The sequence below is a fragment of the Pyrgilauda ruficollis genome, unplaced genomic scaffold, assembly GCF_017590135.1.
Source record: "Pyrgilauda ruficollis isolate IOZ18807 unplaced genomic scaffold, ASM1759013v1 scaffold364, whole genome shotgun sequence".
NCBI lineage: Eukaryota > Metazoa > Chordata > Aves > Passeriformes > Passeridae > Pyrgilauda > Pyrgilauda ruficollis.
Window position 1 is genome coordinate 1 of NW_024525090.1, and position 115,261 is coordinate 115,261.

Here is a 115,261-nt window from a genome sequence, read left to right on the forward strand (position 1 = left end):
CCAGGACCCTGCTCTAGCACGGGCCTCCCACAACATAACAGCCTCCTCTCAGGCATCCACCTGCTCCAATGTGGGGCTCTTCCATGGGCTGCAGGGCCACAGCTGCTTCACCATGGTCTTCACCACAGGCTGCAGAGGAATCTCAGCTCTGGCACCTGGAGCACCTCCCCCTCTTTCTTCACTTTCCTTGGTGCCTGCAGAGTTGCTTCTCTCACATGTTCTCTCTCCACTCTTAACTGAACTGCAATTACTTCTATGCAATACCTTTTTTTTTCCTTCTTAAATATATTATAACAAATGTGCTATTACCATCACTGATTGTCTCAGCCTTGGCCAGTAGTGGGTCTGTCTTGGAGCTGTCTGGCTTTGGTTCTGTCAGACATGGAGGAAGCTTCTAGCATCTTCCCTCAGAAGCTACCCCTGAACCCCCCCCCAACTCGCAAAACCTGGCCACACAAACCAAACAGAGTAAGTAATCTTCAGTCTTCTTTATGATAGTCTAAATAGGTTTTCTTTGTAAGGCATTTTCCTTAACTGTTGGACCATTTCTGTGCTGTATCCAAATTTTGAATAGTCCTCTTAAAAATGTCACTGCCACAACTTCATGTAGGGGTAAAATACCTGTTTATAACGCTAGGGATTACATTGACACTATCTGCTAAACAAGCTTTCTTGAGTCACTTTTTCACCTTTAAAATGCTTTCCGGGTTCTTCTTCTCAGGTTGAAGCCCCTCATTCTATCACCTACCATAGCTTTAACTCAGCATTTGAATATGAAAAATTTATAGTGCAACTCAGTAACCCAGAGGAAGGATAGCTTTGAAGAATGTGTAGTCATTTACAAGCTGATGGCAGGACTTTGAGTTATTTCTGATTTTAATGAGTTGTTCCTGAAGTCACATAAATAAGTGAGAAAAGTTTCTGTTGATTTGCATTATTAAATATCTTGAGGGCAAGTAAGGTAAGAGAAAAATTTTAATATTTTAGTACATAAGGATTTGAACTGTTTCAGGGAAGAAAATGAAAAGAGTTTTTTTTTTCTGCTATTGCATATTTTACCTATTGTATTCTTGCAGTATACTTTATTCAGTGTATGTTAGTTCTTTCTGAAAGCTGATGATATTGAAGGTACTATAATTTACTTGTACTGGGATTACTACATAAATTACTCTTTTTGTTGTTTAGAATTGTGATGACTTAGTTTGAAATCTTTCCATCATTCAGTTTTTTTGCATTGATGATTGCAAGTCTTTTTGTGAAGGCATGCTTAATTAAGAAGTAAACATTTATATGTGCAGCTTCTAGAATTAATTATTTTTGTGCATATAGGTAGCTTAAAGTGTGTTGTCATAATATGGTAAAAGGTTTTGAGTCTCATCGCAAAATTTAATAGTTGCAGCTTATGTATACAAGTGTAGTTAGAGAAGAATCAGGCCTGTGAACAGATGTTTTTCTGAAAGTTCTTTACTTTAAAGCAGTAAATAGGTTTGCGTGCACCTTGCTTCTGACTTGATAAATCTATTTGCTATTACAAAGCAGACTGTAAACTGTTAGAAAAAAATAATGAAGTGCAAAGCTTTTTCTCTTCTTGATGTGCTGCAAGCTCTAAGCAGACCTTAGATTAGACAAAGTAATAATATAGCATATCAAATATAGAATATAGAATATGAATTTTCTAATATTTTAGGCCAAAGCAGCATTTTAAAAAATGAAAAATAAATATGTCTGTGTACAGATTAGATTTTGGGTGAATATAGTTCTTTTAAGATCTGAATAAGTGACAAAAAGCAAAGAAGTTTGTGCTGAACTTTTAATTTTACATTTTAATTTTATTCAGAGACCACGATGCAGACACCAGAGTCTGGGTCAGACACAGGTTCAACTGTGACTTTACAAGCATCTGTGGCTGGCCAGGCAGCAGTGCCCACACAGGTTGTACAGCAGGTACCGGTTCAGCAACAGGTAGGTGTCTGTTAATTTTGGGAAAACAAAAAACCCTGGCAAGACAGAATGATGCATTTCAATAGGTGTAGTGAAGAACAGATTTTGTACAAGGCTGCAAAATCAATTCCTTTTCACTGTTTCATTCAATTTTATTTTGATGGAACTAAAATATCTACATAAGCAGACATGCAGTTTTCAGAGTTTATTTCTTGAACTAGAATATTTGTCAAACACCAGAAATATATATTCATGATTCTATAAGTAGATTACTATGAAATGTGTGCAATATCTCATAAAAAATGGCATTCATTTGAGTTACTGAATATTCACATTTATTCCTTTGAAAGGAAAATGGATTTTTAAAATAAATTCAATATAGATATAAAATTCAAAAGCAATGTAATTTTGTACTTCTAAGCTGATCTCCCTGCAGGTTCTTGAGCAAATGCAGAAAGACATGTGAAGTAAAACTGTAAGTAATGCATAATTTGGATTTGTCAGGGAATTAAAGGGGCTTCTGAAGCAACTGGCTCAGCACACACTTCTGTGACATGATTAATTACCTATGCAGCCCCACCAACATTGGAGGGTGTGTTGCATGGGGAGATCGAGGAGGGAAACAGGAGTTGGAAAACAGAAACTGAATATGAAAAGCCATGACTTTTGTTCAAGACTCCTTTACTATGTGTAATTTAGCTTTTTCCTTTTTTTAAAAAAAAATCTTTGTTCCAGTTGGAAGGGATCTACAATAACTGTCTACTTCAACTACCTGACCACTTCAGGGCTGACCAAAAGCATAATATTAAGGGCATTGTCCAGATACCTCTCAAACACTGACAGGCTTGGGGCACCAACCACGTTTCTAGTAAGCCTGTTCCAGTGTTTGACCACCTGCTCAGTAAATAAATGTTTTCTAATATCTAGTCTGAACCTTTTCTGATGCAGCTTTAAACTATTCCTACTCATCCTGTCATAGGATACCAAGGAGAAAAGATCATCATCTCCCTCTCCACTTTCCCTCCATTCAGCTGTCACTGTTTCAGGTTATTTGGGTGAAATCTGATGTTCTTTTATCATATAACTTGGCTTTACAGTTTCAAAATCAACAATATTAAAACTGAGAATATCTTGTTAAATTATGTAAGTCTGTTTCTGTGCTAGTGAATCACTGTTGTCTAAACTAAAATTTCTAGCATTGTGTTTAGTCTTAAAATTTAAGGTGATTTTTTTCTGCATGTGTTGTGGGTTAATGCTGGCTGAATGCCAGGCACCCACAAAAGCTGCTCACTCACTCCTATCTGCAGCTGGACAGAGGAGATAAAATTTAACAAAGGGTTCATGAGCTGAGATAAGGACTGGAAGAGATCACTCATCAAATACCATAATGGTCAAAACAGGATCAACTTAGAGACACAAAGTGAATTTATTGCTAACAAAATCAGCGCAGGATAATGAGAAGTAAAATTAACCTTTAAAAACATATTCCCCTCACCCCTCCCTCCTTCCCAGCTCTACTGCCTACCCCAGCAGCATAAGGAGACAGGGAATGGTGGTTATGGTCAGTTCATCACCCGGGGCTTCTGCTGCTCAGGGAGAGGAGTCATTCCCCTGCTGCACCGTGGGGTCCCTCTTACAGGAGACAGTTCTCTGTGAACTTCTCTGACGTGAGTTCATCTCACAAGCAACAGCTCCATGTGAACTGCTGCAACATGAGTCCAACCCACAGGCAGCAGTACCCCTCAAACTGCTGCAGAGTGGGTCACTCTTCCATGGGGTGCAGTCCTTCAAGGACAGTCAGCTCCATCCTGGGAGCAGGGCCCCTCCCTCCACAGGTCTCCCACAGGATCACAGTTTCTTCCCAGGTGGCATGGGGCTCTTCCATGGGTTGCAAGTGGATCTCTGCATCCCCATGGTCCTCCATGGGCTGCAGGGGGACAGCCTGCTTCACCATGGTCTTCACTATAGGCTGCAGAGGAATCTCGGCTCTGGTGCCTGGATGACCTCCTCCCCCTCCTTCTTCACTGACCTTGGTGTCTGCATAATTGTTCTTCTCTCATGTTCTCACTCCGCTCTTCTCTGGCTGAAAATTACAACTGCGCCACAACCTTTGTTTTGATTTCTTCTTAAATATGTTATCACAGAGGTGTTACTACGATTTCTAATTAGCCCAGCCTTGACCAGTGGCATGTCCATCTTTGGAGCCCCCAGGGACTGGCTCTGCCAGACATTGTGGAAGCTTCTGGCAGCTTCTCATAGAAGCCACCTCTGTGCCCCCCCAACCAAAAAACAGTCAGTGCAAACCCAATACAGCATGTTCTTTGCAATACTGTTTAACTGTCTCATACATTTAACTAATAATATTTCCTGGTATACAGACTCAATTTATAATGCATAATAATTCCATTAATATCACTTCTACTTATAATGACTTATAATGTACCTTGGAATACATTTGCTTTTTTTTTTTTTTTAAACACGCCGTCTTCCCCCAAACCCCCAAAATGCAGTGTTTCAGCAAAACATTCAAATATTGGGCACTTAACGTGAATTTAAAAGCTTATCTTTGTGTACTTTCTCCTCTTTTAGTTTAAAATTATTCCCTCTTGTCCTATTAGTATCTGCCTGTGTGAAAATGAGAAGGTCTTTCTATTATTGTGCTAACTTTTTAAATTAAGCTACTATGGTGCTTTGGCTTCATAAAGATTTCTATGAAGCTTACTGTGGTTAACTCTTTTTAAGCTTTGCTTCAAACTTTTGAAAACTAGATATCATATCAGAATATATTTTCAATTAGGTATTACTTATGTTCTAGTGTTATTATTTCAAATATTTCTGTTTCACTATTTCAACTGTACTTTGGAGCATTTTCTGATTCTGTTGGACTGTATTTTTCAGTTGAGTCTTATTTTGAAAGTATAAGTTACGTAAGGTTTCAGAAAAGAATGTTGGGGGATCAGCCTGGCCAAGGAAGAGGAATTTGTTGCAATAATTTGTATAGAATGAAAAGGTGATGCATATGTAGTGAAAGATGATTCTGCAGTGATTAGGAGGGAATATGAAGGAGATACTGGTTTAGAGAGAAAAGGATAGATTATAAAAGTGTTGAGAAAAGGTCAGGAATTCTAAAGGAATTGAAGGTGTCAAGCAGCAACTGACAGAACAAAATGACAGTCTGTCCTGGATTAAGGCAAATCTGGGAGAAAACCTCCAAAGGGGCCCCTCCCCAGAAAGCAAACCCACATGGCCCCTTCCCCCCACCGGTTCGGGAAGGATTCTTCAGAGAGAAGTGGAAAGAACCTGTTTATTTAACAGGCAAAACACCTCCAGCACACAAAATGAACAATACCAGATGACAACACTTTCACCGATCTGAAAAGGATGACAAATTCAGAAAGTCTTTCCTGGGAGTGGTCGCTCTGTTGTCGCTCCCTCTGGCGCTGGGGATAGCTGCTGCAGCCACAAGATGCAAACTCTCGGTGTTTCCCAGGTCCCAGTCCAGAGCAGGTTTGAATGGTTGCAAAAAGGGAAAGGAAAAACAGTCCAGGGAAAAATCTGGACTGCTTAGCTAAACTAACTAACAGAAGCAAAAAGCAAAAGCAGAGCAGGAGCGAAGCAGGAGCAAAGCAGGAGCAAGAGCAAAGCAAGCAGCAAAAAGCCAAGCAAAAAGCAAAAGCCCCACTATGTACTGCCCCGTCTCTGTGTCCCGCCAGCCGTGGGGGAGCAGGCTGATAACAAACCAAAACAAATCTTGCTCTTCAGAGCCAGTCTTGAAGGCACAGTACATAATATTCAGCATTAACAGAACACACGATTGGGGATACAAGCATCATAACCTCACTCTAGGACACAGTCTTAAGCTGAACCAAGAGAAATTTAGGTTGGATGTTAGGGAAAAGTTTTTTACTGAAAGAGTGGTAAAGTACTGGAATCATCTGCCCGGGGAGGTGGTGGAGTCACCATTCCTGGATGTGTTTAAAAAAAGATTGGATGTGGCACTCAGTGCCATGGTTTAGTTGAGGTGTTAGGGCATGGGTTGGACTCGATGACCTTTAAGGTCTCTTCCAACCTAGTGGTTCTGTGATTCTGTAAGGTAAGGAAAAGGAAGAATCAGCAGTCCAGCCTGATCAGCAGCCCAGAGCCATATCAGAGCTTGGAAGCTCTTGTGAGCCAATCAGACAAGGAGGGGTCATAGCCAGGAGCACTGTGGAAGATTTAAACAACTCCAGAAAGCATGAGCAACCCAGAAAGTGTCGAACAGGGCGAGCAAACAGGATGTGGCATGTCAGAAGGATGTGACGCTGCAGTTCACATGGGCAGGGCATATGGGGAGGGTGGTGCAATCTGAAAGTAGGTCCACAGCTCAGGTAAGTGCTAAGTGCTCTAGGTCTCAGCCATAATGGTGGGCACTTGTCTCAGAGCCAAAAACAGTGTGTCTACTGAGATAGCCCCTAAGAGGTCTGATGCTTCCAACCCAGCTGGAACTGGTAAGGAAGATGTCAGTACAGGTGGTAGCTTGCAATGAATGCCTGGATGCTTCTCCTGGAGAAAAGGCTGAGTACCTGCACAAAGCATGCACAGGTTGATGACCTGTTGCGGCAGGTGGCTGAATTACATGACAGTTAATAGGCTGCACAGTATTAGAGGGGCTGAAATGGAGATAGATGTGGCTTTGGAACCATCCACCTACAATGGATACCATTGAGCATGAGGCACCTTGGAACCTGGTGACCCACAAAAGCAGGGTTCCAATTCAACCTCCACCCTCCAACGTCCAGACCAAAAACAGATTTGATGCTTTAAAGGCTTTAGATGTCCATGAGCAAGGCCAGCAAGGAGAATCCACACCAGCAGCACACAGCAGTTACCATAAAAAGAAACTTTGAGTGCTTATAGTGTGTGGCTCTATTAAGGGGCACTGAGGCCCCCACCTGCCAGCCTGATAAACAGTCACGAGAGGTATGCTGCCTACCAGGGGGTAGGATCCATGATGTTACTGAGAGGATACCCCAACTTGTGAAGAGCATGGACTAGTAGTACCCACTACTACTTTTTCATATGGGTACAAATGATGCCGCAAGCCAAAAAAATAGATAGGATCAAGGAAGACTATAAAGCCCTGGCAAGGCAGGTGAAAAACATCAGTGCCTAAGTCATCTTCTCATCTGTCCTACTGGTTAGAGAATTGGGGACAGCCAGAAGCAGACATGTAGTGCACATGAATGTCTGGCATTGTGGCTGGTGCCATCGAGAAGGTTTTGGTTTTTATGACAATGATTGTAGCCTGTTAGGGAGGGATAGGATCCACCTGTCTAAAAAGGGCAAGAGAATTTTTGGCAATAGGCTGGCCAGTTTGGTGATACAGGCTTTAAACTGAAGGACCCAGGGAATGGGGTCCAAAGTGGCAATGCTCATGCCATTGCTTCCTCACAGGGAGTAGGCCATGCCAACCAGTGCAGTGACAGATGTTCCTTGGCTGCCTCTCAGGGTGAAAATCACAGGGCTAACCACATTGAGGCTGTGTATGGCTGTGGTGAATCCTCTTAGACCTATTCTAGGTAACTTGCGTGCTTGATTACCTCTCTGAAGTGCCTGTATACAAACGCATACAGCATGGAGAATAAATAGGAAGAACTGGAAATCTGTGTGGTCCCAGGGCCATGATCTCATTGCAGTTACTGAGACATGGTGGGATAACTCACATGACTACAATGTTGTTATGGATGGCTATGTACCATTTAGAAAACACAGGTCAGTGAGGCAAGGTGGTGGAGTTGCTCTTTATGTGAGACAGCAATTGGAATGTATCAAGTTCTACCCAGGGGCAGATGAATCAGTTGAGAGTTTATGGGCGAGAATTAAGGGACAGACTGATATGGGTGACATTGTTGTGGCTGTTAGCTACAGACCACCTGATCAGGAGGAGGTAGTTAATGAGGCTTTCTATGGACAGCTGGAAATCACCTCATGGTCACAGGCTCCAGTTCTCCTGGGTGTCCTCAACCACCCTGATATTTGTTGGAGAGACAACACAGTTTGGCACACACAGTCCAGGAAGTTCCTGCAGATTATTGATGAAAACTTTTTGAGGCTAATCATGGAAGAGCCAATGAGGAGAGGTGTGTTGCTGGACCTTGTGCTAACAAACCAGGAGGGACTATTTGAAGATGTGAAGGTTGGGGGCAGCCTTGGCTGTAGTGACCATGAGGGTGGAACTCAGGATCCTGCATGGAGGAAGCAAAGCAGTAAGCAGGACTAGAACTCTGAACTTCTGGAAAGCTAACTTTGACTTCTTCAAAGACCTACTTAGAGGTATCCCATGGGTTAGGGCCCTAGAAGAGAAGGGAGTCCAAGAAATCTCGTCAGTATTCAAGCATCACTTCCACCAAGCTCAAGACCAGTATATCCCCATGAACAAGAAATCAAGCAAAGGGGGCAGGAGACCTTCATGGATGAGCAGGAAGCTTCTAGCAAATCTCAAATGGAAGAAGAAAAATTATGGGATGTGGAAAAAGGGACTGGCAACATGGGAGGACTATAGGGATATCATCAGAATATGCAGGGATGTGATGAGAAAGGCCAAGGCCCACTTGGTTCCACAAGAGCAAGTGTATGGTCCTGCACCTGGGGAGGAATAACCCCAAGTACCAGTACCGGTTGGGGGCTGACCTACTAGAGAGCAGCTCTGCAGAGAAGGACCTGGGAGTCTTGGTGGATGACAAGTTGACTATGAGCTGTCTGTGCCCTTGTGGCTAGGGAGGGCAATGGGATCTTGGGATGCATCAGGAAGAGTGCGGCCAGCAGGTCAAAGCAGGTGATCCTCCCCCTCTACTCGGCCCTAGTGAGGCCATATCTGGAGTATTGTGTTCAGTTCTGGGCTCTTCAGAGTAAGAAAGACAAGGAACTACTGGAGACAGTCCAGTGGAGACCACAAATATGATTAGGGGTCTGGAGCATCTCTCTTATGAGGAGAGACTGCAGGAGCTGGGCCTGGTTAGTCTAGAGAAGAGAAGACAAGGGATCTTATTAATGCATATAAATGTCTCAAAGGCAGGTGCCAAGAGGATGGTCCCAGACTCTTTTCATTGGTGCCCAGCGACAGGACAAGGAGCAATGGCCACAAACTAAGATACAAGAAGTTCCACCTCAACATGAGGAAGAACTTCTTTCTATTGAGGGTGGCAGAGCACTGTAATAGCTGCCCAGGGAAGTGATGTAGTCTCCCTATCTGGAGACATTCAAAACCCACCTGGATGCGTTTCTGTGTCACCTGCTCTAGGTGACCCTGCCTTGATAGGGGGGTTGGACTGGATAATCTCCAGAGGTCCCTTCTAACTATAACTATTCTGTGATTCTGGGAAGAAGATGTGAATCTAGTATAACACTAGGAAATGTGATGAAGAACGTGGGTAAGATAGGTGCTTTTCCACTGTAGGAAAAGAAAAGGCTCTTGGGCATTGAAACAAGGTCTTTGATGAAGAAGAGTGGCTTTGCTCTGAAAAAAATTAATGTATATATTATATATTTGCTTAAATTTAAAATTTGAATTTATGTACACATACTTTAGGAGCAGACTAGGTAAAAATGAAAAATTCAGAAGAAATAATTTATATTAATTTTTTTTTCTTTTAGCTATGAGTGGAATAATTTTTCAACATCTAAATTATTTTCTGCTGAAATAATTTTTTTATTTGCACACTGACAATATAACTATGGCTTTCATGAAAGTTTGATATGGTGCTTCAAATGAAGAAAAAAGAAATGTCCTTAAGGAAAAACTAAGATTCCCTTCTGAGTATAGTAGCAGTGGTTTCACAGATGTTTTCAAATGACACAGCAATTGTCATTTTTGGAACCTTGAATTGGTGAAGGGAGAAACCTATACATGTGCAATTAAAATGTAGCAAAAGTAAGGTGAAAAAGTGAGAAGCATAATTAAATGCCATTTAACATCTTGTGCAAGTTTTCTTAGTCTTATTTTTCCTTAAATATGATTTTCCACTCAGGTATCATTCCTGTTTTAACATGCATTCTTAGGCATGAGGTAGCAAGCTTAAAAGGATTTTAAATTAATTTCACTGACCCTATGGTTTATGTCATGCAGTAGAGAAGGATTCAAAGAGTAAAATTATAAACAAGTGTCTAACCTATTTTAGAAGGTGTATCCATGCATCAAAGATTACACAAAACAAATCTTCCTATTCATCATAGACTATAACCATAGCATTCAGAAATAAATGTATCATTCAACTGGACATACAAACTTCTGCTAATGAAAATTGGAGGTAATGAAAAATCATTTTAAACATAAAAACTAGTAATGAACTAATATTGGTCATTTATCTAAATATCAACATTACAGCATGAATTGCTTTCCAAATGTATTACAGACTAAATAATTTATTAAGATGATATTTTTCTCTGAGAACAGAAATCTTTGTGTATACAGCTCTGATTTATTTTTTTTTTTAAATTTAAATGGGGTTTATAAATCCTCCCATATTTTACCCTGGTATTATTCTCTTAACCTTATTAGTACTTTTAATGCAAACACTTGTATCTAAAATCAAAATTCTGTACAATTTTATCTTGCTTAATAATAAGAGATGTATTTTTTTAATTTGGGAAATAATAGTTCAGGAACACTGTTAAGGGATGGCAGGCCAATGTCAATTTATGTAACATGAAATCAGCAACCTGCTGAATTTTCCATTTAATCATCAAAAAGAGTACATATCATTATTACTGACTGACAGAAACTCTGTTTTTCTGTCATACTTGAATAGTCTTTTTCAAAGTAATGCATTTTTTTTCAAAATTAAGGGTTTTTATATAAATTTTTCCTTAGGTGTCATGATTTAACCCCAGATGGCAACCAAGCACCACAGCCATTTGCTCACTCCTCCCCTCCCCCCAGTGGGAGAGAATTGGAAAGGTAAAAATGAGAAAGCTCATGGGCTGAGATAAAAACATTTAATAATTTAAAAGTAATTATAATAAATTGTAAGGAAAAGAGGGGGGGGGAAAGACCCAAAGAGAGAGAGAGAAAAATAAAATCCAAGAAAGGTGAGTGCTGCAAATGAAAACAATTGCTCATCACCAACTGACCAATGCCCAGCAGTCCCCCGACTAATCTTCCCCCTGGTTTTATTGCTGAGCATGACATCGTATGGTATGGAATGTCCCTTTTGTCAGTTGGGGTCAGGTGTCCCGGCTGTGTTCCCTCTCAACTTCTTGAGGACCTCCAGACTACTCCCAGTAGTTAACAGTGAAGTTTAGAATCTTGTTTTGAAGTATATAAGTTAATGGTGGGAAAGGAGGGATAGGAATTTTAGAGAATATAGTGAGGACGACGAATGGGTTCTAACTAAAATGTTATTAAAGAGATCTTGTAGATCATAGAATCAGAATCAAAGAATAATTTAGCTTGGAAAGGACCTTTAAGATCATCAAATCCAACACTACCAAGTCCATCACTAAACCATGTCTCTGAGCTCTACCCAAACAACATCTTACAACCCAGGACAGTGTGGTACCCAACCCTGTATATATTACTGAGTGTGCTTCTAGTGATGATCTTTTTCAGAGCAGGGAAAGATCAGCATAGGTTTGTTGCTGTACTGTGGGATATCAGCTGTTATATTTGCATGATAACATCAAGTACAATGAAGGTCATTTGGGATGTGTATTCAGTGTTTCCTTACTCAGACGCTACCTTTGGGAGTGCATTAATGATCATACCTAGCCTTTGGAGCAAATGAGGGAGGATGATTTTCCGCACCTTTTCACTCCCTTTTCATATTTTAGGCCTGTTATAAGAGCTTTTAAGAATTTAGAATTTTCCTTGAACGTTAAGGAAAGCATGTTCTTATTGCTAAGTCTACCAGGTCTCCTCAGTATGGTCCACACCATGTTTAGAGTCAAGAAAGAAATTTTTAGGAAGGTCATTTAGAGATCTCCCCCAAAAGGGAATAGTCATGAGTGGCATGGAATGTGGGAGAAAATAGGCCCATTTTTGGAGAAATTATTTCCTCCAGTGTTTTGGGAGTTTACCCCTGAACAACTACAGGACCCTGATAAAATGACAGAATATTTGCAAGGAGAAAGCTGTGACAACTCCAGAGAAAAACAACTTATTGCAGTGTGTTGGGCCCTGGCTACTATTTATCAAACACTGCTTGTCACTAGACAGCACCCTCAGAGGAAGCAGGAGGAAAGCAGACGAGCAGGCACCATGGCCACTCAAACTGCAGTTGAGCTGGGGCAGCAATCTGTGCTGGTAGAAGTCGCCCCTATACAGAAGAAAAAATCTTAGACCAAATCACTTTGCCTAGTGAGGGCTGAAGAAGAAGCAGGGTCATCTCAAAAGGAAGAGGTAGACCCAGAGATAAACACCCGATCCCTATCTCATGTGAGCTGCAAGATAGGTGCAAAAATATTTGAGCCGCCAATTGGGTGAGCCCCTGGTGACCTGGCTGCTCCAGGGCTGGGATATCGAAGCCCACAATATGAAACTAGATGGTAGTGAAGCCAAGCAACTGGGATCCCTGTCCTGGGATGTGGGCATTGACAAGGGGATTGGGAAGAAGACAGAAACTCTCAGCCTCTGGAAGTAACTCCTGTCAAGCATGAGGGAACGATATTTTCTCAAGGATGATTTAGTAGTGAGCCCAAGCAGGTGGAATGCCATGGAGAAGGGTATGTAGTACTTGAGAAAATTAGCTGTGCTGGAGGTACTCTGTAGAGATTCAAATAACGAGCAGTCCCCTATAGATCCAGATGAGGTCCAGTGTACACAATCCATGTGGCAGAAGTTTGTACAGAGCATGCCACTGTCATACACCAACTCACTGGCCTTGATGTCAATGACAGAAAGAGAACAAACAGTGCTTCAGGTGACTACTCAACTCTGGCAATATGAAGATCATCTTTTTTCCTCCCTACCAACCTGTGCCTCGGCTGTGGAAAAACAGTCCAAGACTGTGGACAGATTTGAAAGACTCAAGCAGGTTAGAGACAAAATGTCCTATGCCCTGCCAGTATGGACCAGAGTCTCTGCTATTGAGAGCAAGCATCCCCCTGCTCGAGAGAGAGGGTACAAACCATGAGGTAACCTGTGGTTTTACCTGAATGACCACAGAGAGGACATGAGGAAGTGGGATGGAAAACCCACCTGCCCTAGCAGCATGGGTATGTGATTTGAGAGGAAGAACAACCACCGCAGGAAATTCTTCAAGGATAAATGCTGCTCCAGTTTCCAGTGGCAAGTCCTCAGACAGAACAGAAGAGCTGATGTTACTTCCCATAATCTTGAAGGGACCTCCAGGTCATATTTACAAGAAGTGAGCAATGAGTACTATGACCAGGACTAGAGGGGTGATGGTCCCAGACAGGTGGAGGAAAAGGAGGAAAAGGACAGTAAGATCTATTGGACTGTGGGGATCCCATGGCCTGCCACATCAGACTCACAAGAGTATAAGGCTTTAGTTAACACTGATGCAATGTACCTTGATGCCATCGAGATATGTAGGGGCAGAATCCATCTTTTTCTGGGGTGACAGGGGGATCCCAACAGCTGACTGTACTGTAAGCTGAAGTTAGCCTGATGTCCTGGTTTAGGGCAAATTTGGGAGAAAACCTCCAAAGGGGTTCCTCTAGAAAGCAGATTTAAGCAGCCCCTCCCCCAACTGGTTCGTGAGAAAGATTTCCTTGGAGGAAAGTGGGAAAAAACCTGTTTATTTAACAGGCAAAGCATTCACCAGCACAAAATATGAACAATATCAAACAATGAAGCCTCTTGCCAATCTGAAGAGATGACAAACTCCAAAATTCCTTTTCATGGATTGCAGCTCGGCTCACCCAGTCTGTCATCAGTCCCTCCGGCACTGGAAATGCCATGGCCCAGGCCTGGCCCAGTGGGCCACAGGTGTGAGCTCCCGGTGCTCTTCTGGGTTTTCAGTCCAGAGCAGGTTTAAACAGTTCCAAGAAAAAGAAAAACCACAGTCCAGGGAACTTCTCTGCCTCAGCTAGCTAAAAACTAGCTAAAAGTAAAGGAAAGGTCTCTCCCACCATCTGTCCATGCTGCAGACAACACAGTCCAGGAGAAGGATGTGGGGGAACAAGTGCAGTTTCTGATAACAAACTGCACGCTTCTTCTCTCCCCCCCTTTCGCTCTCGGAACCAGTCTTAAAGGTGCAGAACTTAATATCCAGCATAAACAGAACAGACAATTGGGGATGCAAGCATCATAAAGTCACCCCAGGACACCTGACTAGAAAAGAATGGTGGAAACACCCTATTGAGACTGGCCCAGAGGCCCTGTGCATCCTTGGCATAGATTACCTCAGGAGAGGGTATTTCAAGGACCCAAATAGGCATTGTTGGGCTTTTGGGATAGCTGCTGTGGAGACAGAGGGAATTAGACAGCTGAGTACCTTGCCTGGTCTCTCAGAGAACCCTTCTACTATGGGACTCATACGGGTCAAAGAACAACGGGTACCAATTGCTACCACAACAGTGCACTGTCAACAACACTGCACCAACCAGGACTCCAGGACTCCCATCCACAGATGATTTATGGAGAGACAGGGAGTGGTCAGCAAGACTTGCTCACCCTTCAATATCCCCATATGGCCAGTGCCTAAGTCCAATGGAGAGTGGAGACTGAGAGTGGACTATCATGACCTGAACGAAGTCACACCACCACTGAGTGCTGCCGTGCTGGACATGCTGGAGCTTCAGTATGAACTGGAGTCCAAGGCAGCAAAATGGTGCTACCATTGATATTGCTAATGCATTTTTCTCCATTCCTTTAGCAGCAGAGTGCAGGCCACAGTTTGCTTTCACCTGGAGGGGCGTCCAGTACACCTGGAGCCAACTGCCCTAGGGGTGGAAATATAGCCCTGCTATTTGCCATGGACTGATCCAGACTGCACTGCAAAAGGGTGAGGCTCCAGAACTCTTACAGTACATTGATGACATCATCCTATAGGGCAACACAGCAGAGGAGGTTTTTGAAAAAGGGGAGAAGATAATCCAAATCCTCCTGAAAGCTGGTTTTGCCATAAAACAACAGGAGCCCTAAATTGGGGAATACCATTCCTAAACCATGACAGTCACACCCTGTTTGCCTGCCCTATTTGCCCCACTCCTGGTTGCTTCTTGAGTACGCCTTTTGTACCTGTAGGAGTTGGTTACCTTCACTCCTGGCGCTGCCCACACTGAGTTAGAGCTGCTGCTTATCTAGCTTTTCACACTTCCTGCTCTGGCTAAGGCTGGTGCTCCCTCTGTCTCTCTGAGCTAGGTTCACAGTTTTGCTGGTTTTTGGAAAGCTCTCTTAGCACTATCCTCCACTCCAGAGCATGTCTGCCGGAGCAGTTCACCTCGGAGACATATGATGATGCATCACATGCATGAGAGACAGGGCATGGAGGTCTTGGTCAGTTCGTCATTCCAGATCTTTTTCTGTTCACTCAGGGAGAGGAGTCTTTTCTATGCTATGCCGTGGAGTCCCACCCATGGGTAGTTTTTCCAAAACTGTTGTGGCGTGGGTCACTCGTCCACAGGCTTCAGTCTTTTAAGGTCAGGCTGCTCTATTTTGTGAGCAAGGGCCCTCTCTCTCTATTCGGGTCTCCCACTAGATTAGAGCTTTCTCTGGCATCCACCCACTCCAGCGTGAACACTTTTCTCATGGTCTGTAAGTGAATGTCTGCATCCCCCATAGACTTCATGCATTACAGGGGGACAGTTTGTTTCACCATAGTCCTCACTATGGCTTGCAGAGGAATCTTGGCTCCAACATTTGGAGCACCTCCTCCTACTCTTTCTTTTCCACTGACCTTGGTGCCATCATGTTCTTTTCCCTCACATGTCCTCACTTCCTCCTCTGACTAGAAGAAAAACTGCTGCTTGTAGGTACCATTGAAAACAAGTTCCACTAATTCAAAGAGTCTTGCAGGATCCTGCAGTGCCAAGATGTTGATTTTATCCAGGTTCTGCATCAGGGAGTTGCCTGCCACATTTTCAGTTGGCCACGCAGCCCCACCACCACCATGCGCGCAGTGGCGGCTGCCACAGTGCTTGCGCTATTTAACGCCTCTCTTCATGCAGGGCGCTGGGAAGGAGAAGCCGCCACCATCGCCTCTGCCCTTCTGCCTGCAGTGCAGTTGGCTAAGGGCAGCCAGGCAGGCAAAGATTGCCGTGGTCTGTGCTGAGATGGCGGCAGCCGCAGCGGCAGCCATGGCACCTCCCCACCCCTGGGGAAAAAAACTGCATGTGCGCTGTTTTGGTTTTCTTCTTAAATATGTCATCACAGAAGCGTTACCAACCTCTCTCATTGGGCAAGCAGCATGTCTGTCTTCAGAGTCATCAGAGATTGTCTCTGTTGGACATGGTGGGAGCTTCTAGCAGCTTCTCACAGAAAAATCAACACAGTACTCCACTTAGCATATTACAGACTTGCAGCACAATATTGCATTCTGTGTCATTTAGTAATTGTGAGAACAGGGATGTCCCAAAATTAAGAGTATTTTTTAGAAACCATTAGATGAACTGAAGCACTAGTCATTCTTTTTATAAGGTAAACTATCCTATATTTTTGGTGTTCTTGTTTGTAGGTACAGCAAGTACAGACTGTGCAACAGGTACAACATGTCTACCCAGCCCAGGTTCAGTATGTGGAGGGAAGTGACACAGTCTACACAAATGGAACAATGTAAGTTGGTTATTCATCTAAATTAGAATGTTTACTACAATAATGCACTTTTCATGACATCATATGGGCTGCTATGTTTTAATTAGCAAAGAAAAATGTTTGAACAAAAACTTTATTTTTTGTCATATTAAATCATTATTTGAGTGAAAACAAGTAAGATTAATATCACTTGAATTAATCTAAAATGAATTCTGGTAATTGTTACAGTTGGACAGTGTGAAGCTGTATATGCAGCATTTTGTTGTTTGGGGAAAAAACTTGAGTTTATGGACAAGTTTTAAGTTATGCTGATAGGGAGTATGATCTAAATTTGTCGTAATATGATCATCTGTGTAATAAAGTAGTCTCCATGTGGGCCTCTATTCTTCTAGTTGAAATTATACTGGGAAGTTCCTAAATTGCTGAGGCAGTTGTAGTCATTGCTTACAGAAAGCAATATATAATTTCTTTATTGTTTTAAGTGCAATGATATACATATTTATTATTTTTTCCAAAGGAAGGAAGGTAGAGGAAGGAGAATATGTCCTTTTGCTTCTCTCTCAGACTCTTCTATTTCTTGTGCTTTTCTTGCTTTGATGAACATGGTTTTCTACCATCAAATTCCTTTCTCCCATGTTCATACTTAAAATCATAGAATAATTTAGGTCAAAAGAGACCTCTAGAGGTTTTATGGTAAAACCCACACACACAGTCAGAGTAGGACTAACTTCAAAGTTGCTCAGGAAGAACCTTCCCTCCCTCTTTTTCCAGTTAAGTCTAAATATATCCACTGAAACTTCTGATATAAGGTTAAGGAAGAAGCAAAAGGCCTGTAGAAGACTTTTTTGGTGCCAGCAAATGTCTATTGATGATAATCTGGCATTGACACAAAAAAGTCAACAACACTATTGGGTTCTGATACTGATGTTAACACTTGCAGCATCCTCTTAATGGACATATTTTGCCAAATTTATTCTTCAGATAAACTTTTTCAACACTCTCTTGTTCCCTTATTTTCTTTGCTCTTATAATATCTAAGCAATCTTCTGTCATAAATGGGTCTGTTAAGACATGCTTATTATTAAGAATTACCAATGTGTCCCTGTTTAAGATACTGTAAAAATGGAAAGTCGCTCATTACATTGTTAAACTGTAATCAAAGACTGAAAATATCTGTGTAGAATGTCTGATCAGGCTAACTTCTATTTGAAAAATGTCAATCAAAGACACTGAACTGTTGAGACAAAAGAAAACATATTTCTTCATCCACATTTGTTGTTCTTTTAAAAGCTCTAGTGCTTCTCCTCTTTAAATTATGGGCAGTGATATTGGGAATGTATAGTTTATTGCAGTTCATGACATTTTACCTGACTTTATAGCTCAACTATATTAAGCAGAGGATTGTTTGTTTTATCCTGTTTATATGTTAATTACTCCAAAGACCAATGGTTATCCTCCAGATGACACTAAATGGGGTATTTCCTTGCACCTGCTGCTTTTGCTATTATTTATATGAACTCTGGTTTCTAGTACCTAATCTATTAACAAAGAGTCTATTCCATTCCATATACAGGGCCTAGGATATGTGGTTGAAGGAAATTATCCTATTAAAACAGAAAGGAGCAAGTACTAAACCTATGGTGTGAATGGAAAATGTTCTATGACAAGTAACATGGATATTCTTTTATTCTCTTTTTTTGGTTATGTGCTAGCTTGATTCTAATGCAACCCTTAAGACCTCCCAAGAGATCATTTGCTCATGAAAACAGCAACTAGGCCCAGTCAGTGAGGAAGAAAGGAAAACATGAGTTGTCTGATTCTGAATAGTGAAACTGTGATTGAGTGAGCAGGAAAGGGTTCTGGTCTTGGATAAAGAGCTGATGGAAGCCAAAAACCAGTGGGTGGAAAGAAGGAAGTTTGGTGGCAGACAGAGAAATCTAACAAAATGTCAAAATGCATGGTTGTCTGGGAAAAAGAAATTTAAAAAACAAAACAAAAATAAAAATACTGACTGGATAAACAGCCCAGAAAAGTTGTCTCCATACAGGATATGATGCCTATATGATTTTCCTGGTGTAACTCCTTATGATTTCATTTGTAGATAGCACCTTAAAAGGCTATGGAAGGAGGAGCTGGCTGATGTGACATAGCTTGTAGACCTATTTCATCCACCAGTAAGCTGTATTTTAGTATGGCTGATAATTTACCATAGAAAAATTTATGCTGTAAGGGACTTCCAGAGGTTATCTACTCCAACCCTCTGTTCAAAGCAAGTCTAATTAGATCAGGTTGCTCAGGGACCTGTCCCATAAAGTCATGTACAGCTCCAGGAACAGAGGTTGTGTACACCTCCAAGGATAGGGGAGGTTCCTGAGTGTAGCAGCCACAGGGCCTGCAAGGCCTCCCTGGCGGTCAGTTGCCTAAGATAAGAAATGCCTAGTCATGATGACTGGACCAAGAAACCCCTCTTCTGCCTCGGACCCTTGTTATCTCTCTGTAAGACCATAGGTCATATTTACCTCGACCCTTTCTATTGGACTGTTTCCCAAAACCCACATACCCTATATAAACCCCTACCTCTGCCCAGTTTGGCAGAAGAGCTGTCACTGTCACCCTTCACAGAGGCTGCTAATAAAGACACATCTGTGGAACCTCATACAGCCTTCTCCTCTCTCATCCCTGCGTCTGCCGAGGCACTTAGCAAGCAAAGAGCTGAAATCGCTAAAGAGCTGAATTCACCAAAGAGCTGATCTCATTTAAGAGCTGAGCTGCTGGCTAAGTTCGCCTGTGGCTGGGAGCCTGCCTGAGGGACCTGGACAGGTTGTGCTTAGCGGGACTCCTCTGTCTGGGACACTGATGGCTGCTGGGGTCAGACAGACCCCGAGAACCCTGCCATTATACCTGAGGACCGGAAGAAAGCAAATGATGCTTCAATCTTCAAAAAGGGCAAGAGGGAGGATCTGAGGAAATACAGGCTGGTCAGCCTCACCTGTGTTCCTGTGAAGATGATAGAAAAAATAATCTTGGAAGCCATTTCCTGGCACACAATGGACACAGGGTGATTTAGAGTGGTCGCCATGGATTTACAAAAGGCAAATTATGCTTGGCCAACATGCAAGCCTTCTACGAGTCAACTAGCTTGGTGGATGAGGGGAGAGCAGCAGAAGGCTTTCAACGCTGTCTCATATAACATCATCATAGACAAGCTGACAAAGTGCAGGTTAGATAAGTGGACAGTGAGGTGGACTGAAAAGTGGCTGAACTGCTGGGGTCAGACAGTTGTGATCAGAAGCCTAAAGTCTAGCTGGAGGTCAGCGTCTAGTGGTGTTTCCCTGGGCTGATCCTTGGGCCAATGCTGTTTAACAACTTCATTAATGACCTAAACAATGTGACAGAGAGCACCCTCAGCACGTTTTCAGATGGTACAAAATTGGGAGGAGCGTTTGATAGACCAGATGGCTGTTGTGCCTTCAGATGGATCTCAATAGACTGGAGAAATGGGCAGACAGGAACCTCATGCAGTCTATCAAAGGGAAATGCCAAGTCCTGCCCCTGGGTAGGAATAACATGATGCACCAGTACAAGGCAGGGGCTGACTGGCTGGAAAGTAGCTTTGCAGAGAAGGACATGGGCGTCCTGGCGGAAAATAAGCTGAATGTGAGCCAGTAATGTGCCCTTGCATCAAAGGAGGTCAATAGTATCCTGAGCTGCATTAGGAACAGTGTTGACAGGAGATTGAGGGAGGTAAACCTTTCTCTCTACTCAGCACTGGAGAGGCCACACCTGTAGTACTGTGTGCAGTTATGATCTCCTCAGTACAAGAAAGACATGGAAATACTGTAACAAGTTCAGCGAAGAGTCACAGCAGTGATGAAAGGACTGGAGCATCTCCTACAGGAACAGATGGTGAAAGAGCTGGGACAGAATCATAAAATCATAGGATCAGTGAGGTTGAAAAAGACCTTTAAGGTCATTCAGTCCAAGTATTAACCTAATACTGTGGTCTAGCACTAAACCATGTCCCTAAGTGCCTTGTCTCTATGTCTTGCCAAAGGCCTTCAGGGATGTTGACTCAGGATCACAGAATCGGTAAGGTTGGAAGGCACCACAGTGGGTCATCTGGTCCAACCTCCCTGCTCAAGCAGGGTTAGTCCAGAGCACATGGCACAGGATTGTGTCCAGACAGTTATTGAATATCTCCAGTGAGGGAGACTCTACAAGCTCTCCAGGTAATATTCTTGTGCTTGGTCACCCACGCAGTAAAGTTCTTCCTCATATTCAGGTGGAACTTCCTTTGCATCAGTTTCTGCCCATTGCCTTTTGTCCTATTGCTTGGCACCACTAAAACCCTGGCTTCATCTTCTTGGCACCCTCCCTTCAGATACTTATAGACATTGATGAGGTGCCCTCTCAGTCATCTCTTCTTGAGGCTTAACAAGCCTGACTCCCTCAGCCTATTCTCATAAGAGAGATGCTCCAGTCCCTTAATCAACTTTTTAGCCCTTTGCTGGACCTGGTCCAGGAGGTCTATGTCTCTCTTGCACTGAGGAGCCCAGAACTGGACACAGCACTCCAGGTGAGGCCTCACCAGGGCTGAGCAGAGGGGCAGGATCACCTCCCTCCACCTGCTGGCAATGCTCTTCCCAATGCACCCCAGGATGCCATTTGCCTTCTTGGCCACAAGGGCACTGATGGCTCATGGGCAGCTTGTTGTCCACCAGGATCCCCAAGGTCTTTCTCTGCAGAGCTGCTTTTGAGCAGGTCACCCCCAGCCTGTACTGGTCTCTGGGGTTATTCCTCACCAGGTGCAGGACCCTGCACTGGCCTTTCTTGAGTTTCAGACAGTTCTTCTCTGCCCATGTCTCCAATCTGTCGAGGTACTTCTGAATTGCTGCACATCTCTCTGGAGTATTGGCCACTCCTCCCAGCTTTGTCATCAGCGAACTTGCTGAGGATGCATCTACCCTGTCATCCAAGTCACTGATGAATAAGTTAAACAATACTGGCCCCAGTATTGAACCTTGGGGGACCCCTAGTGACAGGCCTCCAACTAGACCCTGTGCCACTGATCACCACACTCTGGGATCTGAGTTTCAGACAGTTGTCAATTCACCTCACTGTCCACCCATCCAGTCCACACTTCCTGAATTGTTTAAGATTGTTTAGTCTGCAAAAGAGAAAGCTCAGGAGGGATCTTATCTGTGTCTAAATACACTGTGCATTAAAGATTGTTGTGGTTTAACCCCAGTCAACAACCAAGCCCCATGCAGCCACTTGCTTACTCCCCCATCAGCAGGATCAGGGAGAGAATCAGAAGGGTAAAAGCTGGAGAACTCATGGTCTGAGATAAAGACAGTTTAATAGGGAAAGGAAAAGCCTCACACACAAGCAAAGCAAAACAAGGAATTAAGTCACCGCTTCCCATGGGCAGGCAGGTGTTCAGCCATTTCCAGGAGAGCAGGGCTCTGTCACAAATAAGAGTGATTTGAGAAGACAAACACCATCACTCCAAGCATGCCCCTCCTTCTTCCCCCCACTTTATATACTGAGCATGATGTCATGTGGTCTGGAATATCCCTTTGGTCAGTCTGCCTCACCTGTCCTGGCTGTGTCGCCTCCCAACTTCCCACGCACCCCCAGCCTCCCTGACAGCTTGGCAGTATGAAAAGCAGAAAAGGCCTTAGCTTTGTGTAGCCCTGCTCAGCAATAACAAAAATATCTCTGTATTATCAATCCTGTGTTCAGCACAAAACCAAAATGTAGCCCTGTACCAGCCACTGGGAACAAAATTAACTCTACCCTAGCTGAAACCAGCATAAAGATGGAGCCAAAGTCTTCTCAGGTGTGCTCAGTGAAAGGATGAGAGATAATGGACACAAACTGAAATGCATGAACTTCCACTCAAACATAAGAAACATCTTTTTAATGCTAAGCATGATCAAACACAGGACCAAGCTGCCAAGAGAGGTTGTGGATTCTCCATGGTTGGAGATATCCAAAACCTGACTGGACAATGTTCCAAGCTACTTACTCTGATTGATCCTGCATTGAGCATGGGCTGGGAAGGGGTTTGGACTAGATAAGCTCCAGAGATACCTATCAACCTCAACTACTCTACTATTTTACGTATCTGTGCTTACACTTGAAGTCACCACAGAGAAGGTGTCATTTGTACAGGACTGAAAATCACTGCAAGGGTAGCTGAGGCTCTACATCTTAAAATATTCATCCAACTTCATAAAGATATTCTTTGTTCCACAGAAAGGAATATAAAACTTGGTATTTACAAGAATTATATGGGACTGTAAACAGTAAACAAACTAAACATACAATAAATTATTTAGGAAGGAGTCTAAAATACAGGCACCATTTCCTGGAAGATCAACATGGACTTTGCAACTGATAAGATGTTAAACCAGGGGGGATCCCAGACATCAAACTGGGATGGAGGCAGGACTTGATAGAACTATACAAACTGATTAAGGGAATTACAGGGGAAAGAGGAAGCAGGGAGAGACAAAGAGGGGGGATAGACAGAAAGGGGGATAAAAGTTTCCAGTCACAGGTAAAATGGAACCAGTCAGTATGCTTGTCTGGTTGAGCCCCATGCCTGATCACTGCACAATGTCCTATTTTCTTATATTTTCTTTTAGAATGTTTTCTTAACTATCGCCCTGCTTAATCTCACTCTTTGTCCTCTGTGTATGTGTTGCCCAACTGGCAACTAAATACCACACACAGCTGCTCGCTCACTTCCCTTTGCCCCCATCCCCATTGTGATGGGAAGGAGAATCAGGAAAGAAAATTAAACTCATGGATTGAGATAAGAACAGTATAATAATTGAAACAAAGTAAGATATAATAATGATGATGGTAATATGGTAATACTAATGCTACTGCTAATAGTTTTAATAAAAATGAGAGGGAGAGAGGAAGGTAAAACCCGAGAAAAAGAAATGATGCACAATACAAATGCTCACCACCCACTGACCAAGCAGCAATTGGCCCCTTCTGGCTAACTCCTCCCAGTTTATTCACTGAGCATGATGTTCTATCGTACAGACTATCCCTTTGGGCAGTTCAGGTCAGCTGTCTGGAGTATGTTCCTCCCAGCTTCTTGTGCATCTCCTCCCTGGCAGAGCATGAGACACTGAAAAGCCTTTGACTCAGGGTAAGCACTGCTCAGCAACAACCAAAACATCTGTGTTATCAGCATTATTCTCATACTGGATCCAAAAGACAGCGCTGTACCAGCTACTGAGAAGAAAATGAATTCTATCCCAGCTGAAACTAGGACAGTATGCGTGCTGCAAGGAACAGGTGCCAGCAGCTGGTGAGACCCATGTTTGTGTGAGTGAAATTTGGTGCCCAGCTACTGGAGTCAGACTGGGGGGTGTAGGCACCCTGGGGCCTGTGGTGTCAGCTACAGGAGTGAGTGAGGGTTGTACCATCAGTAGTTGGACAGGCTATAGCTCTCTGAATCATCATCATATGGTTTGGATTGGAAGGGACCTTTAAAGGTCCAACCCCGCTGTCATGAGCAGGGAATCCCTTTACGGTCAGGTTGTTCCTAATGCCCCCCAAGATGAGGTTTGTCTTCTTGGTTGCCAGGGCTCACTGCTGACTCATATTGAGCTTCCTGTCAACCAGCACCCCCAGATCCCTTTCTGCAAGGCTGCTCTCCAGCCACTACTCTCCTGATATGTTTTCTCCTCGAGCCAGGTCTTATGAGCTCTCAGAGAAACGTATCACACCCGAGATAGCCCAGCTACCTCAAATGGCATAAAATTAGCAGGATGGCTTCTGAGGTAGTGTTGGAAACAGAAAAAGTTTTAATAAAAGGCAAAATAACAAAGCTCTTGCAGACGAAAACCGAGCCAGGGGCAAGAGGTTCTTGCTTCTGCTAAAAAACACCCCACAAAAGCAATTGATTCCTTTGTTCTCTTCTTTTTCTAGTGAATTACCTAGGTGGGACTTTTTGGCTTCTGTCCAATGGGGTATCCTTAGGTTTGAGGTGAAGTCCCCAAGGTCCTATAAGGTGTCTTTTTACCAAATTGAGGAGAGAAACTTCTGGGCTTTTTTCCTTTTTAAGGAGACAAAGTATAATTTGGTCACTCTGTTAACAGGGGGCACATTCCTACACTCTCCCAATCTATAATAATTGTGCCTGGCATCACTCTGTCACAGGTGCAGAATCTGGCATTTGGACTTTTTAATTTTCATGCCACTGATGATTGCTCCAGTCTATCCAGATCCCTCTGCATGGCTTCTTGTCCCTCAAGAGATTCAGCAGCTCCCCCCAGTTTGGTATCATCAGCAAATTGCTCTCATGGACAAGAGCACCTTTCACTAGATCATCTAAATAACTTTCCCATCTAAATTAGTTGAAAACCGTTGCCCCTTTTCCTGATACTACTGGCTCTGGTAAAAAGTCTCTCTCCATATTTTTTAGAAGCCCTCTTTAAGTGTTAAAAGGCCACCATAAGATCTCCCTGGAGTCTTCGCTTTTCCAGGCTGAACGACCCCAGCAACAGATATGAAATTGGGAGGAGCTGTTGATAGACCAGATGTCGCTTGTGCCGTTCAGAGAGCTCTTTACACTCTAAAGAACTGGCAGAGAAGGATCTCATGATATTCAACAGGTGGGAATGCAGAGTCCTGCATCTGGGGAGGATTTACCCCAGGCACCAGTACAGGCTGCAGGATGACTAGCTAGAAAGTAGCTTTGGGGAGAAGAAAATGTGTCCTGATGGAGAAGAAGCTGAACATGAGCCAGCAATGCACCCTAATGACAAAAGAGGCCAATAGTATCCTTGGCTGCATTAGGAAGAGCATTGCTAGTATTTGAGGTAGATCCTTCCTCTCAGTGCTAGTGAGGCCACATGTTCAGTTCTGGGCTCCTCAGTACAAGAAAGGGCAATGGCAGCAAATGACTACAATGATGATTAAGGTACTGGAGCATATGCCATATGAGGAGAGGCTGAAACATCTGAGACTATTCAGCTTGGAAAGAGAAGGCTCAGGGAGGAGCTTATCACTGTGCATATATACCTGATGGGTGGGAGTGAAGATGAGGGAGCAAGACTCTTCTCAGTGGTGCTCATTGACAGGACAGGAGGCAATGGGCACGAATGGAAAAAACCTGGAAATTCCATCTGAATACTCAAATACACTTTTTTACTGTGAGGTTAATCAAGAACTATAGCAGGTTTTACAAAGATGTTGTGAAGTGTCTATCCTGGGAGGTATTAAGAACCCAACTGGACATGGCAACTTGTTCTAGGTGACCCTGTTTTGAGCAGGAGGGTTGGAGTAGATGATCTCAAAAGGTTCCTTCCAACCTAAACAATTCTGTAATTCTGTGCAAAATGGAAGATTACTCTAATTTCTGTTATGTATAAGTGTGGTCATTTGACCTTGGCTGGATGCCAGGTACCCACCAAAGCTGCTCTATTGCTCCCTTCTTCATCTAGACAGGGGAGAGAAAATGTAATGAAAGGCTCATGAATTAAGGACCAGGAGAGATTGCTTGTTGATTACTATCACAGGCAAAACAGACTCGACTTGGGGAAATTAATTGAATTTATTACCAATCGAAATCAGAGCAGGTCAATGGGAAGCAAAACAAATCTTAAAAACACCTTCCCCCCACCTCTCCCTCCTTCCTGGGCTCTACCTTCTCCCTCCCCAGCAGCACAGGGAGACAGAGAATGGGGATTACAGTCAGTTCATCATGTGTTGTTCCTGCTGCTGCTCAGGGAGAAGAGTCAGAGTCCTTCCCCTGCTCCAGCATGGGGTCCTTCCCATGGGAGACAGTCCTCCACAAACTTCTCCAACATGAGTCCTTCCCATAGGCTACAGTTCTTCAGGTACTGCCCCAGTGTGGATCCCTTTCCATGGGGTGCAGTTCTTCAGGCACAGCCTGCTCCACTGTGGGTCCCCCACAGGGTCACAAGTACTACCGGCAAACCCGGTTCAGTGTGGGCTCCTCTCTCCATGAGTCCGCAGGTCCCTGCCAGGACCCTGCTCTAGCACGGGCCTCGCACATGATTCAAGAGTTCTGTATTTCCCTGGGTCTTCCCTCACTCCCTTCTTGTAACTTGGAATTGCATTGGCCATCTTCCAGTTAGCAGGGACTTCCTCAGACTCCCAAAACATTTGGCAGATGATCAAGATGGGTCCTGCCATAACATCCTCCAGCTCCTTCGGAACTCTGGGATGAATCCCATCGGGCCCCATCACCTTGTGAATATTCAGCTGATACAACTGGTCCTTTACAATTTCACTGTCTACAAAAGGAAAAACACTGTTGCCTCAGTCATGGTCTTCCAACTTGGAGGACTGGGCAGCCCAAAGTCTATCAGTATAATTAAAGACTGAGGCAAAAAAAGAATGCAATGCCTCTGTTTTTTCTTCATCCCTATTAGTCAGGTGACCATCTTCTACAAGTGTCAGTCCAATGTTTTCTTTAGACATGCTCTTGCTAATTATGTATTTTTAAAAGTCTTTTTTGTTATCTGACACAACCCTGGCCAGTTTCAACTCTAGTTGAGCTTCGCTTTTTGTGTCTTCTCCCTGCAAATATGAGCCACAGCTCTGTAATCTTCATGCAAAGCCTAACCCTGCTTCCAGAGATTCTACAATTTCATTTTCCTCTTGAGCTCCACAAGGAGTTCCCTGTTCACCCGATTTGGTTTTTTGCCCCACTTGCTTGACTTTTGACACAGTGGAATTGCCTGCTCCTGTGCTTTGGAAAGGTGGTTCTTAAAGACTGACTAGCACTCGTGGGTCCTTAAGTCCACAAAAGGACATTCCCTGGGTAATCTTCTAATTAGCTCCATGAATAGCTTAAATATTTCTCTCTTGAAATCCAGGGCAGCAACTCTGCTGACCTTTTTTCTCATTACACTGAAAATTTTAAACTCAACCATTTCATGGTCACTGTGGGCAAGACAGCCACCAACCATCACATCTCCCAAGAGTCCTTCTCTAGTGACAAACAAGTCTAGGAGGGCATCTTTCCTAGTTGGCTCACAGAGTACTTGTGACAAGAAGTTACCTCCCACAAACTTCAAGACTTCCCAAGGCCTGCTCGTCACAGCAGGATGATATTCCCAGTTGATGTCCAGGAAGTTGGAATCTCTCATAAGGATGTGGGCTACTGATCTAGAGATTTCTCCTAATTGCTTACAGAAGGACTCATCACTGCTATGTAGGACCGACCCACTAGTCATATAAACACTCATTATAGTATCTCCTTTGTTTTCCATCCCCTTAAGCCTCACTCAGAGGCTCTCCACCACATCACTGCCAACTGTAAGTGCTGTACAATCAAACTTCTTCCTTACATATAGTGCCACATGTCCATCTCGCCTGCCCTGCCTATCCCTCCTAAACAGCCTGTAGCCCTTCATCCCAGCATTCCAGTTGTGGGACTCATTCCACCTAGCAAATATAGCACTACCTGCTACATCAGTTAGACATACACAAGTCTATGGGACTTGATGGGATCCACCCAAGGTGGAATGTTTTGGAGCAGATCACCCCTACAAAGAGGGGTCTGGACAGGCTAAATTGATGGACTGAGGTGAATTGTATGAGGTTTGTGAAGGCCAAGTGCCAGGTCCTGCACCTGGGTCACAACAACCCCATTCAGCACTACAGGCTTGGGGAAAAGCAAGTGGAAAGCTGCACAGTGGAAAATGACCTGGAGGTGTTGGTCAATAGCCAGCTGAACATGAGACATCAGTGTGCCCAGATGGCCAAGAAGGCCATGTATCAGAAACAGTGTGGCCAGCAGGACCAGGGAAGTAATTGCCCCTCTCTGCTGGACACTGGTGAGGCCATACCTCGAGTACCATGTCCAGCTCTGGACCCCTCACTACAGGAAGGACATTGAGGTTCTGGAGCAACTCCATAGAAGGACAAGGAAGCAGGTGAAAGATCTAGAGAGTAAGTCATATAAGGAGTGGCTGAGGGAGCATTTGTGAAGGCCAAGTGCCAGGTCCTGTTGCTTCGCATTGCAACAGAGTTCATCATGCCCAGGGAGAGTGCAGCTGCCGGTGTCGGGCATGGGAACAAAACAAGACAGGTCTTTGTTTCATAAAGCTCAAGAATCCATTTATTACCCCGGGAGATGAGGGGGGAGACAAAGACGAAAAGACTGGGCAAAGGCAGGGTCGTGGGGTTTTTATAGGACATCGCAGGGGTGGAGTTTAGGGTTTGGGTCAAGGGAGGAGTTATTAGCAACACAATGAAGGTAAAATCAAATTCCCGCCTCTTTGGAATGGGAGTACTCCACAAGGTCCTGCACCTGGGTCACAACAACCCCATGCAACACTACAGGCTCGAGGAAGAGTGACTGGAAAGCTGCCTGGCAGAAAAGGACCTGGAGGTGTTAGTCAACTGCTAGCTGAACATGAGCCATCAGTGTGCCCAGAATGCCAAGAAGGCCAATGGCATCCTGGCCTGTATCAGAAATAGTGTGGCCAACAGGATCAGGGAAGTGATTGTCCCTCTGTACTTGGCACTGGCAAGGCCACACCTCAAATACTGTGTCCAGTTTTGGGCCCCTCACTACAGGAGGGACATGGAAGGACATTGAGATGTTGGAACATGTCCAAAGGAAGGCAACAAAGCTGGTGAAGAGTCTAAGGCATGAGTCTTATGAGGACCAGCTGAGGGAACTGGGGTTGGTTAGTCTGGAGAAAGGAGGCTCAGGGGACACCTTATCGATCTCTACCTGAAAGGAGGTTGCAGTGAGGTGGAAGTTGGCCTCTTCACCCAGGCAACTAGTGACAGTACAAGGGGAAATGGCCTCAGGTTGCACCAGGGGAGGTTCAGGTTGGATATTAGGAAAAATTTATTCACTGAAAGAGTGGTTAAGCATTGGAAAAGGCTCCCCAGAGAAATGGTGGATTCACCATCCTTGGAAGTGTTCCAAAATATGAGTGGATATGCACTTTACAATATGGTTTAGTTGACATGGTGGTATTAAGTCAAAGGTTAGACTTGATGATCTTGGAGGGCTTTTTCAACTTTAATGATTCTGTGATTCTGTGATTCTATGACTACCAGGTCATGTTCATCTTATCAGCCAACACCCCCAAGTCCTTATCATCATGGCTGCTCTCAATCCATTCTCCACCTGCCCTGTATATTTGCATGGTATTCCCTCACACAGGTGCAGGACCTTGCATGTGGCCTCATAGAAATTCTTGAGGTTTGCACAGGCCCACCTCTCTAGCCTGTCAAGATTGCCTTTGATGGCATCCCTTCCCTCCAGCTTGTTAAATGCTCCACTCAGCTTGGTGTTATCTGCAAACTTGCTGAGGCTGTGCTCAGTCCCATTGTCTATGTAATTTATGAAGATATTAAATAACACTGGTCCCAAAATGGACCCCTGAGGGACACCACTCATTACTGATCTTCATGTGAATATTGAGCTGTTAACCACTACCCTCTGGATGAGACCATCCAACCAATTCCTCATCCATCTAACAGTCCTCCCATTGAATCCATCTCTCTTCAATTTAGAGAGAAGGATGTTGTAGGGGATCATGTCAAAGGCTTTACAGAATTCCAGATAAATTACATCTGTAGTCCTTCCCTTGTCCACTGATGGCGTCACTCCATCATAGAAGGCCACTAGGTTGGTCAGGCAGGACTTGTCCTTGGTGAAGCTGTGCTGGCTGTCCTGAATCACCTCCCTGTCCTCCATGTGCCTTAGCACAGCTTCTAGGAGGGTCTGTTCCATGATATTCCCTGGCACAGAGGTGAGCCTGATAGGCTAGTGGTTCCCAGGGTCTTCCTTTCTACCCTTTTTTAAATGGGTGCAATATTTCCCTGTTTCCAGTCACCTGGGACTTCACTTGACCTCCACATCTTTTCAAATATCATGGAGAATGGCTTTGCAAATACATCAGCCAATTCCCTCAGGACTGTGATTCATCTCATAAAGTCCCATTTACTCATATCTGTTCGGTTTCTTCAAGTGGTCACAAACATGATCAGTGGGATGAACTTTGCTCCCCTAGTTCCCCATCTTGCAGTCCATCTACTCAAGATGTGTGGGAGAGGTTGCCATCAAAGACTGTGGCAAAAATTTTGTTGAGTACCTCAGCCTTCTTGTCTGTTCTTACCCATCTGCCAGCCTTGCTTACTGGGGGGGAGGGGAGGGTACACTGTCTTTTACCTTCCTTTTTGTCTGACATACCTGAAGAATCCTTTCTTGTCCTCTCAAGTTTATTAGTTTAAAGCACGATTCACTAAGTCAGTCAGTATGTTGGCGAAGATTGTCCTACCTCTTCTAGATCAGTAGATTCCAACTCTTCCCAATAGGCTGTATTCATTGAAGAAAATCCTGTGACCATAGAAACCAAAGCCCGGTGACAACACCATCCACTAAACCAGATATTGATCTGCATGATGCATTGACTTCTGCCTGCACCCCTATCCCTGACTGGCAAGACAAAGGAGAAGATCACTTGGACACCTGTCCCTTTCACTTGAAGCCCCAGTGCTTTCAAGTCCTGCTTGATCTTGTCCAGACAATGCCTTACCATGTCATTGGTGCCCATGTGGAAAAGAAGTAGTGGATAGTAGTCTGTACTTATAGCCAGTTGTGGCAGTTTCTCTGTGACATCCTGGATCTTGGCTCCTGGCAAGCAGCAAACTTCCCTTGACTGTATATCAGGCTGGCAGATGGGTGCCTTGATGCTTCTCACCCACTCTTAGCACTTGCTCTTTCTTTTGCAGCTTTTAGTATGCCCTGCTGTTGCAGTTTCTCCCTGTGAATCTTGCCCATTGGTTTTGCCCACTGCAAAGGCTTAATATCTTTTGCTGGTTGGTACATACAAGGAAGGGGAGTGAAGGAATATCCTGCTTCCATGGTTCACCAAAGACCATGGTGCCTCCTCCAAGGTGCTGTCTGTTTGGCGCTGCAGCTCTTTGTCTGGTAGTCCTTGGAGGTCAGTGCCATGGGGTCCTAGTATTTATTCTTGCAACATCTCAAATAGTACTCTGTTTCTTGTTCCCCCTTGTAAAGGCCCAGAGAAGGTGAGTTTAATCATGGGGTGCATCCTACTGCCCCCTGCCCAGGCTGCACTATGATCTGAAAAATGCTCATTAGGCCTTGGCCTTGACTAACTGCACTTGGACTAAGCCCCTCTTGAGCTTATGAGAAACACTGTCTGTTCCCAGGAACTAACAACTCAACTTATTCTGTGATTTCTGTTTTTTTAACAAACAGCCTTGGAAACGTATTTTTCTTGCCTGAATAACAACCCAAGTGGAATAATATTTTTGTTATTGGACCTTCAAAGAAAGTTACTGACTCAAATTGCAGCCAGGATGGAAAATTACTATGACTAAAGGTCATTCTCCAACAACATTATGAACAGCAGTCCAACGTGAGACCCTTTGAGCTCTTGATTCTCAGAAGATAAGGGGATAATGTGTATGTCTCAAACACTGATAAGCAGATGGCTGTGGAGCCAGCCAAGGACTGGCCGCCTTGAGAAAAAATGAGGCTTGGCTTGAGAAGGGGGGCCATGCAGAGGTAGGGCAGCACTTTTTTGGGATAAACATTCTTGTTGTAGTTCCTGAAGATAAGCACAACACAGTACAGTACAACCACAGGAATGAGGCCAAGAAGTGGGCATGGATTATCGGGGGAGATTAAGACCACCAAAGACCCCCTGAAGCCCTCTGGCCCATTTTCAGAAAGGTCTGAAAGAATGGATTGCGCATGAGAATTAATTTGCATAGAAACTGAGAAACCTGTCTTCAGGGCAGAGAAACCTATCCATAAAAATGTATCCACCCCCCAAGCCCGGGCAGCGCCCCCAGGATCCTGGACATCTCATCAGCCAGACCAACACTGCTGGATTGATGCTGAAACCAGGACTGGTGATCTCTTTTTTTCTCTTACTTTTTCTCTCCCCCTCTTTAATATTTTCCTTTCTGTCTTTCCTTTCACTCTACCCCTTTATCCAAAACCCACTGCCGTGTGCTTATATAGTAGGTCAGGAACTAACATACTGATTTCCATGCCAAGTGTGTAATTTACTAATAAAACTTTCTCATTGTTTACAGAGCCTCTGACTTTGGTCATTCCTTTCGAACACAAGCATTTATGAATCTTAGGTGCTCCCTTCCCCTTATGGGTGGGTCTTCACACCCCTCCCTAATGCAGCATAACTTAGTGACTTCCTCCTGCATCTCCTCCACCCAGGAGCATGAGGTGCAGTCTTTATAGCCCTCCACCTGGACAGCAGCTTCCCTGATAGGAAGCTCTGTCTGGGTGGTTGTCTCCACTCATTCCAGGCTAGCCTGGCTAGACAGCCAATTCCTGCCTGCTGCAGAGTTCAGCCCTCATCTGGTCTCTACCACCATGCTTTCAACAACTTCAAAACACTGCCTAATAAGGTCCTATAATTTCCTGGAGACATCAAGCTGCTGGATAGGCTTGCACAGCCAACAGCTATTTGGAGTGACCATTGGGGCTGCAGCATAAGGCTGTGTTAGAAGAGCAGGCAGCAGTCCAACAACTAGTAGGATGTGCTGCCTTCCTTATGCACCCTTCTGCTTGAACTGCTGCACAATCTCTTGCACCATTCCTCTCAGGCACTGTTCCCTACAGCACCACACCCTGGTCACTCGCACTTCCTAGGGGCCAGTTACATGTGGATTCCTGTGGTTTGAACTGGCTGCACCAACAGTGGGGACCACCCAACTTTCTCATGCCCCTCTTATGAGACCTGTTGACTGCTGGCCAGTCCCTACACACAGAGAGCCCAAGAGTATTGGGGGCCCAGAAAGCTCCTCAAACACCCTCCAGGACTTCATAAGCATCACACTCTTCTCAGCACACAGCAAATACTACTTCTGCCACTACTGCCATTGCTGCTGCTGGCATTGGCTTCCTGTGGTTCAAACTGGCTGGGGAACAGCCACCACCACCCAAGCAAATGGAGACCCAAACTGAAATCAAACACAAAAAGAAAGTACACAGAAGGTGGAAGCAGGGACAGACTTCTTGGGACAACGATATTGCCCACACATATATCAAGAAAGCTCAGAAGATTGTCTAGTGCACATCCCCCCACTCCCCCTGCCCAGTTCAAAGGGGGTAGAAGAATATCTGCACTAGTTTTATACTTTTTTGGACAATAGTGGATGCTCTGTGAATCTTACAGATTCCTTACTGAAAGGCACTGAAGGATCCATTTGCCATCCAGACAAAAGAACCAGAAGCTGCTGATGTATTCGAAACCAACAGAGAGACACCTGTGAAATGCGACAAAGGAATTAGGTTGTGTTCCTCTAAAAAGCTGACAAGGTCAATAGGCCCACTAAAGTGCCTCCGTAGCAATGCATACAGCATGGGTAACAGGAAAAGATGGAAGCCACTGTGCACCTGGAAAGGTATGATTTAATTGCTACCACTGAGATTTGGTAGGACAAATTGCATGACTGGAGCACTTCAATCGATGGCTATAAACGCTTCAGAAAGCACAGGCAAGGAAGAAGGGATGGAGGGGTTGCCTTCTATGTAAAAAAAAATGGATTGACTGGAGACAGCTGTCTTTGAAAACCAGTGCTGAATGGGTTGAGACTGTTTGGGTAAAAATAAGGGAAAAGCCAACAAAGGAAACCTCATGGCTGGTGTTTGCTATAGGCTGCCCGATCAAGGTGAGGATGTCAATTAAGCATTTTTACTTCAACTGCAGGAAGAATCATGCTCACAGGCTCTGATCCTCCTGGGGGACTTCAACCACCCTGACACCAGCAATTGCTCTTCTCACAACCTGAACCTCAAGGTCTGTATCCAAGACAGGGGGGAAGCAGTCCCTCCCATCATAGGAGATCAGATTTGTGACCACCTAAGAAACCTGAGCATACATGAATCCACAGGACCACACAAGATGAATGCCAGGGTCCTGAAGGAATTTGCTGATGTGGTTGCTAAGCCATTCTCCATTGTATTTGAGAAGTTATGGCAGTCAGACCACATCCCTGATGACTGGAACTAAGCGCCCATTAAAAAATGTTAAAAGGACCACCCTGAGAACTACCAACCAGTAGACCTCACCTCCATGTCCAGTAAGATCATGGGACAGATCCTCCTGGAACATATATTGATGCATACGGATGACAGGGAGGAGATTAGCACATGACTTCTCTAAAGGCAAATTGTGCATGATCATTTTAGTGGTCTTCTACAATGGAGTGACTGCATCAGTGGAAAAGGGAAGAGCTACAGATGTCATCTACCTGGACTTCTGTAAGGCCTTTGAAATGGTCCCCCAAAACATTCTGATCACTAAATTGGAGAGATATGGGGACTGTTAGATGGATAAGGAATTTGCTGGATGGCCATGTCCAGAGACTTACAGTCAATAGTGCAGTGTTCAAGTGAAAACCAGTGACAACTGGTATCTGTCAGGGGTCCATATTGAGACCAGTACTGTTTAATATCTTCATCAATGACACAGTGAGTTTGAGTGCACCCTCAGCAAGTTTGCAGATGACACCAAGCTGAGTGGTACAGTTGACATCCCTTCCCTTTGTGTTCCTCTGAGAAGCTGACATGGTCAATAGGCCCACTAAAGTGCCTCTGTAGCAATGCATGCAGCATGGGTAACAGACAGGAAAAGGGAAGGAATGGGATGCCATCAAGAAGGATCTTGACAGGCTGGAGAGGAGTGGGCCCATGCAAACCTCATGAAGTTCACCAAGGCCAAGTGCAAGATCCTGCACCTGTATCAGGGCAATCCCCAGTATCAATACAGACTAGGGATGAATAGATTGAGAGCAGCCCTGAAAGGAAGGACTTGGGGATATACTAGTAAATGAAAAATTTGCCATGGGCTGGCAATGTGCCCTTGCAACCCAGAAAACCAATCACATCCTGGGCTGCATAAAAGGCAGCATGGCCAGCAGTTTGAGGGCAGTGAATTCTCCCCCTCTACTTCACTGTCATGATACCCCCACCTGGAGTACAACATCCAGTTCTGTTACAGAAAGTCCAGAGGAGAGCCACAAAGATTATTAGAGGGCTGGAACACCTCTTGTAAGAGGAAAGATTATGAGAGTTGGTGTTCAGCCTAGAGAAGAGAAGGCTCTGGGGAGACTTTATTGCAGCCTTTCAATATATAAAGGGGGCAGAGAGGCACTTTTTGCCAGAGCTTGTACTGACAGGACAAGGGGCAATAGTTTTAAACTGAAAGAGGCAATGTTTGCATTTAGATTTAGGGATCAGGAGCATAGTGAAATGCTTGTACACCAATGCACTCAGTATGAGAAACGAACAGGACGAACATGTTGTAGTTGATTGACTTTGGCTGAATTCCAGGTGCCCACCAAGCCACTTTATAACTCTCCTTCCCAGTGGGACAGAGGAGAGAAAATCAGATGGAAAACAAGTTGAGATAAGGTGAGATAAGGTTGAGATAAGGCAGCTTACTGAAGTAAAAGCAAAAGTTTGCATGAACATAAGCAGAGAAAAAGAAAAAGTTTATTCTCTATAGTGAGTGATGTTTAGACACTTCCCAGGAAGCAGGGCTTCAGCACATGAAGTGGTTGATCTGGAAGGCAAACATAAATAACGAATGCCCACCATTCTTCCTCCCTCCTTTAGCTTTTATATTTAAGCTGACATTATATGGTATGAAATATCCCTTTGGTTAATTTGGGTCAGCTGGCCTAGTTGTGTCCCCTCCCAGGATCTTGCCCACTCCCAGCCCCTTGATGGAGGGGGACAGGATGTTGGGGAGACAGCACTGATACTGTGCCAGCACTGCTCAGCAGCAGCCAAAACACTGGTGTGTTATCAACACCTTTTCAGCTCCCAATGCAAAGCACAGCACTGGGAGGGCTGCTATGGGAAAATGAATTCCAGTTCAGCCAGACCAAATACACGTTTGACCACCCTTAGAGTAAAAAAGAAATATTTCTTAGAAGCTATGCTAAAGCACATGGAGGACAGGGAGGTGATTCGGGACAGTCAGCATGGCTTCCCTGAGAGCAAGTACTGCCTGACCAATCTAGTGGCCTTCTATGATGGAGTGACTCCATCAGTGGACAAGGGAAGGGCTACAGATGTCATTTATTTGGACTTCTGTAATGATGCCTTTTCGCTGGCCCTAAAATCATGAGCCAGACACAGGGTGATAAAAAGGGGTTACCTTTATAAGGATCCTTTGGTGCACAATTGGCCAGGTGGAAAACACTGAAGATGCACATGCAGCATAATGCATATACAATTTTTATAGGTTTTGCAAATTAGCATATCTGACAAGAATCCCCAAGTAGAAGCATAATTGGTGAGGTAATTCCCCTCCAGTTCAACCCTTTTTTAAATTCCCCCTCCTCTAGATAGGAACTAAACTCTGTTTATTAAAATGTGTCTCGAAGAGCTGGTTCCAACCTTGGTTCCCAGGAAGAACCAAGATAGGAAAGGAGCCTTGGACCCTCAGCTTGGAGCCTCTGGAATGTGTTTTGTATTTCTGCCTATCAGTCTAGGGAAAAAATACTGGAGCTAACTACAAATACAGTAATAGGCTACAGAGCTACAAATATATGTGTAAAAATACAGAGAATATATTAAAAAAAAAAAAAAGGGCAAAGAATCAGTTTGACATCAGTAAAGCCTTTGACATGGTCTCCCATATCCTTCTCTCTAAATTGGAGAGATGGATTGAGTGGGTAGACTGTTAGGTGGATAAGGAATTAGTTGGACAGTTGCATCCAAAGGGTCGTGATCAATGGTTCAGAGTCCTGATGGACATCAGTGACAAGTGGTATCCTTCAGGGATCTATATTGGGACCAGTGTTATTTAGTATCTTCATCAATGACAGACAAAGGGATCAAGTCCACCCTCAGCAGAATTGCAGATGACACCAAGATGAGTGGTGCAGTTGACACACCTGAAGAATGGGATGCCATCCAGAGGAACCTGGACAAGCTTGAGAACCAGGCCCATGAGAACCTCATAAGGTTTAACAAGACCAAGTGCTGGTGCTTCACCTGGGTCCAGGTGAACTCTGGTGTTAATATAGACTGGGGGATGAACTGATCGAGAGCAGCCCTGGTGAGAAGGACTTGAGGGTGCTAGGGGATGAGAGACTGGACATGAGCTGGCAATGTGTGCTTGCAGCCCAGAAAGCCAACTGTGTCCTTGGGCTGCATCAAAAGCAGCATGGCCAGAAAGCTGAGGGAGGTGATTCTGCCCCTTTACTCCACTCTGGTGTCCTGAGGTGACTATATGATGCTTTTATCCCCAATCGGCTTGTTCTGTTTATGCTGAATAATAAGTTTTGCACCTTTAACACTTGTTCCAAAGAGTGAAGGGAGGAGGGAAGAAGCGCGCAGTTTGTTTTCAGACACTGCCCTCACTCCTTCACATTCCTCCTCCTGGACTGTGTTGTTTGCGGATGGACAGAGTGGGACAGAGCTCTCCTTTGCTTTTAGTTAGTTTTAGCTAGCTGAGGCAAAGAAGTTCCCGAAACTGGGGTTTTTTCCCCCTTTTCTTTGGACCTGTTTAAACCTGCTTTGGACTGAACACCAGAAGAGCAGCGACAACTCGCACTTGTGGCCCACCGGGCTGGGCCTGGGCCGCAGCATTTCCAGGGCTAGAAGGACTGATAAGAAACTGAATAAGCCAAGCTGCAACCCAGGGAGGGGACTTTTCTGAGTTTGTCATCTCTTTTAAAGCAGCAAGAGGTTTTATTGTTTAATATTGTTTAGGTTTTATTGTTTAATAAACAGGTTTTTTTCCACTTTTCTCCAAGGAGGTATTTTCTCCCGAACCGGTTGGGGGGAGGAGCCAATTAAATCTGCTTTTCTAGAAGAACCCCTTTGGAGGTTCTCTCCCAAATTTGCCATGAACCAAGACAAATACATTTAATGGCACCCAAGGCGTGGCTTGAGAAAGTAGAAAAAACCTTTATTGATTGCATGTTGGTTGTGCTTGCTCTGTAGTGAGTTAAAGCAGTCAGTAGCCATGTTGCTTGAATTCGTAATGTCTCTTGGGGTGGAGGCCTTCATGTGTTTCTAGTCTCTAGACTTTTTTGAGGTTTCAATACCTTTCTGGTCACTAAGATTATTGTCCCTAACACGTAGTTTTTAAAGTAGAGGGGCACAGATTAGAATAGCTATTGTGCTGGGCTTGGTAATAATGATTTATAGAGCATTTACAAAAATACTAGTCTGTTTACAATATGTATAGTTTATGGTTTCTTCGTCCTACCATGCATCCCAGTTCCAGTAGTATGTTTTGGGAATTTATTAATAATTGCACCCGGTTTGTTAGAGGAAGAGCAAAGATTGAGGCTTTCCAGCCTTTCCTTTCTTTCTTCTCCTTTGAATCTGTTATGTCACTTTTTGAAAATGTTCCGTTTCCCCTGAATGTTAGAGAGACCATCTTTCTAATATTTAATCTGGTAAGCTTCCTCTATATAGTCTGCAGCTTCTCTAGAATGAAGGCTAAAATGTCCAGAGGACCTGATAAGACCCCTAACCCAGAAGTAGACCCAGGCGTGGAAAATCCTGAGTAGTGTAGAAAATGAGAAAATATGAGCCAAACCCTGAAAGAATTTTCTGACCCTGTAAACTGAGATTTTCCACGTAAACAAATTGAAAACCCAGCTGAAGTAGAGAAATACATGAAAAAGAAGTGCCATGATTACTCTAAAGAGAAAAAACTCATTGCAAGAAGCTGGGCCCTGGCCTATGCTTATCGCACACTGCTAGATACTGTAAAGCAGCAAATAGAGGCAGGGGGGCAGGGAAATAAATAAATGGCTACTCCAGTCACTCAAGCTGCAGCCAACACCCCAGCTACTCAAGCTATAACTAAACCAGACAGTGAGCCTAAGACACTGGCAGTTGCCGCAGGAAAGAAGCACACAAGCAAAACCAATCAGCCAGTAACCGACAATGATGATCCAAGAGAAAGACCCTCAACACAAATTACTAATACAAAAGCCAAAGTTAAAGCAAATGACACAAGATCAGAAGCCACTATTGAGTCCTATTCCCTGAAGGACCTTCGTGGCCTAAGAAAGGATTACACTTGAAGACCTGATAAATCTATAATTAATTAGTTAGTCTGTCTTTGAAATGCTGCAGGAGAGGCTACAGTTTTAGACGGTAGTGAAGCAAGGCATTTGAGATCCCTGTCACATGATCCTGTCATCGACCAAGGAATGGTGAGGGGGGCTAATCCTCACAGCCTCTGGGCATGGGTCCTGGGAAGTGTAGCACAAAGATACCTGTGTGCAGACGATCTCTATATGCAACAAACTCAGTAGAAAACCATAGAACAAGAGATTCATCGCTTAAGAAAAATAGCAGTAGCAGAGATTGTCTTCTCAGATGACATAAACACTGTAAATCCAAACTTGGTACCATGTACATCCGTGACGTAACGAAAACTTTTACGACTTGGGCTACAAGAATATGCTCCTGCTTTAGTAATAATGAAACAAGATAACAGCGAGGAGACTGTGCTTAATATGGCAAAGAAGCTCCGAGCATATGCAAATGCTGTACATGGCCCAACACATACCAGAATCGCAGCGGTGGAAACACGCCTTCAGAAATTAGAAGACAAGATAGAAGAGAATCACAAAAAAACTCAAAAAGGAGATTAATAAAAGCTTTCTCCAAATCTCAGCAGTACAGATCAGAAGTTCTAGTACCCAATGCAGACATTCCCCAGATGGAGAAAGAAAGTACACCCCACAAGCTGAACTGTAGTTCTTCCTGTGCGATTGCGGAGAAAACATGAAAAGATAGGATAGAAAATCTACTGCTGCTCTGACCCAATGGGTTTGTGAACTGATGACTCAAAAAAAAGTTCCAAAAAAGAAGCAGCTCCAGTGGCCCATAACCGAACTGCCATATATCATGATAATGACAATATTTTCAATCCCCTTGAAGGAACCTCCAAGACATATGCCCAGAGAAAGATAACCAGGCTTAGAGGGGCCCTGCCTCTGGCCAGGTAGAGGCTAGAGAAAACCGTGTTTTTTAGACTGTGTGAATTCGTTAGCCTAACACATCTGAACCACAAAAATATAAAGCTTTAGCTGATACTGGTGCGCAATACACATTAATCCCATCAAGACATGTGGGGGCAGAATCTGTTTCTATCATTGGTGTAACAAAAGAATCACAAAATTTTACTTTAGTAAAAGCTGAGGTGAGCCTGACTAAAAATAAGTAGAAGAAATACCCTGTTGTGACTAACCCAGAAACCCCATGCATTTTAAGCATAGACTTCCTCCAAAGTGGGTATTTCAAAGACCCAAAAGAATTCAAATAAGCATTTAGAATACCTGCTGTAGAAACAAAAAGCATCAAGCAATTGAACACCTTACTTAAACTATCAAAAAACCCATCTACAATAAGACTCCTAAAAATAGAAGAGCAACAAGTGCCAATTAGCACCTCAACAGTGCACTGCCAACAGTACCAAACAAATCAAAATGCTGTAATCCCCATCCACAAAATAATCCGTAAGCAAAAGAGCCAAGAGATAGTCAGCAAGACCCGCTCACCCTTCAACAACCCCATTTAGCCTGTGTGTAAATGTGAAAGAAAATGAAAATTTACTGTAAACTATCATGCATTGAATGAAGTAACTATACCGCTGAGCACTGCTGTACCAGACATGCTGGAACTCCAATACGAGCTAAAGCCCAAAGCAACAAAGTAGTATGCCACTATCAATATTGCCAGTACATTTTTCTCCATTCCTCTGGCAGCAAAATGCAAGCCTCAGTTTGCCTTCACCTAAAGAGGCGTGCAGTACACCTAAAACCGACTGCCCCAGAGGTAGAAGCACAGTCCTACCATCTACCATAAACTAATCCAGAATGCACTAAAAAAAAGTGAAGCTCCAGAACATCTACAATATATTGATGACATCATTGTGTGAAAAAATACAGCAACAGAAGTGTTTAAGAAAAAAAAGAAAATCATCCAGAGTCTCCTAAAAGCTGGCTTCACCATCAAAAAAAGCAAAGTCAAAAGACCTGCTCACAAAATCCAGTTTCTAAGAGTGAAGTAGCAAAATAGACAGCGTCAGATTCCCACCAATGTCATCAACAAAATCACGTCTCCACCATCCAGCAAGAAAGAAACACAAACTTTCCTAAGCGCCATAAGTTTTTAGAGAATACATATTCCTAAATGCAGTCAAATTGTGAGCCCTCTCTACCTGGTCACCCGTAAGAAGAACACTTACCCCTGGGGCCCTGAACAGCAAGAAAACTTTGCCCAAATTAAGCAAGAGATTGCTCATACAGTAGCCCTTAACCCAGTCAGGACAGGACCAGATGTGAAAAACGTGCTCTACTCTTCAACCAAGAACCATAGTTTATCCTAAAGCCTTTGGCAGAAGGTGCCTAAGACTCAAAGCCGACCACTAAAATTTTAGAGTCAAAGCTGCAAAGAGTCTGAAGCCAACTATACTCCAACAAAAAAGAAAATTTTAGCAACCTATAAAAAAATCCAAGCCACCTCAAAAGTAATAAGCACTAAAGCACAACTTCTCCTGGCACCCTGACTACCAGTACTAGAGTAGATGTTCAAAGCAAAAGTTCCCTCTATCCACCATGCCACCAGTGCCACATGAAGCAAATAGATTACTCTCATCACACAGCGCACCCATATTAGAAAACTGAATCGCCCTAGAATTCTGAAAATAATTACAAACTGGCCAAAAAGTAAAAACTTTAGTCTCATTAATAAAAAAAAAACAAGAAGTGACGTGTGCTAAAAAAACGCCACCATATAACCAACTGCCAGCGGAAGAAACATGATACACTCTTTTTACTAATAGTTCTTGCCACATTGTGAAAATAAATCGGAAGTAGAAAGCAGCCGTATAGAGACCCACACAACAAGTCACAGAGGCCACTAAAAAATAAAGTAGATCAAGCCAACTTGCTGAACTCAAAGCTATTCAACTAACCCTAGACATTACTAAAAAAGAGAAGTAAACAAAGCTCTACCTCTACACTGATTCATAGATAGTAGCCAATACTCTATAAAAATGGCTAGAAAAGTAGAAAAAAGCTAATTAGCAGCATAGTGAAAAACCAATTTGAACTGCTGATAAGTGAAAAACCATTGCTACCAAAGTAGGGAAGCTACCTATAAAAGTCCACCATGCAAATGCCCATGTCCCCAAGAGTAAAACCAATGAAGAGCACCAAAACAATGAGCAGGTAGACCAGGCTGCAAAGATAAAAGTGTCAAAGATAGACTTAAATTAAGACAAGAAAAAGTTATTCCTAGCTTGATGGGCTCATGATGCCTCAAATCATCAGAGTAAAGATGCCACCTATAAGTGAACACAAGACTGAAAAGCAAATTTAACCATAGACAGTATTTCGCAAGTTATCCACGACTTTGCGACGTGTGCTACCATCAAGCAGGCCAAACGAGTGAAGCCCCTATAGTATAATAAGTGATAGTCCAAATACAAGTATGAAGAAGTCTAGCAAATTGACTATATCACACTACACCAAACATGCCAAAACAAGCGCTGTGCTGACCGTAGTAGAAACCACCACAAAATAGTTAAAAACCTACCCTGTGCCTCATGCTACAACCCATAACATCATCCTAAACCTTAAAAAACAAGTCATGTAAAGACATAATACCCCTGAAAAGATTGAGTCAGACAACAAAACTCATTTCAAAAACAACCTTATCAACACCTAGGCTAGGGAACATAACATTAAGTGAGTGTACCATATCCCCTACCATGCACCAGCTGTAGGCAAAGTAGAAAAATACAACAGACTGTTAAAAACTACCTTAAAAGCATTAAATAAAAAATCTTTCAAAAATTAAAAGCAGCATCTAACAAAAGTCAACTGGTTAGTTAACACCTGAAGCTCTACTAACCAAGTAGGCCCTGCCCAATCTAAGCCTTTGGATAAAGTAGATAAAGTCCCAGTAGTACATGTCAGAAGTTTGTTAAAGAAGACAGTTTAGATCAATTTTGCCTCAAGTACAAACAAACCCATTCATAAAGTTGTTTTTGCTGAAAAAACAAGTTGCATATAGTAAATAATGCAAAAAAGAAAAAACACAATGTGTACCTCAAGAAAATCAGATTGTTAAGTGAAAACTATGTATAAATATCACTATTTGCTGAATGTTACTACCATTGTCTGTGTATAGCTGTATATTGGATGTATAATGTATGTGTTTGTAGAGTTAGAATATATATTAGTTTTAGTAATAAGCTGACGATATAGAAATAAGAGGTAGAATGTCCTAAGTTAACTATATGATGCTTTTATCCCCAATCGGCTTGTTCTGTTTATGCTGAATAAATTTTGCACCTTTAAAACTTATTCCAAAGAGTAAAAAGAAGAAAAAAGAAGCACACAGTTTATTTTCAAACACTGCACTCACTCCTCCACATTCCTCCTCCTGGACTGTGTTGTCTGGGAATAAACAGACAGCGGGACAGAGCTCTCCTTTTTTTTTAGTTAATTTTAGCTATCTGAAACAAAGAAGTTCCCAAAACTGTAAGGTTTTTTCCCCCCTTTTCTTTAGACCTGTTTAAACCTGCTCTAAACTAAACACCAAAAAAAGCAGCAACAGCTCACACCTGTGGCCCATTGGGCCGGGCCTGGGCTGCAGCATTTCCAGCGCTAGAAGGACTGATAAGAAACTGAGTAAGCCAAGCTGCAACCTGGTGAGGGGACTTTTCTGAATTTGTCATCTCTTTTAAAGCAACACGAAGTTTTATTGTTTAATAAACAGGTTTTTTTCCACTTTTCTCCAAGAAAGTATTTTCTCCCGAACCGGTTAAGAGAAGAAGACAATTAAATCTGCTTTTCTAGAGGAGCCCCTTTAAAAGTTCTCTCCCAAATTTGCCATGAACCAAAACAAATACATCTGGTGAGACTGTTTTGGATGGAGTGAGAGCTTTAGTTAGGCCCTACCTTAGGCTCAGATTTTTGGCAGCATCTCTGCTTAAGTGACCCTCACCTAAATCACTCTAGCTCCCAAGTTCTTAAGAATGGTCGATTAAGTCTATTGTAAAATGAGTTATTTATTGAACAGATATGAGGTAACAGACAAAAGGCCTTAAACAGAGTTACTGCACAGTATAAACTAAAAGAACTACTAGTAGATTATATAAAACAGTGCATGACATAAAGGCACCTATATTATAGCTAGCAAAGAAATAGTATAGATTAGGAGTCAGTGTAATTTACTACCGAATTGACAACAGTATACACAGAGTCCTTTCACTCAGCTGCCAGGAGAGTAACCCAAAACTCATGGTAGGAGAAAATAGTAGGAGATGGGACTTCGCAGTGGTGGTGAATTCTTCCCAAAGCGACTGCAGCCTATCTCCCCTCTGGTCCCAAGAGCGAGAGAGAGCTCAGAGCTGAGCCCAGCCCCTTACCCCCAGCCAAAATCTCACAGTATCTCTGCCCTTCCCAAGAGAAAAGCCCTTGGCTAAGGGGGTGCAGCTGGCTGCACCCCTTCCCCCCACCTTGGACACTTCTTTTGTGTCTCTTAAGTACTGGTCATTAATATCTCATAGCAGCAAATGGGAGAAAATTTCCTGAGAGAAAAAGAAAAAAAACCCATCCTAACCTCCCACAAAGATTAACTGGTTAATGAGGCCCAAATGTTTAATAGTTGGAAGGAATTGTGTAAAATTGCTGCTGTTCCTTTGACTTTTCTATTCCCTTCACAAATCCTTTCACAAAATGTAGTTCTATTTTAGTTTTCCCTTCTTTCTCATAATGTTATAGGTAAAAATTGATCCAGCCAATTAGATCAAAAATAAAAATATAATTTATTTGTGACCGATATACAGTCCCGACCACCAACAATCAAGAAGTAGCGCCGACCCCGGGATCGGAGCGGGTGAACTATGGTCCAGCCTCTATTGCACTGGATCCCCCTGTTCACCATCAAGGCCTGGCAGAATTCGGTTTTTATACTCTTTTTCTTGCCCGTGGAGGAGTCCCTTTGTCCCCTCCTGGAGTCCTTCATATTCATGCAGTGTCTATTCTCTGTCCTGTGCTGGACAAAGCCACTTCTGGGAATTGATGTGTATCAGTCTCCAGTTCCCGGAATCCTTCATTCAGATGTATGTCCTTGATGGTCCTGTCTATCTGAGGTGGACATCTACATGGGCCATCATCACTGGGCATTTTCTTGTTCATGCCATCAGGGAGTGCCCATCTCCTGTGCCGGCTAGGTTTTCTTCCTATGTTAATGATGCACGTCCTCCTCGGCTGCGAGCTGTCCTGTGTGGCAATCACCCTCTCCCCTCGGCTGGCATGATCTTAAAGCTTTATTTTATATTACATTAATAATCTTATATTTCCAGCACGAATTACCCCCTTATTCATAACAATAATAACACTGTACATATTGCTGTCCAATTTAAAATTTCACTCTGCTGAACTGAATGTCTTAAAATACAAATGAGCTCAGAATTTCAAGCTTCAGACAGAGAATTTCAGTGAATTTGAAATCAAAGCAAAGCATTTATAGGACTCCTGTATATAGGACCCGCTTGGCTGACATTTTTTTGTCACGTTTACAGTTTTGTTATAGATGGATAATGAGATGATTGGCTTTCGCAATGAAGGGATGAATATTGTGTGATTATTAAGGGAAGCTTTATTGATGTATAGTTATGTTATTGTAGTTTGTTGTTTAGATGTCCTCTGTTCTCCCCATAGTCCCCTTTCCCCCCCTTTGTATTGTTGCCATCAGACAGCCTGGGTTATCTAGGACAACCCCAGCATATAAAAGGCAAATCATCCATCTTGAAGAGGAGCTGTGTGGTAGGCAGCCACGAGGGAGGCTCCCAGGCCTGTTTTTCCTTATTTAGTCCTTTTGTTGTATTTTTGTTAAGGTTTAATAAACCTTTTAAATTTTTTAGAGTGAGCAGTCATTTCTCACAGTTTTGTAACGTACACAGTTGTTGTGGTTTAACCCCAGCCAGCAACTAAGCACCACACAGCTGTTCATTCACTCCTCCCTCCCTGCAGTGGGATGGGGAAGAGAATTGGGAAAAATGGTTTGACAGTTGGACTTGACAATTGTTGAGGTTGATGGTTGGATTTGATTATCTTAAAGGTCTTTTTCAACCTTGATGGTTCTATGATTCAGTGATTTTATGAATAGCAAGCCTCATGGGTTGAGATAAAGAAAGTTTACTAAGATAAAAAAGGAAGAGAAAAAATAGAATATACAAAACAAATTATGCAAAATGCAATGGCTCACCACTTGCTGACTGATTCCCAGCCCATCCCTGAGCGGTGATTCCAGCCCCCTGGCGAACTTCTCCCAGATTATATGCTGAGCATGACATCATAGAATGTTAAGGGCTGGGAGGAGTGGCTTTAAAGATTATCTAGTCTCAAGTCCCCTGCCATGGGCAGGGATGCCACCCACTAGATCAGGTTGCTCAAGGCCTTATCCAACCTGGCCTTGAAAACTGTCAGGTTTGGGGCATCTACAACCTCCCTGGGCAACCTGTTCCAGTGCCTCACCACCCTTACAGTAAAGAATTTCTTTCTTATGTCTAACCTAAATTTCTCTTTCAATTTTTACCCATTACTCCTTGTCCTATCACTATAGTACCTGACGAAGAGTCCCTCTCCAGCTTCCCTGTAGGTCCCTTCAGGTACTGGAAGGTTACTATGAGGCCTTCACACAACATTCTCTTCTCCAGGCTGAATAGTCCCAACTTTCTCAGCCTGTGTTTGTAGGGGAGGTGCTCCAGTCCTCCTATCAACTTCATGACCTTCCTCTGGACTTGCTCCAACAGGTCCATGCCCTTCTTATGTTGAGGGCACCAGAACTGTACTCAGTACTCCAGATGGGGTCTCAAAAGACATGAGTAGAGGGGGAGAATCACCTCCTTCAACCTGCTGCCAATTCTCCTTTTGATGCAGTCCAGGATGTGGTTGACTTCCTGAGCTGTGAGCTCACACATGGAATATCCTTTTTGTCAGTTTGGGTCAGATGTCCTGGCTGTGCCCTCTCCTAGCTTCTTGTGCACTCCCAGCCTTCTTGCTGGCTGGACATGAGAAGCAGAAAAGTCCTTGACTTAGTATAAGCACCACATAGCAACAACTAAAATCAGTATGCTATCAACATTATTCTCATCCTAAATCCAAAACACAGCACTGTATCAACTTCTACAAAGAAAATTACTTCTATTCCAGCTGAAAACAGTATACAAAATAAATGGCCTATAAATAAAAATCCAGCTTTGACTGGAGGATTTTAAAAGTTAAAACAGTTTTTTAAATTCCTGTATAATATATTAATACTTGAATGAGATCTTCCTCTCATATCTTCAATTTTTATCATACTTTTCTCCACCCATCTTCAGATGGGGCTAAAATAATTTTCTGTTAAGTTTAATGAATACTTATTTTAACAGTGAGTCCAAGTTAATTACTCAGTACTTTGACATATGAAATGTTATTTTGTATAGATGCGGGGTTTTTTTGCCAATCTTGTTAAGTTTGGTTATAGCAACTGTACACTCTTTTCTACAATGATGTTTCCCTCACTTAATTCAAATAAATAACTATTGCTTCTTTTATTTTCTTTTCCTGAAGTCGAACAACTTATCCTTACACGGAAACCCAGATGTATAGCCAAAACACTGGGGGAAATTACTTCGAAGGAAGTTCTGCACAGGCAACTACGGTGGTCTCCTCTCATAGTATGGTGGGCACCGGAGGGATTCAGATGGGTGTTGCAGGAGGACAGTTCATTAGCAACTCAGGAGGGACCTATCTGATTGGCAATTCAATGGAAAATTCTGGTCATTCAGTGACTCATACAACACGGGCCTCCCCAGCTACAGTAAGTACTTAAGAACTATGTTAAATCTTTGGGGATATTTCTTAATCACTATGATGTTCTGGCATGCTGACATGTTTCTGTAGCAAAAAGCATATTATGTTGGCAGAATCAGTAACACATGACTTTGTCTTGCAAATATTTACATTTAGTTTAACTCTGTACATGTAAATAGTATAGTGCTGTCATGGTTTAATCCCAGCTGGCAACTAAGCACCATACAGACACTCACTCTCACCCAGCAGGATGGGGAAGAGAATCAGAAGAATAAAAAGGAGAAAACTCGTGGGTTGACATAAAAACAGTTTATTAATTTTAAAATGAAAACAATAGTGATAATACTGATAGGAATAAAAAAATTATAAGGAAAAGAAAAAATATCTGAGAATGCAAATAAAATCCAAGAAAGACAAGTGATGCAAATGAAAGCAATTGCTCACCAACTGACTGAGCCAGTCCAGCTGCCCAGTCAGTCTCCAAGCAGTGGCCCCCCTGCCAATGTCTCCCCTAGTTTTATTTCTGAGTGTGACATCATATGGTATGGAATATCCCTTTGGTCAGTTAGGGTTAACTGTCCCAGCTGTGTTCCCTCGCAACTTCTTGTCTACCCCCAGCCTACTCACTGGTGGGGCAGTGTGAGAAGCAGAAAAGGCCTTGACTCTGTTTAAGTGCTGCTCAGCAATAACTAAAACATCCCTGTGTTATCAACACTGTTTTCAGCACAAATCCAAAACACAGCCCCATACCAGCTACTGTGAAGAAAACTAACTCTATTCCAGCCAAAACCAGTGCAGTTCACTGGGGATGCTTTCATGCATAAGAATGTGGATAAGACTGAAAATCTTGCTACAGCCTCCTTTCAGGTAGTTGTAGAGAGTGATATGGTCTCCCCTGAGCCACCTCTTCTCCAAGCTAAACAATCCCAGCTCCCTCAGCCCCGCTCCTCATATGACTTACTCTCCAGATTCTTCACCAGCTTCCTTGTCCTTCTTTGCACCTCAATGTCTTTCTTGTAGTAAGAGGCCCAAAACTGATCACAGTATGGGCAGGGACATCTTACACTAGATCAGGTTGCTCAAAGACCTGACCAATCTGACCTTGAACACTTCCAGGTATGGGGCATCCACAACTTCTCTGTGCAATCTGTTTCAGTGTCTCACCACCCTCATTGTAAACACTTTCTTATGGCTAATCAAAACCTACCCTCTTTCAGTGTTCACCCCTTGTCCTACTGCTACAGGCCCTACTAGAAATTTTGTCCCTGTCTTTCTTATAAGCCCTCTAAGTACTGAAAGACTACCTAGAGCCTTCTCTTCTCCAGGATGAAAATCCCCAACTCTCAGTCTTTCCTCATAGGAAAGGTGTTCCAGCCCTCTATTCATCTTTGTGTCCCTCCTCTGGAACCACTCTAACAAGTTCTTCTTGTGCTGGGCACCTCAGAGCTGAATGCAGCACTCTTAAGTGGGGTCTCACAGGAGCAAAGTAGGGAAGGAGAATTACCTCATTTGACCTGCTGGCCATGCTTCTTTTCATTCAACCCAGGATGTGATTGTCTTTCTGTGCTGCAAGTGCACATTGCCAGCTCATGGCCAGTTCTTCGTCCACCAGTGCATCCCCAAGTCCTTCTCTGCAGAGCTGCCCTCAATCTGTTCATTCCCTAGTCTGTATTGATACTGGGGATTGCTCTGACCCAGGTCCAGTACTTTGCACTTGTCCTTGGGGAACTTAATGAGATTTGCATGGGCCCACTCCTCAAGCCTGTCAAGGTCCCTCTGGATGCTACATAGCAAACCAACTGAATCACTCAGTTTGGTGTCATCTGGAATCTTGCTGAGGGTTCACTCAATCCCACTGTGTGTTACGTTGATGAAGATATTAAACAGTATTGATCCCAGTATGAACCGCAGAGGGACACCATTAGTCACTGATCTCCATTTGGACTTGGAGACATTGACTGTAACTCTTCAGACGTGGCTATACAGACAGTCTCTTATCTATTTAACAGTCCATTGATAAAACCCATATCTCTCCAATTTAGTGGCCAGAATGTTTTGGGGGACCATTTCAAAGGCCTTACAGAAGTCCAGGTAGATGACATCCATAACTCTTCCCTTTTCCACTGATGCAGTCACTCTATTGTAGAAGACCACTAGATTAGTCAGACATAATTTGCCTTTGGTGAAGTCATATTGGCTGTGTCTCTAATTACCTCCTTGTTTTCCACATTTTGACATATGCAGAATCATGGAATGGGTAAGTTGGAAGGGACCACTGGAGGTTGACTAGTCCAACCTATGTGCCCAAGCAAGGGCATTATTTAGGATTGTATCCAGACAGTTCTTGAATATCTCCAGGAAAGAAGACTCCACAGTCTCTCTGGGCAACCTGTTCCAATGCTCAGTCACCTGTGCAGTCACCTGCACAGTAAAGTTCTTCCTAATGTTCAGTTGGAACTTCCTGTGTTCCAGTTTCTGCCTGTTGATTCTCATCTTATTGCTCAGCACCACCAAGCAGAGCCTGGCCCCATCCTCTTGGCACCCTCCCTTTAGATACTTATATACATTGGTAAGATCACCTCAGTCATCTCTTCTCCAAGCTGAACAGGTCCAGCTTCCTGAGCATTTACTCATAAGTGAGTTGCTCCAGTCCTCTAATCATCTTTATAGCTCTCCACTGGACTTGGTTGAGGATTTCCATGTCTCTCTTGTACTGAAGAGCCCAGAACTTGACATAGCACTACAGATGTGGCCTCATCAGGGCTGAGTAGAGGGGCAGGATCACCTCCCTCCACCTGCTGGCAATGTTCTTCCCAATGCACCCCAGGATGCCATTTGCCTTCTTGGCCACAAGGGCACTGATGGCTCATGGGCAGCTTGTTGTTCATCAGGACCCCCAGGTCCTTCTCTGCAGAGCTGCTTTTGAGCAGGTCACCCCCAGCCTGTACTGGTCTCTGGGGTTATTCCTTACCAGGTGCAAGACTGTGCACTGGCCTTTGTTGAATTTCAGACAGCTCTTCTCTGCCCATGTCTCCAATCTGCTGAGATCCTTCTAAATGTCAGCATAGCACTCTGGAGTATCTGCCACTCCTCACAGTTTTGTATGGTCAGCAAACCTGCAGTGAAGGCACTCTATTCCTTCATCCAAATTATTGATGAATAAGCTAAATAATACTGGACTCAATACTTTTCAGGACAATGCGTTTCATGATCTCACAAGGCTGGAGGTGAGGCTGACTGGTCGGTTCTTTCCAGCGTCCCCCTTTTTACCTTTTTTTTAAAATGGGTATCATGTTTCCCTTTTTCCTGTCACCGGGGTCGTTTCCTGACTGCCATAACAAATATAATGCAGAATGACTTGGCAACTGTATCAGCCAATTCCCTCAGGACCCTGGCATGCATCTTGTTGGGTCCCATGGACTTGTGTGCACTCAGGTTCCTCTGGTGGTCATGAACTGTTCTTCTCCTATGATAGGAGGGACTTCTTTCCTCCAGCTACTGTCTTGAGGTTCGGGGCTTTAGATATGTGGGAAGAGAGATTTTCACTGAAATCGGAGGCAAAAAAATTGTTGAGTACCTAAGCCTTTTCCATGTCAGTTGTCACCAGTTCTCCTGTGCTATTTATCAGGCTGGAGAAGAGAATACATTTTCTTTAATCTTTCTTTTCTGGCCAACGTACCTGTAGAAGCCCTTCTCATTCTTCTCATCCCTTGACAAATTCAGTACCAGCTATGCCTTAGCTTTCCTGATCCCATCCCTACACATTCGGGCAGCATCCCTATATTCTTTCCACGTTCCCATGTCCCTGTTTCCACAGCCTGTGCATTTCCTTCTCGTACTTTAGGTTTTACCAGGAGGTCCTTACTAGGCCATTCTGGTTTCCTGCCTTCCTTGTCTGATCTCTTGCATGTGGGAATTAAGAGCTCTTGTGCTCTAAGAATAATGTCCTTGAAGAGCTGCCAACTCTGTTCAGCTACTTTATCCCTGAGGGCAGTTTCACAGGGAGTCCCATCCACTAATTCCTTAAACAACTGAAATTTTGATCTCTTAAAATTGAATGTCCTGACTCTACTCTTCACCTGGCCCATATCCCTCAAGATTGTGAATTCCACCAGGGCAGGATCACTGCAGCAAGGGTTGCCACCAGTCTTGAGAACTCTAATTAGTTCTTGACATCTTTAATTAATTTAAGGCTCTTGATATATAGGGTTAAACTCATACAAGCAATAGTAAATTGAAACCTAAACAGTTCAGCTTAAACTGTGACATCAAACACATGGTGCTTTAAATTTACTAGAAGATTTAAATAAACCAGGTAAACTAGAGCAACACACGAGTTCAATTTTTCTTATATTTACCTGGTGCATTTCACTTTTAATCCTAATTCTACCTGCACCATCATAATATTCTTTTTCATACTTGTATAGACAATTTAAGAGATCACAATAATATGTAGCCAGACCTGCTTCTTAATGCAATACTCATCAAGTGTATTCAAATATTTTGAATTAATCTTGGATAATTTTCACATGAAGACAAATGAACCAGGCATGGGCTTTTTATAACCTCTGACACTTTTGCCATATCAATATTTAGTTCTGTTTCACTGTTTACAATAACTTCATTTTGTTTTATTCACTGTCACTAATAAAAAAAATATATTTTTGTAACTAGCAAATTAGTTGTAACATTGATACAATTTTAGCTCTTCCTGATAATTCTATTAATACATTGTAGCAATTTGAAATTATATCACATGTATCCTACTTGAACGATGAGTTTGGGTGGGTTACTGGTGGTTAATGTCAGAGGACTAGCAGCTACAGCAAAGACAAATTAGAAAATTAACTCCCCTATAAATAATAGAATTTAAATCACCCTGCACTTTTTACTATATGTAAATATTTTAAGGATTGTTCTGATAAAATTTGCATTGTAATACCAATGTTTCCTAATGTCAAAACTTTCAAAATGTGTATTTAGTTATTAAATTAAAAAATGTATTATGCTTGTCAGCCTGGAAGGAACTCCCATCTATTAGCTGTTTTTTCTAGCAAGCATTAGGGTTGATCTGCAATCAGTTATTCATCAGTCATCACTATCCATAGGAACTATTGACTCAGAAATGTACCCTATTTCAGTCATGCTTGTGCGCATCAAAAGGTACATGGAAATAAAAACAAAGCCAATATGAATTAATTAATTAGTTAATACTCCTGAATTCATTAATGAATACTCCTGGTATTAAATACAGTGTGCTAAGCATTCTCCTAATGGAAAAGAAAGCATGGCACCTTTCTAAAATAAATCATTTGATAATGGAGTGGGAGAAAAAGAATAAGAGCCACAAATAAGGAGGGCCAATGGTAATGTCAAATCCTGATAGTATAATTTTGGAGGAAGTATGTGGTGTTATATTTTAGTTAAATGGCATGCTCTGTCTCACCCCTCAAAAATGTACGGTTTATTCCAAGCCTGTGATCCTCCCCTGAAGTATCATGTGAGGCCCCCTAAGCTGTATGTTTGCTGGTAGCAGCAGGCAGACAAGGAGACTCCACACAGCTTCTGAGGGTGCTAATTAGATGAGGGTTTATTGGGGGTCCCACCACCGGGAGCAGCATGATTTCTGAGGGAGAAGGGGGCAAGGGGGAGGGAGGGGGAGAAAAGGAGAGCCTAGGGATAAAAGGGGCCAAGAAAAGTCTCATCTCCCTCGCACAGCTTAACAGGGAGATTCAAAGTGGGCGCGGAATAAGACTTGGACCAATGGGATTACCGATACATGATACTTCAGGGGAGGATCACAGGCTTGGAATAAACCATACATTTTCGAGGGATGAGACAGAGCATACCATTTAACTAAAATATAACACCACAGAAGTATAGTTCTTTTAAGAGAAAAAAAAAATATATATAAATGTGTAAGCTTCCATAGCATTATTTTAAGCTGGAGTAGTTGTGATTTGGAAAGTAGTTTGAAATGAGATTTTATTTATTCAAACAGCCAACCTCTTTCTAGGTAAAGGAATTTTTTCCTTTTTTCCTCACCCCTCTGGTAATTGGCAGAACAGTTTTTATAGCTGAATTCATCCTAAAAAGGACAAACTGCTTCAGAATAAAAAATCAGAGATACGTGGATCTTTATGTTATATTGGAAAATTAAATCACCTAGTCTGACCTTTTAATCATACAGGCCTGACATTTTTATTCAAATCTTCTTCTGTACACAGTGACTTGTTTGGTGAAAAAGGCATTCAGTCTAGGCTTCCAAACACAAGAAGGTGAATAATCTGCTTAATCAGTCAGTCAAATGTTCAAGTACTATCACTGTTAAAAATGTTGGCCAATTATGAATTAATTAGTGGGGTAGAAGTTTAGAGGATTTGGGGGGTCTTGTACTCTCATTAACCTCTGTCCCCCAAGACTCTGCCTCCTGATTCGTTCTGCTCCATATCTGTGTAGCATCATGACTTGTTTCCATCCCTTCCCAGGAAAAGAGAGAAGTTTTAGTGTTGCACAGTAGATAGAATTACATATGTCCTACTCTGCCCCTGGGAGCCCCACACAGTCACCACTGGATTTCCAGAAAATCCCCATGAGACTAAGGTCAGACACGCTTACACCATTTACATTCTGGCCTCATATGCTTATATTGCTCATTTCTCTCTAGCTTTCAGCCATTATCTTTTGTTGTGTTAAAAATTTTAAATTGCATTTAAAAATTAAATTTAAAAAGCCCTGTAGCACCTAGTATTTTGTTTCTAGTTTTGCCTCTTAATGTATTTATTCAGTAGATCACATACCTATATCAGCATGCTGTATTTAGTGTATTCATTACAAATAAATTGTTTCTGAAATAACTCTTTGTGGTGGGTTGGCCTAGCCACCAAGTGCCCACCAAGTCACTCTCAATCCCACTCCTCAGGTCTGTTTTACCTCTGACCATAACTGGTGAGTGATCTCCCTGTCTTTATTTCAACTCATAAGTTTTTTGTCATACTTTTTCCCCCTGTCTGGCTGAGGAGGAGTGTTAGAGCAGCTTGGTGGGCACCTGAAGGCCAGCCAAGGTCAACCCACCACATTTTCAAAGGCAAATCATACTTGGTGAAATTATTTTAATTTATTGCCAATTAAACAGAGCAGGATAATGAGAAATAAGAACAAATCTAAAAACACCTTCCACCCACCCCTCCCTTCTTCCCAGGCTCATCTTCGTTCCCAACTTTTCTACTTCCTCCCTCAGAGAAGCACAGGGGGACAGGGAATGGGGGTTGCCATCAGTTCATAAACTTTGTTTCTGCCTTTTCTTTCTCTTCATGTTCTTGTCCTGCTCTAGCATGGGGTCCCACCCACAGGAAACAGTCCTTCATGAACTTCTCCAGTGTGAGCATTCCCACTGGCTGCAGTTCTTCACAAACTGCTCCAGAGTGGTTTTTGTTTTTCCATGGGGTGAAGTCCCTAAGGAATGGACTGCTCTAGCATGGGTCCCCCACAGGGTCACAGGTCCTGCCAACAAACCTGCTCCAGCATGGGCTCCTCTCCACAGGCCACCATTCCTGCCAGGAGCTTCCTTTAGGGCACATTCACCTTGTCCATTGTGGGGTCCTCCACAGGCTGCAGGTGGATATCTGCTCCACTGTTAACCTTCATGGGCTGCAGAGAAATCTCTGTTCAGATGCCTGGAGCACTTGCTCCCTGTGGCAGCAGCTCTCTGGCCACAGAGAGCAACACATAACTTTCCCAGGCCTTTCTGGGGAAGGCTGTGAGAAGATCAGAGAAAAAAAATGAGAAACAATTCTTATCTTAGATTGCTGCACCTGTTATTGTGAACATGTAGAATGTGTTGTGGAGATTTGTTTACCAAAGGGTGGTTTCTTAATTAGCCAATGGTGATGGTGTTATGATTGGAGGACCAATTAAGTCCAGGTGTATCGTAACTGTCTATAAAAGCAATAAGTTTCTTAATAATAATATATATAATAAAAAGAGATTAATCACCCTTCTGTAAATCATGGAGTCAATACTAATTATTACCCAGACAGGGGCCCATTACAGCAACAGCTCCCCTCTTCCTTTACCAATCTTAGTAGCTGCATAATTTTATTTCTCACATATTCTCATTTCTAGCTGCCATTGTGAAGGGTTTTTTATCCTTTCTTAAATATGTTTGCACAGAGGCTCTAGCAACATCACTGGCCCAGATTTGGCCAGTGGCTTGTCGGTCTTGGAGCTGGCTGGAACTGTCTCTGTCATGAGAACAGCTTCTAGCATCTTCTCTCAGAAGCCATCCCTGCACTGCCAGGTCTACCAAAACCTTGCCACATAAACCTAATACACTCATATGGAAAACTATTCTCATTATTAAAAAAATGGTCAAAGGAACACAAATATATTTTGTTTCTGAGGTATTCAAAATTTGATATTGCAGATGCTACTGAATCCCTGAAGTGAATTTCTGTCTGTTCTTTTTCTTTTCTTCTGTAAAAATGTATAAAGTCAAACATGACTAGCCACTGCTATCATTACAGTTCAAATCTTAGTGGCATGGTGTTACCACTTTTCTAGAGTGGTGGATTTCTATGTGTCTCTTGTGGTTTAACCCCAGCCAGCAACGAAGCCCCACACAGCCACTTGCTTACTCCCCCATCAGCAGGATCAGGGAGAGAATCGGAAGGGTAAAAGCTGGAGAACTCATGGGCTGATATAAAGACAGTTTAATAGGGAAAGGAAAAGCCTCACACACAACAAAGCAAAACAAGGAATTAATTCACTGTTTCCCATGGACAGGGAGGTGTTCAGCCATCTCTAGGAGAGCAGGACCCTATCATGCATAACAGTGACTTGGGAAGACAAATGCCATCACTCCAAATGTCTCCCTCTCCCCTTCCTCCTTCTTCCCTCCACTTGATATACTGAGCATGATGTCATGTGGTCTGGAATATCCCTTTAGTCAGTTTGCCTCACTTGTCCTGGCTGTGTCTCCTCCCAACTTCCCATGCACCCCCAGCCTCCTTGACAGCTTGGCAGTATGAAAAGCAGAAAAAGCCTTGACTCTGTGTAGGCCCTGTTCAGCAATAACAAAAACATCTCTATGTTATCAACCCTGTGTTCAGCTGTCGGGGTTTGACACTGGTTAAAACGCCAGGCACCCACAAGAATCATAATGAAGGGCTCATGAGTTGAGATAAGGACTGGGACAAAACAGCCTGAGGGCAAAACAGGCTCAAACAAAGGCATAAAGTAAATTTATTATTAACAGAGTCAAAGAAGAATAATGAGGAATAAAATTAGCCCTTAAAATACCTTTTGCCCCCCACCCCCTGCCCCTCCCTCCTTCCCACCGACAGCACAGGGAGATGGTGTGGGTGTGTTTGGTCAGTTCGTCACTTGAGATCTTTCTTCAGTTCATTTAGGGAGAGGAGTCTCTCTCTTCTGCTATGCTGTGGGGTCTTTCCCATGGGACACAGTTCTCCATGAACTTCTCTAGCATGGTTCTAATTTCACGAGTAGCAGTCCCACCCAAGCTGCTGTAACATGAGTCCCTTCCACGGGCAAAACAGTCTTCCCAAAACTGCCATTGCGTGGGCCACTAGTCCATGGGGTGTAGTCTTTTAAGGATAAGCTGCTCTAGCGTGGAAGCAAGGGCCCTCTTTTTCTATCTCTGTCTCTGGAAGCAAGAGCCCTCTCTCTCTGTTTGGGTCTCCCACTGGATTACAGCTTTTTTAGCATCCACCCGCTCCAGTGTGAGTACCTTTTCCCACAGGCTGCGAGCAGATCTATGCATTCCCCCATGGACTTAATACATCACAGGAAGACTGTTTTATTATAGTCCTCAACATGGCTTGCAGCACCTCCTCCCCCTCTTTCTTTCCACTGACCTTGGTGCCATCATGTTGTCTTTTTCCACTTCTTCACTTCCTCCTCTTTCTCTGACTAGGAGGAAAAAACTGCTGCTTGTAAGTACCATAGCCAACAAATTCCACCAGTTCAAAGATTTCTGCAGGATCTCGCAGCACCAAGAATTTGATTTCGTCTAGATTCTGCGTCGGGGAATCGCTCACCATGTTTCCACTGCTAGCCACGCGGCCTGGCCGCCACTGCGCAGGCAGTGCCGGCCACTGTGGTGCCGGTGCCATTCAATGCCTCTCTTCATGCGGGGTGCTGAAAAGGAGAAGCCTCCACCACCAGGATCGCCCCTGGTGGCGGCGCCTCGCCACCCCTTGGATAAAGCTGTGCCTACGCTGTTTCAAATTTTCTTCTTAAATACATCATCACAGAGGCGTTACCAACCTCTTTAATATGCCAGCAGCATGTTCATCTTCAGAGCCATCAGAGATTGGCTCTGTTGGGTATGGTGGAAGCTTCTAGCAGCTTCTCACAGAAGCCAGGTCTATGGCTCCCCCTCCCCCGACTACCAAAAACCAGGTTGTGCTAAACCAGCACATCAGCACAAATCCAAAACAGCCCCATATCAGCCACTGGGAAGAAAATTACCATACCTCAGGCAAAACCAGCACAGTGTCTAATTAGACAGATAGTTTGTTCTAAAAGTGCCAATTAATTTATTGCAAATTCTGTCTTGTCATATTTTTTTCTGAATTAAAAAAACAATTATCTAAACTTTCTGCTTTGTTTCTCAATCCTGATTTCCTGATGGAACTAACTCTTGTGGAAGCATACAGCTCTTGCTATATGCTTTTTAGCTCAGTGGAGTGTGCCTGTTTTAGAAATCATATATAAGCTTGTCAAGGTTTTAGGGAGATTTTGGAGTCTGTACCATAACTGGCAGATCAACTACAGGGCGGCTTAGGGGTTTAGAATCTCAAGTGCATGAGAAAGGTGAGGTATACAGACTACCTTTTGATTCATATAAAGGGATTTTATTGAAGAGAAAGAGTGGAATTGATAATTTGACCAGCCATTTGAAACATTCAATAAGGAAATAAAAATGGACACTGAATTGTCTTTTGAGAATTTAGGGAGAAAGGAGTCATCTAGTATAAACACCAAACATTTTGAATTTTTACCAAGTCATGGATGTTATGTATGCTTCTACTTCATATGTTGGCCCCATGTGTTGTTTTCTGATCATAAGAAATATTTATATTTGTCAGTCAATAAGCATACCCTGTGCACATGCAGAGTACTGAAGATAAATGTGATGTTTATTTTATGAAATTTAATGGATGCTCATAGCATCTGAAATACCCTCACATCAACATCAGAAAACAGACAAAATAATTAATGCCCCTATCAATTTCTCCCAGCTTTCCTATCTGATTAGGGACAGAAAAGAAGTCCTCAGACTAATTAAACATTTCAGCTGGGAAAGGTGTGAATTTCGGAAGCCATTATTTTCTTGAACTTGTCCATCTTCCCCTTAATTATTATATTAGTTACAGTATTCTGTTTTGGAAGGTAAAGAGAAATAAAACAAGTGATACAGTAGCAGAGACCACAACTGTGTCTAAGTCTGTCTGGGGATTACCATAAATTTCAGTATTTTCATTATTTGACTACTGTTCTTACTGAAGGGGACAACACTGTTCCAGTAATTCATTATTTTCTCTCTTGTTCTCCTTTGAATATGAGCTACCTCCTGCTATTTGTGCATCTAGTCCAATATAAACACTTCTAAAGCTTTTCTGAGTTCTTTTAAAGTTGGCATATATAAAATACCAGATATATTTCATTATCGTTTTGTGTGTATGTACAAAACTTTTTTTCACAAAAATTTAAAACAATTGGGTTTTTTTCTTGTCTTTCAATTACTTTTTCATTCTCTTGAGCAAAATCCAATATAACCTAGTAAAAGCTCTACAACAGCTGCTTAGTCTATGAGAACTTTCAAGAGAATCACATTTTTCTGGGTGTTGGACCTGTGAGTTCTCTTTAGATGGTCACTGATGCTTCATTTTCAAGTCTTTGCATCTAGGCGAGTTTGTCTGCACAAATCAAGGCTCTGGCATGAGTACCTCTTCAGAGGACAGTAGCATTTGTATGAATGCACTGTTTTGAAATATAAATGGAAAGTGATTTGCGGAAAAAAACCCCTAACTCCACAACTTGTAAAAGTTGTAAAGCTGGTATGTTTAATACAGCGCTGGACGCATGTGGGGATCGTTCCCCCCAAAGGACATGCACGCCCCTGAGAATTTCCAAACTTTTTTTATCCCTCTTACTTGTACATATGTATAGAGTTTCACAATAGGTTCATGCATATTCATTTTACTGGTTTCCCATTACAACTTGCAACTAGTTTTTATCAGTCCTTGTACAGAGAGAACTCTCTGGTCACCCTGTCCCTCTCTTGCAGCCTCAGCTTTAGCTCTCGGCTTTGTTTCAAAGTTCAAGGGGCCCCCCCCTTATCTTCCTTTTAGCTTGGAAGTTCGCATTCTTTTTCCTTGGCTGAGGCAGTTTTGCGAGCACAGGCAGTCTTGAGCACAGCAGAGTTAACAGACTAAACAAGTTAAAACAGCATATTTAATCTATGCAAGCAAGCTACAGACTAAATAATTCAAAACGGCACATTTCACCTAAATCCTAAATGGATTTCTACCCTGTTAAATTTCCACTCTGTTTCAAAAGGATGCTGGAGTTCTCATTCATTTATCATATAACACTTTAATATAGTGATGTGCATAGACCTTTTTTAGGATTGTCAATGAGAAAGTAAGAATTGTTACCAGGAAAAGCTATAACAGCAAATACAGTTATTATTAGTATTCAAGACTTCATTAGCTGTGCTGAATTTATTTTTTTTAATAAATTTTTGATGAATTGATAATTTCTTCACAACTTCTTTTGTATTTTACTTGGCTTAAAGCCTACAATGGCAACATTTTTTAAACAGATAAAATTAAAATTTGCTAAATATATAGCAGATAAAAATTAAAGGGAGCAGATGAAGTTAAAAATAGGTGCCTGTGTAGAGACATGGACTTCTTTTGGACATGAGGCAGAGGATGTCTATAAGATATCATGAAAAGTAGTCTGTTTTACTGTCAGTGAAGAGGGGTTTAGAAAGGCAAACAAATATAGATAATGAATTAGAGGATGTCCATTTTAATTTCAGTAACTTAGAGCTCAAATTTCTGAGGACTTTTTTTTCCTTATGTCCTGACCTCCTCAGGACAACTTAAGTATTTTGTGTCAAATACTTGAATCATGAAGAAAATAAGTTTTCTTTGCCATTGATTTTTAGGAAGTTTTTCAATGTGAATTGGGGATTTTTAAGTGTTTTTCTACGTATATACTATAGAGACATCTGAGATGTTAATGTATATGTTCATCTGATAAAATGTTAATGGACAAAAAGACTTTAAAAATAACAGTTAATAAGATTACATAAAGGCTGAACATTGTAGGATTTAGTTGACATATAATAATCACAGTTTTGAATTTATTATCCACAGAAATGTTCTACCCTTCTCAACCATTAATGACTACGGCAGATAGAAAATTAGCATTTTAGAAGGCAAACTGAGTGAACTGACATAGAAGTCTAAAATCACAATTCCCATTATTATCATGTTGTCATTTCCCCACCCATGTTTATATTAACATGTACACTCATGATTACATGTATTAGTAATTAGTAATGCAGATATGTTTAACATGCTTTGGTTGGGGATGCTGTGGGAATGATAACTTTTTTCAGTTATCAGTCAAAACATATTACTAAATTACTTTTCATACAGAAATGGTTTTTCAGTGAGAAGAAATGTATGACTGATCACACATTCAAACTGATTGGGGTGTGATTTTTTTTATCAATTAGCATTCCAGTTGTTAAATAGGCCTGTAACTTCTGATTGATTGTCCTTAGAAATGTAAGGAATGTAATTAATTAACCTCGATATGTGAATAATATAATTTCAACAATATGTGCATAATTTCAAATGTTCAACTTATTTTTGTATTTTTTCCAAAATGTCAAGGCTACAATTAAAAAGAAAACCCCACTATTTTGGATAACCACTATTTAATTTGGGATATATGATTAAAAATACTTGCCATTAAAGTTTTGTTACTTCCCCAACATGCAGGGGACTGTTTCACATAGAACATTTTGAAAGCCTGAGGACTCAAGCCTATCAGAAGCTTGGGATTTTTAAAAATAAAATAAATTTGAATGAGAGAGAACCCAGAAGTAGCTGAAAGTTTTCAAAATGAGCCAGACAAATGATTCCTTGTCTAGAAAATCTGCTTTCAGGGTAAGCCATTAACTACATGTTAGAGAAGGTTAAGAGCTGCTTTGTCTATGGTTAGGTCCCTGCATGGGAAAAAGTTACCTGATGGTAAAGAGATATTTCAGTAGCACATTGTCCTGGTTTAAAAGACAGATGTCTGCCAATGAAGGCAGGAAGCCCCCCTGGAATGGAAAGATGACCCTCTCCCTCCAAATTATTATGACTTTGAAATTACGGGGCTTCCAGGCAAAGATATGGGAAAAGGAATAACAGCTCTTTACTAGACTATATATATATATATGACAAAACAAACAACAGCAAGAAAAAAAAAAAAAAAAAAAAAAAAAAAAAAAAAAGAAAACCGAATGACAGCCTTTTCCCATCTGTTAAGCGAGTTTCCCTTTGGTGTAGTTATGACCACAACCAAGCAGGGGGGGCTGTTGGCTCATGTCAAGGTGGAGAGGCTACAGCGACTCCCCTGCGGCTTCAGAGGGTGGCCAATGCAAGCCCTGAGCCTCCCCACTGAGTAATGGCAGCCTCAGAGAGAGAGAGAGAAAGTGTGGGGTGGGGAGAGAGTATGGTTTTCCCCGGGTTCTCATGTGCACGATATGGTATCCCGGTGATGGCAGCAGCTGAGGTTCCAGTTAAATCAGCAGCTCCGGAGAAAGGGAGGGAGGAGTTGTGTGTGTGGGGGGGGGTCCGGTTTCCCCTGAAGCACCCATGCACATAGGCATGGGTCTTCCCAGTAATGGCGAGTCCTGAAAAGTCCCCATCAACTGGCAGCTCCTGCAAGCAGCAAGAATTCCCCAGCAGCAAGTGTCCAGCACCAAAACCACCTGCACTGCCCTGATCTCAGCCCAGCTAGTTGGTTCCCCCCTCAGCAAGCCAGTGCCCAATTCCCGATTCCTGCCGTCCCTCCCCGAAGCTTTCACTGGAATGCAAGGGTCGTTGGCCAGTTCTTTTGTACCTTAATTGCCCGTCATTCATTTTCCCATTTCCTCTCAGTGTCCCCCTTTTCAGGTAACAAATGGGAGAAAATTCGCTGAAAAAACCAAACCCACAATACAGGTAAAGCTTAAAAGGCAACTCATCAAAATTTAGACAAGGAATACTGCACAAAATGTTTAATAACGAAAATAATTACTATTGGAACAAGTTATGTTAGAATATGATGAATACTTATAATTTCAAATATAGATCAAAAGTCTTTCTGGAAGACCTGCTCTAGTTCAGTAATACTTCATGAAATTAATGAAAAGTGAATTAAGGGTGAATTTTAGAGGCAATGAACACTTCTTGACCTACATTATTCAAAAAAAATAAGACAAGCTGATCATAGTAATCATTAAGATCTCTGGCTTTAAAATCTATGGATCTGTGGCCATGGGTATGCTGGCAACACCAAGATGAGTGGTACAGTTGACACACCTGAAAGATGGGATGCCATCCAGAGGGACCTGGACAAGCATAAATTCTGGGCCCATGAGAACCTCTTAAGTTTTAACAAGGCCAAGTGCAAGGTGCTGCACAGGGGGATGAACTGATGGAGAACAGCCCTGCTGAGAAGGACTTGGAGGTGCTGGTGGATGAGACACTGGACACAAGCTCACAATGCGTGCTTGCAGCCTAGAAAGCCGATGGTACCCTGGGCTTCAACAGAAGCAGCATGGTCAGCAGGGTAAGGGAGGTGATTCTGCCCCTTTACTTCACTCTGGTGAGACCCACCCTGGAGGCCACCAAGATTGATCAGAGGGCTGAAGCACCTCTCCTCTGAAGAAAGGCTGAGAGAGCTGGGGGTTGTTCAGCCTCGAGAAGAGAAGGCTTTGGGGAGACCTTATTGTGGCCTTTCAGTACCTGAAGGGAGCCAACAGGAAAGCTTGAGAGGGACATTTTACAAGAGCATGTAGTGACAGGATAAGGGGGAATGACTTCAGACTAAGAGTAGGTTGAGATTAGATATTAGGAAGAATTCTTTACTGTGAGAGTGGTGAGGCCCTGGCACAGGTTTCCCAGAGAAGTTGTGGCTATCTCATCCCTGGAAGCATTCAAGGCCAGGTTGGATGGAGGTCTCAGCAACCTTGTCTAATGGAATGTGTCTCTGCCCATGGTGGAGAGGTTGGAACTGGATGATTCTTAAGGTCCCTTCCAACCCAAACCATTCTATGATTCTATGATTATATATATATATATATATATATATATATCTTCATAATTTATGATTTTAAAAAATTGGTTCTTTGAACAGGTCACAAAAACTTGTCTCAGTGAAGTGAGAAGGTAGTGTAATAGCTTGAACGAGCAGCAAGGCTTCAGCCCTGTAGTACTGCTGTAGAAAAGGTATTGTCAAAGAGTGGAGTGAGATTCAGAATTATGATTTAAATTATGCATGATGTTATAATATCATGCTAAAATGGGAGAGTCTATGGTTGTACTATATAGTGAGTTGATCTTAGTATGATGAAATCTTAAACTTCTAATTTTTAATATACAGTATCCTTTTAAATTTGACCTTTTCTGTCTGATTGAATAGTTTGACTTAATAGTATTTTCTACTGATGCAAGAAAAAAAAAATCTGTGTTCAAACATTATTTTTGCAATATTTCTTGCATACTCATCAGATCTAGTATGCTTTTATCAAAAGGCATATTTCTAATAGTAAACAGTTGTAAGAAAGACTTCCTTTTTCATTGAGTTCCTACAGTAAGAATACTACTTGATTAGTTTATAAAAAAGGGGAAACCACATTTTATTTATGCACTAAGTGAAACATAATCTAAAATATTTTTCAGTTTTGTGCTGCATATTGAGTGAACTCAGTAATGCAATTTACCAGTATAAACTCTTTGGATAATAGTGTAATAATTTAAGAAGTGTAGGGAAGATTTATTTTTAAACTGTCAACAGTGGATATAAGTGGTTTAAAATGTACAGATGCTGTTCCATTGCTTTTCTGTCTTTTCCATTTAATGTGGGTCATTATGTGCCTTCTTTTACTGTACATCCCATTGTCTCAATGACTTTCAATGTTTTTGCTATTCTAGCTCTGCATCTAAACTACAGTTAGATTGTAATTTTATTTTTATTGTTGTCATTATTGAATTAATAAGATGTATTAATATGGAAGGGAAGAATAGGAATGGTTATGGTTGTCTTTACTCATTTGTATTAGGAGTAATGCTACTGTATAATTAGTGGTTTATAATACTTTTTTCCTTTAAAAGTATTATTTTGAACCCATCTGATTTTTTATTTTCTTTTAAGGATGGATCTTGCTGTCTGTGTAAGCCTCCAATTTCCATTTACTTTGAGAGCTCTGGAGATTCAAAGAACGCTCTAACAGGCTGTAGGGGGTGATATCTTGTACAATGAAGCTAATGGCAGAAAATCTACTGAATGACTGAGATTTTACTCCATGGTTGCAGAGAGCAGAAATTTTGCTTCTTATTCACACTCAAAGTGTGCACAGTTCTTTCTCAAATACTTAGAGGAAGAAACACTGAGGCATTTCTAAGGATTTTATTCTGGGTTTTTTTTCTATTCAAAACACTGATTGTTCAGTAATTTTTTACTGTTTGCAATGTAGCTTACTAGTAAATCTACTCTTATATCATGAGTAGGAAGGAAGGTAAATTGGACTTTGAAAGTGGGATCCTGCAGTATATATGCAAGTAAAATGCCACCCTGACATCACTAGGAGGTTTGCCTTCATGAGGACTTCAGGATGAGGCCTTAAAGCAGAAAATATCCCTTAGCTCTGACCAAACTAGATATTTCTGTTGAACTTAAGGGAACCTATCAGAATTTTTCTGATTAGTCTTTTATACTGTCTTGAGTCATTTTCTAATGACATCTATTATCAGATTGAGATGGCGATTGAGACACTTCAAAAGTCTGATGGTCTTTCTACTCACAGAAGCTCTCTTCTCAACAGCCATGTAAGTTGTCGCTTCTTTCATGAAAGCTAATCTCTATCTTGTTCTGCATGCTTAGCCTGCCTCTAAATGTTTGCTTTAATTTATTGCTATTTTTTACTTGTAATTTTTCCATTTTACTTGCTTGTAATCTACATCTTATGTCACTATATTTTGTCAGGCTAAGTGTCATGACACTGTAGAGTGCATTTCTTTTCTAGGTTCTGTATTGTGTTAACGCAACTTAACATATTTGTCTATTTTGCAGGTCCCAATGTAAATGTAAAAATAATAACCAAATAAACCTTAGGTAGTCTGTGTTTGACATTCAAAAATAATTTTCTATAATTTGTGTACCTGATATAATAATTTAAGAGCAGGTAAAGAGGGAAAGAAGTAGTGCACACAGTTCGGATAAAAATATACTTTAGATTTCTTTTCAAATATTTCTATTATTCTGAATAAGTTTAGTGTAACAATTCTGTAGATCCATCTCATGAGATTTAAAAATTAAAACAATCTGTTAGTGTCTAATATGTTTTCTTCTTCTGTCTTTACAAATCCTGTAGTTAGGAATTTTCCATAATAAAAGGCTGAAGATGTTTGCATAAAAAGATGGTTGCAAATATAGTAGCAAAGCCATTAAATATAACTTTTAGGTAAAGGAGTAAGACTCAAAATTTAATTTTCAGTTTGTTTTTAAATAGTGCTAGTCTTTCTTGAAATGTTGTGCAAACAAAATGGTTTTTCTTCAGCTGGTAGTTTTGTATTTTTAATTGCTGCTAAATTGCTATACATACTGCATCCTTTTTTCTTCTCAGCCTTACTAACAAACATAAACCTACATATTTTTTCAGATTCTTGTATTTCTTTACCACAGAAAAGTAAATATTGATTGTAAAATGAATGTATGAGTATATTGGGTAGTCTGTACACTTATTTTGATTTGTTGACATTCCCCCCCCCAAGAATGTGGTAATATGGAGGTGAATACCAAAATTTTTTGTAAAAGTTTATCATCATGGTAGAAAAAGACAGCCAGTACAATTTCTTGGAAGAGAATTTAGTTTTCTTAGAAAATGCTAAAATTAGGTAAAGGAAATTGAATTCTGTAAAGTGTGAAGAAAGAGATTTAGATCATGTTAAGACAACCTAGAAACAGGCTAAAATTATTTTAGCATCATAATTAAATAGTTGATAACTTCTTTCCAAAATGCCAAAAATATGTATTAAAACTTAGATATACAAACAATTGCTAAATCTGCCTTGAATCTGACAAGGAAATCCAGAATCTTCATGATGAAAACAATAGGAATTAAATAACAAGCTTTTCTACATCAGAAAACTGCATTCCCCTGTTTCCTGTGTAATGTACTAGTTAAAAGATCATGGAACAGATCCTCCTGGAAGAGGAGGAACCATGGAACACAGGGAGGTTATTAGAGACGGCCAACGTGGCTTCAGCAAGGACAAATCATGCCTAACTAATCTAGTGGCCTTGCACAATGGAGCGACTGATTTGGTGGACAAAGGGAGAGGTATGGATGTCACCTATCTAGACATCTGCAAGGCCTTCAATACAGCCCCCTACACCATTCCTGCTGCTAAATTTGAGAGAGATGGGTTTGATGGGTAGACTCTTAGATAGATAAGAAACTGGCTGAATGGCTGCATCCAAAGCATTACAACAAACAGCTCAATGTCCAAACAAGGATCAGTAATGAGTTGCATCCCTCAAAGGCCTGTACTAGGACCATTGCCATTTAATAACTTCATCAACAGCTTAGATAGTGGGATAGAGTGGGTCTAAGTAGGGCCACTAAAATGATCAGAGGGCTGGAACACCTCTCCTATGAAGAAAGGCAGAGTTGAGGTTTTTCAGCCTGGAGAAGGCTCCATGGAGACCTTATTGCAACCTTTCTGTACTTGAAGGGGGCTTATGAGAAAGACGGAGAGACACTTTTTACCAGGGCCTGTAGTGACAGCAAAAAGAGCAATGGTTTTAAACTGGAAGAGGATAGATTTAAACTGAACATAAGGAAGGAAGTTTTTTACAATGAGGATTGTGAGACATTGGGACAATCAGGTTGCACAGAGAAGTTGTGGCTGCCCTGTCCCTGGAAGTGTTCATGGTCAGGTTGGATGGGCCTCTGTGCAACCTGATCCAGTTGAAAATGTCCCTAATCACTGAAGGGGAATTGGACTTGACAACCTTTAAAGGTCCCTTCCAACCCAAACTATTCTATGATTTTATGAAAATATCTTTCTAATAAGGAGATTTGCATCTGTCTGTTATGGTAGTCTTATTCTGATGTTTCTTAACTGTTCTGAGGTATTTTCAAAACTACTGAAAGACAAATAGAGGATCTATTGTGGATTCTGTGGGGGGGAAAAAAAGACCTCCAGGTGTCTTGCTGTAATAAATGTTCTTTCCTAGACTCAGTCATTTTGGAAGAAATTAACGGAACCCAGATATTTTCCCTTTCTTAGAAACTTTTATTGAATTATGACTCAAATAAGGACAGTAAATATGGTTTTAGTCCTATCTTCTTACTTAAGCTGGCATTTTGTTGCCTTAATTAATACCTTGGGGAATCCTCTGATTCCTTCCCCCTCAGGGAAATCCCCAGAGCCCTCCCTTGGAGAGACTTACCATAGAGTCTTTCCCCACCTGGGCGGACAGAAAGGTCTTCCTCATGGACTCTTGCTTAACAGTGATCCATCCCAGTTCCTTTCCCCATATGTCCCAATTTCCCCTGGTTTCTCCTTTCCCTGTTCCCTCATTGGTTGTGGTATCCATGGTGGCCAGCCCAGTCTTCCCTGAAAGCCAATCACCTTTGCCCTGCCCTTTGTACCGCCCCCATACCCTCCCCTACTTAAACCTTGTGCAGAGCACATGGTTCGTCTTTTATCTCTGGTTTCCCTTCGGTGTGCTGAAATAAACCTCTTTGGAACTGACCATATAAAAGGCCCTTCTGCCTCTCTTCACTGAGCTTGCCATGGTGTGTATGGACTTGACTGCTTTGCCTGAATGCTTACCCAAGTGGCTTTTCCACAGGAGATGCTTACTGGGGAATATAGGTAGCAGCAACCACTATCTAAACCCCACACTGCTACAATACCTGTTTATTTTAATGTATTTTTTTTAAATTTTCCTTTATTTTCTTTCCTTTCCTAATTTCTTTCTGTATGTGATTGAGTTGACTAATTTATAATAAAATTATTTTTAAATATTGGAGTTCCATTGAAGTTGTAGTCAATTTACCCATTCTGCATAAACCATTTCATACCATTCCAATGTTGTTAATATTATAAAACAAGTCAAAGTGTAGACATTTCAATTTTAGAATCAGATTTCTGTAAATACAAAAATGTATTTAAGGCTGTTTGCAATAATGTTATCATGTCTTCAGATTATTTACTTTTTTACATGGCATTCAGCTATTGATATTCTTCTTTGAAGGCTGTAACCTGCCAAATAATCATGTCAACCTTTTTTTATTGAAATATTTTCACCCTGGAGCAAATATCCTTATCTTGGGTTTTGCTTTCCCATAGTTGGCTAATGCCAAGCTGTGGTTGAAAGAATATCTGTCAAATACAGATCATTAGTAAAATGCACTGAAATGAATCCTAATAAATTATAATTAATGTAGAAAAGATTCTAATACTATATTTAGAAGTTAAATTGGAAATAATTTGGGGGTATTGTCAGTATTTTTTTTTTCTTTGTGAGATAAAACAAATTGCTCATATTCCATAAACTAATTGGTATAGCTTAAATGATAAGTTTGAAGGCTATAATTAAGATATAGTGAAATGGTTTTGATAATACACTCATGTAAAGGTAAAAGTTTAAAATATTTTTCCTAGGCTTTGTTTCAGAATTGTAAATGCTCAAGTTAATAAAAAATTGTGAATGTTAGGACTGCATTTATACCTAAAAGTTGATATAAGGATGATGAACTGCACTTTTTAATGTTTATTTAAAGTGCAATATTATCTACATCCATCTTGCAAACAGCTAGATCATGCTTTTCCTACATCTTTACACAGAGCTCTTGTTTAGAAACCTAAGCATGATAGTTCTGGTAATGTTTTCTGTAAGAAAGTAAACATGAAGATGTTGTTTGAAAGGTCTCAAGTAAATGTTTTCCTAATTTTTTTTTAAATTTTTCATGTATTGTGTTCAGTAAATTGCTCACAACTGACTTAAACAGAATTGTATGTCCAATATATTCATTATAATCTAATTCAATATATTCATTATAATCTAATTTTTACTAATAGTTCTGCAATAAAGAAGGGTCAGAGTGGAAACATTTCAAGAGTAATGGGCACTAAAATATTGATATTCTTGTTCTGTAAATGACAAGTTATATGGAACATTGCTAGAACAGAATTAGTTCAGTGATCTATTAGTAAGTAGCCCTGAAGAGTAGCATATTCAGTGTCACATAATTATCTATTTTACTGTACTTTAAACACATATCTTGGTCATATTAATTACTTTGGTGGTCTAAAGTGAAATGAATTAAACAATCATGTGAGGGTCCAGCATAATGGAATAAAACTTTGTTCCAAATGCCAAAACCAAATCCATGGTTTGGGGATTTATTGGATGCTCAAACTAAGTCCAGACTTTTTCTAAGATTTGTGAACCTAGAAAATTTGGATGTTCATTCTAATTCATTTTGGCATAATTACTTTCTTAAGTAATTAGTAAATACAAGACAAAAACAAAATGTGGAAATTCAAGGGAAATTCCAAGGATATGACACCATGGGGGAAGGAAGGGATAAGCTAAGTAAAATGATAGTATCCTCAAAAATCTGAAACCCCATAAGTTAAATATAGAATCAAAGGATAATTTAGGTTGGAAAAGACCTCTAAGATCAAGTCCAACTGATAACACTGCCAAGTCCACCACTAAGCCATGTCCCTAAGTGCCACAGCTACATGTCTTTTAAACACATCCAGGCTTGGTGACTCAACCACTTCACTGAGCAGCCTGTTCCAATGCTTGACAACACTTTCATTGAAGAAAATTTTCCTATATTTCCATTTACTCTTGTCCTACTGCTTGTTACTTATAGAGAATGACACCTACATCACTACAAGCTCCTTTCAGGTAGTTGTAGAGAGAGTGATAAGGTCCCCTCTGAGCCTCCTCTTCTCCATGCTAAACAACCCTAGTTTCCTCAGCTGCTCCTCATAGGACTTGTGCTCCAGACCCTTCACCAGCTTCATTGCTCTTCTTTGGACACACTCTAGCACCTCAGTGTCTTTCTTGTAATGAGTGGCCCAAAACTGAACACAGGATTAGAGGTTTGGCCTCACAGCTGCTGAGTACAGGGGGGCAATCATTCCCCTAGCCCTGCTGGCCAAATTATTGCTGATACAAGCCAGGATGCCATCAGCCTTTTTGGCCACGTGAGCACACACTGGCTTGTTCAGTCAGCTGTCAACCGGCACACCCAGATCCTTTTCTGACCAGCAGTTTTCCAGCCACTCTTACCCAAGCCTGTAGTGCTGCATGGGGTTGTTGTGACCCAGGTGCAGGACCATGCACTTCACCTTGTTTAGCCTCATACAAGGTCTGCAGAACCTTCCTACCCTCCAGCAGATTAACACTCCCACCCAACTTGGTGTCATCTGCAAACTTACTGAGGGTATTGCGGAGGATCATTAACGGGACATCATGCCATGATCAGTATGATCAAGTGAAGCCGATTTATTACAAAAAGCAAGCTATATTTATACTGTTTTCTATTGTTCATGCCTCAAGCTAATTCACGATTGGTTAAATCCTTTTACGCATGCATTTTAATATATCAGTTAATTTTAGTTGATCTTCCTTCTTCAGGCATCTCGCTGCGGTTTTCTTGTCTGCCTTTGCATCCTGAACTGTCTGCTTTTGAGTGTGTTCTTCTCCTTTCGTGTCCTTCAAGGGCATGGTGATTTACTCAGTTTCTATGAAGGCTGGATTGTGCATATGTTGTACACGTCTGTTCTGCAAAAAACTCTCAACAGGTGCACTCAATCCCCTATATAATTGATAAAGATATTAATCAGAACTGGCCCAAATACTGAGCCCTGGGAAGCACCAAGCCACCAAATGGATGTAATTCCATTAACCACCACTCTTTTGGCCCATCCGTCCACCCATATTTTTACCCAGCAAACAGTATGCCTGTCCAAGCCATAAGCAACCAGCTTCTTCAGGAGAATGCACTGGGAAACACCGTCAAAGGCCTTACTAAGGTTCAAGTAGACAACATCCACAGCCTTTCCTTCATCCACTGAGTGCATCACCTTGTCATAGGAAACCAAGTTAGTCAAGCAGGACCTGCCTTTCCTAAACCAATGCTGACTGGGCCTGATCCCCTGGGTGTCCTGTATGTACTATGGGATGGCACTCAGGATGATCTGCTCCATAATGTTCCCTGGCACTGAAGTCAGACTGACAGGCTTGTAGTTCCCTGTATCCTCCTCCTGGCCCTCCTTATAGGTTTGCTAACTTCTAGTCAAGTGGGACCTCCCCCATTAGTCAGGACTGCTGATACATAAAAACTATAAAAATATTTCCTTTTTTTTTTTTTTTTTTGTTTTCTTATACTGGTAAATATTTAAATGACCATTTTACTTGAGTTTAGTGTGCATGACCCTGAGATTAGCTCAGTTGGTTAGAGCATGGTGCCAGTTACACCAAGGTTGTAGGTTCAATCCTTTTATGGGCCATTTACTTAAGAGTTGAACTTGATCCTTGTGGGTCCCTTCCAACTCAGAATATTCTGTGAAGCTATGTTAGTTACTATTTGTTATATACAGAGGTACAGTCATGTATTAGAAACTGTTTGCCTAAATGCTTCCAAAATTACTCACCAAAATTCTGCAATAGATTACACAGGAAAAAAAAAAAGTTAACTCTGTTCCTCTTAGAAGTCAGAAGCAAACAGGCTACAACAGAAAGGGATTGGGCCCATGATGCTTTATAGCTATACAAGTTATTTTTCATGTCATCTAGATTGCTTTTTACCTTATATTTGATAGTTTCTTCTTTGTATTTGGAAGACAATAAACCCTATTCAGATAAATGTAGTACTGGGGTTTTTTATTTGTATTTTTTTAATTCCATGTGAAGAGAAATAGTATATAATTTCAGAATTAAAAATGTATCAACTTAGTTCTATTAGGGTTTTTTAAAATGCAATTAATATAAATTACATTGGTTATTTTATTTCTTTGGAGTTCCAGCAATTTTTCTCGAAAGCACATATAACTTCATAAAATGTTAATGTATGGTACTGAATCTGAAATATTTTTAGAAGTGGAGCTATCTGAGCTCACAGGTGTCGTGAGTCTTGTTATTTCCTTGTAAACCTAAAAAAAAATTCCAAAACTAAGGCATCATGGCATATCTAGCATTGAAAGAGATTTAAAGAGATTATATTTGCTCAAAGAACAAAGTCACTGTATTAAACAGGCCTTGAGTGGTCTAAAAAATATCAGTTCTATGTTGTACAATTAAGTGGGGGTTTTCAGTAGAGTAATACTGAATTTATATATGTTCACTCTTTCATATTTGACATAGCTCCAATGGCTTTTAGACAACTATGAAACTGCAGAAGGCGTGAGTCTCCCCAGAAGTACCCTTTACAACCATTACTTACGACACTGTCAGGAGCACAAGTTGGATCCAGTCAATGCTGCCTCCTTTGGAAAACTCATACGGTCAATCTTCATGGGATTACGGACCAGAAGACTGGGAACCAGGTTTGTGTTAATAAAATCTTAAAGTTTAACAGAAAAATATCAATAATAATCATGAACATGAAGCTCATATGTTAAAAACAAGCAAGGAAATAAGCAAATAAAAATATTTAAAACCTTTCTGTTAAGGGAGTTGCCAAATACAGCAGACTTCAGGACTCAGGGAACTCCTGGTCTGCTATAGCCAGATTCTGTGTACTCCTATGACCTAGATATCTTCCATCTCAGTCAAATCAACGCAACTACTGCTGTTTCCATTTGCAGCTCCAGATAGTAGCGAGACTTAACATGTGTTCCAAAGATGCAGACAAACACACACATGACACTAACACAGCTAACCACAGAAGCTAACACAGGGCAATGCCTTTACTAGCACCCATATAGACACTCCCATAAACATGAACACAGACAGCCCAATTCTGTTCTTTCTTTCCAGTTGACCAGGACTGAAGTTGATTAGTGAAACATTCACAAACCCTCACTCACAAGCATACCCCATTTATGGAATTGTTTTATTCACCATGACTGCATAAGTCATTTAGTTGATTTTTTTATTTACCTTATTCTATTTAAATGAAGCCCAACAGTAAAGTGCTGGAAAATATAGTTTAAGTGAACTGATTTTCAGAAGCTGGTGGATTTATATCAGTTTTATACCAGAGTGAGAAGAAAGACAAGCCTAACTTTTATGTACTGTTTTCCAGTCAAGGCAAATGTTAACATGTGATGTATATACTAAAGAAACAATGTTATTTTTGTTCTTTCATGAAGGGGGAACTCTAAATACCATTATTATGGGATTCGTGTCAAACCAGATTCTCCCCTTAATCGGCTACAAGAGGACATGCAATATATGGCTATGAGACAGCAACCCATGCAGCAGAAACAGAGGTATAGTGTTATATGAAACTACTTTTTCATATTTCTAGTTCTTGGAACCTTACTTGTCTGCATTTATGTGGCAAAGTTGAATCTCTAATGGAAATTTTTTAACTTCTTTTGGGAAAAATAAAGGTTTGTCAGTTCAGCAGTTGATATCACTGGAGTCTGATATCAGTAGACGTATCTAAAAACTCATAAATTTGAAAAATTGATTTAAAAAGTAAGATATTCAATTCTTCAGAACAGACACTTCTTGGTGGTTTTGGTTATTTTATCAAAAGATGGGGGGGAAAAAGGTAATAGGAGCTTTGAATTTCAAATTCTGCTGTTCATTTTCATCTCTTTATTCAGCACATATAAAAAATGATAGAAGAACTTGTGATTAGGTTCAGCTTTGTGTTGATGTCCTCCTCCTGGCAAGAACTGATGCATCAAACTCCTGGACTTGAGCAGAGAAGACTTGGGCCTCTTCTGGGCTCTGCTTGGAATAATCCCATGGGAGACAGTCCTATAGGGCAAAGGGGTCCAGAAGAGCTGGTTTATTTTTCAAGGATACCTTGAAGTTTAAGAATGGTCCATCCCAACATACAGGAAGTCAAACAAAGGTAGAACAAGGCCTGCATGGATGAACAAGGAGCTCCTGACAAAGCTCAAACATATAAAGAAAGTATACAAGAGGTGGAAGCAATGTCAGGGAACCCAGGAGGAATATAGAGTCTGTCTATAGACTCTATATATAGACTGTCTGACTGTGCAGGGATGATGTTAGGAAAGCCAAAGCCTTCCTATGAAGGACAAGAAGATTATTGGGAGTTGTCAGCATGTATTTACAAAGGGGAAATCATGCTTGACCAACCCAATAGTCTTCTAAAATGAGGTGAATGGCTCCGTGGATGAAGAGAGAGCAGTGGATTATGTCTATATTGACTTTAGCAAGGCTTTCAAAACTGTCTTCCTGTCAGGGAGCAGCAAGGGCTGTCTTCTACTTAAGGAATGGGGAGTTGGGAGTTGAGTACCATGGTATACACAGCAGAGACCTCACCAGCCTAGGCCTAGTCCTGCAGTATCCAAGTGAAGTGAGCAGGGCAGATCTGGAGATGGTAGGCAGATTCAACCGAGAGTCCAGATCATCAGACAAATTTGTGCTGATGACACAGGTGCAAGGTCCAGCCAGGAAGTCAGTCCACAAATCAGTTCTGGTGAGGACAACCAGGGTCAGACACAGTCCACTGATCATTGGGTAGGTCCCTAGGGGCAAGACAGGTCCAAGGTCAAGACAGAAAGCAAATCCATAATTTGGGGTCCAGGTCAATGAGATCCATACCAGTCACAGGTGTGGGTGTGGCTGAGATAGAAATCAGTAATCCTGCAGCACAGGTATCTTATTAATGTGTATAAATACCTGAAGGGAGGGAGTAAAGACAAAGCCAGACTCTTCTTGGCAGTGCCCAGTAACAGGACAATGAGCAATGGGCACAAACTGAAAAAGAGAAAATGTCATTTAGTTGAAAAGCACCTTTGGCAATTGTCTAGTCCACACACACACACCTGCAGCACAGAGCAGTGTCAGCTAGGGCAGGTTGCCCAAGCCCATGTACAGTTGGGTTTTTAATTTTTCTAAAGGTGGAGACTCCACAAACTTACTGGGCAAACTGTTTCAGTGCTCAACCAGCCCTAGAGTAAAAAAAAAAAAAAAAGAATTTTTTAATGTTTAAGCAGAATTTCCTGCAATTCAATTTGTGCCCATTGCCTTTTGTCCTTTCACTGGATACTAATGAAAATAGTGTGGATCTGCTTTATTTATTCCATCCCAACAGTATCTCTATAAAGTCATTTTGAAGATCTTTGTTCATCCCCTAAATCAATTCAGGTGTGCAAAGATTTTGGTAAAATAAATATCCAAATTCCAGGCATTCTAAATAGATTAAATGCAGAGAGTAGGGAGTTAGAATGACTGTGTGATATTTACAAGGTGAAAAACTTAGTACTGTCTGTTTTCTGTGCAAAATCAGATATACTAATATACTTTTCAGAAAAGAGGTGTTTCTCCAACAGAAAAATAAGAAATTTTCATTGAAAAAATTGGGAATCCATGAACCAACTGCTACCTACACAATGTTTTGTGCAAAAACTGCCAACTTTGAAGGTTTTGATGTAAATTTTTTGATGGAAAAATAGACATTTTAAAAGCAAGATCAGATGTCTTCCTAATATTTTTATCACAATGGACTGTGGTTAACATAATAGTAATTTTAAACAAAAGTTTAAATATACATATATATAAAAGACCAGCATTTCTTATTCTAACATGTTTAATATAATTTTGCTGTTCTCTAGCATGCAAAAATCTTTTACTTTTTATTTCTGTTTATATCCTTATTCTGCAGGGTTTATGATACAGTTTGGTCAGATTTTCTTCTGAAATGTGTAGGGGGGGAAAGCTTGACCCATATAGTTGCTTGTTTATTTTAATGGATATAAAGATTCTCATGTATGTACTAGACCACAGAAGTTAATGCTTGTGGGGGTTGGGGAGAGGATAAAAGAGCTACATGTAAGAAAAACAAACAAACAAAAGCATGTATTAAGCTGAATTACATTTTTTTAAACACTATATTTCTGAACTAAGAGTTCTGCCACAGTTATGAATCATGCTTAGTATATATTTGAGAAGTTTGGTATATAACTGTATATTTGTATAAATTTTATGTTACAGTATTCATAAATCTATCATGCTTTAACATGATATAAAGGGCTTAATACTATAGCTTGAGTCATTAGGAGCAATCTTTATTATTTACAGTTTTATGAATATTTCTAATTTTATTTAAAAACTAAAAAAAGTTTTAACTTACATGCAATAATTCTCTTTTATAAAGATATTCAGAGCAAAGAGAATCTAAGAATCACGAATGTTTCCTTCTCCTTTCTGATAACTCAAGCTGGGAAATGTTATTTTTCTCCTTTAGAATCATCTGACAACTGTGTTTGCTTTTCTGTTAAGATGTATCAATTTTACCCCTTCTCCATCAATCACATTGAATCGGATAGACACTTTGAGTTCTTGACTTCTTGACAAAGTATAGGCTGAATTTATGCTACAGAACACTTTTCCTCATTCTTTCTTAATTTGAAAGGTCATGCAACTTTCCTACTTGTGTGACACTGCATTCCCAGAATTACAGGATATGATGAGTTGAACAGGACTAACAAGGATCATCAAGTCCAACTCCTGGCCCTGCACAGGACCATCCCCAAGAGTCATACCATGTGCCTGAGAGTATTGTCCAAATATTTCTTGAACTCTGTAAGGCTTGGTAGTATGACCACTTCCTTGGGGAGCCTGTTTTTTCTAGTGCCCAACCACTCTGGGTGAGGAACCTTTTTCTCATATCTAACCTAAACCTCCCCTGACACAGCTTCAGGCCCTTGCCTTGGGTCCTGTCACTGGTCACCACAGAGATCAGTGCCTGCCCCTCCTCTTTCCCTCACAAGGAAGTTGGAGACTGCAATGAGGTCCCTCATCAGTCTCTTATCCTGGCTGAACAGACCAAGTGACCTCAGCTGCTCCTCATATGGCTTCCCCTCAAGGCCCTTCACCATCTTTGCTGCCCTCCTCTGGATGCTCTCTAATAGCTTAATATCTTTCTTATATTGCAGTGCCCAAAACTGCACACAGTATTCCAGGTAAGGCCACACCAGTGCAGAGCAAAGCGGGACAATCACCTCCTTTGACTGGCTGGCACTGTTGTGCCTAATATACCCCAGGACATCGTAGGCCCTCCTGGCTGCCACCCTTCAAATTGTTATAATTTTGAAATTAAAAGGCTCTCAGGCAAAGATATGGGAATAGGAATAACAGTTATTTACTAGGAAAACTAAAAAATACAAATGCAATAATACAAACAAGAAAACCCCAAAACACTGACAGAGTCAGAAGACGACCTGATACCCTGTGGGTCAGGGTGATGGTAGCAGTCCTATTAAATGGTGGCTGCTGTCCTCCTGGAGTGACAGGTGTGGTTCTGTTGGAGCAGTGATCCTGTAGAAGGGTGTAGTTTTCTTCTGAAGGTCTAATGGTGGTGTAGATGGGCCTGGTCTTCCTCTGGGAATCCAGTGGAGAAGACAGCTACTCCTCTGGGAATCCAGTGGAAAAAGGCTGCTCTGATGTTCCAAAATATCAGATTATATCCAGGAAGGAATGCTTGGCTCCTCCCCCTGGGCGGAGCATCTCACAATGGGATGATGTAATTTTATCAATCATGCAGTGAGACTCAATGGCCCATTAACAGAAGATATCTCCCCAGAGGGAGGATTGGTTTGTGGAAGAGATAAAGAAAACTGCCCAATTAACAGAAGGAAACTGCCACACCTCTAACAGATGGCAAATAGAATACACACTTATCTTACAACCCAGGACATTTCCACAGACCTCCTTCTTGCCCTTCTTGAAAATCGGGACAACATTCACCAGCTTCCAGTCAGCTGGGACTTGTCTGGATTCCCAAACTGCTCAAAAATCCTTGAGAGGTTTTGCAATGACATCAGCCAGCTCTTTGAGGAGCTCAACTCCAGTTGAGCTTTGACCATACAGATTTTCTCCTAACAGTGGTGAGCAGCATCTTTGTATTCTTCACGTCCCCTGACCTTGCTTCCACTGACCATACCCTTATTTTTGGCCTTATTTCCAAGAGAAGATCCCTGTTCATCCAAACCAGTCTTCTGCCTTGCCTTCTTGACTTCCAACATTTGGGAATCGCCTGCTCCTGTGTTTTTAACAGGTGGTGTTTTAAAAGTGACCAGCACTGATGGACCCCAGCACCTGCAATAACATTTTCCCAGGGGACCTTATTCACTAATTCCCTGAGCAACCTGAAGTCTGCTCTCCTCATGTCCAGAGTTGAGGTTTAATGGACCTTTTCTCCTGCCAACAGAGATTTTAAAATCGATCTCTTTGTGGTCGCTGTGGCCAAGACAGCTGCCAATCTCCACTTTGCTCATGAGTTCCACTCCGTTGACAAGCAGTACGTCAAGGAGGACATCTTTCTGAGTCAGCTCCCTAAGGACCTGTTCCATAAAGTTGTCATCCAGGTTTCTTAGGAATCTTCTGGTCCCGTTTGTACCAGCTGTGTGATGGTCCCAGTTAATTTCTGGCAAGTTGAAGTATCCCATAAAGACAAGGACAGTTAACTTGGAAGCATCATTGTCCTGGCTAGGAGGTCTATGGTAGACTCCCATGATAACATCTGCAATATTTGTTTGTCCTTTGATTCTTAAGGTTTTGGTAGTGGGTAAGGTGCTGCCCTGCGCTGGACACAGCTGGTTCCAGCTGCCTTGCTGATGGACCCAATGCAGGCCAAAGCTGAGCCAATCAACAAAGTTGATGGTGCCTCTGTGAAAACATACTTAAGACAGGGCAAAACCCACCACACATGCAGAGGAGTAGGGGGAATAAAAAGAGTGAAAGCCAGCAGTATGAACAGAGGTCAGAGAAGAAGGTGGGGGAGGAGGTGCTCCATGGTGCCAGAATCAGTATTCACATAGCAACTTATTTAACAGACCATGCTGGAGCAGTTGGATATTTTGTGAAGGAACTGCAGCTCATAGAAAATCCATGCCAGAGAAGTGTGAGAAGGAAGGAGTGACAGAGAGATTTTCTTATGTACTGACCATAACACCCTTACACCCTTGAGCCCATTGCCTCACTGAAGGGGCTGCATGTAACCTGTGTCAATAGCAAGGGGGGGAAAAAATGAGTCTGGAATGAAGCCATGAGCCTGGGAAAGGAGGAAGTGTATTTTAATATTGTCTTTTTGCTTTCTGCTACCTGAATTAGTAATTACATTTTTATTTTAATTGGTGATAAGTGTTATAAGTAAAAATAAAAATTGACCCAATTGTAATAAAAATAAAACCAAAAAAATTATTTGCGACCATATTACAGTCCCAACAGCCACCAATAAAAATGACAGCACAGACCCCAGGGATACAGGCTGGGTGGACAGCAGATCCGGCCTCTATCGCACCCGAAGCCCCCTTCGTCCACACCTGATGCTTTGCAGGGACAATTCTTATACTCTTTTTCTTGACCACGGCATAGTCCTTTTGTCTCCTTTCAAAGTACCTCTTCTGGGAAGAGACAAATGTTCCTCCTCCGATTCCTGGAATCCTGTATTCAGGTGGAAGGTGTTGATGGCCCTGGTTATCTCAGATGTGTATCTTCATGGGCCATCATCACTGGGCTCCTCAGGTACATGCCACCATGAACAACCATCTCCTGTGCAGCCGAGTTTCCTTCGTATGTTAATGCCGAGTTCCACTCTTGTCAGCCAGCCGAGGTGTCACTCTAGAATTAAACCCTGGTCCCCCCTTTAATAGCATGTTTGATACTAATATCTATAATCCATTGGCACGAATTTCTATAATATCCCAAACAATTAGTTTACTTAATTTTACCTAAATTGAGTCTGTTTTGCTGCAACGATCATTTGTAAGCAATCTCCTGTCATTATCTTGGCCTACAATCTTTCTTGCTCCTGATCTTCCTATTTTCTCCATCTGACCCACTGGGGCAGGGAGGGTGTGAGTGGCTGAGTGGGAATTCCACTGTTAGCCAAGGCTAAACCACCAAAAATGTGAATATATCCAAAGACCTCCTAGAGGTATGCTTGTGTGCAGTGTTTGACATGGCTCTTAATTCAGGGTCTGAGATTTCAGAAATGAATTTCAGTTGAGTGGCAACAATCATTGAGCTAATCCAAAGGTTGCTGAGTCACAGCTGTGATCAACATAAGCTATGGGAGTACTACTTCTGTATTCCAATAAGAAAATTAAAAATAGTACATGTAAACTACAGATGATAACAGTCCCATCTCCTAGTTGAGACAGTAGCTTGGACTCAACAGACACAGATCAAGCCATTTAAAGCACCTTTGTACTGGAATTGAAGAAATGCACAGGTAAGGACTTGCCTCACCTATATAGGTAATAGCCCTGGCTTTCAACTGTAGCTGCTATATGGCTCAGACTTCCAAATGGAAGTCTGGTTTGTGTTTAACATACTGGTGCTAGATCGTTTATGGGAAGTGTCTTGGTTTGAAAGACAGGTGTCTGCTAAGGAAAGCAGGAGCCTCCCTTGGAATGGAAAATATGATCCACTCCCCTCCAAATTATTATAATTTTGAAATTAAGGGGCTTTCAGGCAAAGATATGAGAAAAGGAATAACAGTTCTTTACAAGTATGTGTATGTATAACGAGACAAACAACAACAATGGTAACAACAACAAACAAAGAACAGAAAACCCAATAAACAGTCTCTTCCCGCTCTTTAAGCACTTTCCCCTTTGGTGTAGTTATGGCTGCAGTCGGCAGGGGAGGTGGTGGCTCCTCAGCTGGGCAGGGCAGGTGGTGATGATTCCCCTGTGGCTGCAGGGGGCGCTGTGGTGCGAATTTTGGCCTTCTCCCTCTCACGTGAATGGGGGGGTGGGGGGGGGGGGGAACAGCTGCCACCCTTGGGCACAAAACAAAACAAAACAGATCAAAAAACCCCAAAATGGGATGGGATAATAAACCGTCCCCAAGACAGGAAGGAAATGCCAGGATATTTAAATAATTGAATCACAGAATGGTTGAGGTTGGAAGGGACCTCTGGAGGTCATCTTGTCCAACCCCCCTGCTCAGGAAGGACCACCTAGACCAGTTGATCAGGACTATGTCCAGATGGCTTTTAAATATCTCCAAAGAGGGAGACTCTACCATGTCCCTGGGAAACTTGTGCCAGTGCTCAATCACTGGATATTTCCTGATGCTCAGAGGGAATTTCCTATGTTTCATCTTATGCCCATGGCCTCTTTTGTTTTCACTGTGCACCACTGAAAAAAGCTTGGCTCTAACTTCTTTTTATCTTCCCTTCTAGGATTCATATACACAAGTAAGATCCTTCTGAGTCTTCTCCAGGCTAGAGTCCCAGCTCTCTCAGTCTTTCCTCATAAGAGAAATGCTCCAGTTCCTTAATCATCTTGATGGCCCTTTGTTTGGGTCTCTCCAGTATGTCCATGTCTCTCTTGTACCGGGGAGCTCAGAACTGGACACAGTACACCAGGTGTGGCCTCACCAGTGCTGAGTAAAGGAGAAGGATCATGCCTCTCCACCTGTTGGCAATGCTTTGCCAAATGCAGACAAGGGTACCACTGGCCTTCTTTGCAGCAAGGGCACAATGCTTGTTCATGTTCAACTTGATGTCCACGAGGACTCTCAGGTGCTTTCCTGGAAGCAGCACAACCCTTTGTAATATCAGACACTCTTCCCAGTTTTGGTGCTGTCTGCAAAGTTGCTGAGGGTACACTCTGCCTGATCATATAGATCATTAATGAAAATGTTGAACTGGACTGGACCCAGTATTGACCCTTGAGGTACACTGCTAGTCACTACACTTTTTGCCACTGATCATCATCCTCTGGGCCCAGCCATTGTGGTAGGTTGACTGCCAACTGCTCACCAAGTTGCTCGGTACAAGAAAGAAAAATACCACAAAATGCTCATGGGTCAAGATAAGGACAGGGAGATCATTCAGGAATTGCCGTCACAGGCAGAACAGGCTCAACTTGGGGAAATTAATTCAATTCATTGTCAATCAAATTTGGATAATGAGAAATAAAAATACATTTAGAAAACCATTCCTCTCAATTCTTGCTTCTTTGCAGGCTCAACTTCACTCCCAACTCTTCTAACTCCTCCCCCCCAGCAGCACAGAGGGATGGGAAATGGGGGTTGCAGTCAGTTCAGAATGTATTATCTCTGCCTCTCCTTTCTCCTCACCTGCTTCAGTGTGGGATCCTTCGCACAAGAGACAGTCCTTCATGAACTTCACCAGTGTGGGTCCTTCCCATAGACTGCAGTTCCTCATGAACTTCAGCATGGGTCCTTTCCATGGAGTGCAATCCTTCAGGAACAGACTGCTCCAGCATGGGTCTCCCATAAGGTCACAGGTCCTGCCAAAAAACCCTGCTCCAGTGTGGGCTCTCCATGGGCTGCAGCTTCTTTCAGGCCACACCTACCTGTTCTGGTGGGGGTTCCTCATAGGCTGCAGGTGGATCTCTGCATCCCCATGGATCTCCATGGGCTGCAAGGGAACAGCTGTTTCATCATGGTCTTCACTATGGGCTGTAGAGGAATCTCTGTTCTGGCACCTGGAGCACTCCCTTCTCCTCCTTCTTTTCTGATCCTTGGTGTCTGAAGAATTTTTTCTCACGTATTCTCACTCCTCTCTCCCAGCTACTGTTGTGCAGCATTTTTTACTCTTTTTAAAATATGCTATCACAGAGGCGCTACTAATGTCTATGATTGGCTCAGGCTTTGGCCAGTGGTGGGTCCATCTTGGAGCTGGCTGAAACTGGCTCTTTCTGACATGGGGACAGCTTCTGCTGTCTCCTCTCAGAAGCTACCGCCACAGACCCCCACTACCAAAACTTTGCCACATAAACCCAATATAGCCATTCAGGCAATTCTCAATCTATCTCAGTGTCTGCTCATCCAGCCCATATTTCATCAATTTTTCACCTCATCTACCAGGCCAGTCATTTCATTGTAGAAGTTTATCAATTTGGTCAAGTGCGAACTCCTTTTGGTGAATCCATGCTGACTACTCCTAATTGCCATCTTCTCCTTCATGTGTTTTTAAATGGTTGCTAGGTTTTGCTGCTACCTCAACTTCTCAGGAACAAGGTGAGGCTAACCAGTCTATAAAAGCTGTTAAAACTGTTTGACTCCTATAATGTCACATGTAATAATGCTGGAATTAAGACTTTTCCCCAAGATAAAGCACATTGGAACAAGTGGTAGCATAATCCTGGCTTCTAGCATCTAGATTTTTTTTTTGTGTGTGAAAGTTCTTTTTAAACCCTAGAAACTCAAAAGACTGTTACTTTTATGCATTCAAGACACTTTGGATTCTACTTAAAGAGCTGAAAAAATGGTGAAATAATAAATTTTCTAGAAACTAGTGGAACTATGTGAACATACTGATTTTGATTTAAAAATAGAAATTGATCTTCTGCCAGACATTTTTAGAGTATAATGAGACTAAAGTTAAAAATTCTTTAAAAATTAGGTTTTTGGATTGCAAAGAGATCTATCAAGTGACAAGAAGTTTATCCATAAGAGTTCAATGTCACTGTTGATCAGGTAGGAGAAAGGTAGGGAAAAGTACTGGAGCTAACTACAAATACAATAATAGGCTACAGAGCTACAAATATAGGTGTAAAGAATATAGAGAATATATAAAAGAAAAAAAGGCAAAAATCAATTCAGCATCACTGTGATACTAGAGATTAAACTATAGCCTTCCTAAAATTGATTACAGTTGTAAAATTTATTTCTGCAGGCCTGGGATTTTATCCTGGGCCTTTACAATAACTAAACTTCATATAAAAGTCATAGAGATTTAGATGATGACAAAAGTTTTTGTTTTCAAGTATTCTCATTCTTAAAGTTATCATACTCTATGTTAATCAGGCCAAGAAGTGTCTTTTGGAAAAGTATATTTCTTGTTTTGGTTCGACACTGGCCAAATGCCAGGCACTCATGAAAGTTGTTCGTTTACTCTCTCCTGCTACAGTTGGGTAGAGGAGATGGAAAAAAATTAACAAACGGCTCATGAGTTAAGGACTGGGAGAAAAAAATACTTTAACAGCAAAACAGTTTCAAATTTAAAGGTATAAAGTAAATTTATTATTAACAGAGTCAGAGGAGGAAAATGAGAAGTAAAATAAGCCTTTAAAACACCTTTTTTTCCCCCCCCAGCCCCTCCATCCTTCCCACCAACAGCACAGGAAGACAGGGCGTGAGGGGCTTTGGTCAGATCATCTTTCAAGATCTTTTTCCATTTGATCAGGGAGAGCAGTTTTTTTCTGCTATGCCATGGGGTCCCTCCCACAGGCAAAACCATCATCCCCAAACTGTTGTCGCATGGGTAATTTGTCCACGGGGTATGGTCTTTTAAGGCTAGGCTGCTTGAGTTTGAAAGCAAGGGCTCTCTATTTCTGGAAACAGGGGCCCTCTCTCTCTATTCAGGTCTCCCACTAGACCACAGCTTTCTCTAACATCCACCCATTCTGGCATGGGCACTTTTCCCACAGGCTGCGAGCGGACCTCTGCATCCCCTGTGGACTTCATGCATTAAAAGGGGACAGTTTGTTTTACCATAGTCCTCATCACAGCCTGCAGAGGAATCTCAGCTCCAAAGCTTGAAGCACCTCCTCCCCCTTCTTTTCCACTGACCTTGGTGCCGCCATGTTGTTTTCTCTCACATATCCTGAATTCCTCCTCTTCTCTGACTAGAAGAAAAACTTCTGCTTGTAGGTACCATTGTCAACAAGTTCCACCAATTCAAAGATTCTTGGAAGATCCCACAGTGCCGAGAAGTTGATCTCGTGTAGGTTCCATGTCAGAGAATTGCTTGTCATGCTTCTGCTGCTGGCCAGGCAGCCCTGCTGCCATTGTGCAGGCAGTGGCGGCTGCTGCGGCGCTGACTCTATTTAACACCTCCCTTCATGTGGGGCACTGGGAAGGGGAAGCTATCGCTGGCACTCCCGCCCTTTTCACCCACAGTGCAGTTGGCTAGGGGCAGCCAGGCAGGCAAGGTTGGCCACGAGCCACACTAGGGATGGCAGCGGCTGCAGCAAAAAACCAAGCCATGCCAAATCAACACACTTGTATATCACATGTTCTATGTTATTGTATAGTTAAATATATGTCTAGAATGACCAGAAGCTTGGATGCTTGCTTCTTATGGGAACTTTCTCATAAACTAAAATCTAAATAGCTACATAGGACATTTCTATTATCTGTTGAATAAGATCAAAATGGGAACATGCTCACATCTGACTCAACTACTTCTTAAGAGGAGCATTTTCAGAGTGGAATTTGTTGATGTTTCTAAAGTTAAAACAAAGCTTTACAATGTGCAATTTCAGACTTGAGCAACAGTTCACATGCATTGCTTTCTGCATTGAGGTTTGTCTAGTTTTCTTCTGGCTACAAAGCTACTTCAAAAGGACAAAGGTTCCAAGTTCTTATCACTAAGAGCTATGGCAGAATTAATTTTCAATTGTGTTGAAGATGGCAGGCAGAATCTTCAGCCTGTCAATGTGATGGTTTTAACATCTGACCACCCTAAACAGAACTCCTATTTGTATATTTGTCCTTTTTATCCTTTATAAAAGTTTTTGCAACTTAAATGATGAATAGAATAGAATATTTCAGTTGCAAGGGACTTTCAACAATCATCTAGTCCAACTGCCTGACTACTTCAGGGCTGAACAAAAGTTAAAGCATATTATTAAAGACATTGTTCAAATGCCTCTTGAACAGGGACAGGCTTGAGGCATTGACCACCTCTGTAGGAAACCTGTTCCAGTGTTTGACTACCCTCTCAGTAAAGAAATGCTTCCTAATATCAAGTCTGAACCTCCCCTGCTTCAGCTACTTAGTTTAAGTGGCCTTCTCAGACCTTCTGAGCTTATGAGAGGTTTGTTATGTTAAAATTATTTAAATTACTTTGTCTTCATACAAATGAATCACCCTTCTTTAGGTGATTAAACCTTTATTTTTGAGCTACTTGATTCCTGGGAAGACAAGTCCTTTGGAAAAGGAAATATTATGTTTCTGTTTAATGTAAATGAGCTTTAGATGTTAGTGGTATCATTTTTAACCAAATTCCACAAGAAATTGGTAGTTGTGCTGTGACATCTGCTTTGTGAATTTTATGTGTTGCTAGTGTTCTACATTTCCTTGCTACAATTATTCTGTTACTTTTTTCTTTTGTGTGAACTAGCAAAACTGTATATTGAGACTCAGAAATCAGGCACTTACAAAAAAGTGATCCTAAAGAATGATTTTGTATTTGATAATTTTGTAGGTACAAGCCTGTGCAGAAAGTGGACGGAGTTCCAGATAGTTTCACAGGAAGTGGTCAACAGACAGGCACATCTGCTGAACAAACTATAATTGCCCAAAGTCAACATCATCAACAGTTTTTAGGTATGAAAAGATGTTATACTGTCGTCTCACTGATAATAGAACAAAAAGATACTCATAGGAGCTATATGTTTTGTATTGCAAGACTTCTGCAGTATTTAATATTCATCATGCAGATATAAAACAAAAATTGTGCAAAAATCTATTTGCATGGTAGATTTAAAATATATTGCAATGCAGGTGTGGTGAAGACTCTGAGGCAAACTGCTCTGGCAGATGTGCTCTGGAGTCAAGGATCATGCCGAGGGACTGTGGAGAGAGTTCCTGAAGTGGCAGGACCTCAAAATTAGCACCGAGAGGTTCCTCCCAGCAGGAAGCACTGAAGCTCTGACCCAGAGGCAGCTTTGACTCAGCATGGATGAGGTCAGGAGTGATGAGGTCCACTCCCCACCCTGTAACACCCCAGACACTTAATGTACGGGGCTAAACTGAGGTTCCTTTGCTTTGGGTAGACGCGAGGGAGAAATACCAACCAGATATTCTCAAGAGGTAAAAATCCTACAAAGGTTTACTGGCAAAAAACAGAAAATCAAGAAACTTTGGCAAAACATTTAGTACAACATAAAACACTTATCATGGCATCATCTTAGCCCATTCAACTTAGCAACCTTTAAACCCATTTGATGTTACGTTCCATGAGAAGAAAGTTAGAAGAAGAAGAAAGGGAGGAAGACAGGAAAGATATCGCAAGAGTCATATAGCTACCAACTCCTGGGTTCTAGCAATGTAACAGATAGAAAATTCCAAGATGAAGGTAGGGTTAAAGAACAACATGCTTGCCTTGTGCTCAGCCTTCTTAAACCCTTGGCCCTTCATGGGCCTTCCTCCCAGGTGGGACTTCCAGTTGATCAGCCACTCAGGGGCTGGGTTAGGCAACACTTGGGGGGCTGCCTCCAGTGTGCTATGATTGACAGAGACTGCAGGGCTGGGGGGTATGAGGGGCAGGGCACCACCTCACCCGAGCAAGGCTGGACCCACCCACTACTACACACATTCCAAGCATCCCAAAATGTCTCCAGACATTGATCTTTCCAGTCTCTGACACACCCCTACAAAAGCAGCTCCTAAGGTACAAAGTAGGTAAACAGGGTGGGGTGTGGCAGTTCAGGAAGGTAGAATGCAGTCACCCACCAGCTCGAGAGGAGAGCTCAGGTGGTGGTCATTACCTTCTCAGAAGGAGCTCAGCTATGGTATCCACTTGGAGGGGAGCTATGTCCTTTGGACTTGCCAGAAAGGATGTGGTGACACAGAGCTGCCACGAAAACACGCAGCCATCTAGGTCTTGGGCTACAAGGAATGCCAGAGCCTGGCACTGGTACTGGATGGCAGTAGAGACAACAGCTGTGTGAGGTGTGCTGAAGTGGATTATCTGCTCAGCCCAGGGGCAGATCTAAGAGAGGAGGTAGAAAAGAAGTATCAGGGACTCTGAATGGTCGAGCCACTTTCTACCATTCCTGAGGCAAATGCACCAGCTGGCCACACCACAAGAAGAAAAGGATCCCTTACACTGTCACTACCAGGCAGAAGGAGGGGACCTAAGAGATGAGAGGGAATGGAAACATGTGTCTACTCAAGGCAATAGGCAAATCCCCTCCTGGCCTACCTCGCCTTCCCAGCTGCAATACAATAAGTATGAGGCTCTAGAACTTGAACACCAGGCACAGAATCATCAACGTTGGAAGAGATTTCCAAGATCATCTAGTCCAACCATCAACCCATCACCCCCATAATCACTCTTAAACCATATCTCCAAGTGCCATATCCAGCTGTCTCTTGAACACAAATACAACATGGGCACACTACAATATGGACAAAGGTCTGTCCAGGTTGGAGGAGTTGCCTAGGGTGAGTAAGTTTACCCCCTGCATCACAACTGCCTCAGTCAAGAAAAAAAGAGCAATTGTCATTGGTGACTCCTTTTTGAGAGGAACAGAGGCCTGATATGCTGACTGGACCCAACCCATAGGGAAGTCTGGTGCCTCCCTGAGGCCTGGGTAAGAGACATTGACCAAGAAACTCTGTAGCCTGGAAAAGGCCTCTGATTAATATCCATTACTGGTTTTTCAGGTGGTCAACAATGAAGTAAAAAAAAACAACATCTGAGGACAACAGACAGGAGCCCCAGGGCTTTGGGATGACTGGTTGAAGGATCTGGTGCAAACAGTTTTCTCCTCTATTCTGCCAGTTGCAGGGAATGATGAGGGTAGAAACAGGAAAATCATTCAGATGAATACCTGGTGCTGAGCCTGGTGTCACCAGCAGAATTCGGGGTTTTTTTTGATCATGGGTTGTTTTACATGACACTGAGCCCGCTGGCAACAGCTGGGGTACACCTGTCTCAAAGGGGGAAAAGGATCCTTATTAGTTAGCAGGGCTCACTGAGAGTTTTAGACTAGATTTGAAGGGAATAAAATCAGGAACACTAGAGATAAGCCTAGAGGTGGCATGCCATTGACAGATGGTGTGCTAAGGAGGTCCCTTCAGTCTGTAGTCTTGATAGAGGTAGGAGATGGAGATCCATGCAGTAGCAAGGATGCATGGGTTATTGATGTGCTAGAAACCACAGAAGCAGATGAGAATGGTCAAGCAGAAATTAGAGCTTCTCCCCCTGAAAAGATAGTGGATCAATAACACAAGTTAAGTGTATTACATCAATGCATTCAGCATGGACAACAAACAGGAGGAACTGGAAGCCATGGTGCAGCAAGAAAACTATGACATAGTTGCCATCACAGAGACAAGATAGAACTGTCATAGCATGGCGTCCCCAGCTGGGGACGCTATTAGCATTGACTCCATGATTCCAGAAGGCTAATCAATCGCTTTGTTCTACTATACTTATTAAGAAACCCATCGCCTTTACAAACAGTCCAACACAGGTTGTCCTAATTGGTCCTTTAATTAAAACCCCATCACCATTGGCTAATTAAGAAACCACCCTTTGGTAAACAAATCTCCATAACACATTCCATATGTTCACAACAACAGGTGCAGCAAGTGAAGATAAGAATTATTTATAATTTTTTTCTCTGAGCTTTCTCACAGCCTTTACCAGCACAGTGCCTGAGAAAGTTGTGCCTGCTGCTCTCTGTGGAGAGAGCTGCAGCCACAATTCACCCTTTTGTGTTTAAAGAAAAAAGGCAGTGTTTGTAGTCCTCTGCAGGGCCCTTTGCAGGAAGGAGAACAAACACAGCTCAAGAGGTTCCCTCAGCAATCTGCTGGTTGTCAATCAGAACCTCAATCAGATGCTGACTTAGAATGGTCAGGGAGATTCTTTACCTGTAGAATATCTATCATATCATTAAAACAAGGTTTACAATATTAGAAAAGCAAACAGCAATGTCTCTTTGGAGAATGCAATGAGTGATCATTGTTTTAAAGTCCAAACACTAGAGTTTCAGAAGGTCCATTATCTGAAGATGTTGATCTTTGACATCACTGAATGTCCTTCTTGGTCCTGAAACAGAGAACAGCTGAATCCTGAAACAGAGAACAGCTGAAGAAGGTTACTAACAACAATTAGAAATCAATCAGATAATGCACATAATCAATAACAGATATGACATTATATAATTATCAGGCACTATAGCACTGACTGTCATCCCAGAGTCTGCAACAGCTGATAAACCTCAAATCAGCAGTTAGAAATCATGTCCGGATATGATTTTCCAAACTTCCTTTGAAAGTAGGCTCAGCTGTCATATACATATGTGGCCAAATTGCCAAGACAAAATGACTTGAATCCTTTGGATGCAGAAAACATCTGGGTTGATTGTCAATCAATCATCCCCATCCAGGTAGAGTAAGGACCTGGCCACAGCCCAAGCTCTAATTGGAGGGTGTCATTTGACACATTTCTAAAACAGGGTTCTTAAGAAAAAACTTATGAGTGAATAAATGGTTGAGTGAATAAATGGTTGAGATATGCTTTATCTTATTTCTATATATGTTTCTGTGTAAAACTGTTATCAAATTCAGAGGTACTGATAAAATCTCTGGAATGCCATGGCCACAGCCTTTAATTCAACCACTTGGGCCGAAGGTGACTCGTGGCCTTCCAGCACATTGAGCTGTCAGTGAAGACGGTAGCTCTTTCGTTTTGGGTTTTTTTTTTTTTTTGTTGTTTTTTTTTTTCTTCAGAAGGCCAGCAGCGGCAGCGGGCCATAGGACTCAGCCCCGGTGGGTGGGGCGGGGGACCTGGCCCCAGCGGGCAGGCCAAGGGACACAAACCCGGCGGGCGGGCGGTGACTGCCGCTGCCGAGCCCACATTCATTTGGCTCGTTCCCTTCCCCCAGCTTTGTACTGGTGTAATTTGGGGCCCCTGGATCTGGGGTCCCTGGGACAGCCCATCCCCGGACGGGCGATTCACTTCTGCCTTCTCCTTCGCTGCCCGCCCCCACCAAGCAGCCAATGTCTCGGCAATCCCCCCGGCGTTTCACCCTTCCCCCGCTCCTCCCGGGCATGGGCCAGGCCACAGCCTCTCGGGACCCCGCTCGTCCCGCCCTGCGAATGAGAGCGGAACACACGGGGTGCTCCAAGGCACGGCAGGGAAGGTGCTGATTCCAGGGGAACGTTGGTCTTCAGATTTCGCAGCACGGTCGGGCCGGCGCCCAGCTGCGAGGTCACGCCCCTTCTGAGGGACAGGTTGTTGGTGCTTGCTGCTGTCCTTGTCCGTGTCCCCTGGCAACTTGAAGGGAGCAGTGGGGGGCGGACCAGCTGGGAGCAGCGAGGCAGGCTGGGGATCTTCTTCAGCGCCACAGCTTGCGTCCCAGATGGGAGCCGAGCTGGCTGGAGGCGGCGGAGCATCCCCAGCCGGCGCTGTGGGCACTGCTGCTGATGAACCAGCTGCTGGCTGAGGTGCAGGGGGGCTGGATGTGCTCTCCAGCGCGGGGGGGCTGGCCGCTGTCGCGGAACCGGCCGCCTCCCTTGTCAGCGGCGGAGGCAGCTCCGCCCCCTCCTGCAGTTCAGGGTGGGGGAAACCCAGCGGCGGGGCCGATCCACACGCCGCACGGGGCGGGGAGGAGGCGATGGTCCTTTTCGCGCTGGCGAAGGCAAAGGGGCAGGAGCGACCGTGGCTCCCGTCGGGGTATCTGCTGACCGTGGAAGCGGAGCTGCTGAAGGCTTCGGTCCTTCCTGCGCATGCGCCGGGAAGTCAGGCGAGAGCTGCTCTGGGTGCGCTGTGAGCAATTCTGCCCTCCCTCCCACGGTGCGGGGGGGGGAGGGGGGAAAGGAACCAGCGGCGGCTGTCCGTTAAAGGATCGTTCCCCGGCTGGCTGTAGCGGAGAGGTTGATTGCCGCCCGCCCGGGGGGAGGTGCACCTCCAAGTTCAATTGGGACGTGCCTGCTGAGGTGGATTCGCTTTCCCATGGGGTCCGGCCCCTTAGAGCTCTGGAAAGCATTGACCAGATCGGTAGTAGTCGAGGTACACTTGCATCTCCCCTCCTGAGTCCCTCCCAGAGACAGAGACCCAGTGAGTCCCAGGCCCGCGGATCCAGTGAGGTTTCCTCATCCACAGGGAAACCATGAATTTTGGCCCAACTGAAAAACCTGTAGAGAACCTCTTCTGACATAGGGAGTCTTATGACGAATCATAAGTTCCCACATTGCAAGAGTTTCCTCTTCTGACAGAAAATCGGATGCCCATTTCTGCAGGCACCTTTTCCAAACCGCAAGCCCACCCCGGGTCGCGGGCAGTGCTATTGTTGGGAAATCTGTTCCCCGCCCCAGCCCTTAGGCTACGAGGCCAAAACGCGGTCCCAAGGGACAGATCTTCTCCAGGAAGACTCGGGGAGAGGTTAATGTTACCTTTCCGGGGAAGCCGAAGGTGTCCGGTGACGAGCGGGCTGCGCGGGGCGCCACAGGTCCTAGCTGGGGTCTGACGGCGTCCTGGCGAAATTCCAGTGAAGTCCCGGCGGGGTCCCGGCGGGGTCCCAGCGGGGTCCTGAGGCGGCTCCACCCAGCCTGCAACTCCATGAAGGGCTGCCAGACGCGATTTCTATGAGGGGTCAGCAGACCGCTCCGTGTTCAGCCTCGGCTGCGAACTTGGCTGGATCCATTAAGGTCCTGTTTCTTCGGCCTAGGCTGCACTGAGCGTCGGGATTCACCCGACCCCCAGTTCGTCAGCCTTAGCTGCAAACACTTCGGGATCACCACTTGTCGTAGCATGGCGTCCCCAGCTGGGGACGCCATTAGCATTGACTCCATGATTCCAGAAGGCTAATCAATCGCTTTGTTCTACTATACTTATTAAGAAACCCATCGCCTTTACAAACAGTCCAACACAGGTTGTCCTAATTGGTCCTTTAATTAAAACCCCATCACCATTGGCTAATTAAGAAACCACCCTTTGGTAAACAAATCTCCATAACACATTCCATATGTTCACAACAACAGGTGCAGCAAGTGAAGATAAGAATTGTTTATCATTCTTTTCTCTGATCTTCTCACAGCCTTTCCCAGCACAATGCCTGGGAAAGTTGTGTGCCACTCTCTGTAGCCAGAGAGCTGCTGCCACAATGGAACAAGTCACACAACTGATGCAGATGGTCTTTCAGGTCCTTTCCAACCCAAACCATTCTATGATTCTATAACCTGATCTTCTTCTATGACAAGGTGACCTGCCTAGTGGATGAAGGAAAGGCTGTGGATATTGTCCACCTAAACCTCAGTGAAACCTTTGGCACTGTGTCCCACAGCATTCCCAGAGGAAGGGGCTGTTCATGGCTTGGATGGATATACTGTTTGCTGGGTAAAACACTGACTGGATAGCTAGGCCCAAAGAGTGGTGATGAATGAAGTTAAATCCAGTTGGTGGCTGGTCACAAGTGGTATTCCCCCGGGCTCAGTATTGGGGCCAGTCCTGTTTAATATCTTTAGCAGTGATCTGGATGAGGGGACTGAATGTGCCTCTGTAACTGTGCAGATGATCCCAAATTGGCCAGAAGTGTTGATCTGCTGGAGAGTAGGAAGGCTCTGCAGAGGGATCTGGACAGGCTGGATAGATTGGCCAAGACCAATGGCATGAGGTTCAACAAGGTGAAGTGTTGGGTCCTGTATTTGGGTCACAACAACCCCATGCAATGCTACAAGCTGGGGGAAGAGTGGCTTGAAAGCGTCGGAAAAGGATCTGGGGGTGCTGGTCAGCAGCCGGCTGAACTTTAGATGGCAGTGTGTCTGGGTGGCCAAGAAGGCCAATGGCATCCTGGCTTTTACATTTGCTAATGTAAAAATGCTTATTGTGTTATTGCAGTAATTGTACACTTTGTTTTGAATTCATATATTGGGGATTTTGAAGCATCTCATCTTTTGGCACAACCTTGCTGTTGCTACAATCATTGGGAACCTTTGGCTATAGTTAGCAGGTTTTTGAATTTTCCTTTCCACTGTCCCCCTAGTTGACAGTGCATTTTCCCCCCCATACCAGTATATCTGTTGGAAACACTTATGAGAAATAGTAAAAGCGCATATTGGCTACAGTTGAAAGGCTTTTAAATGTCAAGTAAATATATGCTGCTGAGTCTACTAAACCCTAACATGCATGTCAATGCAAAAGCTCTTTGGTTGATCAAAATAAAACTATTACATTATATTGATCTCTTATATACTGACATGAATATTCTGAAAATTAGTCTTATCTTTTTTTTACATACAGATACAATATGTATGTGTAATCATTTTTATCTGCTACCTCTTAAGAATAATTTAGCATCTTTTGTTTTAAAAATAGCTAGCTGGTTTGCTCACAATTTTATTGCAACTTTAAAACATATTAAGTATGAAAGACATTCCTTTTTGGGCATTATGACCTTCTAGACTTTATTTCTTTACATCATCCTTAAATGTTTTCTGATCAAACTGTAATTGGCATAATTTGCAATATCTTTCTTCTGTTATGTTGTCATGGAAATAGATGCATCTCGAGTACTTCCAGAGTTTGGAGAAGTTGAAATATCTTCTCTGCCAGATGGTACTACCCTTGAGGACATAAAATCACTGCAAAGTCTTTATCGAGAACACTGTGAGGTAAGAAAAGTCTTTTCACAGAAATCATTATTTGAAAATTCATGTCTTCTAGTGAGAATCAGTACAACAGGGTGACTAACACAAAACAGATTACAGTCAGCCTACTTGTATCTTATGTGATTCTCAAATATTTTGCTTATTCAGAAAGGACATTTGCAAACAGACCCCTGAAATTTTTCTCTTAACAGGAAAAAAAAATAACATGTAATAGAATACTGATACTGGAATGTAATCATGTGTAGCTTTTGAGAATTTTAGATAAAACAAACTTTAGATAATATATATTCAGAATTTTGCTTTTTTAATATGAGTTGAAATTGTATTAAATTATTATTTGTAATGTTTATGTTAAAAACAAACTAATTTTTTTCTTCAAGTTTTAAAGAAACAGGTTGCTTAAGAACTTAAGGCTGAATTTTATATTGAATAACGTGTTTTAAAATTATTGTTGAAGGTGCTTTAAAGCATGTAATGAAGTAACAAAATTAATGAAATAGGTTTCCTTTGTGTTTTCAATAGTGTTAAAAGTTCAGTTTAAGTGAATTCACCTGATATATGTGCTTAGGCTCTTTTCTGGAGGGTTGATCTTAGTCACTTGGCCTGATCTTAGTTTCTGGTTACACCAGTCCGGACAGCTGGAAAAATTTTTGCTACAAAGTTATTAAAAAGGATATTATATGTTTATTTATAAGCATACATTTTAATATTTTTTCTGCAAAATCACCAGGGGTAACTATACCCCTGGAAAGAATTGTGGGGAGAATCACTTAGAAGACTTTCTGCACTGATTTTATATTTCTTTAGGCAATAGTGGATGTTATTGTGAATCTTCAGTTTAGCCTGATAGAAAAATTGTGGCAAACTTTCTGGCGCTATTCTCCCTCTGCTCCAGCTGATGATGCGGCTATTATTGAACTGAGGTCAGTAAATGTATGTTTGCTTACTGTTCACCATCATGATATAACAGCAGGAGTCAAATCAACAGAAGACTTAGTTTTACATATAGGCTAAGAACCTTTTCTGATATCAATAGTTTTTCAGGTTAAATTTGTGTTGTCTGCTATTTGATATATGGGGTGTTGGTATATGTCGAACTGCAGCCTTGAAATTATTGTATACATCTATTTTTTCCTTTGGATTACTAAATTCAAAGTATCTTTTCACAATATGTTGTCTGGTCTGTTTAAATTGCAAGGACCATTTTTATCATATCTCTGCATTATTTATGGTCTGGAGCAGAGCTTTGGAGGCCATTTTCCCCCCCAGTTTCATATGACAAAGTTAGAGTTTCAATTGGATGTAACAGAGGCATCTATAAAGTTTTCATTAAATAATCTATTTCAAAATGCATTGCACTTTTCTTATCTGTATGTGAATGCATTTCCATTTGTTACATTTATTCACAACAGCAATCTGAGTGAAATAGAAAGTCGACTTCCGAAAGGAAAACTAATTACTCTGTGCAAAAATGAGTCTATTCTGAAATGGATGGATAACTGTGACCATGTGATGTACCAGGCTTTGGTGGAGATTCTCATTCCTGACGTCCTTAGACCTATTCCTAGTAAGTTAAACACAGATAACATTTCATAAGACTGTCTTTTGTTTTGTTTTATGTGGTGAGATTTTTGAGCTTCGCGAAACTTTTGGGAATGATTTCAAAAGATCTAAACATCACGTGTGTGATCTTTCCTTAACTCTGTTGACTAGAAAGGTGTACCGGAGTTGATGTAAGCATTGTATTTAAAGAAAAGCAGAGTGGATGTTTAAGTGTATTTAGGAAAGCCTATAGAATTTTTAAGAATATATTTTCTTATGAGTTATGCCTTTTTTAACTGCAAATTCTAAGTTTTTATTAAAGATAAAAATGGCTTTTTTAATATACTAGTTCTAGTCTAACTGACAGCTGTGAATGCACTATGGCCCTGAGACTGAGTTCAATAATGTCAAGACAGTCTTTCTGTTGACTTCAGTAGGCTTTAGTTTAAGTTTTTTATATATAAGTTCTAGTTGTTAAAAAAAGTAAAATGTATATACTTTGTCATTTTATTTTTGGATAATTAAACATTAATGTATTATCAGCAGCTGCTAAAACCTTATCAGTTTTGATACCTATTTAACCAACATAACACTATCAAACATCTTAAGACTTGTTTATTGTTCCAGTCTGTTATAGTTTATTTTCAATTTCCAGTATGAAGGACTCATTGGTTGATTCGAATATTATGGCAAACTAACCATTATCAGGAATAGAGCATTCTTTTATAGCATCCATGGTACTTTTTTATGGCTGCTTTTGGGAGTAAATGATTTTTAAATTGTTTTTCAGGAAGGATAAATTATTTTAAAAAACATTTATTGCATGTTTTGTATGTTGTGTTAAATCTTGAAATGTAATTATAATAACACACACACACATATATATAATATAATATTAAAATAAATCATAAAATTAATATTAGGAACCAACAGGGAGACACCTGTAAAATGCCACAAAGGAATTAAGTTGTGTTCCTCTAAAATGGTGACAAGGTTGATAGGTCCACTGAAATGCCTCTATAGCAATGCATGCAGGATGGATAACGACAGGAAAAGATGGAAGCCTCTGTGCACCTGGAAAGCTATGATTTAATACCATCACTGAAACAGTGGGACAAATCACACAACTGAAATGCTGCAATCAATCGCTATAAACTGTTCAGAAAGCACAGGCAAGGAAGAAGGGGTGGAGGGGTTGCCCTCTGTGTAAAAAAAAATTGACTGGAGAGAGCTGTCTTTGAAAACAAGTACTGAATGGGTTGAGACCTTTTGGGTAAAAATAAGGGAAAAGCCAACAAAGGAAACCTCGTGGTTGGTGTTTGCTACAGACTGCCCAATCAAGGGGAGCCTTTTGATGAAGTGTTCTTACTTCAGCTACAGGAAGCATCACACTCACAGGCTCTGATCCTTCTGGGGGACTGCCCTGACACCGGCAATCTCTCCTCCCACATCTTTCAAGACCCTGAAATTCAAGGTAGGGACTGGGAGAAAGAAGTCCTTCCCATCATGGGAGAAGATCAGGTTTGTGACCACCTGAGGAACCTGAGCATACATCAGTCCATGGGATGACAGGAGGAGCTGGAAGTCATTGTGCAGCAGGAAAACTATGATGTAGTTGCCGTCACAGAAACGTGGTGGGATGACTCACATGACTGGAGTGCTGCAGTGGATGGCTATAAACTCTTCAGAAGGGAAAGGCGAGGAGGGAGAGATGGTAGGGTAGCCCTGTATGTTAGGGACTGACTCAACTGTCTGGAGCTTAATGATGGTGTCTATAGGGTTGAGTGTTTACTCAAGAATCAGGGGCAAGGCCAACAAGACAGATATGGTGGGAGTCTGTTATAGACCACTCAACCAGGATGAAGAGGCAGATGAAATATTCTATAAACAGCTGGGAGAAGTCTTAATAATCACTAGCCCTTGTTCTTGTGGGAGACCAACTTATCAGATGTCTGCTGAAAATACCACACAGCAGAGAGGAAACAGTCTAGGAGGTTCCTGGAGTGTGTGCATGAGAACTTCTTGACACAGATGGTGAGCCAACTCAGGAAGGTGCCCTGCTGGACCTGTTGTATGTGAACAGTAATGTACTGCTGGGTGATGTCTTAGGCAAAGCGATCATGTAATGACAGTTTTTGATTCTCAGACAAGTAAGGAGGGGTGACAACAGAACTGCTACCTTGGACTTGCAGAGAGCAGACTGGCCTGTTTAGGAGACTGGTTGAGAGAGTCCTTTGGGAGGCAGTCCTGAAGGGCTAAGAAGTCCAGGAAGACTGGATATTCTTCAAGAACGAAATTCTAAAGGCGCAGGAGCAGGCTGTTCCCACGTGTTGAAAGATGAACCTGTGGGGAAGATGACTGGCCTGGCTGAACAGAGAACTTTGGCTGGAACTTGGGGGAAAAAAAAGGAGAGTTTATGACCTTTGGAAGGAGGGACAGGAAACTCAGGAGGACTACAAAGATGTCATGAGTTTATGCGGGGAGAATATGAGCCAGCAGTGTGCCCAGGTGACCAAGAAGGCCAAAGACATCCTAGCTTGTGTCAGAAATAGTGGGGCCAGTAGGACCAGGGAAGTGATTGTTCCCCTGTATTTGGCACTGGTGAGGCTGCACTTCATATTGTGTTCACTTCTGGGCCCCTCACTTCAAGTAAGATATTGAGGTGCTGGAGCATGTCCAAAAACAGGCAACGAAGCTGGTGAAGGGTCTGGAGCACAAGTCTTATGAGGAGTGGCTGAGGGAGCTGGAGTGTGGGGAAAAGGAGGCTCAGGGGAGACCTTATGTCTCTTTACAACTACCTGAAAGGAGCTTGCAGCAAGGTGGAGGCCTATACTCCCTAGTAACAAGTGATAGGACAAGAGGAAATGGCCTCATGATGCACCAGGAGAGGTTTAGAGTAGATATTAGGAAAAATTTCTTCACTGAAAGGATTGTCAAGCATTAGAGTCACCATCCCTGGAGGTATTTCAAAGACGTAGCTGTGGCACTCAGGAACATGGTTCAGTGGTGGGCTTGGCAGTGTTAGGTTAATGGTTGGACTCAATGATCTTAGAGGTCTGTTGCAACCTAAATAGTTCTATGATTCCGTGACCCAACAAGATGCATATCAGGGTCCTGAAGGAACTGATGTAGTTCACAAGCCATTCTCCATTACATTTAAGAAGTCATGGCAGTCAGACTGCATCACCAGTGACTGGAAAAAGGGAAACATTGCACCCATTTTTAAAAAGTGTAAAAACAAGGATTCTGGGAACTACCGACCAGTTGGCCTTACCTGTTACCTGTAAGATCATGGAGCATGTAAAAGAAACTTCCCAGTCTTACCATTCAGGAGAGTCTCTGGCAGTCACACTCCAAATGTCAGACTTTAACTGCTGGGACCAAAGCCTCTTCACAGCGGTGGCTCCAGTGAGCTGAAGGGAGCCCCTGCACACCTTACTCACATGCAGTCAGACCAGGTTTCCTTACCAGTTCGACCCCAGGTTTCCCATAGCAATCTCAGATGTCTCATTCCATAAAGCAATTTATTCACTGCACAGCAGCACAGAAACAGCCTGAGCTGGTGCCTCCAAGGAGTCTCGTGTATGGTCAGACTGGGTAGTTTCCTTAACAGAGCAGATCCTCCTGGAAGCTACATTGATGACAGGGGGGACATTAGACACAGCTAACATGGCTTCACCAAGGACAAATCGTGTCTGACTAATCTAGTGGCCTTGTATGATGGAGTGACTGCATCAGTGGAAAATGGGAGAGCTTACAGATGTCATCCACCTGGATTTATGTAAGGCCTTTGATGCAGTCCCCCAAAATATTCTGGCCACTTAGATGGTGTTGTGGTTTAACCCCAGCTGGCAAATAAGTACCACACAGATGCTCCCTCCCCCACTAGCTGCATGGGAAATCAGAAAAAAAGTAAAACTTGTGGGTTGAGATAAGAACAGTTTAAAAATTGAAACAAATTAAAATCTAATAATACTAATATTGTTAACAATTATAATAACAATAATAATAATTGTAATGAAAAGGAGAGAGGGAAAAAAATAAAACCCAAGAAATACAAGTGATGCACAAGATAATTGCTGTCCACCTGCTGACCGATGCCCAGCCTGTCCCTGAGCAGCAATTGATCACTTCCAGCTAACTCCCCCCAGTTTATATCCTGGGCATGACCTTCTATGGAGTGGAATATCCATTTGGCCAGTTCAGGTCTCCTGTCCCAGTCATGCTTCCTCCCAGCTTTTTGTGCACCTCACTGGCAGAGCATGAGATACTGAAAAGTCCTTGACATAGGGTAAGCTCTACTTGGGAAAAACCAAAACATCTGTGTGTTGTAAATATTATTACAGATTCACAGAATCATTTAGGTTGGAAAAGACCTCTAAGATTGAGTCCACCATTTAACTAATCACCACCTTGTCATCTACACCATAACACTAAGTGTCGCATCCAGTTTTTTTTTAAAACCTCCAGGGATGATGACTCCATCACCTCCCTGGGCAGTCCATTCCAGTTTTTGACTAGAGAAGGACTCTTGGGAGATGTGATGGTTGGTGGCTGTCTTGCCCACAGCGATCAACAGTTGGGCTCAATGATCTTAATGATTCTATGATCATGGAATGTTTGAGTTTAAAATTTTCAGTGTAGTGAGAAAAAAATATCAGCAGAGTTGTTACACTGGACTTTAAGAAACAAAAAAAGCTGTTAAGGGAGAAATATAGCAGTGTACCCTTGGAATCTGCTTTGAGAGCTTAGGGACCCACAAGTTCTGGTCAGTTTTAAAAGGTATTTAAAAGACATAGATGTGGTGCTTAGGGACATGGTTATTTGCTTTCTTCTAGTCCTCATGAACTTTCCCTGATCACCATGACCATTCAAAGATAATTGAGATTGGCCTCACAGTGAAATCAGCCAGCTCCCTCAGCATTCATGGGTGCATCTGATCAGGGCCATGGACTTATGCCTCTCCAATTTTTTTAATGCTTTCCTAACTGGGTCATCCTCTATTGAGGAGAATTTTTCTTTGCTGCAGACTTTTCCTCTGGTCTCAGAGGCTTTAGATTCTTGAAGGTAGTCCTTACCAGTAAAGACTCAAGTGTAGAAGGCATCCTGTACCTCAGCCTTTGTCATTAGGTTCCCTGCCTCCATTCAGCACCAAGCCCATGTTTTCTCTGGTCTTCATTTTTTCTGCTGATGTACCTGTAGAAACCCTTAATGTTGCTCTTCAGTTTCAACTCCAGTTTGGTTTTCCTAACCCTATTTCTGCATACTTGGCCAGTGTCTCTGCATTTCCCCTGAGTCACTTGCCCCTTTTTGCAGCTCCTGTGTGCTTCCTTTTCATGTTTGAGTTTAGTTGTGAGCTCCTTGTTTATCCACGCAGACCTGTCACCTTTGCTTGATTTCCTACTCATTGTGATGGACTATTCTTGAGCTTGGAGGAGGTGATCTTTGAATATCAAAGAGGTCTCCCAGATCCAGAGTGCTCTCCAGGACCGTCTCCCATGGGATTCTTCCAAGCAGTTCTCTGCACAGGCCAAAGTCTGCTCTCCTGAAATTTGGAGTTGTTATCCTGCCATTTGCCTTTTTCCATCCTCTCAGTATATTCAACTCCACCATTTCATGGTTAATACAGCTCAGACTCCCCCCAAGCTTTATATCACCAACAGTTTGTAAGAATTGTAAGAAAAGTTTCCTTGTTTGTAAGAATTTGGTCCAGCAGTGTCTCCTTTTCAGCTCTGTTTTGCCAATTACAAGCTCTTTTCCATAACACTCTGCTTACCAACTCATTCCGGTACTCCTTCACTTGACTGTGGGTCATCATCTCCATCCCCCATTATTTCTAGTTTAAAGTTCTCCCCACCAGGTTGGCCAGCCTGGTGGTAAAGATGGTTTTGCCCCACTTGGTCAGGTGGATCCCATCTCTAACAGTCTTCAGTCTTTAAAGAAGGGTCCCCATAGTCATAAAATACAAATGCCAATTGTCATTGCCAGCTGAGCAACCAACTGTTGACCCACAGGATACTTCCATTCCCCCTCAAGCTCTTGCTTTTCACTGGAAAGACCAATGAGAAAACTACCTGGGCCCCCATACCCTTGACCATTGCCCCTAGATGCATGTAGTCACACTTATATGCTCCAGGTCTCCTCTGGCCGTATTGGTGCCCACGTAAAGATTTGCAAGGAGTAATAATCCAAGGGTTGGACAAACCTTGTCAGCATCGCCACAGCATCCCAGATCCAACCCCCAGCAAGCAGTAAATCTTCCAACACAGCAGGTCAGGTTGGCAGATGTGGGCCCCAATCTCCATGGCATGGAGTCTCCCATTATTATCAGTTATCACTTCCTTCTGGTGCTGCTGCATGGCTCAGGCTTAACTAGCTCTTGGACAGAGTTCCCAGACCCTCATCTGCTGTGAGGGTACTGCATCTGTTCTTTGTTGGAGATATGCAGGTGAAGCAGGAGCCTTCTTTCTGTTTCCAGAAGTCACAGGCTTCCAGCCTTTGCCATTTCCTAATCCAATTAGCACAGACCACCTGATTCTCCTTAAATACAGCTGAGACTTCAGGCTGCAGGGTCTTGAAAAAGATCCAGTAGATCTCTTTCTCACCTTCTCTGATACTGCACAGTCTGCTGACCTCTTCCTGCACTTCCTTGGCAACACAGGTCCTGTTCCACTGCACACCTTCTGCAGGCAAGGAAACTGTCCCCCTCTGCTTCAGCCTCAGCAAGAGACCCCAAGCACTTGCTGTACTCTGAACTGCATCTTCCCTCAGAAGTTCGGTCTGGATTGAGGACTCTGACTTTATAGGGATAGTTGCTCTGATGGCTGGAGGTGGTACTCTGTGACACAATAACACCATTGCTGAGGACATGAGTGCTGTTCTCTCTTCTGACACAAGTACTGCATCTGTTGTCTGCCTCTGTTAGCTATGCTGTAAGAAGCAACTCAGGAAAATATTTGCAAGTACTGCTTTGTAGAAATACCCCATCATAGGTAGGTTTCTTTTTTTTCTGGATAATCAGAAAGGTACCAACAGCAGCTGGCCAAAAAAAAGGGAAAATGTGTTTAATTTTGTAAGGATGCAAACTGATAATTCTATTTTTGAGTTTCATCTTTTTTCTTTTCCTGATTTTCAGTATTTGGGGAAACCTACTCTTTCACATAACTGCCTAATAAATATTACCATAAAATAAATTAATAGTGAAGAAAACCTTTTGAAAAGCAAGCTCTAAGTAAAATTTGATTAGTTGAAATTTTTGTGAAAACATTTCAGTGCCCACAAAATAAATGAAAAACTACTGTGTAGGGAAAAGCCACATTTGTTTGTTTAAAAAGAGGCCAAACACTTTATACTTCAGTCAGGAGTAAAATTTATTATCTTATGATTCTAGCAAAAGACCAGAGCCACTGTGTATTAATGACAATCGATCCTTTCCCCTGAGAATGACCTTTTTATCTCTTCACAAGTGACAAGATGGATAGCACCAAACTTGTTTGGGAGTTCCTCTTCCAGACAGAGAAGTTATGTTCAAGATATTTTTCATGTTGTATCTGTCAATTTCAGCAATTACAAATACCAGAAAGACTGCAAAATCTTGGTTTTTTATGTAGAAGAAATATTTCAGATGAGAAACACAAGCTTTTTGAAGGCTTATACAAAAATACATGTTTTCCTTTAAACTTTTTTTTGCTGTATCATTTAATGTGTGTTTAGTAACACTTTGCAAACTATCTGAATGAGCTTTTTTTTTATTCTGCAGGTAATAAATAAACATGAGCTAATGCTTTGTTAATTAGCAAGTGCATACAAAAATGTTAATGTAGAAACATGTGGGTTAAATGATTGACAGTGAAACAGAGTGTTTGCTCTTTGCCTGGAAACCTCAAGAAAGAAAAAAAAGAAAAAGCCCATTCCATAGAGCTAATTCAGAAGTTTTATAAGTCCAAATTAAATTTCAGATGAGCATTCACATTTGGGGACAGTTACATAAACCAGTTATCACTATAAATTTGAAGAAAATAATGCTTTAAAATATAAAATATTTCTTTCTTTTTAAAGCAAATTGGCTAACTTTGCTAGAAGAAGTTTTTATTTACAGGATTCATCAATTACTCAAACTGAAAAAGGACATTTCTCATACTAGGTGACTTTCATGAGCAATTAATTCTTACTCTACCAAAAGTGCTGTTTTGCCTCATAAACAAAATTCACTGTTTATTTCCACTGTTTCTTCTTAGATGTAGTAAAACCAAAATCACTTATAGATAATATTTCCCTTTTCTGGTTTTTTCTTCTTTATTACTGTAGCAGCATTCATTCTCCACCACCAAATTTTCACACCAGTATGAGCAATCCTACATTGTTTGTGTAATACATTCTTATATATTCCTTATCAATACCATCATTGAACATTGCACATTTCATTTTGTTCTTCAGAACTAAAAGAAAAACATGTTGGTAATGGTTCAGGGTACTTCAAGCTTACTTGAGGAAACTGAACTAGTGCAATAATTGCCATTTCCTGTGGGTTTTTGCTCTTTAAAAGCAAAAGCACCAAGGCAAAAAATTTATGGCAGAAAATTCATGATGAAAGTTTTCAGGAGATAGGAAAGAGTTGGTACAATTACTGATGTACCTGTAGGAATGCCAAAAATAATTTTCACTGCTGATCATAAGTTTTTTTAAGGGGTCTTAGGTGAAATGGTCAGTTCTGTTTTTTAAATCAGAAACTAAATAATTGTTACATAATATAGAATCAAAGAATAATTCAGGTTGGAAAGTACCTCAGGAGGTCTCTAGTCCAACCTCCTGCTCAAAGCATGGTCAATGCTGAATTCAGACTTGTTTGTTCAGGGCTTTACCCTGTCAGGTCTTGGAAACATCTACAGATGGAAGCTACACAAAGCTCTCTGGGTGACCAGTTGCACTGTTCAACTGTCTTCTTGGGTTGCTTTTGCTCTGCTTTGTTGTCCCTCTAGCAGATAGGGACAGCTCTGCTGTTCAAGTCCCTCAGCAAAACTGGAGCCTGTAAACATGAAGCTTATTCCAGGTACCTGAAGGAGACCTGTATTGGCTTTACATGGCAAGCTTTTGGTAGAGGTGGGGGGTGCACAGATGTCTTCTATAAGAAGATACCATAAGCTGTCTCCATGTCAGAAAGGGACACTTTCAGTTGGCTCCAAGATGGATCTGCTGCTGGCCAAAGTCTAAACCAGAGACGTTAGTGACATCTCTATGGTAACATATTTTAAAAAAGAGTAAAAAATGGGTCACAGCAGCAGCCAGGAGAGAGGAGTGAGAATAAACAACTCTGCAGACACGAAGGTCAGTGAAGAAGGAGGGGAGAATGTGCTCCAGCTGCTGGAGCAGAAATTTCTCTGCAGCCCATGGGGAAGACCATGGTGAAGCACATTGTCACCCTGCAGCCCATGGAGGATCCCACACGAGAGCAGGTGGGTGTACCCCAAAGGAAGCTGCAGCCCATGGAGAGCCCATGCTAGAGCAGGGTCCTGTCATGAGCAGTGGTTCGGTGGAGAGGAGCCTATGCTAGAGCAGGTTTTCTGCTGGAACCTTGTCACGATCCGCTCGTATAAGCGGGGGTCGTGATGGTTCGTTAACTGATCTCAGAGTGCAAAAAACAACACGAAGGGGTTTTCAGTATTAATCAAAACAAATACACCTTTTATTGAGTGCCCACAGCAAATGTGATAGAGGGATTAGAAAAGAGATAAAGGAGAGAGAGAGAGAGAAAGAGAGGAAAGGGGTATAGCTACCAGACGTAGACGAAATCCTTGTGGTCCAGCCAATAGATCTGTCTTGTCATGTCGGGAAGAATCTCGAGGTCTTGGTTAACTCAGGGGTCTATTATAGTCCTCCGTCAAGGGGGGAACAGGTAAAAGACAATGAAGAATAAGTCTATTGGAAATGGGTACAGACAGTCCATGTTCCGAAACAGGATAAGTCAATCTCAGCAGTGAGCGGGAGCCATTGTTTTCTTGGTCCAACGACCACACCTGCAGGTAACACTTGGCAGACATCCTGCTTCAGTCAGGCCAGTGCCCCTGTGTCAGAATTATAAGGGTCTCAGTTTCAGTCCTTGGGAGGGGGCTTCAATCTCCGTTCATCACGGTGGTCATGAAACAGATGAGGATTTTCCATGGGGAACCACCAAAGTTACCCCAGAAAGTTCATTTGGCCAAGAGGTGGGGAAATTCATGGGCTATTGTTGTGAAGCAGGTGCAAGCATATAGGGCGAGTCGCTCCTTTGCCAGGCCCTGCTAGAAAGCAGTATACCATGGTGGCACTGTAAACACAGCTGTGAACAATCACTTGGCGAGCATCCACCTCAACCAGGCCAGAACTCCAGTCAGGGTCTTCAGGGTACCGGTCTCTGTCCTTGCAACAGTCGTGAGGCAAATGAAGGAAACTTCAGACCGTCTCTTACAAACCTGTGACCTTGTGAGGAGACAAATACTGGAACAGTCTGTTTTGGTAGGACTTTACCCCATGGAAAAGACCTATGCTGGAGCAGTTTGTGAAGAACTGCAGCCTATGGGAAGGATCCATGTTCAAGAAGGTCGCAAAGGACTGTCTCCCATGGGTGAGACCCCATACTGGAGCAGGAGAAGAGCGTGAGGAGGAAGGAGAGGCAGAGAACAGTGTTATGAACTGACTGCAACCCCCATTTCTTGTTGCCCTGGGCCACTTGAGGGGAGGAGGTAGAAGAGTTGGGAGTTAAGTTGTTCCTGGAAAGAAGTGAGGGTTGGAGGAAGTTTTTTTTAGATTTGTTCTTATATCTCTCTCCAACTCTGATTGGCAACAAATTCAATTAATTTCCCCAAGTTGAGTCTGTTTTGCCTGTGATGGCAATTGCTGAGTCATCTCCCTGTCCTTATCTTGACCCATGAGCATTTTTTTGTATTTTTCTCCACTGTTCTGTTGAAAAGGGAGAGTGATAGAGCAGCTTGGTGAGCACCTGGCGGTCAGCCAAGGTCAAGCCACCACAAGACTTAATCTACTTTTTCCTTATGAGGTAGGCTGTATCAGATGCCCACAACATCACCCATGTTATTATGTAATCTAACCTGGACCCTTAAGCTCTGAACTGACTTATCATCCATCCTTTGGCAAAGCTCTATGCATTGCAGCTCCTCTTTCATATAGATCACCTTTTTGTCTTGTTTCCCCTAAAGATTCTGTATTTATCCATTGCAGCACTCCAGAGAATCCCATAGTTATAGTTGTACAAAGTCTAGTTGGAGGCCAGTAAATAGCAGTGTATCCCAGAGGTCAGTACTGGGTCTAGCACTGTTCAATGTCTTTGTTGGTGATCTGGATGATGGGGCAGAGCATACCCTCAGCATGTTTGTTGATGACGCAAAACTGAAGAGTGGCTGATGCATCACAAGGTTGTGCTGCAGAGGGACCTTAACAGGATGGAGAAATGGGCTGACAGGAACCTCATACAGTTCAACGAGGGGAAGTGCCAAGTCCTGCCCCTGGGGAGGAACAATCCCATGTGCCAGTACATGCCAAGGGGGCCAACCAACTGAAAAGCAGCTTTGCAGAAAAGGACCAGTGGGTCCTGGTGGACACCAAGTTGAACATGAGCCAGCAGAGTGCCCTTGCTGCAAAGAGGGCTAGTGGTATCCTGGGCTGTATTAGACAAAGTGTTGTCAGTAGGTCCAGGTAGGTGATCCTTCCCCTTTATTCAGCACCATTTGTGTGCTGTATACCTGTAGTCCTGTATCTAGTTCTGGTCTCCCCAGTACAAGAGTGAGATGGACATACTGAAGAGAGTCCAATGAAGGGCCATGAATTGGCACTGCTTAACTGTCCTCAAGGTGAAAAAAATTCTCCTATCAAGTCAGGATCACTCCTTTTTAAGTTTATGCCCGGTGTTCATCACTCCTGCCATGCATCATTGTGAAGAGGCTGAGTCTGTTCTTGATACCTTGTAGGTATTAAAAGCCTTCTATTAGATCCCCCCCTAAACTTTCTCTATTTCAGGCTGAAAAACCTAGTTCCCTCAGCCTCTCCTCATAAGGTATGTGCTCCAGCTCCCTGACCATGTCAGTGGCCCTCTACTGAACTTACTACAGCTTATCAACATACTTCTTGTAATGATAGGGATCCAAACGTAACTGGATAAGTCTCTGAGCCAATAAATGCAGTAGTTCTCAATGTGGAATATTTAAATACTGAAGATGCAAAAGGTTTCAAGAGAGGCACCTTGCCATCCTTTTCATTTTATTTTTATTCTTTAATGTTTAGGTGCCTTGACTCAGGCCATTCGCAATTTTGCAAAAAGCCTTGAAGGCTGGCTTTCCAGTGCCATGAACAATATTCCACAGAGAATGATACAAAGCAAGGTAAACAAAGTTGACTGCAGTTTTCTTCTCTTTCTGCAATTGTACACGAGATGTCATTAAAGATCTAAAAATAGCAGCATTTTAACTTTTATGCTAAGTGTCATATTTAGGTTAAACTTCAAACATGAACCATGGGGTTGGAAATAACTTTGTTTTGCCAAAAAAAAAAAAACATAGGAAAAACTGTATTTGTTCCATTATATGTGAATTGCAATATCTGAGGGCTCATAAATTAATACAGCAATTTTAGAATTAAAATAGACAAAACAGAAGATTGGTTGATAATACAATGTGTTAAGATAAATGGATTTCTTCATAGGTTGCCACTGTAAGTGCCTTTGCCCAGACTTTGAGAAGATACACATCTCTCAATCACCTGGCTCAGGCAGCTCGGGCTGTGCTTCAGAACACTTCTCAGATCAACCAGATGCTCAGTGATCTCAACCGTGTGGATTTTGCCAATGTACAGGTACCTTTAGCTTTGAAACCCAGACTTAAAAAAAATTATTTCCACACATTTTAAAAAAAATTTTTATTGTTAGTTCTTATTTTATCAAAAAAGCAAAGTGGGAACATTTTTCTGATCTATATATATACAGTGATTCAGTCAAAACTTTCCAGCTTCTGCTTTGGCCATAAGAAAAATAGAACCTCAGAAACATCTATTTCCATTTTCTTTGAAGGTGTCTTATCCTTCAGACCATGCATTCTGCCAGTTTTTATTTAATGCAGATGAAAATGTAGACTACATGTGTTCTTAGAAAGAACAGCATGAACAATACCTGAAGATGAAATCTTGGATAGCATAGCTTCTGATCTTTCATTGAAAAATACTGATCATAAAGCACTATTTCTAGTACAGATGGTTTAATTATTTTTAATGTTCCATATTTTCATTTAAAATACAATATCATTAGCATACTTTCTTTAATTGCTTCTGTTTGCATTTCCAACCTTTCCTAAGTAAATGGTTAGAACTAGTTTCCAGTTATCTGTAAAACATCAATTTATTATTTTTCATTTGGTTTAGAAAAAGGTTTCCCTTTTATCTCTTTCTTCTGCTTAGAAGAAACAAGTTTTTTTCTCCTGTTGCTTAACTAACTTACATTGCCCAGATTACTGGTAGTCATACATTTGTCTTCTTTCATTAACAAACATTTTAAAACATTTTTACTTAAAAGAAGTTCAGAACTTCACTAGCACAGTTGAATTCTTTTTGTTTGTTGCAAAGATCTTTGAATAAATAACATTTAACACAATATAGTTATATTGCATAATAGTGTGTAAACTAGCTAAGATTTAGTATGTAACCAAATATATGGTATATTAAAAATTGTTCTGTGGTAAGATATAGAGTCTATGAAAGTTGATATGTTAACTTGGCATGTGATAGCTAGAGTTTAAGAATATGGTCTTTGTTAAATCAATATTGGTTTTTCCATTTAACAGAAGTATCCATAATGGTCTTATTAAAACTCTAAAATTTAATATAATCATATTCCATGATAATACTGTGAATTGCTCTTTATTGCATATAGACTATGTTTGTCCAATTGTGTGCTATTTATATTACTCATTAGGCAATGAGTAATATATCGCAGACTGTGGATAAACACAACAATCCTTTTTTGCCTATAAAAGAAAGCTCTTTTAAAGTGAGGTGGTTAAAAAATGCAACAGAAATTTTATTTGGTCTTAAGTCCTTTGTCGTGGTTTAGGAATGGTATTCCCCAATTTAGTGTTCCCACTGAAACACCCCAGACCATGTGCCACTCACTCACTCTTCCCCTCCCAGTGTCAGGATGGAGAGGAGAATTGGAAGTACAAAAGGTAAAAAACATGGGTTGAGATAAGAACAATTTACTAGAAACAGCAATGAGATAAGAAAACAAACAGTAACAGCAACAATATTAATACCAAAAGTGTATAAGAGAGGTGAGAAATTTACATGGAAATGTTTACCACTACACCAAATGGAGCCCAACAATACTTGACCTCTGCCACACTACCCTGACCTGGAAGGGACCACTTTTCCCATTCCTGGAAAATTACATGAGATAGTATAGAACAACCTCCGGGTCCTAGACATGTCCCCTCTTGGCTACAGCAAAAATTAACCCTGTCTTGGCCAGAACCAGAACATCATCCACCCCTATACCTTCCAACTATATATATATATATATATACACATATATGCACAATCACGGGTGTCATTGCCATAGTCAATGGCTATCCCTCCAAGATATCTGTTGAGTTCATTTAGTCCATGACTGTAGGTTCTATCCATCCTAGATGTCTTCCAGGGCAGGAGAGCTGGTGTGCTGTTGGCTGGTTGAAAGCTGCATCAGGACTGGTGTATCTGGAGCACTCCATCCTCATTGTCCATGGTAGTTATGACATACAGTGGCAGTGTCATTCAGCAACCAGTATTATACAATTCAACATTGCAGACTGTTCTCACCCAAAAATCAAATCTCCTTGAGGTACAACTTGCCTTGATCCACCTTGTCCTTCAATAACTTCTGCAACTCACCATGTAGGACTCCATATGGTAGCTTTCTGTTTTCAATGGATCCTTACAATATGGCAGGAACTGTCAGTGAAGAGAGCATATCACTTTTCATTTTCTGGTAGCTGATTATATGGTGGAGCCTCCTCAGCATGTGTTACCTTCTCCTCCTCCGATAGTCCAAAATTTTCACCTTCAGGCCAGTTCATGATGACTTTCAAGATTCCTGGGCAATTGGGGTTTCCTATTCAAGCTTGCTGTGTGATCAGTGCAACCCACTTATTCCACATAGCATCAGTGGCCTGATGTGTTGAAGGGACTTTCCCTTTAAACATCCAGCCCAGCACTGGAAGTCAGGGTGCCAGGAGGAGCTGTGTTTCAGTGACAATCACTTCTGAAGCAGCTCAAAGCCTCTCATAAGCTGACAGTATCTCTTTTTCAGTTGGGGTGTAACAGGCCGTAGATCCATTGTATCCCTGGCTCCGAAAACCTAGAGGTTGACCTCAAGTCTGCCCTGATGCTTTCTGACAGGGGCTCCAGGAAGGATCATTCTCCCTGGCTGTGGTGTAAAGCACATTTTTACATCATGTCCTGTCCTGATTGGCCCAAGGGCTACTGCATGAACCGTCTCCTGTTCAAAAGCTTGTTGTTGAGGACCCCACTTAAAATCATTCTTCTTCCATGTCACTTGATAGAGAGGATTTACAATCTGACTGTAATCTGGAATATGCATCCTCCAAAAACTCACAGCACATAAGAAAGCCTGTGTTTCCTTCTAGCTGGTCAGTGGGAATGTAGCTGCTATTTTGTTGACCATATCCCTTGGAATCTGATGACATTCATATTGCCATTTTATTCCTAAAAACTGAACTTCCTGGGCAGGTCCCTTGACCTTACTTTGTTTTATTGCAAAACTGGCCTTTGGGAGGATTTGGATTATCTTCTTCCCTTTCTCAAAAACTTCCTCTGCTGTGTTGCCCCACAAGATGATGTCATCAATGTACTGTAAGTATTTTTGAGCCTCACTCCTTTCCAGTGCAGTCTAGATCAGTCCATGGCAAATAGCGGGCTGTGTTTCTACTCCTGGGGCAATGTTGTGAATGAGTGTTTTAAGTTCACCTAATCACCAGCAAAAGTTTAATATAAAAAGCCACATGATGACAAAGTTCATTGGCAAGGTTCACTCTTTTATTTACTAGATGGTTAAAACACAGAGAGAAAAAGCAAACAAAAATCCAAAATCAGTCAATCCAAATCAAAATAAACACAAAACTATCTATGTGGAGGCTGGGACAGGAGGAGGGGAAGACAAGAGGCTAGGAAATGGTAAGGGTAAAAAAGAAATATGAAAGACACTCCTGTTGAGTCACAAGCTTCAAAGTAGACTCCAATGATAAACTGAGCCCTGGACTTGACAAACAGCACTTCATTTAACTTAACAGCATTTAAACTTAATAGTACTTAAACTCAATCAATAAGCAATTTAGTAAAGGATTCATATAGAATTTACTATACTACAACAGTAACTTACATGCAGTCCTAACTTAGTTACAAATCTAAAGTACCTGAGAATCTAGGAGAACAACATTCCTGGTATATTTGCTACAGCATATGCAAACGTGCATGTACAAAGATGGTACCTGTGAAAAAATCCCCCCTAATTCAGTGAGATACTCGCTTCAGATGCCATTGCATCTTCTCAGAGGGTGAAGGGTTGACTCCTGAGGAGTGAGGGTATCAGCCCAGGATCCACTGTTGTCATTTGGTGATCCTCTGAGTATAGCAAATTTGAGAGTTCACTGGCTCTGAGAGACCCTACTCAGAGGGACATTGCTGGTAACAGCCTGCTGCAGTCCAGGAGAGCTCAAAGGATCTTATTTAGGACCACTGTTGATAGGGTCACAAGAGAGTGGACTTTAGTCATAATAATTTTCTATTCTGGCTGCAACTCAGGTCAGTAACTTTCTTTGAAAGCTTGATATAAAAAATATTATTCCACTTGGGTTGTTATTCAGGCAAGAAAAATAAGTTTCCAAGGCTGTTCATTAAAAAACAGGAGCTCATTAGACAGCACAGGTTCCTGGGAACAGACAGTGTTTTTGATAAGCTCAAGAGGAACTGCTTGTGAATGCTCTTAATGAGCATTTCTCAGATCATAATCCAGCCTGGTGAGGGGGATATGCACTACCACAGGCAGTTGGTTCCAGGTGTACTGCACGCCCCTCCAGGTGAAAGCAAACTGTGGCCTGCACTCTGCTGCTAAAGGAATGGAGAAAAATGCATTAGCAATATCGATGGTGGCACCACTTTGCTGCCTTGGACTCCAGTTCATACTGAAGTTCCAGCATGTCCAACACAGCAGCACTCAGTGGTGGTATGACTTTGTTCAGGTCATGATTATCCACTGCCAGTCTCCACTCTCCACTGGACTTACACACTGGCTGGATAGGACTATTGAAGGCTGAGCAAGTCTTGCTGAGCACTCCCTTGTTGTGATAAGGCACGAAATGA

The 115,261-nt window shown here is 42.2% G+C and overlaps 1 protein-coding gene across 1 annotated transcript; it reads left to right on the plus strand.

The window, feature by feature from the left end:
• Nucleotides 1–1,836: 1,836 nt before the first annotated feature.
• LOC121358005 (transcription factor RFX3-like) lies at nucleotides 1,837–97,924 on the plus strand. The gene is made up of 10 exons (XM_041475834.1): nucleotides 1,837–1,962; nucleotides 16,557–16,654; nucleotides 48,275–48,524; nucleotides 66,568–66,642; nucleotides 74,213–74,394; nucleotides 75,163–75,282; nucleotides 88,191–88,312; nucleotides 96,219–96,331; nucleotides 97,136–97,251; nucleotides 97,741–97,924. The coding sequence occupies exons 1-10, from the start codon at nucleotides 1,846–1,848 to the stop codon at nucleotides 97,922–97,924; spliced, it is 1,377 nt and encodes a 458-aa protein (XP_041331768.1). The 5' UTR covers nucleotides 1,837–1,845.
• Nucleotides 97,925–115,261: the final 17,337 nt, after the last annotated feature.

What these genes read in the sequence shown, in the direction of transcription:
- LOC121358005 (XM_041475834.1), top strand. Translation starts at nt 1,846, where the DNA reads ATGCAGACACCAGAGTCTGGGTCAGACACAGGTTCAACTGTGACTTTA. An exon ending in ACATCATCAACAGTTTTTAG is followed by an intron (nt 88,313 to 96,218) that starts GTATGAAAAGAT and finishes TCATGGAAATAG; the next exon opens with ATGCATCTCGAGTACTTCCA. An exon ending in GCGGCTATTATTGAACTGAG is followed by an intron (nt 97,252 to 97,740) that starts GTCAGTAAATGT and finishes TATTCACAACAG; the next exon opens with CAATCTGAGTGAAATAGAAA.